Source organism: Artibeus jamaicensis, unplaced genomic scaffold, assembly GCF_021234435.1.
Source record: "Artibeus jamaicensis isolate MK-2021 breed Jamaican fruit bat unplaced genomic scaffold, CSHL_Jam_final contig_414, whole genome shotgun sequence".
In the NCBI taxonomy this organism is placed as follows: domain Eukaryota; kingdom Metazoa; phylum Chordata; class Mammalia; order Chiroptera; family Phyllostomidae; genus Artibeus; species Artibeus jamaicensis.
The window spans coordinates 3,974,035-4,109,979 of NW_026521822.1; the positions used below are offsets into that span (position 1 = coordinate 3,974,035).

General features: G+C 37.7%; 2 protein-coding genes across 7 annotated transcripts; one reads left to right on the forward strand and one right to left on the reverse strand.

Annotated features, from left to right (window-relative positions):
• Positions 1-49,138: 49,138 nt before the first annotated feature.
• Positions 49,139-63,455, reverse strand: LACC1 (laccase domain containing 1). 5 transcript variants are annotated; one of them, XM_037143609.2, is made up of 7 exons: positions 63,368-63,455; positions 61,622-62,240; positions 60,795-60,973; positions 59,855-60,020; positions 56,806-57,031; positions 55,194-55,354; positions 49,139-50,048 (listed from the first exon to the last, which is right to left on the reverse strand). In XM_037143609.2, the coding sequence occupies exons 2-6, from the start codon at positions 62,181-62,183 to the stop codon at positions 55,195-55,197; spliced, it is 1,293 nt and encodes a 430-aa protein (XP_036999504.2). In that variant the 5' UTR covers positions 62,184-62,240; positions 63,368-63,455; the 3' UTR covers positions 49,139-50,048; position 55,194. The 5 variants fall into 5 exon arrangements, with proteins under 5 accessions (XP_036999504.2, XP_053521385.1, XP_036999505.2 ...); XM_053665410.1 differs by lacking the exon at positions 63,368-63,455 and adding an exon at positions 63,161-63,246; XM_037143610.2 differs by lacking the exon at positions 63,368-63,455 and adding an exon at positions 62,965-63,057.
• Positions 63,456-63,563: 108 nt separating this feature from the next.
• Positions 63,564-114,907, forward strand: CCDC122 (coiled-coil domain containing 122). Of its 2 annotated transcripts, XM_053665412.1 has the most exons (6): positions 63,576-63,652; positions 84,354-84,442; positions 84,992-85,107; positions 92,468-92,866; positions 93,634-93,750; positions 114,144-114,907. In XM_053665412.1, the coding sequence occupies exons 2-6, from the start codon at positions 84,397-84,399 to the stop codon at positions 114,291-114,293; spliced, it is 828 nt and encodes a 275-aa protein (XP_053521387.1). In that variant the 5' UTR covers positions 63,576-63,652; positions 84,354-84,396; the 3' UTR covers positions 114,294-114,907. The 2 variants fall into 2 exon arrangements, 1 of the variants encoding a protein (XP_053521387.1); XR_008391644.1 differs by lacking the exons at positions 84,354-84,442; positions 84,992-85,107; positions 92,468-92,866; positions 93,634-93,750; positions 114,144-114,907 and adding an exon at positions 75,234-77,409 and having other exon boundaries at positions 63,564-63,652.
• Positions 114,908-135,945: the final 21,038 nt, after the last annotated feature.

The following is a 135,945-nucleotide window of genomic DNA, read 5'->3' on the forward strand; positions in this document are numbered from 1 at the left end:
CACAATGTAATTGGGTCAATAATTCAAGCACAAAAGAATGTAACACAAAACAGAGTAAGATAGAGGTCTTAGGATGCATAAGAAATTGTTTCTTTACTATGATACTATTAAAAGTTGGCCCTGATGGATGGGATAATAATGAGAAAAGGGGTGAACAACAGAAAGCAAGAAATGGGCTCTATCAAACATTTCTACAATAAATAATCCTAAACTTGGATTCTGAGAGGACCCTGTGCCCCTCTAGATACACTGGAACTCTGGATAATGCTATGTTTGTGTGGACTACCTTTTTGAGGGTATAAGTGTGAAGGGGCCATTATTTCATGTTTTAACACTTTTATTTTTTTAGAGCAGTTTTAGGTTCACAAAACAAAATTGAAAGGAAAGTACAGGGATTTTTCAACATATCCCCTGCCCCCACACATGTATAGCTTCCCCCATTATCAGCATCACTCACCAGAACAATATATTCGTTTACCGGGGATGAACCTATACTGACACATTATAATTACCCAAAGTTCATAGTTTACATTATGGTTCACTCTTGGTGTTGTATATTCTATAGATTTAAACAAATGTTTAATGACATGTATTCATCCAAATAATATCAGTGAGAGTATGTTTATTGCCCTAAAAAAACTGTGCTATGCCTCTTCACTCCCTAGCCCCAGAAACTGCTGGTTTTTTTATGGTCTCCATAGTTTTGCCTTTTCCAGAATGTCATGTAGTTGGAATTATATAGTATGTATCCTTTTCAGATTTTTTTTTACTTACTAATATATAGTTAATATCCTCCTATGTCTTTTCATGGCCTGATACCTCATTTCTCTGTAGTGCTGAATAATAGCCCATTGTTTGGCTATACCACAGTTTATTTATCCATTCACCTACTGTAAAGGAAACACTCAGTTTTTCCCTTTCTATGAAGGAAAAAACTCACCTTCTATGTTTATCCTTCCTGCATGTGTCCTGTATTGCTCACACAAAACACTTCACCTCTGACACCTCTGGTCATCAAATGTGTGGAAGTTTTTCCTCACAACAATGAGAAAATATCTAATACCACCTGGGTGTATTGGATTGAGTGCCAGCCTGAGAACAAAGGGGTCACTGGTTCGACTCCCAGTCTGGGGCACATGCCTGGGTTGTGGGCTGGGTGCCCAGTGGGGAATGTGTGGGAGGGCAACCACACATTGATGTTTCCTTCCTCTCTCTCACTGCCTTCCCCTCTCTCTAAGAATAATTTAAAAAAAACAATGAAACAAAAAATTACTTATTAAAATAATAAAATTAATCTCTAGCTATAATAATTAAGTAAAGAAAGAAAACACCAAACTCCCTGAAAGACACAAATAACTAAGCTCACCTAAGGAGAATTAGCTAGCCTAGATTACCCTATATCTTTTTCTAATTGAATTTACAGTTAAATTTCCAAATGCAGGCAGGCTTTTAAGAGTTATTATGTGATATCGATATTTTTCTCTAGTTACTTTTAAAAATCTTCTTCTCATCTTTTCTGTTCTGTAGTCTCCCTATAATGTTGTCTAGCATATTTTCTTGCATGGGACCCATGATGTTTCCTAAATCAGAGGGTTCACAGCCTTCATTAATTCTGGAAAATTCAGAATTCCATACTGCCAGAGGTTGAACCTCCACCATTCACTCCTTTAAGTAAGCCATGTTTGGCTCATTTTTGGTCAATGACTGCAGACGGTATTTAGGCATACAGCTCTTACTCAGCTAAATTCCAAGTCTAAGAGGTCTTTAATGATTGCAACTCTATTAAATTTAGGTAGGCTCTTTTAATAAGCCACCAATGCCCTGTCTCCAACTAGTGGAATACTGAAAACTACAATCTTGAAGTAGACACATTTTCCAGTATCTGCTGAGTCTATGCACCTTCAAAACTGCTCTTTCACTCTGAACCCATGCTGTTATATTTGTAACATTACCTTTTCTACCTTAATTAAACACATTTACACAAAGATGAGTACCTTGCCCAAACTGAGTTCCTTTTCTTAGAATTTAGAATGAGTACACATGAGACTGAGCCACTCTATAGAAGGAAAGAAAAGAAAGAAACCAAAGCGAATGAAGTCAATGCCTTTGGAAAGTAGAACACTAGTGCGAGGACTAGAAAGTACAGCTGGTAACACCTTCAGAACTGACACTGTCTTCCTAAAAGGATTATGTTCCACTAAATTTGAATTCCCAGAAAACACTCAATTTACTTAAGATAGATGTTGTGGGGATATACTAGCTGGACCAAATAATCAGCACACTGGTAGCTGTCCATTTCCTAGTCATATATCTTCACTCTTTGATCCTGACAGTGAGTGAGAAATAAAATGATTACTTTCAGAATAGTAGGCTTGTCATAGAACAGAATGTGTTAATTACTCATTAGAATTCTAAATTCAGCACCACAGACCTTGTTGCAGGTTCTATCCCGTCGGAGTGTGCACAGGAGCCAACCCATTGATGTTTCTTTCTCTCTCTCTAAAACCAATAAACATATCCCCAGGTAAACATTTTTTTAAAGAATGCATTGGAAGGATAATAATTATACATGTTTCTTTTACCTCCTTTAGATAGTAAGTGGTCAAGTGTTCTCCAGTGCAACTGAGGACCACTTCTGGCTCCCAGGTTGATTTGTTCTGTGATCACAGGAGTGGTTTCACTTCCGGTTCTTCAAGACAGTAAGAACAGTAAGTGGACATAATAATTCCACTTTCTAAATGGGCAAAAGTTTTAATATAAATGTGTTGATGAGGTAATCTGAGGTCTCAAATGATGGAAAAAACCAAACGGTCAAACTGTGAGTTGCAGAAGAAAAAGGAAGGTGATTATTATCCTGAGAGAATGAAGAATGTCCACTTCTGCCTTCCAGCAGTGTTGCTGGAATTGCAGAAAGGGGTGCTCACACACTGTTGTCAATTCCTGATTATTTCACCAATGACAGGGGCAATTAGGCCAAGTCATACACACTTGATGTTGCTTTGAGAATTGGAGTTAAAGGCACTTAATTACCTTATGTATACAAGCAAAACTCATACTAAATTGATACACTCTCAACTGCAGATGAGAACTACATGCTAGGACCACAATAGGGAGTAAGGAGACATCAAAGAAAAGCCCCTAGTATAGGTACAGGTAACCTCAAAGAATTCTCTTAAAGATGATGACAGTGAGTGCATGCACATACCTGATCCCATCACCCCTCACATTCAGTTCCATCATTCTCATGAAAGATTATGCATAAAAGAAAAGTAATTTAATTGCCTTGTTTTCTTCAAAAGAAAAAATATATAAAAATTTAATTTTTTACATTTTAAGAAAAAGGTAAATAAATTTAATCATACTCAATATACAATAGTACTATAAATTACCCTTTAATCTCAGTATAATTCATTAAGGGAAGGGAAAGGAGAAAAGTGTGGGGAGAGGAGGCAATAAAAGAAAAACTTGTACATAGAGAACAAGAATAAAGAGAAGAAAGGAAGGCAATGAGGGAGGTAAAGAGTAACAAAAAGGAGTCAGATATATCAATAAAGATAAAAGAAACAAACGTTACTGTAACAGTTGAGATCTGGCCAGGTCTCGGGGCAGAGGGGCAGGATCCCCGAGGCAAGGCGAAAGACTACACTCCCCAAAGTGAGGGAGAGATTTCAGGAAACTTCAAGGCAGCAGAGTGAAACAATAGATGAAACTGTGTGACAGACTTCCATACCCCCAGGGAAGAGTAAACAACTAATACAGCTCCTAACTAAGCTCGCACAGAGCATGCATGGGCTGAAAAGGTCACTACACACCTGATTCATGGAGGTGAACATGGTGACACCCTGCCCTGGGAAGAGTTGCTGTGTCTTCGTGCATGGCTAGAAACCCTCCTACCCGCATCTGGAACATGGCGGCAGGAGGAGGGGCAGAGACACAGCATGGGCTGATGTGAGTGGGACATTAACCTGGATTAGCTGGGGAGTTGGATGCTCCCTCAGTGTGCAGGATTTGGGGGTAGAAGATTTAAACGGATCTTGTGGAGTCCTGGCCCTTTTTACCTTCTCCTCACTAGACTGGTCTGGGGTCACTGGCCAAGCTTTCCTGGGTGGGCAGGCCCTGAAAACTGCCTGGCCAAGTGACAAGCCCTGCACCCCTCCTCGCGCTAGAAGAAATGGCAGCATTGGAGACTGGCACTGCTCTGTGCGGCCCTGTTTGGCCAGGTGCATGGATGCACCCGCAAGCTGATGATTAGACAGGATGCAGGCGCTGGGCCAGCAGGCAGCGGCCAGAAGAAAGGATAGGATGCAGTGAATAGAAAGCTACCATGAACAGACTCCAAAAGTGGCCTGGAGCTGGACTGTGACCAGGAACCAGCTAAGCTGCCTGAATAATCATGCTACAGCCACCTGCATATCACAAAAGATGGCATTTTTAATTGAGAGAAGGAATTCCAGGCACAGCCTTAAACTGATCTGGCAAAGGGTACAGGGGTTATTTGTTTGGGGTATTTTAAAGGGAATGAGTTTTGAGGAAGAAGCCCACTATTCTTCCAAAATTGTATAGCCTTTAAATAAAAGACTCATTTCCTTTTTCACCAAACCTTTGCCTCTGGAATTTACAGGTGGCAGGCAGCAAAGCCCCACAAGGCTGTATGGTAACATAACGACTACTGATAACAAACAGTATTTTGGTAAAGACCGAAGTAATAACAAAATACCTCTTCCTTCCTATTCCTTTTGCTTCCTTCTTTATTGAATTTGTAATGACCTTTCAATTTAAATGTTGACAATAGGAACATATAAATGTTTGAATTTTTTAATGTTTGAATTTTTAACTTTTTAAGAATTGTAAAAATGTAGTTATCTGGAAATTTTCAAATTCCAACAAAGTATCATTGGACAAAATATGCCAGTTCTGTTTCTTGCATCATTTTGAAAGGCATCATGATACAGTATTTTTAAAAATTGAAATATAGAAGGAGTGGGGAAAAATCTTATTTCTTTTTTCACTTTCAAAGTTCCTATATCTTTTCCACCAGAAAATGATCTCTGAGCTTGTCTTCAGGGGAATGTCAGTTGTCTCTCTGAAACAAAGGAAGAAAAAAGATTACTGCTTTCCAATGCTTATTAGTTAAATTTCAGTGGAGCTCTTTTCCTTTCTTTCTTTTTCTTCCTTTTTTCTGTCTTTCTTTTTTTTTTCTCTTTCTTATTTATGTATGTACTTATTTATTTATGGCAGAAGATTAAAGGGTCAGCCAATTTATTTCTGTCAAATGAATCTGTCAAATCATTAAATCAGATGAGTGGATAGAGGGAACAAGTTGCTGAAAATGTGACCACTGTTCCCCATAGTGATAATTATAACAGCAACATTACTGAAAGAAAATTTGAAATCATGAAATAAAATTTGTAGCAAAAGTCCTGTCCTACAGTGACATCACACCTAGTAACTACTCCAAATGGCTCAACTATCTGAATTTTCATTTTCAATAGGTCTGATCACCTACAAACTATAAAATCTTATTTCATTTTTGTATAACAACTCTACTAAAATGTATAGATGATGCTAAGATTTTTTTATACAGATTCTCAGCTCTGCAGAATAGGACTCCCAGAGTGTCCCCTAGTACCTACTGGTGTTCCCCAAATCAAATTTGTAATAGACATTGAGTAATATTATATCTCCTAGGCCAGGGTGTCAAACTCATTTTCACCAGGGTCCACATCAGCCTCACAGTTGCCTTCAAAGGGCCAAATTGATTTCATCTCCTTAACAGTTAAGCAATAGTTACATTTATACAGTTCTAAAATCATTCTGGCACTTTGAAGGCAACTGCAAGGCTGATGTGGCCCCTGGTGAAAATGAGTTTGACATCCCTGTCCTAGGCTAATATTTCTCATTTAATTAAATTATGAACTCTTTTTAAAAGGATATTTTTAAATAATCCATTTATTTTATTTTAATGAAAGCATATAATTAAATATAAATTCCTTATACTTTAAACAATATACAACTATGAAATCAAAAGGAATTTATAATTATATAGTATACACAAATTAAAATTAGAAAAATTAAATTTGCAACATTAATTTAATTTCATGTACAATGTTTTGCTGAAACTAGATCTCTGATGTAGAAAAATGGAAACTCAGATCCAGTTTTAAATATACTTTCTCTAGAATGAGTGTTATCCAGCAGGGTCAGGAGGTGGCGGAGATGGGGAAATGTTGGTTAAAGTATTCAAGCCTTCAGTTATTAGATAAAAAAGCTCTGGGGATATAATGTATAGTACAGTGATTATAATTAATCATCCTGTATTGTGTACATGAAACTTGTGGAAAGCATAGACTTTAAGCATTCTAATCACACACAAATAAAAAATAGTAACTATGGGGGGTGGGCAAAAGTAGGTTTACTGTTGTTTGTATGGAAAATACAATAAGTAATAAATAATAATGTCAGTTTTTTATTTTTCTGAGAAAATTCCATACTGTTTTCCATAATGGTTGTACCAGTCTGCAATCCCACCAACAGTGAACTAAGGTCCCCTTTTCCCCACAACCTCTCCAACATTTGTTGTTTGTTGCTTTGTTTATGATAGCCATCCTGACTGGTGTAAAGTGGTATCTCATTGTGGTTTTCATTTGCATCTCTCTGATAGCTAACGATATTGAGCATCTCTTCATGTGTCTCTGGATATTCTGTATGTCCTCTTTGGAGAAGTGTCGGTTCAAGTCCTTTTCCCATTTTTTAATTGGGTTCGATGTCTTCCTAGAGTGGAGTCGTGTAAGTTCTTTGTATATTTTGGAGATTAAACCTTTGTCTGAGGTATCATTGGCAAATATGTTTTCCCATACAGTTGGTTGTCTTTTTAATTTAATACTGGTTTCTTTAGCCATGCAGAAGCTTTTTATTTTGATGAGATCCCATTTGTTTATTCTTTCCTTTATATTCCTTGCTCTAGGGGACATATCCGTAAAAATGTTGCTGCGTGGAATATCTGAGATTTTCTTGCCAATGTTCTCCTCTAGGACTTTAATGGTGTCATGGCTTATATTTAAGTCTTTTATCCACCTTGAATTTATTTTGGTGTATGGTGTAAGTTGGTGCTCAAGTTTCATTTTTTTTGCACGCATTATGTGTAATAGCCATTAGTAGTAGAAACATACAAACAGCCGTTAGGCATCTGCAGTTCCTGAGACTGGGTAATAAATAAATGTCAGGGAACGGCTGGGTTAAAATTCCTAGCCAAATAAGGTAACTGACCAAGGCCCGCCAGATGAGACCCCCAGCTCCCAACCACCAATTAGAGACTTTCGCCGTTTTTTTTAACTTAGCAACCTGGCTAATAGCTAACTGCCACATCTGCTTCTGTAACCCCGCATTCGCTTGCTGTGCCCTATAAGAACCCCGTAGTCTGTGAGCCACGCGCGACTTCCATCTGTAGCTTTAAGAGCTAATGTGACTCCGTTCACATCTAGGGAAGTTCGCCCCTGCGCAGGTAAAGCTTGGCCACCAAATTTATAATTAGACTATTATTTTGTAATCAATAAAATTAGAGATCTTTGAAACCTATCTTCGTCTCCGAGAGCGTGCATTGACTCATCTGTAACATTTGGAGGTTCCACCGAGATACGCACGTGCCCTCGGAGAACCCATCTGTATGCCGGCCCGGTAAGTATCTGGTATCTGTGAGAGATCTCTATCTGGGAAGGTCGCGGCCATCGGAGCCCTGAAGCGGAAAGGTGGGACGCTGCCGGAAATTCCGCACAGGGGACCCCAAAAACTGGGAGGACGCTCCCATGGGGTCGGGGCTTTACGCTCCCGTCTGGTAGGGGAACTGCAGTCCCCGTCTGGTAGAGTTTTGTGCTCTATTCTGGTAATGGGGGGGGAGAACTGGAGTGCCCCCCCCCCCCCCCCCCGTCTGTTTAGGTTACGGCAGCAGATCACTTACGATTTCCGTGCTCTAACCAAAAGCGCTTGCGAAGCGCCCGTGCCCCTGAACGAGTGAGAGAGCTGAAGTTGTGTGTCACGGCTTGTTTATGCGTGAGTGGACGAGGGGAAGCCCGTTGTGTGTTCGTGTGTGAACTCTTAATTGCCTTAGTCCTACTAGGTCTCAAGACTGTTAACGTCTCACGTCGGAAATCAAAGATGGGACAAGGAGGCTCAACACCGAGTAATGCATTAGAATGCCTTCTGAATAATTTTTCTGATTTTCAGAAGCGGGCCCGAGGGTACGGCGGGCCACCTCCAGATCCTGAGACTCTCCGGACCTTCAGTGAGTTAGAATGGCCAGCCTTTGACGTAGGATGGCCCTCTGAAGGGACTTTTAACCTCCCCCTTCTCTATGCCGTTCAAGGGGTGGTTTACAGAGTGCCCCATCCAGATCAGATGATTTATATAGATGTTTGGGTTGATATAGCTACCGAACGACCGAAATATATACGCTGTTGTCAGTCAGGCAGAAATAGGATGCGGCAGAATGTCTGTGTAGCTGCTAGACAAAGGCCAGGAGGGGGGAGAAAAACTCCTCTCCAGGAGCAGGAACAAAGGCAGCCGCGAGTAAATCCTGGAGAGAAAACTCCTCCCCAGGAGCAGGAACAAAGGCAGCCGCCAGTAAATCCTGGAGAGAAAACTCCTCCCCAGGAGCAGGAACAAAGGAAGCCCCGTCTATATCCGGTATTGCCAGAGGAGCCAGAGGATTCTCTACTAGCCCCAACTGCCCCGCCTCCGTACAATCCTACCCCGCAACCCGACTCCACCACGGGGGAGGAGTTGATGAGTCCCCCCCACACCAGGAGGGGAACCCTATACGGGGCGCCCCATCCCCAGGTGGGAGGGGCCGGTCTCCCGCCTCCCGGGCCCGGACTGGTGGGGGCGGCTTCCTCAGTGGGATGGGTTAGCGTCCCACCTCCTGGGCCGGGGGGGGGGCCAACATTTTGCCTCTCCGGGAGGTGCCGCCGGGCCCTGATGCCCCGGCCTTTCATCCCCCTCGTCTAGTTTATGTCCCTTTTTCTACCAGTGATTTATATAATTGGAAACTTCAGAATCCCCCGTTCTCTGAAAAGCCCCAGGGCTTAATCTCCCTTCTAGAGACCGTTTTTAGGACCCACCAGCCTACGTGGGATGACTGCCAACAGATACTCCAAACTCTCTTCACCTCTGAAGAGAGAGAGAGAATCCTTCGAGAGGCCGAGAAGGCCGTAAGGGAAGAGGAAGGAGGGCTGGGAGGAAACCGGAGTGGGGTTGGGGATATACTCCCCAACCAGCCTCCGGACTGGGACCCAAATTCAAGTGCGGGGAGGGAAGCTCTACTCCAGTATCGCCGAGCTCTCCTGAGGGGGGTACGAGCAGCAGCTAGAAAGCCAACCAATTTCAGTAAGGTAAGTGAGGTCACCCAAGGGAGAGAGGAATCCCCAGCAGCATATTTAGAGAGGCTTCTAGAGGCTTACCGGGTGTACACCCCCCTAGACCCCCAAGCGCCAGAAAATCGCAGGCTTGTCAATATTGCCTTTGTCACACAGGCGATGTTAGATATTAGGAAGAAACTACAGAAGATTGAAGGTTTTGAAGAAGAAAACCTAAGCAAGCTGTTAGAAATTGCTCAGAAAGTTTATGTAAACAGAGATGACCGCGAGATAGGTAGAGCAAAGGAAGTAGCCAAGATCCTCATAGCAGCTCAGAAACCTGGCCGGAGGGAGAAAGGTAGGGATGGAGCCCAGCAACGGCGAGCTCCCTTAAACAAAGATCAATGTGCCTACTGCAAGGAAATAGGACATTGGAAACGAGATTGCCCTAAACGTAGAGCCAGGCCACCCGTGTTAGAGGAAAGGACCCCCGTCCTGCTTCAGACTCTAGACTGACGGGGCCGGGGCTCTATACCAGTTGGCCCCCAGGAGCCCATGGTCACTCTGAACGTCGAAGGGAAGCCAATAAATTTCCTAGTAGACACGGGGGCCACTTTTTCAGTCTTAAAGCAACCACAAGGAAAGGCACAAAAGACAACTACCAAGATCATAGGGGGCTACTGGCAGAGAGGAATCTTACCCATGGACTACTGCAAGGGTCACAGACTTGGGGCTGGGCACCATAACCCATTCATTCCTAGTGGTTCCGGATTGTCCCTACCCACTGCTCAGGAGAGATTTATTGCAGAAACTTCAGGCCACCATCACTTTCAAACAGACTGAGGTGCCAGGGACCAATACTCCAGGACCTGCCCGGGTAGAGGTAACTGTGCCACTCTCAGAAGAATATCTGCTGGCAACCCTCCAGGAAGGTAAGGAGGAGAAAGGAGTACCAGAAACCCTCCTCTCTGAGATTCCCGGAGTCTGGGCAGAGACTAATCCACCAGGCCTAGCACTCCACCAACCTCCAGTGCTAGTCCAGCTAAAAAGCACTGCCAGCCCTATTCGGGTGAGACAGTACCCAGTACCCAGCCGAGCACGGCAGGGGATCGCCCAACACCTTAAGCGACTTCTAAAAGCAGGTATTCTACGGGAGTGTCAGTCAGCCTGGAATACTCCCTTGTTACCAGTACAAAAGCCTGGGACGGCGGATTACCGGCCAGTTCAAGATCTGAGGGGAAGTAAATATGTGGGTAGAGACTATACATCCCACGGTGCCCAACCCATATACCCTGCTAAGTTCTTTGCCCCCGACTCATACTCACTACTCGGTACTAGATTTAAAGGACGCCTTCTTTTGCATACCGCTAGCCCGCCAAAGCCAAGAGATCTTTGCCTTTGAGTGGAATGATCCTGAAAATGGATTAGTAGGCCAGTATACCTGGACTCGCCTACCACAAGGGTTTAAGAACTCACCTACCATTTTCAGTGAGGCCCTAGGTAAGGACTTGCAGGCTTTCCGCATCTCCCACCCCACGACAGTACTCCTGCAGTATGTGGATGACATCCTCATTGCGGAGAGGAGTGCGGAGAAGTGCGAGGCTGCTACTAAGGACCTACTCCGAGACCTAGAGAAGATGGGATACCGTGTGTCAGCCAAGAAAGCCCAGATTGTGACTCAAACTGTAAGTTACCTGGGGTATAACCTGCAGAATGGGCAAAGAACCTTATCCAATCAGAGGATTCAAACAGTCCTACAAATCCCAGAACCTACCACCAAGAGACAGGTACGGGAGTTTCTCGGAGCAGTAGGATACTGTCGGCTTTGGATCCTAGGTTTTGCAGAGTTGGCCTGACCACTGCACCAGCTAACTCGGGGAAAGGAAGAAAAGTTTGAATGGACTAGCGAGGCAAGAAGGGCCTTCCAGGCCCTGAAGGAGGCCCTCGTTGCGGCCCCGGCACTAGCGCTGCCGGACCTATCTAAGCCATTTCAACTATTCATAACCGAGAAGGAAGGAACTGCATTAGGGGTGCTGTGCCAAGAGCTCGGTCCATGGAGAAGACCTGTAGCCTACCTATCAAGGAGACTTGACCCTGTAGCTTCTGGCTGGCCAGCATGTCTGAGGGCCTTAGCGGCCACCTCTGTGTTAGTCAAAGAAGCAAGCAAGCTCACCTTAGGCCAAGACATTCAGGTAATCGGAGAGCACTATCTAGAGCAGGTCTTACGGGCACCCCCAGACAGATGGCTTTCGAATGCCCGACTGACTCAGTATCAAGCTCAGCTCCTAAATCCTCCAGCTGTGCAGTTTGTCAAAACAACCACCCTGAACCCTGCGACCTTGTTGCCCTTACCAGACGCAGCTATAACCCATAACTGCACATGGGTATTAGACTCTATCACTGGTTCCCGACCCGATTTACGGGACCAGGCCTATGACAAGCCTGATTTAGTTCTTTTTACTGATGGAAGCAGCTTCATGCGGGAAGGGCGGCGACTAGCAGGGGCGGCAGTCACCACTGAGACGAAGGTGATCTGGCAGAAGGCGTTGCCAGCTGGAACTTCAGCCCAGCGAGCTGAACTGATTGGCCTAATCCAGGCTCTGCGTCTAGCAGAAGGTAAGACCGCTAATATCTACACCGACAGCAGGTATGCTTTCGCCACCGCTCACATCCACGGAGCCATTTACAAAGAGCGTGGCCTCCTCACTGCCGGTGGGAAGGAAGTTAAGAACAAGGAAGAGATCCTGGCCCTCTTGGAAGCTATATGGCTCCCCGCAAAGGTAGCCATAATACATTGCGGAGGGCATCAGAAAGGTGAGTCACCCATCATCAGGGGAAACGAATTGGCTGACGCCGCTGCTCGGAAAGCTGCTGAAGGAGAAGTAGTTGTTCTTCCACTCATTCCACGCCTCGAAATCCCCCCAAAACTTATCTACACCCCCGAGGAGGAGCCCCCATTCTATGTTGGCCTGGGGGTTAACTCCCCCGCAGGGGGAAATAACACTCCCATCACAATGCGCCTTCCCCCAGGGAAAAGACAGGTGGAAGGTCTTGAACAATGTGAATTTGAAGGTACCATCACATTAGCAGAGTTTCATGGACAGGGAACCTGTTACTTGTTAACAATTCAAGTTATGCAGATTACTGTCTCAACTTAGTATACATACCAAAGACCCCAGGAACATTGACTGTAACAAAAGCCCCAGAAGGGCTATGGTTTATATGTACCCAAGGTATTTTTAAATGTATAGTTCCTACTAACCCAGAACTTTGTGTTAGTGCGTATATTATTCCCCAAGTATACCTGTATGGAGGGGATCCCGACTTTGTACTACGACCCCCTTCCAGAGTCAAGCGGACTCCATTGCTCATACCCATAGCTGCCACTATTGGTATAATTGGATCAGCAGCTGTTGGAGCGGGGGCACTAATCCATGGGGAGGATAGCCTTAGACGGTTATCACAGACATTCTCTAAAGACGTCTCCCTGCTCCAGGAACAAGTAATGTACCTAGAATGCCAAGTAGACTCCTTAGCTGAGGTAGCACTTCAGAACCGAAGGGGGCTTGATCTTGTGTTTCTTCGACAAGGAGGATTATGTGCAGCCTTAGGGGAAGAGTGCTGTTTTTATGCCAACCATTCGGGGGTAATCAGAGAAAGCATAAAGATGCTAACCAAGAGACTAAAAGAAAGAGAACAAGAGGAACAGACCTCTTCATGGTATGCCTCTCTGTTTAAAGCTTCCCCTTGGCTGACCACGCTTATTTCCGCATTAGCTGGCCCTATACTTATCCTATTGCTTGCCCTGACTGCAGGACCCTGGATCTTGAATAAGATTTTTGCATTCATCAGGGACAGGATTGATGCCATCAAGCTTATGGTATTGTCCCAACCATATACTATCCTGCCTCAAGATGACCGGCAGTCAATGGTTTAACTGCTACCTAACCGGAGGGGGAATGTAATAGCCATTAGTAGTAGAAACATACAAACAGCCGTTAGGCATCTGCAGTTCCTGAGACTGGGTAATAAATAAATGTCAGGGAACGGCTGGGTTAAAATTCCTAGCCAAATAAGGTAACTGACCAAGGCCCGCCAGATGAGACCCCCAGCTCCCAACCACCAATTAGAGACTTTCGCCGTTTTTTTAACTTAGCAACCTGGCTAATAGCTAACTGCCACATCTGCTTCTGTAACCCCGCATTCGCTTGCTGTGCCCTATAAGAACCCCGTAGTCTGTGAGCCACGCGCGACTTCCATCTGTAGCTTTAAGAGCTAATGTGACTCCGTTCACATCTAGGGAAGTTCGCGCCCCTGCGCAGGTAAAGCTTGGCCACCAAATTTATAATTAGACTATTATTTTGTAATCAATAAAATTAGAGATCTTTGAAACCTATCTTCGTCTCCGAGAGCGTGCATTGACTCATCTGTTGCCTACAACATTATGCTGAGTGAAATAGGCCAGGCATTGAAGGACAAATACCATATGATCTCACCTTTGACAGGAAGCTAAACAATAAAACAAACAAGCAAACAGAATAAAAACAAAGAGACTGAAATAGAGAACAAGTGGGCAGCAACCAGAGGGGAGAGGAAAGGGAATTTAAGGGGAAAATGGGGAGGGATTTTGAGGAACAAGTATGAAGGACACAGGGATGAGGACCTGGGGGGGGAATGGGAGCGGGGGGAGACGGGGCAGGGGGGGCTGGGATGGGAGAAATAGACAAAAAATGTACTTGAAAAATAACTAAATAAAAATTAAAAAAAATAATAATGTCAGAATAAACTCCCAGTTTTGCATACTCACAATGGTAAACCTACTTTTTCCTACCCTTCTAATGTGCAATGATGGATGTATTAATCAACCTAATTGTGACAATCATTTCACAAAGTATGTATGTGGAATCATCACATTATACATCTCAAATACAATTTTATTTTTAATTATACTTCAACAAAACTGAAAAGAACCTGAAAATAGAATATACTTTCTCCGACCATGAAAAATCTTCTCCAGAATGTATAGACTAAAGCCTAACTCCTTAGCACAGCATTTTGTAAGTACATCCCATTCCAACATCATGTCCCTTTATGTGCCCCACTTGCCTTTCACCAATTTCCAAGTGGATGACTTATCATGACTTGTCATTCTCCCAGAAAATCTCCATCGCTGCATGTACCTGTGACTGTGCATGCTGTTTTTCAGCCTCCACTCTCTTTTACCTACCAACATTCTAAGTTGGCTCTAAGTTTCAACTCCAATGCCATCTGTTTCACAAAGGCATTTTCCAGTCCCCTGGAATTAAAAACTGCACCTTCTCCTGAGTTTCCAGAGTGTATTGTTCATATCTGTTTTCATGTTGCTTGGTATCATATTAGCTGTTTATAGATCTAAGGAAAATTATATAATTGAATTTATATAATATAATTTAAACAAGGTTAACTACACTGTTAACCTCATTTAAAAATAAACTTATTGAGCCCTGGCTGGGTAGCTAAGTGGATTGAGCACAGGCCTACAAACCAAAAGACTACAGTTTGATTCCCTGTCAGAGCACATGCCTGAGTTGCAGGCCAGTTCCCAGCAGGGGCTGCACGAGAAGCGAGCACACATTGATATTTCTCTCCCTCTCTCCTTCCCTTCCCTTCTAAAGATAAATAAATAAAAATTAAAAAAATAATTTTATTGAGATTAATTCACAAGTGTACAATTGAATAATTTTTTAAAATTTTGTTTATTTATTTTTAGAGAGAGGGGAAGGGAGAAAGGGAGAGAGAGAAACATCGGTGTGTGGTTGCCTCTCACCTGGCCCCCACTGGACACCTGGCCTGCAATCCGGGCATGTGCCCTGACTGGAAATCGAACCGGCAACCCTTTGGTTGGCAGCCCATGCTCAATCCAGTGAGCTACACCAGCCAGGGCACAATTGAATAATTTTTAATATAGTTACAGAGTTGTGCAGTCATTGTCATGAATTTTGAACATTTTTATCAAGCCATAAAAAATCCTATACTCATTAGCAATCATTTTCCACCCCCTTGCCCATAGCTGTAGCAAAACATTAAGTCCTTTCTGTTTTTATATATTCGCCTATTCTGGACACTTCATATGAATGGATTCATCTAATATGTGATATTCTGTGTACATGTAAATGTTTTATAGGCAGAGATCAAGTCCTATTCATGGATGGAGGAGTTGATGAGCAGCACCATATGTGCCATAATGGAAAGAGATGAGTTTGTAGCCACACAGACCCAAGTTAAAATCTCTATTCACCTATTTACTGATTGTGTAACTTGGAGCAAGTCATTTCATCTGAGTCTCAGTTTACACATCTATAAAATGGAGACAACAATTCTCTTGAAATATGGTTGTGAGGATTAGAAAAAGGATATAGTACATTCTTAGGAGAGGTTTCTCAGTAAATGGAAACTTTTATTTGTATTTATCTCTGTATAACCACCATAACTGGCATAGTAGATACATACTGATTAACTAATTAATAGATGAGTGATGAAGAATTATGTTTCTCTATTAGAGTGCCAATGGACTTTCAAAGTGTACTTAGAAAGCAATAGAGCTCCCAGAGCTGAATCTGGCCTGGAATAAACTAATTCTTGTTTCTCAGCCACTGTTCTCCCTCAGAGGCTGGTCAATGGAGAGAGACAATGGAACCAATAAACAAATCTACGATGTGTAATCAAAGAGGAAGCAATTAAGTTCTGGCTTTGATACTGGCTTTCTAATGGCATTTTGAAAAGTCAGCTCATCCACCTCACTCTAGCTTTCATTTGTATACTTCATCAAATAATCATATCTGTTGAACCTAATATAGGACAAAAGAAGCCTCGATCACACCTGAAAAATATTTTTCTTAAGATAGGAGAGCAATACCGTCTGAACAATGAGTAGGAAAAGGTACAAAAGAAAAAGGCACAAAACTGGTATTGAATCAAAGGAAACAAAAGTCTAACCACCATAAAACAATTAAGTTATACCGAGAGATATCAAAATAAATTAAGAAACTTCAGCATAAGAACAACAAGGTTGTCCTGACCAGTGTGGCTCAGATGGTGGTGGGCAACAGTCCTCAAAGCGAAGTCACTGGTTTGATTCCTGGTCAGGGGACATGCCTGTGTTGTGAGCCTGGTCCCTGGTCAGGGAGTTTTCAAGAGGCAACGGGACTGATGTTTCTCTCACACATTGATGTTTCTCCTCCTCTCTTTCTCCTTTACAGTCTCTCAAAGAATAAATAAATAGAATCTTTAAAAAAAAAAACAGCAAGGCTCCCTCACAGAAAACAAATGCACTAGCATACCAATCCAACCCCAAAATAGAGGAGGAAAAGAGATAAAAGAAACAAGTCATAATAATAAATTTAGTTGAGTCACACCCATAACAGAGGATGTACTGACTGAATTAACAGCTTGAAAGAATTGAATAATTTGACTGGAAACAAAAAGGGTACACAAGTAATTCAATCTTGTGTATGGGAGAGGAAAGTGGCAGGAATTTTAAAGAAAGGATCTAATTTCCCAAAATTGGTAGTGCAAGTTACATAAATTTTTGGTAGGACTTTTAAAAATTTTTACAATAACCTTGCAAACCATGGGAATAATTAAGGATATAATCATTTAATTTGGCAATTGACAATTCAAGCAGTTTAGTTTTACAAAAATAAAAACAAAACAGAAATGTTCTTGGAAACTGTTATTTCAACTTTTTTTTTTTGTAAAGGGCCAGACAAATTATGTTCTAGCTATGAACAACTATGTGGAATTCAGATGTTGAAATATGAAATTGGTGCATGAAAATGCTTTACTTGATCAATTCTAGCCCTTAGAAGCAGGCTGAGGGAAATTTCAAACATAGCTAAGAAGTAAATATTTATTATTGGCATACAAATAAGTTGAGTGTTCCCATCTCAAATTGCTCTAACTCTTTAATTTACCCTTTCCAGATAATTTATCCAAGGATAAGAGAATGCTTACTTTCTGATCCAAAGGAAACGGGCCAATAAATTTTTCCATCGACAAATCTTTTTATAAATAAGACAAAAAAGAAAAGAAGAAAGTAACATTGATTTCTAATACATATTGTACCTTACACAAGTGGTCTGCTCATATATGTTGATAGAAAAGTCATTTTACAACCTCACACCATCATCTCACCTCCCTTTTGTGTAAACAAATATCCTTTCAGGAGTTAGAGGCACTTGAGCCCCTATTTCTATAGCAAATGCAAACAAGTGGGAATAGCTCCTGAAACTCTCTAAGGATATTTATTTGCTCACTGTAAATAAGATGTTCTCTGAGTACCTACCCCTGAAATTAAGAGTGATATATGTATATATTTTCCCTTGTCATTATTTTCCATATTCCATCACAGACCTGTTGAATGTGCTTTCTAATAGCTTTAACAGTGAAGGCTACCTCAGAAACAGGTCCAACTCAGCTCCAATGCTCAGTTATCAAGGAGGAGAAGCAATGTCTTCAGCTTTGACTTGGCCTTTGTATAAGAAACTCTCAAAACTAAGACAGATTTTCAATACTGAGCATCCATGAAAGGAATGCCTCTAGGGCTGAGAATTTGACAAGCTTGGAAACTGGGGGGAGGGGGAGGAAAAATTGAAGTAACAAAATGCTGGCATTCAGTATTATGTTAAGTATAACTGAAGTGAACCAAAATTCAGAACCCAAATAACAGACATAATACTCACTATAAGAAAAGAACAACAGCAACTGTTATAGGAAAATGAAGCAACCAGACACCGAGGGATTCTGGAGTACGAGGTTTATTATTTAATGTGCATGGGCCCAGAGGAATCAGTATCCAAATTCTGAGCCCCGAACAAAGGATTCTTGGGGGGTTGTATAGCTTAGGGGTCTTCCTGTCTACGTGACAAACGTGGGATACAGAAGCAGAATGTGATAATTGTTCTATCAGCGGGGGTGCTAGTTCCAGTCCTACTGACTATCCGGCCACCTGCCCTCCCAGACGGCCCCATCATTCTCCCTAGGGCGCCTGGGGCCTGGGCAAATAAAGGTTAAACAGAGGTTTTTCAAAGTTTCCCATATCACAACAACAAAATCCTCCAGTGTAAAAATGAAGGCCTAGAAAAATTGTTCTGATTCACCAAACTTTCTAATCCTTTGAATATTCATAATTATTCTAGTTCTTGCCTAATCATTAAATGTGTTTATTAAACCTCTCTCTGCCAGGCTGCACAATATTAAGCTTTAGTATTTGAATTTGTTTTTTGTGCCCTTAACATTCCCTAAAAACCTTGTTTCAAAAATCAGTAATCTATTGTCTAGGCTATACTCCTGACATATCCTACACTCTTCTAGTGATCTGTTAATTTACCCAAGTGAAATGCCTATTTTCTACTTCTCTCTCTAGTTTATCTTTTTAAACATTGAAACAATATTGTACCTATAATTTGCCATAACAGGGTTATGGTGAAGGGTCTGCAAACATTAACTCATGGAGATTTTTCTTAACAAATATGAAGAACCATTTTATACTGGAAATATTGATGCAGAATATCATAGTAATAACTTCATAGTGACTAACAGAGATGTGTAGTAGACCGCTCTGCCTAGTTTTAGGAATTATATTGATACAGGGTGCAGGCGGGGGGGGGGGTGTGTGTGTGCAAAAAAAGGATTTGGAATGATGTTCAGAATTCAAAGTGTATAGGAATATTGGAGAGACATATAAGATGTCCTCACCGCCCCCCCCCCCAGGGGGAAGGGACAAATAGAGCCAGGGCCATTGAGAGCTAGTTTGCATAGCAACAGTTTTGCAGCTAACCTCTGGAATGGTTATTTAACATATCTATAACCTTTAACTGGTTTCATAGATATGTTAAATAGCTGTGGCCAAGTTTTGAGCCAGGGAGAAGGGAGTAGCTCAGACCCAGGATATAACTAGGGGCTGCCCTCCTGAGTGAGAGTGCCTGTGTGAGAGCTTGGAAAAGATTGGCTCTTGGGACATGAGGGGATAACTGCTCAGGTGAGGAGAGGGCCACGCGGTTTCGGGCAGAATGGAGACATGGCAGCCATTGAAGGGAGAGCCACGTGGTTTGGGGCAGAGTGAGGACCCCTGCAGTCATGTGGGGGAGAGCCACACGGTTTCAGCAGAGTGAGGACCCCCTCTTTCCCAGGTGAAAGGGAAAACCACGCAGCTTTGCCAGAATGGAGATCCCTGCAGCCAGGTGAAGAAGAAAGCCACATGCTTTTGGTGGAGTGCAAACCCCTGCAGCTTTGGCAGAAGAGGCCCACGTGGCTTTGGGGTGCCCCCTTTGGCCACGTGGCCTGGAAAGCAGGAGAGACTTTGACTGGAACTTGGTAGAAGGAACTCTTGTCAGTGGACTGTGAGAAAGTGCCACATGACTGGATTAACTCGAGATCCTGCACAGTGACACAGCTGACGATACCAGCGGCCTGAAACACAGACATGTACTCTTTTCCTGATTTATGGTACCCAGAGTTTGGACAGTGGGAGAAGGGAGCTGTGTGGGTGTGTTACCGTGTTATAGGAAAACAATGCAACCAGACACCAAGGGATTCTGGAGTATGAGGTTTATTGTTTAACATGCACGGGCCCAGAGGAGTCATTTCCAAATTCTGAGCCCCGAACAAAGGATTCTTGGGGTTTATATAGTCTACGGGGTCTTCCTGTCCACGTGACAAAAGTAGGATACAGAAGCAGAATGTGCTAATTGTTCTATCAGCTGGGGTGCTAGTCCCAGCCCTACTGACTATCAGGCTATTTGCTTTCTCAGACTGTTACCGAACAAGAGGAGGTCCAAGGGAGGGGCAATACAATATTTGGCCCACCTAGGGATGCCCAAAACTGCTGTACAACAGGGGCCCCTCCCAAAAACCAAAATACTAAAATCTACTGGGCCCTTCTGTCCGCCGCCAATTGGAAACACATCTCTTAAAGCCAGAGATTTGTGAAAAGGAAACAAAATGTTTATTTAATGCTATTCAGGCCTAATGCCACCACTAAAATATCAAAGTTCTTTAGGTTGTACACCTACACCCACACAGTGCTCCCTTCCCCCGCTGTCCCAATTCCGGGTACCGTAAATCAGGAAAAGAGCACACGTCTGTGTTGCAGGCTGCTGGCACCGTCAGCTGGGTCACTGTGCAGGATCTCGAGTTAATCCAAAGTACTGTGGTACCCTCTCATGGTCCACTGGCAAGAGTCCTTTGTACCCAGTTCCAGTCAAAGTCTCTGTTGCTTTTCAGGCCCCGCGGCCAAAGGGGGCACCCCAAAGCCGTGTGGGCCTCTTCTACCAAAGCTGCAGGAGTCCGCACTCCACCAAAAGTATGTGGCTTTCTTCTTCACCAGGCTGCAGGGATCTCCATTCTGGCAAAGCTGCGTGGTTTTTCCCTTTCACCTGGGAAAGAGGGGTTCCACACTCTGCCAAAACCACGTGGCTCCCTCTTTCACCTCACCAACAGGGGGTCCTCACTCTGCTGAAACCGCGTGGCTCTCTCCCTCTGGCCAAGTGGGGACCCTTCATGTCCTGGAGCCAGTCTTTTTCAAGCTCCCACCCAGGCCATCTCGCTCAGGAGCGCAGCCCTTAGTTACATCCTCCTGAGTCCCAGTCTTTCTCACTCCAGAGAGCAGCCCCTAGTTCCCATCTTGAGTCCCTGCTACTACCTTCTCCCTTCTCCGGAGCTCCGAACTTGGCCACTCCTATTTAACATATCTATGAAACCAGTTAAAGGTTATAGATATGTTAAATAACCATTCCTCCAGAGGTTAGCTCCAAAACTGTTGCTATGCAAAATAGCTCTCAATGGCCTGGCTCCATTCTTTCTTCCCCCTGTGGGGGGGGGGAGTGAGGACATCTTATATGTCTCTCCAATATTCCTATATACTTTGAATTCTGGACACTTTTCTAAATCTTTTTGGGGGGCCCCCCTGGCTGCACCCTGTATCAAGACGGCCCCTATAGCGCCTGGGGCCTGGGCAAATAAAGGTTAAACAGAGGTTTTTCAAAGTTTCCCATATCAACCGAACAAGAGGTCCGAGGGGGGGGCAATACAATATTTGGCCCACCTAGGGATGCCAAATATTGTTACGTAACAGGGGCCCCTCCCAAGGACAGAATACTAATATCTACTGGGCTCTTCTGTCCGCCGCCAATTGGAAAGACATCTCTCAATGCCAGAGATTTGTGAAAAGGAAACGAAATGTTTATTTAATGCTATTCAGGCCTAACACCTCTACTAAAATATCAAAGTCCTTTAGGTTGTACACCTACACCCACACAGCGCTCACTTCTCCCACTGTCCCAACTCCGGGTACTATAAATCAGGAAAAGAGCACACGTCTGTGTTTCAGGCCGCTGGCACTGTGCAGGATCTCGAGTTAATCCAAAGTACTGTGGTACCCTCTCATGGTCCACTGGCAAGAGTCCTTTGTACCCAGTTCCAGTCAAAGTCTCTCTTGCTTTTCAGGCCCCGCGGCCAAAGGGGGCACCCCAAAGCCGCGTGGGCCTCCTCCACCAAAGCTGCAGGAGTCCGCACTCCACCAAAAGCATGTGGCTGTCTTCTTCACCTGGCTGCAGGGATCTCCACTCTGGCAAAGCTGCGTGGTTTTCCCTCTCACCTGGGCAGTTACCGCCTCATGTCCTGGAGCCCATCTTTTCCAAGCTCTCTTGCAGGCCTCCTCACTCAGGGACGCAGCCCCTAGTCACATCCTGAGTCCTACCTACTCCCTTCTCCCCCCCACCCCCCTCAAAACTTGGCCACAGCCATTTAACATATCTATGAAACCAGTTAGAGGTTATAGATATGTTAAATAATCACTCCAGAGGTTAGCTACAAAACCGTTATGCAAAACAGCTCTCAATGGCCCTGCTCTATTGGTCCCTGGGTGGGGGGTGGTGGTGAGGACATCTTATATGTCTCTCCAATATTCCTATACACTTTGAATTCTGGACACCATTCCAAATCTTTTTTTGCCCCCCCCCCCTTAGCTGCACCCTGTATCAGGTGTAGGTGTATATCCTAAAGGACTTTGATATTTTAGTAGAGGCATTAAGCCTAAATAGCATTAAATAAACACTTTGTTTCCTTTTCACAAATCTCTGGCCTTGAGAGATGTCTTTCCAATTGGCGGCGGACAGAAGAGCCCAGTAGATATTAGTATACCGTCCTTGGGAGGAGCCCTCTGTTCTGTGGCAGTTTTTGGCGTCCCTAGATGGGCCAAATATTGCCCCCTCCCTCAGACCTCTTGTTCTGTAACAGTATCTCTACCCCTTGTGGCTAAGGGTGTGGGAAGACCTTTGGAATGCCAGCCGCAGGAGACAAAGCCTGTCTCTGGTAGCAAACGCTGCCTCAGTTCCTCTCCCTGCCCCCAAAGCTTGGTCGGAAGTCAATGACGGGTAAGACCCCTCACAGCGGGGGGCAACCTAAGCCAGACTTGATCACTTGGGAGGCCTTCATGGAAGGACTGGGGGAAGGCTGCAACAAAGAGGGAGCAATGGAGTCTCATCCCCCCCCCCCCCCAGCTTTGACAAAGCCCAAGGCCGTTCTCTGGGAGAAGTGCTTCCTGGCTCTAATCCCTTTAAGCCTGAATACCTGTTGCGGAGAGCTCCTTGCCTTGCTAGAGCGTGTCCTGAGGAAATGAGTATGTCTCCCAAAGCTTCTGCAACTCTTCCCGACAGACACTGACTCATAGTAAGCCCTCAGATTTCTTTGTAATGTTATCTACTGTTTGATCCTTGCCGCCCTGTATTCCTGTGTATTACAACCCAATAAAAGGCTATGGAAGAGGGCGCTCGGGGCCTTTTTCTCCTTGGAGAACCTGGCCGCTGCTGGCCTTTGTCTCCCCAGAGAAACTGGCCGCAGCCCACTCCTCCCAAACAGGTCTCAGTGTGTCTTGGTCATTATTCACTCTCACGTGTCTGTGGCACTGGGGGGACTCTCAAGAGAAGTTGCCCCCACAGAGATGAGAATTACACACTCCGGACCTCAAAATTCTTTATTATTGCCCACAATCCTTTCTATTTTTCAGGACCAAAGAACCCAATGGTCCACTCAGTTTTTTCCTTTTTATCAAAATAATTTACATTAACAACAATTTAATCAACTAAAAGGCTATGACCTGAGACCCAGATATTTCTAAAATTGACTAAGGTACCCTTTGGCATCTCAGATCTCTATTAGGCCAGGATAGATATGCAAATCTTCCTTATTACTTAATATTATAAAGGTTAGTTTTTGATGGGCAATTTAAGTCAATTAGTAAAAAGGGCAGAATTATAAACAAGGGAAATAATATATAATCCATTCTACATTCATTATCACAGGTCTCAATTAACCAAGGTGTTGGCCTTTTGCTGCCCTAAGGATACAAGGACTCCACCATTCAGTGACATATTGGACTGCATCACCTCTGTGCTCATTTTCTAAGGAAGGTTGTATGGAACAATGGGAAAAGTTCAGAATTCTAATCTCATGGCCCCCAAAATGTTGGATTTCAGTTATGTTGTATAATATTGAACAAATAATTTAATCGCTATGGGTCTCAGTTTTTTATAAGATAGGAATAATTACACCAAACTTAACATGTTACAAATGCTTTGTTGCATTCACCGCATTTTAGAGTTCTGTCTCTAAGCTTCTTGACAGCAAGGACTGTGCCCTCTCCCTCTCTATACTTTGAATATCTAACCTATGCTCAGCAAATAAGACAGTCAATTAATGTTTGTTAAATTGTATGAATTAACTATTTGCACAACTGTAGTATTTTGAAAACCATGAGTAAGATTTTTGTAAAGAAAAAAAATACTGGTTTTAAATTCAGAGGATATAGCAGATCAGATCTTTAACAAACACCCTCATTCTTTTTCTCAAAGAGAAGAATGTGTTTCCTCACCTCTTAATCTTAGGCTTTGGCAGTGTGCCTTGCTTCAGCTAATAGGATGTCAGACATGACCTGAGCAGAGGTTTGAATTGTGTTTGTACAAGTGGGCTTACTTTCTTGAACTTCTTTCTGCCTTTTACCATATGAAGAGGATGTGCTGAATAGGCACTAGTCAAAGAAGAATAAGAGACACTTGGTGTCAGTGTGTCCCAAAGCCAGACAAAACATTAACTGACCTTTAGATGCATAAGCCAGAAATATCTCGTACATACCACTGTATACCACTAAGTTTTGGGTGACTTGCTAGACAGTGTGATGGTGGCATAGCTAATTAATACAGATGGTATTCCCTTAAAGAATATGATTCATTTGCTATACTATTAATTCTCAAAGTGGACTATACTTTTAAAACGATCGAATGAATCAATTATTTAATTGAACTCAGTAGATTACCTACTAATGTAAATGTGTTATTTGTGTGATGTTTCCAGTTGGCATGTGATTAAAATTGAGGACAATTTCCTGAAACAAGTTATTTCTCCCCAGGCAGAGTTTACCATGAAATATACTGTTTGAAATTTTGTTTAGTGACCAGGTTTATTTTTTCCATTGTTGTTTAGGTCCCCTGTGAATGCCTGGCACTGCCTTTTGGGCAGAAGTATCTGTAAACCAGGACTGAATTCCTTTTTCCCCGGGCAACAAGGCATACGGAACTCTCCGTGGGACCATGATGTGAGTTGAAGGAGAGACAGCAATGAGCACTTCTTCTAGCCGTGGGAGTCTAGGTGCAGTCTCATAATTTGCATTTTTAACAAGTTCTCAGGAAGATACAAATACCAATGTAGATTGTACCTGCAGATTGCAGACATGCTAAATGGAAAGAAATATTTGAAAGAAATTTACCAGCCCTAACTGTTCAACATAGTGTGGGCATCAGCCAGTTTTTTACAGAGAAGAAAATAGAGGTAAGTGGTGAAATTTATAGTCCATTAAGTAGCAGTTAGTTAAGAAATCTCTTACTTTCCATCTCATATCATTGGTGTAAGCATTAAATCAGGTTATGAGTATAAAGCAGTTAGCACAGTGCCTGGTATATATGAAAGTACTCAATAATGTTATAATCTCTTACACACCAGAAATCAGTCACATCTGTTTTAATTAAGGATTTATATTCACCAAAGGTGCTCTTCTTTCTGACCACAACTCTGATGTCCTGAAAATCTTGTTTCTTATCCAAATTTTTTATCCTGTGGAAAACATTTTTTTGAAAAAGTAGATTGGACTTTAAGTTAGTTTCTACTCCTATTTATAGAACTTAGAACTGAAGTACTATAAAGAGAAAAACACAAACAGGAAAGGTTGTATTTTCTATTCATAGGGTCATACTTTTCCCATTTTGTTTTTCTCTGAGGCATTCCTCAAGAAAACTAAAGATCCATTAATACAAGTGCTACAGAAAAGAAGCTGCTGTTGTCTTTGTTATTGTTGTTTTCTTTTAAATTATTTTTTATTGATTATGCTATTATAGCTTTCCCACTTTTTTCTCCCTTTATCCCCTCTCCACCCTGCTTCCCCAACTCTCCAGCATTCCCCCACACACACACCCGCACTTACTTCATATCCATGGGATACATAATAACTGTACATATTAAGTTCTTTGAGTCCTGTTTCCTATACCATATTTTATGTCTCCCCATCTATTTTATTCCTACTAATTATGCTTCTTCTTCCCTGTATCTTTTGCCCCCATTTCCCCTTGCCCCCTCCCCACTGAAATTCCTCCACGTGATGTCCATTTTTCTGATTCTGTTCCTGTTCTAGTTGTTTGCTTAGTTTTGGTTTTCATTGTTTTTCTTTTCTTTTAGGTTCATTTGTTGATAGTTGTGAATTTGTTGTCATTTTACTGTTCATAGTTTTTGATCTTTTTCTTAGATAAGTTCGTTTAACATTTCATATAATAAGGGCTGAGTGATGATGAACATGTTTAACTTGACCTTATCTGGGAGGCACTTTATCTGTCCTTCCATTCTAATGAAAGCTTTGCTGGATAGAAGAATCTTGGATGTAGGTCTTTGCCTTTCATGACTTGGAATACTTTTTTCCAGCCCATTCTTGCCTATAGGGTTTCTTTTGAGAAATCAGCTGATAGTCTTATGGGCACTCCTTTGTAGGTAACTCTCTCCTTTTCCCTTGCTTCTTTTAGGATTTTCTCTTTATCTTTAATCTTGGGTAACTTAATGATGATGTGCCTTGGTGTGTTCCTCTTTGGGTCCAACTTCTTTGGGACTCTCTGGGCTTCCCTGGACTTCCTGGAAGTCTATTTCCTTTACCAGATTGGGGAAGTCTTCCTTTATTATTTGTTCAAATAAGTTTTCAATTTCTTATTGTTATTCTTCTCCTTCTGACACCCCTATAATTCAGATATTGGAGCATTTCAGGTTGTCCCAGAGATTTGTAAGACTCTCTTCACTTTTTGAATTCTTGTTTCTTCGTTCTGTTCCTGTTGGATGTTTATTTTTTCCTTTTGTTACAAATCATTGATCAGAGTCCTGGTTTCCTTCCTGTTGCTGTTGGTACCCTGAATATTTTGCTTTATTTCATTTTTGGTATCTTTCATTTGTTTTTTCATTTTCTGACCAAGCTCAATCATATCTGAGAGCATTTTGATTACTAGGGCTTTAAATTCTTCATCAGATAGGTTGGCTATGTCTTCATCACTTAGTTTTCTTTCTGAGGCTCTGTTCCTTCATTTGGGCCATATTTCTTTGTTCTGATGCACCTGAGAAGCTGAAAGGGGGCGGGACCTTAGGAATTCACTGAGGCAGGGCAACCCTCCTTGCTGCGCTGCAGCACTGTCTGTTGGGAGGCACCAGAGAGGGAGCAATACAGCTCGCCTGCTCATCCCTAGAGCATTTTCTGATGGACTCTTGTGTGAGACTGGGGTTTCTCCCAATGTAGCAACCACTGTATCAGCTCTAAGTCTCAGTTTCCCCTTAAGTGAGCCCTGCCCATCTGTTCAGCTGCCTTGCCTCAGTTTCTCCACAGGCTGGCCCACACAGCCCACGTGGTCTGCCATCTTACTGGTCTGGTTGTTCTGATTGATATTTTCTTTAATTCTTTGGTTGTTGGAGTTCCATGCAGTTTGATCTTCTGGTGCTTCTGGTTGTTTATTGATTTTAGATTGGTTGTTATCCTTTTGATTGTGAGAGGAAGTAAAGAGTTTCTACATGTGCCTCTCTCTTGGCTAGAACTCCTTGTTTTTTTAATAATATGGCTCTAAAATACAGTAATGTGAGAGATTATTTATCATATGATGTAGAGAGGAAATTTCAAGTTGCTCTAGGTTTAGAAACTGCAAATAATTAAGACACCAGTGACTTCACTGAAGGACCACTGTCTAAAATCCTGTATAATGGCATTCTTATTATCAGTATCACTTCACTTACATCAAAAACAGTAACTTGGTGATAAGAAAGAAAAACAGCAGAAGTGAACTGTGTGCTTGCCAAATGATGAATTTACTGTTGACTCTCCGTGTCTCTTCTTTTGAAATGCCCCGTCTTTGACTGAAAGTTCCCTTTATGCTGCAGGGGGTGTGGGTCTGTTTGTCTGTTCCCTCTTGCTGTACGGAAAACCCAGTTTTCCCACTCTACTCTATCTTTATTCTCTGCACACAAAAATACTATTACTTCTGTCATCTAAGGAAAAATCAAAGCCTCTCTTGGTCCCACAACCCTCTTTAGGTCCTGTCCATTTTCTGCTTTCGTTCACAGCAGTGGACCTCAGAGGCACTGTGTATGGTCACTCTCTTCATTTCCTGTTCTCCCATTCCATCTTGACCTGACTTCTTCATTTCAACGAAATTGCTATCTTGTTGGTCATCTTTAGTTTCTACATCATTGAATTCAAAGGTCAATTATTAATGTTAATTGATTGTGCCCCCTTTTGAAACACTTTCTTAGTTTGATTTCCAGAACACTACCCTCTCCTGCCTATCCTTCTACCTCAGTGGCTGTTCGTTCTTGACCTTCTTTCCTGAATCCTCCTTATCTTCCTTTACCTTCCTTAGTCTTGGAATTCCCAGAGTCAAATCTTTAGACCTCTCTTGACTAATCACATTTGTTTCCTAGATGATCTGACTCTTCCTATGGCCTTAAATACTGTCTATGTGTAAACAAATCCCAAATGTCTCTACGTTTGGGCCTTCCCTGACAACTCTTTCTAAAATAATACCCTGGTGTCATTTTTTGTTCTTTTTTCTGCTTTATGTTTCATCACAGCACTTACCATTTAGCAGTGACTTCATTTTAGTTTATTTGTTTATCGTAACTAGAATATAAACTCTATGAGGATGAGAATTTGGTCTTGTTCCCTGCTGTGTCTCTAGAACCCCAGACAGAATCTGGTATGGTAAATATTAGGTACTCAATAGATATTTGTTGAGTATATAATTAATGGCAATATTTATTATTTCAAATTGTTCAGCACCCACTTATTTTATCTAATCGTGCCAGGCAAGCAATAGCTGGAGCTCTCAGAGTGGGATTACAGCAGGCTGCCTGGGTGACTTACCACTCAGCCTGCTGGGGTGGAGGAGTCTGAGCTCAGGGGCACAGTGAAGGGGAGGCCAGGGAGTGGCAGCAATTCCAATTTATGTCTAAACCAGTCCAGTCCAATGTAGCTATTGGGACAGGGGTGGGGAACAGGAGGATGGGAGGGCCTTAGCTTTTGGGCACAGCTTCATGACAATCAGGTGTAGAGCACAGACAGCCCGGCTCCAAGACTCAAACAAGGCCATCCAGGGAAACTGACATACGTTCTGGAACAGAAAAAAATTCACAAAGCTTGTGGAAGAGCTTGATGCCTGTTTTCTTCATCTCATTGTGGATCAAGGCTGCCTGCCAAGGGATTCATGGTCAACCCCCTGTCAGATGTGGGGATGAGCTGGGACAGGTACTGTGGGCAATACAAAGATGAACAAAACAAAACCTCTGTCTTCAAAGTTCCCATAGACTTACAGAATATGATACGATTACTAATAGAAGTAAGAGCATTACATAACATTTAACATGCTCAGTGGAGCCAAGGAATTATATCTGTAAAGATGGTTATTTCTAGATTGTGTTTAAATATAGAACTAGTCCCTTGGGTACAAAAAAAAAGAACAATTTATCAGTCACAAATCTGTTCTCTGCAAAATGCAGGCTTTAAATAGAATTTTTAAATGTTTCCAGTTCTAAATTTCTATGCCTCTTAGTTCACATGCATATGAACCCTATATAGATATATAGTAGAGTATGTAAACAAAGATAATGAAATCTTATTAATTTGGACTTTGCTAATTTAGAATTTATGATCAACCACCTGAGTGAGGCTAGTTGAACTTTAATTTTACTTTTGTTTTATCAGTGACATCAGTAGCTCTTTCAACACACAGTGTAAACAAATTTGAAAAGGACTGCTGTCAACATCAAAGAACAAACTGTGGTCAAAGTGTTCAGAGCTCCTATTTCTATGCAAATGGCTGAAGCAGATGTCAGCCACTTGAATTGGTGTTTTTGATACACTTCACCAAGATTCCTGAGCTAGGGCCCCCTGAAAAGAGGTGGGTAAACACACCAGGTCCCTGACCCTCACCCACCTCACCAGGTAACCTCAGGAATTAAAGGCTGACTTGACAGAGTGGAAGTCAGGCAAAAGCGTATCCTAAGAAGCAGCACCTAACACGTATCACCTGAACCGCCTGTGGTAGCTCTTGCTCTGGCAGTAAAAATTGCCTGTAAAAAGTGAGTAACACCAAAGGTGTATTTTCTTTATTAATAGATTATTATGTAAAATTCATTCATTTAGAAAAATATTGAATTTCTACTATGTAGGAGGTACTTTTATATATCTTTATCACATAATAGATTTTTCAGTACCATGTGTTTATTTCATCCATAGCTCTTGAAAATATGCTAAAAGAACATCTCACTATTATACAGTTAGCTCTAATGGGAATTTCAATTTCATTGCCTCAAAAGGCTGTATGTGGGCCTCACAGGCAAATGGAATGTGACCAAAAATAGAAACTAAGTTGATCCAGGAAAAAGACTAAGGTCAGAAAAGCTAAAGTTGAGAATGAGATGCAAACTGAAAAAAGCCAGGAAAGGAATGAAAAACACTCTAGACACCACACAACTAGAACTTATTATACCTTAGAAATATTATCACGAAGTGAATTCTTAGCAGGAGATGAGTAAGGGGAGCAGTAATAGGAGTCATACGACTCACCTGGCCGAGTCAAAAGACTAATTTAGACAGGTCATTGTCCCCTCAATCTTCCTGGAACACACTGAGGTAATTTCCAACTTGCTGTCTTTCCTAATGCAACTCCCTTCATCCACTGCCTGACTTTTTAGGCACCATTCATTCTTCAGAGCTGTGCTGCCCTTTAGCTTCTCCTCAAGGCAGCCCTCTCTACTTCCTCCTACCCAAAACGACAGTCACTTTCTGAATACCTATGAACCCTTATAACAAATGGTTTACCAATAAAATGGCTCTTTAATGGGTGCTGAGTTCTTTTTCTGGATTAGACTACAGATTCTTTCCTTGCAAGTCTCATGCCTTAAGCCTTTTAATAATTTATGAAGTTTCCTTCAGCATTGTTTTGTACCTTGCTTCAGGACTTAGCATCTCCACCCAGGCTCCACGGTCATTTCCTAACTGCCTTGTATCTGGTCTCCCCTCTCTCCAATTCATGGCACATACAGTTTGGAATGATCTTTCTCAAATGCAAATCTGTTCAAGTTGTTCTCTTTTCCAAATATTGTAGTGACTTTTAATGCCTAAAAGATAAAGTCTTAACTTTGTTGCATGTTATGCAAGGACCTTCACAATCTGGTCCTTGCCTTTGCCCATTTGCCTATGTGCATCATGCCTTCTTTGCTAAAACTGTCGGACTTTGAAGTACCATGCCATTTCATCTCACTATGTAAAACTATCTATGACTCTGTGTCTACTTAAACTATCTCAGTTTCTTCAAAGGACCAATTACTTTCGTGATCACTCTCCAAGGATGATACTTTGGTCACCACTATGCCTGATAAATGCTTTCCATATATTCGTTCATATACTCATTTTACCAATGGCATCTTCTCTACTCTCAGAAGGGTAGAAAGGGACAGAGCAGATTCTAGTTTGGGGAGAGAGTGCAGAGTTTGGCATTTCACACATTCCATCATCATAATGACAACTCAAATGTTTGCTGAACACTGGTGAGTCAGAGATGAAAGCATTTAAAAGAGAGAAATCTCAGGGGAAGATAATAGCAGGAGCAGACTCAGAAGCAGCAGCAAACTTGCATTTGGCTGAGAACATCTCAGGGTGTTTTTTTTTCCCCTGACATGGCTAAATTGGAGGGGTTTTGTTGTTTTTAATGAAGGGGGTAAAGGTGAGGGAAGGAGCCAATTTGAACAAAGCAGTGACTCGTGAAATGAAACAGAAAACCAAAGACTTCTGCCTGGGATGCTGGGGTATTGGCAGTGCCTTCACCTAAAATTATAAGTTTAGATTGAGCATTCAGACCAGTTTCTACAATCTGATTTTGAAAAAATGTCTAGTAAGAGGAAAAACTGAATGGTTACCTACACTGTCCTTGCCAAGCTGAGGGCTTACGCCACCTGGTGGCAGTTAATCCAATTTTAGGTTCAATTCTTTGAAGAAAGAAGTGGAAGAAGGGAAAAGAAATAGGTGGGCTGCTCCCCGGGGGGAACAGTGACACTGTTTCCTTGGTCCTGTGGCTTTTATCTCTCTCATGCAGGCAGGAATCTTAGGGGAGGACAAGGAGGAGGATTTTAGCAGAGTATTTATCAGTTCTCCAGGTGTGCCCTTTCAGGGTCATGGTCTGCACTTGGTCAGTGACAAAGCAGGAGGTCTTTAGTCATTGCAGTTGGTTCTGGCATCATCCACCTGGTTTTGTTGCTTTTCTGGGCCTGGAGCTGAATCACAACTGAGGCCTAGATGTTCTCTCTAGAGAGGAAAGGGCAGGAGAAGAGAGGTTATCCTGGGGGCCAGGTCCTTATTTTCCCACTTTTGCCCCCTTCCAGGCACTTAGGGCCTTCCGCCCTGGTGACCACCTGCACCTGGCTATCCATTGCTCAACCATGGTGTTCAAATACTTGTTTTCAGTTGTCCTATTCCACTTGCCAAGGAATTTTCATAGCTTCTCACTATCCTGTCTCAACAGCATAAGAAGGTTTACCAGAGCTGACATACAAAGTTTTGGCGGTCAAATTTGAACTCAGAGCTGGAGGAATCTTTCTGGTTCTGAACTAGGTTTCCTTCTGATTGTCATCATCTCTCCTCCTCAACTACTAATGGCTTTCCAGACACCATTCCTCCTGATCTGACCCAGCCTCAGGATCCCTTAGACCATACTTGACCCCTCCCTCTAATCCAGGCCATACTCCTGGGTGGGAATCTAAGAGAGAACAAATACTACTATGATTTTTAGGCTAATAAAGCCTTAATATATGGAATTATGATATTATGTATTTGTCTAACTTTCTCAGCTAAAATGAAAGATCAAGATGAAAAGAAACTTTTTTAAAAATGTATTTCTAGCGCAAGGTCTTGCCTGCAATAAACATTCAATGCTTTTTACTCACTATTGATGTTTATACTCAAGAGTTAAGTGCCAATTCTAGGACAGAGGCGGGAATTATACAAGATGATTATGGAGGACATTTAGTGCCAGAAGGTAAGAAGGTGCTTTAAAAAAAGAAACTCATAATGATAGATTATGTCAAAGGGACAAAAGTGTCCACAGAAAAGTCTCAGACAGCCAATGTGGATTATAATCAAAATGTAAAAGAAATATCCATGAGTCTATATTGAGATGAAGTAGTACATAAGTTAAAAAATGCAGGAAAATAGATAAATATCTTGTGTAGAAACATTTCAACTGATTTATGTAGATACTGAGCCCTCCCAAAGGTGTGCAGGGAAGGGGGGATGGAAAGAGGCACTTTCCAGCAGAGAAACCTGACAAACCTGACTTCAACACAGTGATCGCCAGTGCTAAGTCACATAGACTTCTTTCTGCGTCTCCTTCCAAAAATCTATAACCCAAGTCTAATATTAGAAAAAATATCAGAGAAATCACCATTGAGGGAAATTCCATAAAATATCTGACTAGTACTCCTCAGAGCTCTAAAGTCATAAAAATAAAGAAAATTTGAGGAACTGTCACAGTCCAAAGGGGCCTAGGGAGACGTGATGACTACATGTAATATGGTATTCTGGGTGGAATCCTGGAACAGAAAAAGGACATTAGGTGAAAACAAAGGAAATCTGAACAAAGTACAGACTTTAGTCCATCATAATATAACAATATTGGTTTATTAGTTGTAACAAATGTACCAAATTAATATAAAATGTTATTAATAGGGAAAATTTGGTGTGGGATATATAGGGTAATTGTAATTCATTTTAAATACTATTCTAAAATACAGAATTGTTATTTTCTTTTAAAAGCATAATCCTACCCTCCCACCACACCCAGCACCATGTGGAGATTCAAGGAAATATCAAGTATTATTAAGTACTTTTTAGAAAATTAGATAGCAGAAGGATACAGTAAAGAAACAGGGATGTTTCAATATAGGAAGAAAAAAGATAAAATAGTTTATGCAGTTATATGTACCTTTCACTTGTAAAAAGCATATATCATTAAAGAAAATATAGAGGAAAATACAAAAAAAGCAGAAAGGGGAAATGTAAGCAAGCTTTCATAATTTCATCATCTAACACAACTACTACTATTACTATTTTGTTTTTAGTTTTTAAAAAGATTATAATTGTTTATTTTTAAAATGAGGGGAAGTGACAGAGAAAGGGAGGCTGAGAAACATCGGTGTAAGAGAGAAACATCAATAGGTTGCCTCTCACATGCCCCTAGGCAGGGACCTGGCCTGCAGCCCAGGCTTGTGCCCAGACTGGAAATCAAACTGGCAAACTTTCAGTTCGTGGAGTGATGCCCAATCCACTGAGCCATACCAGTCAGGGCCAATTTTTAAAATATGTATATATTTTTTATGGTTTTCCTCATGTTATAATCATGTGTGATATTCAATTTCATTCCTTGGATTTTTCCCCTCTTTTAATTAAAGATACATCTTACATAAAGCCAGTTAATTGCTTGTTAATTCATTCTGCATTTTGGACAGAATTAATTTAAGTAAAAAGAAACTATATGACTTCCCAAGATTGTGTGAATATCCCAAATCTACTCTACTTCTGTAGGGTGTAATACAAAACTAGAAGGGTGCATATAGTATTACACAGGAACTTAATGGTATGTCTCTTGATTTCACTGTGAAGGAGGTATGATATTTAAGAACCAAAAATTTTAAAAAGGCAAGAGCCACTGAAATAAGAGGTAGGGTATTAGAGTTGGAAAGTAATTTAGTGGATTTTAAAAGGGTATATGTGTAAGGAGTGAGGTATGAAAAAATCTTAAGATGATAAGGAATGGGAACAAGAGGGATCGTCTATTTTGCAATATGTGTGATGTGTGAACATGCTGGGAGAGAGTGTGGTTGAGTAAATGGTAGAAAGTATTAACATTATTAAAACCTACTTAGTCACTTCTTGGTTAGCAGCTTGAATTCAGACAATACTGTTTCTTAAGAATTGATACAGTGGCTATTTTCTAGATTAAAAAAGTTTTAAAATTAATTTAAAAAAAAAGGAGACTAGAAAAAAAAGTTTTGTATTTTGGATTCAGCTAGACGAGGGTACTAGAAACAGTAAACATTCCTGGGTACATATTGCCACCCAGTGGACAAATATGTATGATGCACAAAGCATTTGCAAAAAAGACAAAAAGGAAGACAGTAAGATGATAGTGTTAAAGCTTTGGTTATGTTCGGTGAAAGCCAGTTATGTAATACAAACCCAAATCACACCACTTATTTAAAATGCCAGAGTAGATTTTAATACACATTTAAAATATATTCTAATAATGGTATAAGAATATTCTGATATTGGTATTAAAAAATTCTGATAATAGTATCAAAATAGTATCAGTGGCTTTCAGGAATCAGAGAAAAATGTTGAGTGTGCCTACACCACATTAAATACTAAAGGCTCATTAATGCTAATGAAACTTATGTCCATGAACTTCTAGTAAGACAGGTCAGAGATACTTAACTTAGAACAGGAAGAGGGTTGTCAAGACAGGGTTTAGAGATTCAAATCTTGTCTTCCAGGGGTGCCATAAGAATCTTCTGATATTTTGTAGCCAAGTCTATTTACTGCATTTCATAAAAAGAATAATAGAATTTATGCAATTTGAATGACATTCAAAAATCCAAGGAAAACTACTAGTCTGGGGCTTGATTTTTTTTGTTATGTTTATGCAGTATCCTCACCAAGAGGCTTATCTTATGCCCCTTTGAACACCTCCAGAGAAGGAATCCACTAACTAATGTGCTTCTCCTTTGTTGGGTCTGGGATTTATTGATCTGACCTTACTTACATACTAATAAGCCAGACTATCACTGTTTCATGGATGTTGGCAGAAGACATGAGATGCCTGAGTTGGAAACAAAAGATTTCACTATTCACAGTTAACAAGCAGCGTGAGCATCATATTTGAGTTAGTTCCTTTTATAACCCAAATCCCATGGAGGCATGAAAGAGGGGCCAAAATGTTTCTTATGAACACAGTAGGTTTGTGTCCTGGGTTAAGAATAATAAGCTTGGGCCCTGGCTGGTGTAGCTCAGTGGATTGAGCACGAACCTGCGAACCAAAGGATCGTGGTTCGATTCCCAGTCAGGGCACATGCCTGGGTTGCAGGCCAGTTCTCAGCAGGGGTCATTTCCCAGCAGGGAACACATGAAAAGCAACCATACATTGATATTTCTCTCCCTCTCTCTTTCCCTTCCCTTCTAAAGATAAATAAAATCTTAAAAAAATAAATAAAATTATTTAAAAAAAGAATAATAAGCTTGGGGTATTCACTGCTTTTATGCTCAAAAAGCATGCCTTTTTCCAAAGTGGAATTTTAACATATCCCTCACGGTGCTCGCTTCAAACACAACTCATAATTGGGCTGGACAAAGAAAAGCCAGAGCCTTGCTGACTACTTAAGGCCCATGGTGGATTACCTTTCCCAGCATTCACACTAATTCAAAATCAGCCATCCTGTAATTTCCACTAATTAGTTCTGTTTCTTCCTACCCCTTTAGCATTTTGTACTTCAAACATCTGCAATGTGCTATCCTATTGCCACTGATCTTTTCTCCGAGCTAATAATTTCTGATCCCTTTGACCATTCCTCCCATGATCTGGCTTTGGGTCCCCTCACCATTAGTATTGTTTTTTCTCTGAACTTGTTTAAGGGTTACTTCCCCAAATAGACTAAACACTCCAATATGGTATAATCACTTCAGGACAGAATAGAAACATTACTTTGCTTATTCTAGAAGTATATCTCTGTATGGCTACCTGCTGGGGACCACTTGTGTAGTTTCGGAGACTGTAGCCCCACTCTAGTAAGGCCTCGTCTCTAAGTCTCCACTGGAAAGCCAGGAAGCAGGCAGCAGGTATAACTGGATACTAACACCTAGGGTTCCCATGGGAAGTCAGGCCTAAAGTATACATTGTATCCTTTGAAGCTTGTTTTGGTATAGCTCTGTTAGTGTAAACCAGACAATTAAGTTCAAAGCATAAGGAGTGAAAAATGCCTTCACAGCATCTGGCATCAGCATATCTCGAAGACCCTCACCTGAGATGATCTTATTGAGGTTTAACCTGTCCCTTACTATTACTGTTTATTACTATTACTATTACTATTACTATTTTTATTATTGAAGCATTTGGTAGCAACTCACAGATAACATTTTAGTTTAGACCTATGTAGTTCAATATAGATCAACATGGATATTTTTTCCAGAACTTTATTATCATTAACATCTAAAAACATTAATTCCTTGGTATTATTTAACATCTAGTCCATATTAAAATTTCCCCAATTGTCTCAAAAACATGTTTTTGTAGTTGGTGTCTTCTCATTGTAATCCAAACTAGGTCCACCCATTGCATAGAATTGTAATGTCTCCTAAGTCTTTTAATTTGAATAGTCCCCTTCCCAAACTTTCAAAAATTCTTACCCAATCCCTATGCACCACAATGCTCATAGCAGCACAATTTACAATAGCCAAGAGTTGGAAGCAACCTAGGTGCCCATCAGTAAATGAATGGATCCAAAAATTCTGGTACATATACACAATGGAATTCTATGCTGCAGAGAGAAAGGAGCTACTACCTTTTGCAACAACATGGATGGAACTGGAAAGCATTATGCTGAGTGAAATAGGCCAGGTGCTGAAAGACAAATACCATATCATCTCACCTTTAACAGGAAGCTAAACAACAAAACAAACAAGCAAGCAGAAAAAAAAAAAAACAAAGACACTGAAATAGAGAACAAGGGGATAGTGACCAGAGGGGAGAAGGAAGGGAAGTTAAGGGGAAAAAGGGGGGAGGGATTTGGAGGAACAAATAGGAAGGACACAGGGACGAGAACTAAGGGGGGTGGAAATGGGAGGGAGGTGGGGAGTAAGGGGCGGGGGAGGCTGGGATGGGAAAAATAGACAAAAAACTGTACTTGAAAAATAACTAAATAAAATTTAAAAAAATTCTTACCCAGTTAGGAAAAGTGAATCATTTTTTCCCACTCTGAATTTATAGGATCCTAAATTTAATCCTCCCTCTCCAATATTTCTTATAAATTGATAGTTAGCTCTGGAGCTGGATTAGATGCAGACTCATTACTTGTGGAAGGAATATTTCAAGGTGGTTTTGTTTAGTTCCTATTGCAGCATATTGAGAAGCAGCAATTATTGGTTGCCTCACTATGATTAAATCATGTTAAGGAAATACATCACTCCTCCCCTTTCTTTTGTCAAGAATGGGTTGAATTTTGTCAAGCCTTTTAGATGTCTATGGAGATAATCACATGACTTTTCTTCTTATAATTATTGGGATGATGAATTTAGAAATTATATAAATGCATTTTCAAATATTGAACCAAATACCTCTGGCATTCCCAAAATGAATCCCATTAGCTTATATCATATTTCCTAAATGTTTTCTATTCAATTTAATATATATTTAATTTTTATTGAATGTATTGGGGGTGACATTGGTTAATAAAATTATATAGGTGTTAGGTGTATAATTGTGTAATACATCAGCTGTATTATACAATTATGCACCTGTGTGTTCACCACTCCAAGTCAAGAGTCCTTCTATCACCATTCATTCTCCCTTTACCCTTTTCTACCACCCCGACCCCATTTTCCTTTGGTGATCACCATACTATTGTCTGTGTCTATGAGCTCTTTTGTTTAGTTTTGATTTGTTTTCATAATTCTTTCACTTTTTTCACCCAGTCCCCCAACTTCCCCCCTTCTGACAGTTGTCAGTGTGTGTATCTATGAACTGTTTGTTTCTTTTTTTAACTATATTTTTACATATAAGTGAATTCACATGTTTTTTGCCTTGATATACACAAGTGAGACTGACTTGTAATTTTATTTCTTAAATAATTTTTATTAGATTTTAGGGTTAATATATGATTATTTCATAAAAAGAATTGGGAAGTTTTTTCTTTTCCTATACTCTGGAGCAATTTAAGTAGTATAGGGTTTATCAAATCTTCAAAAGTTTGGTAAAATTCCTTGGAGAAATGAGTCAGGACTGAAGGAATTATTGAAGAAAAGGAGTAGACAAGAACAAATTTAACAACTTTTCAGGGCTTTTAAGTGTATTTGCATAGAATTATACAAAGTTGTCTCTCTCACTTTCATTTTCTTTTTCTTTGTTTCAAATTACTTCCCTCTGTGTTATTTTATATTTTGTGAAGTTGTACTTGCTCCAATTTGGTAACTAATAGCTTGTTTAAAATTGTTGATTTCTAGCCCTGGCTGGTGTAGCTCAGTGGATTGAGTGCGGGCCTGCGAACCACACAATTGCGGTTCGATTCCCAGTCAGGGAACATGCCTGGGTTGCAGGCCGGTTCCCTACAGGCCAGTTCCCAGCAGGGGACGCACAAAAGGCAACCGTACATTGATGTTTCTCTCCCTCTCTCCTTCCCCCCTTCCCCTCTAAAGATAAATAAATAAAATCTTTAAAAAAATTGTTGATTTCTTTAACCAGTTTTTTAATTAGTTTTTTTGTTTTTCTCTGTTATAGCTCATTAATATCTCCTTTTATTTTTATCAAATTTTCTGCTTACTTTTAGTTACCATTCTTATTTTTTGTATTTCATTTAATAATTATATAAATTTTATTTATATTCATCAATATATTTTATTCTGAATTTTTATTGATAAAGGTAGTTAATACCCTTAATAGAAAATGTATTGAGTTGGCCCAAAATCCCACATTTTTTAATAAAATAAAAGACATATTCATTTTCACTAATAACGTTATTGATTGGATATTTTGAGTATGTCAGCTACCTCCTCTGTGGTATGATATTGATTGTTCCCACTTAATGTCTTTATTTGATCGCTGTCAACTTCACCTGGTCTACCCGACCATGAAACATTGTCCAGACAGAAATCTTCAGCATGAAACTTCACAAACCACTTTTGACACATTCTATTAGTCACAGCCCCTGCTCCATATACTGTACAAATCTTTTATTGCATTTCAGTTGCATTTTTACCTTTTGTGAAATAATAAGGCTAATATGTTGAAAATGTTGCATATTTTCTTCTACAATATTAAAATGGCTACATATTTACCAATTTTGATGTTTTTAAATGCATGCTGTTATGACAGCTGTCACAATACAATCTAAAATTGCAATCTAAAATTGTTTCAAATGAAGTTAAAAAAAACTAAGCACACTACTAGAGCCATCTTATGGAAAAAAGCAAAATAAATTTTTGGCCAACCCACATGAGTAACAATAAAGGTCATTTAATGTAAGTAAGCAGTAAATGTTCCTTGTAATATTTTTTCAGCTGTATCCCATGGATTTTAACCTTTATTGTCATTATTTCCTAGATATTCTGGTTTTATGTTTTAACCCCTTTTACTTTTAGTAACTCCAAAGCGTATCTTTTCATCTTGCATTGGTCATGCTCCTGTTGGTGATGTCACATTCACCTTGGTTCTTGGATTTTGAAGAATTTCATGTCACCAACTTCTGTTACAGATGCTACCTGTGGTTTTTTGTTTGGTTTAAGTTTTGTTTTGCTATCTTGTTAGCCTGCCTGGTTTTCAATAAAAGTTTTAATTTTTAACAATATTTTATTGATTATATTTTATTCAATATATTTTATTGAATGAGACAGTTGTCTCATTCCCAGCCTCTTTATTCCCCTCCTCCCTGCACCCCCGTCCCACCATCATTCCCTGACCTTAGGCCATGTCCATGGGTCATACATATAAGTTCTTTGGCTTCTCCATTTCCCACACTATTCTTAACCTCCCCATGTTTATTTTGTACCTACAATTTATGCTTCTTATTTCCTCTACCTTTTCTCTCATTCTCCACCCTACCCCACCCACTGATAAGCCTTCATGTCATCTTTATTTCTGTGAATCTGTTCTGTTCTAGTGTTTGCTTAGTTCACTTCTTTTTTAGGTTTGGTTGTTCATAGTTGTAAGTTTGTTGTCATTTTACTGTTTATATTTTTTATCTTCTTTTTCTTAGTTAAGTCCCTTTAACATTTCAGGTAATAAAGGCTTGGTGATGATGAACTCCTTTAATTTGACCTTATCTGGGAAGCACTCTCTTTGCCCTTCCACTCTAAATGACAGCTTTGCTGGAGACGTAATTTTGGATGTAGGTCCTTGCCTTTCATGACTTCAAATACTTCTTTCCAGTCCCTTCTTGCCTGTAGGGTTTCTTTTGGAAATCAGCTGACAGTCTTATGGGAGCTCCTCTGTAGGTAACTGTCTCCTTTTCTCTTGCTGCTTTTAAGATTCTCTCTGTATCTTTAATTTTGGCTAAGGTAATTATGATGTACCTTGGTATATGCTTCCCTGGGTCCAACTTCTTTGGAACCCTCTTGTTGGGAACTGCTCTGTCTTGTTTCAGGAATTGTAACTATCCCCCATGACTAAGACTAAATGAGGGATCTCCAGAATGCAAGCCACTTAGGAGACAAAGCTTGTCTATGGTAGCAAACCCTGCCTCAGCCTACTCCCATGCCCCCAAAGTATGGTCGATGTCCATCACGGGTAAGACTCCTCACAGTGAGGGGCAACCTAAGCCAGACATGATCACTTAGGAGGCCATCATGGAAGGACTGGGGGGCTGTGACAAAAAGGGAGCAATAGACCCTTGCCCCCTGAATATTCTGACATAGCCAGAGTCCCCATGTTCTCTGGGAGAAGTGCTTCCTGACTCTAATCCACTTAAGCCTGAAAACCTGTGTGGGGAGGCGGTGCAGGCCCCTTGCCTTGCTAGAGCAGTATCCAGGGAGAAATCTGTCATAAGAAAGAATTCCTTAAAATCCTGTGAAACCTGCTTTGCTAAGAGTGCTTTCATTCATATGTTAAGGGTCCAAGCAGGAAATGAATATGTCTCCCAAAGTTTCTGCAATCCCCTTTCCTAAAAGACACTGAGTCAGACTAAGCCCTCAGAATTTTTTGAAATGTTATTTACTGTTTGATCCTTGCCGCCCTGTATTCCTGTGTATTACAACCCAATAAAAGCCCCTTGAGGAATAAGCTCCTGGCCCTTTTCCATGAGAAACTGGCCATCTCTCCTCCCCACGCAGATCATGTCTTGGTAGTGTTTACTTTCATTCGTGGTGGACAAGGGGACTTGAGGGCAAAGCCGCCCCCACACTCTCTGAGCTTCCTGGACTTTCTGGAAGTCTATTTCCTTTGCCAGATTGGGGAACTTCTCCTTCATTATGTTTTCAAAAACATTTTCAATTTAATGCTCTTCCACTTCTCCTTCTGGCATCCCTATGATTTGGATGTTGGAATATTTAAAGTTGTCCCAGAGGTTCCTAAGCCACTCCTCATTTTTTAAAATTATTGTTTCTTCATTCTGTTCTGGTTGACTGTTTCTTTCTTCCTTCTGCTCCAAGTTATTGATTTCAGTCCTGGTTGTCTTCCCTTCACTGCTGGTTCTCTGTACATCTTCCTTTATTTCACTTTTAATAGCCTTCACTTTTTCTATTTTGTGACCATACTCAACTATTCTGGTGATCAATGTGATTACCAATGTTTTGAAGTCTGCATCTGGTAAGTTGGCTCTCTCTTCATCACTTAGTTGTTTTTTTTTCTGGAGCTTTGATCTGTTCTTTCATTTGAACTATACTTTTTTTCTCAGTGCGCCTGTTAAGTAGTAATGGGTAGAGTCTTAGGTGTTCATCAGGGTGGGGCAACTCACATCCCTACTCTGTGGTACTGTATGTGGAGGGAGGGGTTGGAGAAGGGACAATGCCATTTTCTCAGCTCTTGGCCAGCTTTCAGTCACTTCCTTTGCTACCCACAAGCAAGTCAGTCCCTTCTGGTGCTGATTCCCAGGTGGTGGGTTTGTGTACACTGTAGGATCCTGTGGGTCCCTTCAATGAATTCTCCTGTGAGTCTGGAAGTTTCTCCCACCACTGCAACCCCCACAGGTTTTTATAGTCAGAGGTTTTGAGGCTTTATTTCCCCACACTGGAATCCTGGGTTGGGTGGTCTGTCTTGCTCCCCAGTTGTTCCTCCCAGCTTTATCCACACACAAATGTGCAACCGCCTGCTCCGCCAGCCTCCTCACCTGTCCTGGTCCACCAGCCACTGCCTTGCTGTGAGTCCTCTCTGCCCTGGCTGCCTATCTCCACCCCTTGTATTGGTCTGGATGAATGTTTCTTCCTTAAGTCCTTGGTTGGCAGACTTCCATACAGTTCAATTTTCTGGCAGTTCTGGTTATTTTTTGTTTTTAAATTTGTTGTTCTTTTGGTTGTGTGAGGAGGCAAAATGTATCTACCTACACCTCCATCTTTGCCAGATGTTGGTTTTCAGTAAGAGTTTTAAAGTGATAAGCAATTCACAATCGCTACTCTGATCACAAATCTAGGATATCTCCCAACAAATTATTCAGTAAGATAATCAGTTAGAATTGCAGGTATTTTAAAAAGAGATAAAAGTTATCATCACAGACCATACTAATAATTCTTGAAGTCTGGCTGCCTTTATAAGGGTTCTTTACAAGGATACTTCTTTTTTGTTCTGTTTTGCAATTAGAGAAGAATAAACTCCCCCCACCTTATGTGATTTCTTCTATTTCCTTCACCAGCAGTTTGAACAACCTGGAGTTTCAAGGCCAAGCACAGGAATCCCATTTGCAGTGAGAAAATCAGGACTGAAAAGCTCAAAACTTACAATATGAAAAGTAGAGGATAGAATAGTAATTTTAGCAAATGAAATCTGAGACATATAGTATTCCAACTATATCTTCGATAAAACCTACAACTTTTGGAAGGGAAGTGTAGAGTCACAGTGAAAGAGATTCCTGCTCAGACTTTCAAATGACTAAGATCTGCAATAAAACATTGAGCATTACGAAGGCCAGATTTTTCTTTATGTACTTTAAACAGATGTAATCTTTGGAAGTTTATAAATTAAAATCTACATAAAGTAAAATGATATGAATAAAAATATGGTGAAAGAAGATAAAGCAGATAAACTTTCTTCCTATATGTCTCTTTTATGTCTTCTAAAGTAGTTTGGAAAATTAAAGATGTGATTTCCCATAAAGTTGTAACAGAACAGAACATTAGACTTTTTCCCCTGTTGTGGAGTGTTTGATGAATGGCTAAAGGTGAAAACAGTGGCCCCATATTCTAGATAGGAACCAGGCATGAAAACAGAATTTGCTAAGAGGTAAACTTCAGACAATTCCTGGTACCCTAAAATTATTACCTACCTGTAGTGAATAGGGCTTCATGGGGTTGGTGAGAATTATTTAAAGAGCATTATCAGAGTCTTGTGCATTTCCCTTCCCTCCTCAAAAGAACCCCCACTCCCCAGCAGAACCAGGTGCTGCAGGGAGTTGCTGAAACCAATTTGCAGGCCAAAGATGGAGTCCTTCCTGCCCAGCGTGCCATATCAGCAAACTAAACTTTCTTGTTCCTTTAAATGCTTCCACCTGACCAGTAAAGCAGTCAGACAATCCCCAACCACTAAAGCTAATTCTGGATTTAGGTACTTGTTCCTTCTTACCCCAAACAAGGTTGACTGTGTGACCCAGCCAATGATATTTTATTTTTCTCTTCTTGTTCTTTATTCTTTATCCTATAAAAGCTTCCTGACTTTTGACCCATTTTGTTTTCTCTGAATAAAGACTTTCTGCTTCATGAACTATTAAAGTTTGTCTCCTAAATTGTCTTCTTTAATCATTTTTCAACTGCTCTAAAGCAGACCATTGAAGAAGGCTTACTAACCTTACTTGTGGATCCCAAGTTTGGGGGTTGCATGGACTAGAATCTGTGCCTATCTCTCTTGTCTAAAGAAAAGAGGTTGACTAGTAGTTGGGGCTGACTCTAAAGAGAGAAAGGGCTTTGTTGAGAGTAGACTGTATATCCAGAATTTGAAGGGGCAAACTGCCAAGTTTACAATAGGTTAAAACACCAAAGCTAGAAAGTCTTTTAAAAACTTTACCCAGGAGACTAGAGAATGGCTGTGTAGAGTGTACCATCAAAGCAGGAGCTAACGGGTCAGCTGGAAAGCACTTTGTCTGCAAGTGTATATGGAGAATATAAGTTGAAGAAGTCTCCCACTAACCCAACCTATCTCTCACCCTTCTTTTCTATAAAAACTCTGCAACGTGACAACAGCAAGTGGAAAAGTTGAGTATGATGGGGAAAACAGAGATAAATCAAGCCTTATTCCTCAATGTCTGTCTAGTACAAGCTGAGGAGAGAAGCTTTAAATTTAGATCAGATTGAACTTCTTAATATTCTAAAATTTGTCACAAGTTGGAAATAGGAAAGTCTAATAATGGGTAAAGTAACATGGCTGACCCCCTTAAAATGTATCTCCATTACTAAGGTTCTTTCCTTGGAATTACTTTAATGTGTCATTATTATTTACATAAATTCAACAAAATATTGAAAATATAACAGTACCTGGTAAAAACTGACAACACACACACACACAAACCCAAAAGTGGTTTATTAACTTCATCCTTCCAGACTTTGTATTAGATCATTTCTTTCCCCCACTCCCAAATCCATTTTTTCTTCTATAGATACTATATGATTACATTGTGTTAGTATCCTTGCTATAAACTAAAAATATGAAGATGGTTAAGACATGGTCCTTCCTCTGATGGAGCTCATGTTTAGTAGTAGACAGTAAATTGACCAATATTTAAAAATCAGTACACTAAGGACTACACAAAATAATGCACAGGATGCTAGTGCGACAACCAACCAAGGAAATGTTCTAAAGAGGTGACCCCAGACCCAAGTTGTAAAGGTTAAGTCTTATTTAAGAGAAGTGGGGCTAAGAATTGCTGTGCATAAAGAACCAGCATTAGGTACAAAACCCAGAGGCAAGGGTAAATATGGTGGTTGAGGACACTGGCAGGAAGGACCTTACCATGGAGCTAATGAGACAGAAAAAATGATTGTTCGTGTTTTCAGATGTAGAAAAACTTGCCTTATGTGGTAGAAGATAGACCTCCCAACATTAACATGACCCTTCACCTTGCCTAATGGAACAAAAGCTACTGAGCTTCATATATGGTGTTACATATTACTCACTGTGTATATTCCACATTGACAATGGGACTGGTTTTATCTCCATGAGGAACCAGGACACTACAGTGTTGTATCCATTCACTTAGATGTATATATTGCATGCGTCCTTGGTACTGCTTGTTTGCTAATTTAGTGGAAAGCCTAAATGAAAGTAGCCTTGAACTCAGAGTTCTAGTCAGTCTTTGAACACAAACCAACCTCTCTGTGGTCTGACCTAACTTAATGGCATATTCTAGAAAATTTAAAACAAGTACAGAATGTCTGGAATATATGGTAGAGAGTAAAAAGTGGTAGAAATTGAAGAGGTAACCAGAGGTTAAATCATGATAGCAGTTATACATTAAGTGAGTAGGTCTTTATCTTGGAGATGGTGAAAAAGCCATAAAATAATTTTGAGGTATGTAGTATGACAAGATTTGTATTTTGGAGCAATCACTAATGGCAGTATAAAAAGGGATTTGATGAGCAAGGGCTAGTTAGAAGGCTGCTCTAATGAGATAGGTGAGAGATGATGATCTGAAGGTCTGTGGAAATTGAGATAAAGACACAGGAATAGATTGTAGATTTAGAGTCAGTATAGTGTGGGAAGGGAGGGGTGAAGGAAATGAAGGCAATCAGAAACACTCTAGAGTTTCTGGAGGGGCAGCTGCATGAATAATTTCATTCTCTGAGATAGCATACCAGAGGGGAACAGGTTTTAGAGAAAAAAATGAAGAGTTGTGTTTGGAGGATATTATTTTGAGAGGCCCATAGGACTTGTTTAAGAGGCAACTCTCTTGCTAAGTCTGAATACATATTTAAAAGTAGAACACTCAAAAGAATTAAATTACCCTGTGAATATAAAATGTCAATTATAAAAACAAAGATGGGAGGCAGATAAAAAATACAACTCTAAATCATATGCTTAAGGAAATCAAAATAGTGAAATAATGGCAAGACGTAAGCTAAAGCAATGTGTGATGCAAAACTAAGAATTAAGAAAACCAAGGATATTAAAAACTCACAACTCAATTGTCATCATGAACAAACTTATTTTCTACAAATGTTTCTCATGAAATTAGAGTGTTCTTCTTTTGTTGTTGTTAGAAAAGAATGTGCTATTTTGAGCTATAGAGTCTGCTGGAAATTTTAATTGTTTAATAAAATACAGTAACTGGACATCCCAGCCTTCTAAGAATTGAATAAAAGAGCTTGAAGATAAAAAAGATGAACAGTGAAAGGACAGCAAACTCACAGTTATTAAGAACCACATCTAAAACAAAAGCAAACTAAGAGGACAGCTAGATCAGGAGCAGAACCATAGAAATGAAGATCACATGGAGGGTTAGCAACAGGGGAGTGGGAGGAGGAGAAGGGGGAGAAGGTACAGAAAATAAGTAGCATAGATGGTAGGTAGAAAATAGATAGGGGGAGGGCAAGAATAGTATGGGAAATATAGAATCTAAAGAACTTGAGACATGTGGTCATAAACTAAAGGGGGGAATGGTGGGGGAGGAGGTGTGCAGGGTAGAGGGGAATGAAGGGGGGAAATAGAACAACTGTAATGGCATAATTAATAAAATATATTTTTAAAAAAGAGCTTGCTTGCTCCAGATACAGAAAGGAGATAGTTTCAGACACGTGGCACAAAGACATAGGAAATGTGATATAAGCCCTTCTTTTTCTACAAAGAAAATACTCCTAAGGAGAGTGTAACGAGTGTGTCTCAATGCAATTAACATGTAATCATCGAGTCCAAACTAAATGTGTCAGAAAAAAATACTGGCAGATTTTCTTTTCCTTAATTAAGCAACAACCTATCACAGAACCATGTCTTTACTTAAAGCAGCTGCATAGTCTTTGAAATCACAAGTTTAGAAATGCTGCCTACAGTGGAAATACACATGCTCTGGACCAGAGTTCCCATAAACACATATGGTAAGCATATGGACCACATTTCCCATTCTTTAATGTACAGTTTACAAAAATTTTATAGAGAGAAATCTATAATTCTACAGCATCTAATGTATTTATCTGAATTTACATTAGCTAGAGCAAGAGGCTATATATCGCACATAGAAGATACATATTTCTTGTACACTATTTAGCACACACATAGAGATACACACACATGCACACAGACACACAGATAACTGAACAGTGCTTTCTTTAAAGTGCTGGATTTGACTCACAGACATGGATAACACTGTAGTAATTGCAGGGGGGTGGAGGGGGAGTATAAGGGGACTAAATGGTAATGGAAAAAATACAATAAAAAATTTAAAAAGTGCTGAACTTCCATAGACTAGTGGCATTCTCAAAGAGTTCACATAGAAAAATGAAGTGGATACACTGTAAATTTAACTTTAGGACAACCTAATGAAAACAAATACCACTTTGAGATATAAAATGATGTAATTCAGATGGCATGTCATCAGATCTTCTCTGAATTCATGGGTATTATTTATGATTTTGTCATGTAATACAGAGTAAGTTTCTCTAAATTCCCACCCCCCCAAAAAAAATCAACTTACAGAAAAACAGTTACTGGGGATTCTGTAGAAGTGAGATCCAGGTGGGAAAGGGTTCCTGAATGCTTTCATGTACTTGAACTGCAATATGTTACATCTAAAGAGCAACACATTCATTAACATTAAATGTTCTCCTTTTTTCCTGTATAAGTAGAAATATAGATTGGTTCAACTTTATATTAAAAAAAAGAGCAGAGCTATTTAAAGAAATGCTACCTCCTAGTAGAAAGATCTTTTTTCTATGTGTTTTATAAAGCAGTGGAGTATAGTACACTTAGTCACTATGATGACTAAATGTTTTATAATTAGTACCTCCAAAAAATCATGTCATGAATCTTTGTTTGATTTCCAAACTTAATTTCTCTTCTTAATAAAACTACAACTGGTATTTCCTATATGCAGCTAAGTAATAGTGCTTAGATTGAAAACAAAACTTATTAAAAATTATCATTGTGGTTACAGCTTAAAAGTCCCAGGAACCTATATACAAATGCTTAAGAATGGCAGATACTGCAGAGACCATACAATATGATTACTTAATAACCTAGTTGTTTTGTTTCTGAGTTAATGAATCAATACTTTCCACACAGTAAGTAGACGAAGATAATTTTTCATCACAAATAATCAAAACAATTTTATTTGGGTTTTGAATATTTTCATACATAAAGTAAAATATGACTAATAGTCTATAAATTTGTAAACTACAGACAAAATAATGCACAGTAAAAAATTGGAAAGTTATCAACCTTTCTCAATGTGATGTCAAGGACATGAAAACACTCCCCTACATTTTATGCCTACTCTTTGCCTGGAAAATAAACTCCAAACTGTTTGACGTGGCATTTGATACCCTAAATAATCTGTTTCCAACTTGTTTTTCCAGAAACTCCTGTCCACACACTGCTCTCTCTAGAATATGCTATAAACGTTGGGTTTCATGTTCTAGTTCATAGTGTTCCCTCAATGTGTTATGACTGTTTTACATTTCTCAAAAACTTGTAAATCTTTCAGGCTTCCGTGATCTGTCATTTACTCTGTAATGTCTTCTCCATACATCCTGCCTCTAGATAGTATTAATCATTTATTCTTCCTTACTTTTCTATTGCAATTAAATTTAAATTTAAGTGTTACAATTATTTATCTCCTCCCCTGAATTACACTCAAAGGGAAAAAGTCTTACTCATTTTGATTTCACCCAAGCTTCACAAAATGACTATAAACAGAGGGTACACAATAAATACTGAGCTGAACAGATCTAGTCTTGATTTATATAACAAATACAACAAACTTTAATAATAATCCTCAACTATATAAAATGTAAAAGCCACATCACACTGATTTTTTTGTCAGTTATTGTTAGGATCAAATGAAAATTACTTGGCTTTGAATACTAGTGAAAATTTACCCTAAACATGAATTCTCCACATTATCCTTTCAGTAGTAAGTAAATCAAACAACTAAATTTCTCTTGTAGTCAGTTTGGAAGGAGGCAGGAAATAGTTATGCAAAAATTCATTCAAGTACCTGTAAAAATAAATAGAAATCAAATATAAGATCCTTACTAATGCTATTAAGAGTATCAAGAAGAATCATTTAGTCTGTTACAGTCTTTGTATGTTAAAGGTTTAAAGACATTTTGAAGACTAAAAGAACATTAATTCAGTTCAAAGTAACCTTAAGGAAAATTAGATATATGCTAAAGGGTCAGTATTAAATCACTGTCACAAAATATTTTTATATAACTCTAAAAACTCTAATAAATAATAATTCAATAAAATTGCATTCAATAATGCTCTGTAGACTGTAGATCAGCTGTCAGCACACAACAGACTATAGGCCGAACTTGGCCCCTCATTTGTTTTTTGAAAAAGTTTTACTGAAACCTAGCCATACCCATTTGTTTCTGTATCATTCCTGTCTGATTTTGTTCTGCAAAGCTGAGTAGTTGAGACAGAGACTGTATGTCTCACAAAGCCTAAAACATTTACTATCTGATCATTTAAAGAAAATCGGCCAACTCCTGCCGTAGATAATAAATTGGAATTCTAGTTTGAAAACTTAGCCAGTCTGTGTGTGTGAAGATTTATTATTCTAGAACTTAGAATATTTATCCAAAGACTTTATCTCAAAAACAAACTTTTAAGAAAGGTATAAAAAATTATGACCTGACAAGCTCACTTCTGGGCATACACAACAAACACTATGGGTGGTTACCAAAGGGGAAGGCTATGGGGGGTAGGGTACAGTAGGGTAAAGGGTGTCAAATTTTTTCATGGAGACAGAAGGAGACCAGACTTTGGGTGATGAACACACAATGGAATATACATTTCATATACTATAAAGTTGTATACCTGAAACTTATATAATGTTATTAACCAATATTGCCCCAACAAAATTAATCTTTTAAAAAGGGATATTATGATATAAAAAGGATACAGGGTAGTTGAATAGATAAGAAAACATGACCTACACATATGCTGCCTCTAAGACACCCACCTCTGAACAAAAGACCTACACAGATGGAAGGTGAAGGATTGGAAAAAAATATTCCAAACAAATAGGGAAAAAAAGCCAGGTAGCAATACTTATATCAGACATAAGATACTTAAAAAATGGCCACAAAAAGAGACACAGAACATTTCATAATACTCTAGGGAAGAATCCATCAAGAAGATAAGCATTGTGAATATATATGCATCCAGCATAGGAGCACCCAAATATATAAGGAAAATCTTGGAGAGATTCAAGAAAAATATTGACAGCAATACACTTATAGTAAGGGATTTTTAACACCCCACTGTCAAAAATGGATAGATCTTCCAAACAAAATACCAACATGGATATTGTTGAATTGAATGGTGCAATAGATCAAATTAACTTAACTGATATATACAGAAACTTTCACCTCGATGAAGCAAAATATACATTCTTTTTAAATGTACATGGAACATTTTAAAGAAAGACCATATGATACATCACAAAACAAGGCTTAACAAATTCAAGAAAACTAAAATCATATCAAGCATTTTCTTGGAACAAAATGGCTTGAAATTAGAAACCAACCTCAAGGAAAAAACTCAAAAACAGTCTAATTCATGGAGACTGTATAACATATTATTAAACAATGAATGGAGTCACAATGAGATCAAGGAATAAATCAAAAAGTTTCTGGAAACAAATGAAAATGAACTAACAACAGTCCAAAACCTATGGAACTGTCCTGAGGCAGTCCTCGTAGGGAAGTTCATAGTGATATTGTCCTACCTAAAAAAGATAGAAACATTTCAAATAAACAACCTAACCCTACATCTAGAAGAACTGGTGGAACAACAACAAACAAAGCCCAGAGCAAGTAGAAGGAATGAAATAACCAAAATCAGAGCAGAACTAAATGACCTGGAGACTAAAAGAACAATTCAAAGGATCAATAAATCCAGGAGCTGGTTCTTCAAAAAGAAAAAAAAAAAAAAACTGACAAGCCTTTAAGGAGACTTATCAAGAAAAAAAGAGAGAGGACCCAAATAAATAAAATCAGAAATGAAAGAGGAGAAATTACAACAGATACCACAGAAATAAAAGGATTGTAAGAAATTACTATGAACAATTATACAGAAATTTTAAAACTTGGGTGAAATGGACAAATTTCTAGAAACATATAATCTTCCAACACTGAATCAAGAAGCAACAGAAAGTCTGAACAGATGAATAACAGCTAGTGAAGCAGTAATCAAAAAACTCTCAACACACAAAAGCCCTAGGCTAGAGGGTTTCACAGGAGAATTCCACAAAGCATTTAAGGAAGACCTAACCCCTACCCTTCTCAGACTATTCTAAAAAATCCAAAAAGAGGAAAGACTACCAAACTCTTTTTATGAAGCCAGCATCATCCTAATCCCAAAACTAGATAAAGACACAACAAAGAAAGAAAACTAGAGGCCAATATTGCTGATGAACATAGACACTAAAATCCTCAACAAAATATTGATAAATCTCATTCAGCAATACATTAAAAAAATCATACACCATGATCAAGTGGGATTCATCCAAGACACAAGGATGGTTAAATATTCTCAACTCCATGAACATAATATATCACATAAACAAAAGGAAAGACAAAAATCACATGATCATATCAATAGATGTGGAAAAGGCATTTCATAAGGTACAGCACCCATTTATGATAAAAACACTCAGCAAAGTGGGAATAGAGGGACATTCCTCAACATAATAAAGGCCATATATGAGAGACCTACAGCCAACATCATACTCAATGGGCAAAAACTAAAAGCTTTCCCACTAAGATCAGGAACAAGACAAGGATGTCCACTCTCACCACTCCTATCAACAAAGTACTGGCATTCCTAGCCACAGCAATCAGACAAGAAAAAGAAATAAAAGGTATCCAAATTGGAAAGGAGGAAGCAAAACTGTCATTGTTTGCAGATGACATAAGAGTGTACATGGAAAATCCTACAGACTCCACCAAAAAACTACTTGACCTAATAAATGAATTTGTTGAGGTAAAAGTATGCAGAAAACTACACCACATTGAAGAAAGAAATTAAGGCAGACATAAATAAATGGAAGCATATACCATGTTCATGGACTGAAAGAATGACATCATCAAAATATCCATACTACCCAAAGCAATTTATAGATTTAATGCAATCCCTATTAAAATACCAACAACATATTTTACAAATACAGAAAAAATATTTCAAAAACTTCTAAGAAATCATAAATGACCCTGTATAACCTCAGTAATTTTGAGAAAAAAGAACAAAGTAGTAGAGACCACAAGACCTGATATCAAACTGTATTACAAGGCCACTGTAAGTGAAACAGCCTGGTACTGGCATGAGAACAGACACTTCGATCAACGGAATGGAATACAGAGCCGAGAAATAAACCCAAGTCTCTACGGTCAATTAATATTTGACAAAGGGAGCAGGAGCATAAAATGGAATAAAAATAGCCTCTTTAACAAATGGTGTTGGGAGATATGGAGAAAGATACACAAATATGAAACTCGACCATCAACTTATACCATACACAAAAATAAATTCATGATGGATAAAAGACTGAAATATAAGTTATGATACCATAAAAGTCATAGAGAAGAATATAGGCAGGAAAATTTCAGATATTCCATGCAGCAATATTTTCACCAATATTTCCCCTAGAGCAAGGGACATAAAGAAAAGAATAAATGAATGGCACTACATCAAACTAAAAGGCTTCTGCACTGCTAAAGAAAGCATTAGCAAAGTGAAAAGGGAACTAACAGGAGAACATATTTGCCAATGATACCTTGTACAAGGATTTTATCTCCAAAATATATAAGGAACTCACATGACTCCACACCAGGAAGGCAAACAATCCAATTAAAAAATGGTCAAAGGATCTGAACAAACACTTCTCCAAAGAAGACATACAGAGGGCCCAGAGATGTATCAAAGGATTCTCAACATCACTAGCCATTAGAAAGAAGCAAATTAAAGCCACCATGAGATACTGGTTCACACTGGTCAGTATGGCTATCATTAACAAATCAACAAACAAGTGCTGGAGAGGTTGTGGAGAAAAGGCAATCCTAGTACGCTGTTGGTAGGAATGCAGACTGGTGCAGCCACTGTGGAAAACAGCATGGAATTTTCTGAAAAAAACTAAAGATGAACTGCTTTTTGACCCCGCAATTCCACTGCTGGGATTATACCCTAAGAATACTGAAAAATTAAGTCAATAGAACCTATGTACCCCAATGTTCATAGCAGCCAAAAGGCCAAGTGCTGGAAACATCCTAAGTGCCCCTTAGGAAATGAGTGAATCAAAAATCTCTGGTACATTTCACAATAGTATGTTACACAGCTGAAAGAAAGAAGGAACTCCTACCATTTTCTGACAGCATGGATGGAACTGGAGAATATTATGCTAAGTGAAGTAAGTCAGGCAGTGAAAGGCAAATACCACATGATCTCACCTATAAGTAGAACTTAATCAACAAAACAAACAAGTGAGCAAAATAGAACCAGAGACATGGAAATAAAGAACAAACTGATAGTTACCAGAGGTGAGGGAAGAGAGGGGTAATGGGGGTAAGAAGAGGAAGGGTCAAGTCAAGGAACAAGTATAAAGAACCCATGGACAAGGACAGTGGTGGAGGGAAGATGGTATGTGGGGGAGCATGTGGGCAGGGCAGGAAAGAGTAATGGGGGAAATTGTAGATAACTGTTATTAAGCAACAATAACGAAATTTAAAAAAAATAAAAGAGTAAACACACACACACACACACACCGCAAAAGGGATACTACAATAAGAAATGTACAAATGTCGACTACATGAAAGATATACAGCATATAATACAGAATATTTTTAAAGAATAAATTATTTTATTTTAATACCTTTAACATATGCCTGCCTTATTATTCTTCATTAACTAAGAAAAGCAATGGTCTTGTGACATAATAGAGTGTGTCACTGAAAATGAACTTTTCTACCACTGTTGCTTCACTAAAAAGTAGAAATTTAATTCTTCCTATATGGATAAAGGAGTAAAGTTAAATATCATTATTTTTAAAAATAAGGGAAGGAAATGATGGAAAGAGAGAAAAGGAAAGAGGGGAGAGGAAGGAAAATATTGTGGAGAGGGAAAAGCAAACTTACTGTACCTCATTCTTTAATTGATATGAAGCCAATCTGTGTACCGAAATTAAGACCATCTCGGACGTGGGAGAAGTACTTGTCAGGATGGCAGGATGTACAGAGGTTGAGATCTTGCTTCTGGTCCTGAATATTCTGTGGTAGAATTCCTCCCTTTTCTAGAAGAATCCTTAGGATAAATATTTTTCAAAAGATAACAAGTTTATATTACCAACAGCTAAAGCAATATAAAATAAGTATGAACATTGGTGTGAAAGAATTTGTACAGAGATATGCTTGGAACAATGCAAGTTGTTATTTAGTTACAGAACTTGGACATGTCAGGAAATTATAGATTTTATCACCATTTATCTCCTATATGAACTATCCAACCTTTCATATTATCCTGCTGACATGATCTGGATACAGAATTTTGTAACTGAAATCAAGAACTTATTTTAGAAGAAACTGTAAAGTTACCAGGGTATTTTTAGACAAGATTCATTTGATTCGGACAGAGCATGCTTTTTAGTCATTTGACCCTCCCATCTCCGTTCTCCAATTCTGCCCAAAAAGTTGCTTCTCCATAAAGACTTCATGATATAAAATATGACTATAAATTAGTGAGATACTTATTCCAAAAATAAGATGTATGTTTTTCTTTCTTTTTTTATTGTTGTTCAAGTGATATCTTGGATGGATCTGGAGAGCATTATGCTAAGTGAAATAAGCCAGACAGTGAAAGACAAATACCATATGATCTCACCTATAAGTAGAACCTAATCAACAAAACAAACAAGCAAGCAAAATATAACCAAAAGTAACATTTAAGAATCCATTTCAATCCTTTCTGCTAATGTGCTAAATGAGGCAGAATCTAAGCAAGTTTTTGATGAGTGAAATACATACATGATTCAAATCAGCCATTAATTTTTCTTTGTTGAAAGGACATATAATTTTTAACAGCTAATAAAAGCAAAAATTCATGAACCCAAAACTGTAAGGGACCATAAAAAACTTGAAAGTGACTATGTGTTTATATTATCTAATATTTTTGCTAAGAAATATATTCCTCTATTTAAAAAATACCAATGATTTTAAAATATCAGTTTCCTAGTTTATCATATTTATTTGTTTAAAAAGATTTTATTTATTTATCTTTAGAGGGAAAGGGAAGGAGAGAGGGAGAGAAATATCAATGTATGGTTGCTTCTCGTGCATCCCCTGTTGGGAACTGGCCTGAAACCCAGGCATGTGCCCTGACTGGAAATCCAATCGCGATCCTTTGGTTCGCTGGCCTGCGCTCAATCCACTGAGCTACACCAGCCAGGGCTAGTTTATCATATTTAGAAGAATTTAGTTGAGGAATACCTATGAAGTAGAGCATATATGAATTTTTCTATATCAAGTTTAACCTTCACTTTTAAATCATTAGAGATACCAGCTGGGAAAATGTCTATTATTAAAACTTAGATAAGAACATATTTCATATTTAAAATGAGTTTTTGAGTACATATGTATATCTACTATTTAAATATCTGCCACCTAAATTTTTCTTGGAGTTACTAGTTATTCTCTAAATTAATTCGAATTTTAGAAGTAATAAGCAAACTTGTAGTTCTGGAATGAAACCACACATACCTGGTGGCTTTACGAATGTCAACATAGGGATCTGATGAATCAAACAGCCGCACACATTCAGGATCAAGATTATAAAATGCCTTTGCTGATTCTTTTGGAAGAGTAAAACAGCAAGGTCCTACTGAAGGTCCCAGTACGACAATAATATCTTCCAAACTACAGCCATATTCTGTTATCATAGCATTCACAGTAGCCATAGCAACACCTAACAAAGTACCTCTCCAACCTGATAAACAGGAAGAAAGAAAAGGACAGTTAAAACATAACAAAATTTCATCCTACTTTTTATCTAAGTTAAAAATAAGCACAGTCAGTTTATATTTTTTCAAATACAGAAGTAGTAATTTCTGTATTTGTAAATCTGTAAATAGTAAATTACAGAAATAGTAATTTCAAATACAAGTACAGAAATAGTAAATGAATTATAAAATTATTAAGCTAAACGATCAATTAACTAATTAAAATACTGATTTTTAAATGAGGTATACATAGAAGAGACATTTAATGGGGGAGGGTGTCTCTTCCATTTCCTTTTAAAAATGTCCTATACTTTTAGTTTCCACTGGCATTATGCCTTCTTAGTCTTCCTGTCCCCCTCAGTTTTCTCCCACATCTTTAAAAACTGTGAAAAAAATAAAATTTACCATTTTAAAGTGTACAATTAATAGGTCAAGTATATTTACATTGCTGTACAACAAAGCTCTACAATCTTTTCACCTTGCAAAACTGAAACTCTATACAAGTTTTAAACAATAAGTCTCCCTTCCGACCTCCTCCTGGTACCTAGTGACCACCATTCTATTTCCTGTTTCTATAAATTTGATTACCCCAGTTACCTCATGTAAGTGGAATCGTAGTATTTTTCTTTTTGTGACTGGCTTATTTCACTTAGCATAATGTCCTCAAGGTTCATTCATGCTGTAGCATGTGTCAGGATTTCTTTCTTTTTAAAAGCTGAATAATATTCCATATTATGCATATACCACACATTGCTTACTCATTAATCCATCAATGGATACTCGACTTGCTTCAACATCTTGGCTATTGTGAATAATGCTACTATTAGCATGAATGAGCAAGTATTTTATCAAGATCCTGTTTTCAATTAATTTGGATACATACTCAAAAATGGAACTGATAGACAATATGGTAATTCTATTTTGAAATTTTTGAAGAAACATCATACTATTTTCCATAGCTGCACCATTTTATATTCCCACCAGTAGTGCATCAAGGTTCCAATTTCTCCACATCTTCACCAAAACTGTTTAAAATATATATATTTTTTATTGTCTATATTATTACAGTTGTCTCAATTTTCCCCCTTTTCCCCTTCCACCCAGGCCCTATTCCACTCCTTCAGGCAACACTCTATTGTCTATGTCCATGGGTCATACGTACATGTCCCTTGGTTAATCTCTTCCCTAATAGTTGTGTGGTGATATCTCATGTGGTTCTGATTTGTATTTTCCTAATTATTAGTGACATTGAACAACTTTTCACATGCTTGTTAGTAATTTGTATATTATCTTTGGAGAAATGTCTATTCAAGTACTTTGTTTATTTTTTAAATAGGTATTTGGTTTTTAATGCTGTTGTTGAGTTATAGTTCTTCATATATTATATACATTAACCCAGTGTCAGATATGAATTGCAAATATGTTTCCCATTCTGTGAGCTGTGATGCAGTTTTTAATTTTGATAAAATACAGTTTATTTGTAATTTTGTTGCATGCACTTTTATTGCCATATCAAACAACCACTGCCTGGTCCAAGATCATAAGAATTCACACTTGTTTTCTTCTATGAGTTTACAGCTTTAACTCTTTCATTTACTTCTTTGATCCATTGTAAGTTAACTTTTATATGTGTTATAAGATAATGGTCCACCATCTATTATTATTATTTTTTTGCACAGAAATGTCCACTTTTCCCAGCATCATTTGTTAAAGAGATTGTTCTTTCCCCATAGGTACCTGGTCAAAAATCAAATGACCATATATGCATGGGTTTATTTTTGGGCTCTCTATTCTATGTTGTTGGGAACTGTAGCTTTATAGTAAGTTTTGAAATCAGCAAGTGTGAGATGTCTAGCTTTGTTGTTTTTCAATAGATTCATTTTGATAGCTTTATCTTTGGTATTTAAATTTTTAATATTTCAAAATCTAAGAAGTAACAAATAACATTCCCTTTTTGTATCCAGGAACTAAGATTCAAATTTTAAGTAACTTTTGGCAATGTCAAACAGCAATCCTGACTTCTAGCTGTCTAATTCTATTACTTTAGCCACTTTCTTATTTATCTATGGCCTAAAAAGAAAAGTAGTCATAAATTTACAAGTAGAAGGAAATCCAAAAACTCATCCCTCATTTCACATAAACATATAACCACTGGATAATCTAAAATAATATTTTAAAACAATTCTAGAAAAACAAAATTCCATAGCCATAATATGTAATATAAAAACCTTTATCTGTTCTTAGCATATTAAACTAAATTCAATTTTCCAAACATTTCTCATTTTTTCTTGCCTCCTTACCTTTACACATGCTGCTATAACTTCATGAACACCTTTCTGCAATATGCCTAACCTCTTCCTCATTGCCTAGACTTTTAGGTTTCTTAGTAGCAGCACCACACCCTGGGGAGTGTTTGAAAAGCAGGAAGGCTTTTTTAAATTTTAAAAATCACAATAAATGGGAATTTCAAAAGCTAAGCAAACTGTTTGCCATGTAAGATTATCTTGCCCAAAATGTTACTACTAGCACTCCTGCTGAGAAACACTGACACCTAGACTACCCCTATAAATTCCTCAGGAATCAGCTTAGGTACCACTTTTTCTGGGGGGAGTTCTCTGCTTCATATAATTTGACTTAGGTTCTCCTTTTATCTGCTTCTATAATAGTAGTATGCTGAACTTAACCCTATCTTTTTATTTATCACCATGTACAATAATTAGCTGTTTGTTTGCCATGCCTACCAGAAAGAAATTGTAATTTTTTGTGCTACAAAATGGTAAAATCCTAAATGCTTAATTAAGTTTACTTACCAGAATGAGCAACCCCACATGCTTTTTTGACAGGATCTGCAAAAACTATTGGTATACAATCAGCACCAAGAGCTGCTATTGTGACGCCTCTCTGATTTGTGGTGATTCCATCATAAGATTCAGGCTCCTTCCTTCCCATAACCCAGACGTCATTGGCATGATCAGTCTAATATCAAAGATGTGTAATAAAAATGTTTTGAAAGTAGGATTTCTCATACTATAAGCTTTTCTGAAAGTATTCATTTTGTACAAAATTATATAACCAGTTTAAGATTACTAGGGTTCATTAAATATATCACTTCTATATAAGATAAAATACCAAATTTATTTATCATTTCACTTTTGGTATTATAATTTCTGCATGTTTTATTTAAAGAAAGAAGAATTTAATATTTAAAAATTCAACACTGACCATCATGAACACCTCCTACTAGAGATAGGTAAGTATATGAAGTACTTTCCACAATGAACTAATTCATTGAAAGAAATTAATTCTAAGTCAATGATATTTTTATTTTTCCTGGGCTCAAGGGAAGTTAAAATTCTGTAACAAAGCACTATCTCATCAATTGTGCCCTAAGTTCCTCCTGGTGTTAACTTAGAAATAATGGCCTTTCTTTTCCACAATTCAGGAATCTTCCTTACAGGTCAGAAAGGGCAGTGGTACTATACTCTCTGAGAGTTAACTGTACTTTTATATGTGAGGAACTCCAGGTGAATGAACATATGTGTGTGTGTGTGTGTGTGTGTGTGTATACATATATTCTTGATTTTTTAGGCTATGGTATATAGGTCAAATAAAAACAACTATAATCATTATACTAAAGTTTTAGATAAAACACCAGATGAAAAAAGTTAAATAGCTTACTTAAGGTCCGTTAGTCATTAGCAGAGTTAAGAATATACTTTAGATCTTCTAAAATATGAAACACAATTTTACCTTTATTCGGTAAAAGTTCTTCACATTAAATCCTGCAGCACACCCCAACCTACGCAGATTTTCTTGAACGACTACCTTAGGATCTCTCCGTTTGGAACTACTGAAGAGATTTAAAGAGCTGAGAGTTGGTAGGTAAGATATTCCACCTGTTCTCGTAGTAAACCCATGTATGAAAATATCTGTTGAAGATAAATAGTGAAGAGTAAAAATATGCTATACAAAACACTATAAAAAGCATTACAAACCCTACCTCTTGGTTAAGACTTTACCTGATCACATCAACCTGCACTTATCTGGCACCTAATTCTATAGAACTTTGCATCTCCATGTGTTCTTATTACCTACTGCTTTGTTCTACCTTTCCTATGGAGTTTTGCTCTTTGAAGGGTATTTTCTGTCCTATTTGTCTTTGTTAATCCCAATAGCATATAGCACATAGTAAATATTATTTATTCAAGAAGACTGTTTTAAATTTCACTGTTCTGTAATGACACCAGTCATTACAGAGGCTTCAGAATTGCTAAATAGGAAATGCTTAGGGTTATAAATCTCATTTTAAAGGAAGCCTGGGGATTTGTCTTAAAGCTGAATTTGAATAAAGCAAATTTATTTATGCAGGGGGCTTTGAAGGGGCTATCCCCTGATATCCTTGACATCCCTAACACTATAAGATCATCCATGACATTCCCATGTTGCAACTGATGCTAATAAGCACATAAGCCCCCAAAGTCTACAAAAGAAAGATGGAAAAAAAGAAGTGAACAACTTCTAAAGAACAACTGTTTTTTCACATGCACAATGAAAACAACAGATGGCATGTAATATACCTGAAATCAAAGGAGATGTGATTATGGTTAATTCTCCTTTCAGTGTTGGCAGACTTCTCAAATATGTTTCTATTTCATTCTGTATTGCTTCTAGTTCTTGAGCTGTGATGATGTTTACCTCAGAAGCCTGTTTCAAAAGGCCTCCCTTCAAAGTTACCTCTAAATCTTCAAACTCAAAATTGTAAACATCAGTGAAAAGTTGATCAATGAAAGCCTTCATTAATGTCTTCCGGTGCATCGATACAATGACCTTAATGCTGCTCAGATTTTTTTCATCAATTTTTTGTTTAATGGTATACAAAGACACAGCCATACTGGGATTGCTAACAGTCTCAAATTCCCTCAAGAGAACTGATAATCCATTGCTCGTTTCTAATTCATAATTATCCGGGTCACTGTTCCTTTCACAGTCGATATTGCTGCAACACATTATGCAAAGGAACTTGGACTTGGCAGCATGGCGGTACCCAAGAGCATTCAATGTCTTCAGTAATGTCCGATGATCGTTTTTCTGAGAGTTCAATTTCAAGCCAAAAAGATCAATCAATACTGCTTCTGCCATCCTTCGGTAAGGGTACACGGCTCTTCAGAGAAGGCTTTTGTGCCCCTCCCCAATCACCTGTAAAGAAATATTAGCATAAATAAAAATGTAAAATCATTTTGATCTTCTTACAGTTACAACAGAAGTTTGAGGCTGGGGTAAAAAAAAATTGCATTGATCTAAATATGTAAGCAAAATAGTTACTCTAGACCCCTCCCAGAAAAGCTAGTTCACTCTCAGAAGAATCATGACAAAGAAAAACCATCTGTTCATTTATTTTCTGAAAGTACCTGTACATCTTCCCAGCACAATTTCAAAAACAATTTCTTCCCCAAAACAATTTCTCTTGTTTTTTTTTTTGTTTGTTTTCATATAGGGAATTACTTGTTGACTTAAAGTTCTGTTTAGTAATTACATGGTATTAATTTAAGGTACATATTATTAATTCTGATAGGTCTGGCATGTTAGGTCACATCCCTTCACAAGTACGGGGCTTTAAATTCGGTACGTTAAACGGAGCTGCGCTTTTAAAACGTGTTTTTAAGAGACAAAAGCAGACATGACCTACACATTTCTCTCCAGTATTTACACAATGATACAGGTATGGCAATTACCCCAAGGCGACTGCGATATGCTGGAGACGCCTCCTCCCCGCTTTCCTCCTACTCCTTCTGGTCGCGAGGATCTCTCACCTCACCCGGTCCTCCCACCAGGCAGGCGGTAGGCTTCAGGTGACTCGCTTCCGGGACCCCCTTTTGCCAAAGACTTTCTGGGGCCGCCACTCCCAACCTCCACTCCCTACCATCCAGGACTTCCGCCCGAATTCAGCTCGTCAGTTTCCAAAAACATTAAGAAAAACAAGGGTGGCCGTGAGGTTCCTCAAAACGCGACTGTGACCGCCGGGCCGGCGCGGGACTCCGGGCGCGGATCCCCGCTCGCCCAGGCACCTCCCCCGACCCTGCCCCACCCCTCCGGGACTTTCCGACGGCCCCACGCACCCCTCGGGCAGCACTGGAGTCCTCGCCTCCAAGTGCCCGACCTTCGCCCGCGGACTGTGTCGGGGGCCAGGTGTGGGGATTTGCCCCACTCCCACCCCATCTCTGAGTCCCCGCGAAACCGGGAAGCCGCCAGCCTGTCACGTGGAGTCCAAAGCCTGGCCCCCCTTGCCTAGGTGGGCTGCAGGGATGCAGGTCCACCTCGCCCACCTCAGCGCAGACGCCGACTCCCGCCTGCCATCGCCCAGCTAGGGCCCTGCAGTCCCGGTGTGGCCCCGAGCGCCCTGGGAGGAGCCGAGAGGCACGGACGCCCATCCGGCGGACGCCGGGCAGACCCCAGCCAGCGCCCCGGACTCCCGCGTGGAGCAGATCTGCTCCAGCGGCCGCCTCTGCATTTCCGGGTCAGGGCGGCCCTCCGAGCCTGCTCTTTTCGGCCCTGAGGAGGGAAGAGGAACTAGAACAGGAGCCCAGAAAGGCTTCGAGCCAGAGCCGGCGGTCAGCGGGCCGGGGGCCGGGGGCCGGGGAGGCGGGCGGGCAGGCGGGGCCAGGAGGGGCGGAGACACCTCGGACCCGAGGCGCTGGCTCCCTTCTGCGACGGGAAGCCTCACCCCACGTCCGCCGACCTTCCAGTGGGGACGGTTCGCTGTCCCAGCAGCGTGGTCGTGACGCTTGGCGCAGTCACCAGAGCACAAGCCTAAGAACCGCATTTTCTTAGTACTTGGCAATTTGTTACATCCAAGGTTTTCTTTTTTCTCCGTTTTTATTTCCAAAAACGAGTTGGTCTAACCTTTCTTCCCTTTTTCCTCCTGATTCTGCATGTCTTGCTGACTGTACCAACACAGTACAGTTCCTTCACTTGTGTTGACAGATGTCCTGTATGCCCTTTAAAAAATCTATGTCACTAGTAAAAAATTAGAAGTCACATTAAAATGGCGGTAAAGGTGCAAATTAGCGTCATTTATCAGCCTTCAAAGAATGTAACATTCACTTAAAAAAAAAAAGTTAAACACACATTATGCAAAATAATGTTAAGGTAAAGGAAGATTATATTCCACCTCCCAAGAGTAGAAGAAAGGATATTTTCAGTGGAATTGGTCATGATGGCAGGAAGAGTTCCCTTTTATTTTATAGTTGTTCAGATGGTAAAGGCTGAAGAACCTTTACCTGAAAGAGAAATGATTTCCTTGGTTATCTGGGAGTTTAGAACAGTACTTGGAGGGGGCAAGTGCTTCTATTCTATTTGATTAGAGAATGAGATCACCAACTCAGAATAGGAGCCTACTGTTTAGTATTCCTGACAGATGTTTTTTGTCAAAATTTGTATTTTCATTATTTTTGCTGAACATTTGTTAAGATCCCCGCGTGGTAGCTTGTATACCTGATCAGAAGGTGCACACTCTGTCCTCAAATTGTTTTATGTTAAATATCACTTTAAGGAAAATAGAAGTCTTTTAGTTAGAAAGCCAGTTAACACATTTATCCCTGTCTTAGTAGACAATGGTGGGAATTCATTTTCTTTCATGTTACAGTAGTGGCATGTTACAATAGTGACATTTTCTTTCATGTTACAGTAAAAATTAAAGTAATAGTTCAACATAGGAAAGTTGTCAGGGAAGGGAAAGTTTGTCATTCTATATTATTGACATACCATTTTCTTTCAACATCTGGTCCTAACACCCACCCGGTAACACTCTCTTACCTTATCTCCAGTCACTCCACTCCAGTGGTTCACTGCACTTCACAAAGACAAGTAGAACTTTAGAAAAATAAATAAATAAATAAATGCAGAGGCTCCACTCCAGATATACATTTGAAACAGAATCTCTGGGAGTCAAGCCTGGGCATGTTTTGCTTTGTTTTGTTTTAATTTCTACAGATGAGTCAAATGCATGTTTAGGTTTGCAAAAGCAAGTTCCCTATTCCCAAGCCACTCAAACTCAAGGCTGTTCCTTAGGAGGGCCATATAATTTCATTCTTTACATATGCTATTTCTTCAAGTTAGAACAACCTTATCTTCATATAGTTATTTGACTGTTTCTTCTTTAAGACTCTTCAAGCTCAAACATAACCTTCCTTGAATTCCCATCTCCTCATCAAGTACAATTAATGGCTTCCTTTTTTAGCATTTTGTTCATAGAGAAAGAGCCCTTTCATAGAGCTACCTGGACTCATAGCCAAACAATAAACTTTTAAAAATGGATTAAACATGGAAATGTTATAAGGGTAAAGTTGCTGGCATATAATTTATTTAAATACATCTGTTAAAATGAAAAGTCAGTTAAACCAGAGAGTCATGAAAAACTATAACATAAGTACCTTAAATATTTTGTTTTAACCTAAAACAACCATATTCACATTTGTCACTGGATTGAGAAAGTCCCAGGCCATTTTTCTGCACATGGCCTGCTGGTAAGAGTTCTACATTGTATCTCTTACATAAACTATACCTCCAAACCATCAGTTAAGCTATTCCAAGATTTTGTTGTATTTCCACACTACTTTGTTGGTTGACATAACATTTAATTAAGTTTTGAAAGCATCGTAATAAATACAACTGGTACAAACAGGCTCAGGAATTTACATAAATAACTCATTGGTGGATTATACAAATCAACTGGTAGGATCAGAAGTGGGCAGACTCACCAGAAAGTAGCTTCTTAACCATTCAGTATTCAGCATGATATGGGAATCAGCAGCTTATGATTTACAAAAGAAATAGAGTGAGTTAATTGGTTAGAGGTTAAGTGTAATTAGACTTACTCTGTGTTTATTGTACCTCCTACATTTTAAGTATTTGACTATGTGTCTATCTCCTTGTAGTGACTTAGAGCATTTTGAGGGCAGAGATAGTGCCGATTAAGGGAAACCATTGGGAAAATCCCAGAAATTCTCATATCACTATGTAAATCTTCTCATGAACACAAGCGGAATTTAAAAAATCTGAGCAGTTATTTTTAAGCCATTTACATTAACGCTTATGGGTACTTCCAGAAAAGGATATGTAACATGCAAATATGTTTAAAAGCTCTGTTGTTTTTCTAAAGTTGCTATAACAAATTAGCACAAATTGGATGGCTTAAAATGGCAAAGATGTATTCTGTCATGGTCATGGAGGTAGAAGTCTCATCAAGGTTTTGTCAGAGCCATGCTCCCTTGAGACGTTCCCATGCCTCTTTTAGCTGCTGGTGGTTCCATGACTTGGGGCTCTGTGGCTTCATCCTTACATGTTTTACTCCTGTGTGTCTGAGTCTCGAATCACTATCTTTCTCAAATAAGAGCACCTGTGTGGAAATAAAGACAGGCCAACCATATGAGAACAATGGCTATTTAATCAGAGCTTTCTAGAGCAAAAGAGTCAGCCACCAAGGCAGGCATAGGAGTGGGAAAACTTTATCATGCAAAAAAGAGATATCTTCAGCTGTGCCCTGATTGTAGGCTGTTGGCATGAGGAAGTTGTAGGTGGTCTAACTCAAAGCAGGATGACATATGTGGTACATATTTGCTTTTTTCTGGTTGGTCCCAAGTTGGAAGTAGGGACAAAACTTGGGGAAGTTGTCAGTTATTAATCAAACACGGGCCATTTTGGACCAGTTGTTACAGGGTTTGTTTGTTTTTTCCTCAATTATTAGAGATAGTGGTCTAACACCCTAAAAGTATGATTTACAGATGAACTTTACAGATGGCTTCCTGGTTTGGTTACTGTAGATAATATGTGGGTGGATGGTGGTTTTTTGGGTTTGGTTCAGGTCGTGGGTCAGAGTTCTATTTTTATATGTGATCTGGTCACTATATATTCAGTCTCTCACTTGTCATTGAAAAGAGGGTCTACTCTAAATCCAGAAAAATCTCATATTCAGACCCTTACTTTAATCTACAAAGACCCTTTCCAAATAAGGTCACATTCACAGGTCCTGGGAGTTAGGACATGGACCTATTTTTTGGGGGGTCACCCTAGAACCCATTGCAAGCTCCTCTTATTTTAGAATCATGCTTATTTATTTATAGAGTTTTTAAAAAGACCTCTCCCCTTACTGTCCGGAATTAGAAAAGCAGATAGGTTATAACTACATTTCATCAAAGGCCTATATATTTTTTCAAACAGTTGCCTGAATGGTCTCTTAAAGCTTGGATTCAGGTTACACAGTAATCCTTGTATGTATACATCCCAAAATGAGATGTTTTGGTAGTCCAGTATTATCTGTACATTCAGAGACATCCCACCTTTAGGAGAAAGCTATAGGTAGCATGGATAATATATGAATATTGTATATGATAGGAAGTTAAGGGATATTACAAATTCTCTGGTTTCTTTATATTTTTAGCATTCTGACACTTTAATCTCATTTCCTAGCCAGAAAAGAGAACAATCCATAGTTTCAGCAGGTTTAAGACATTGATATATAATAGGTATGCAATTTTTAAATGATTTAATTACTTGATTCCTTTTGGGTGATTTCTGATGATGTTATAGCTTAATGAAAACATTGGTTGAAAAGACTTTCAGTCTTTTTTACCTCGAAGTATGTATTTTTGATTATTACTCATTTGTGCAGTGTGCCACATTTTCCTCATTATGCCTCTTTAATTTATTTGTTGAAATTGAACCACCCAGATCTGATTTTATCATGCTTATTATACATATAGACCATAATAATAAATTCCCTTGATACCAGAAAAAAACTTTGATCTCATATTTCCCCAGGTTAATATTTTAGCTTATCTAATTGAATGTCAGCTTTAATATTAAACTTCCTTGCCAAGACCTTGTGCAAAGAGATAAGAGTGTGAAAAACAGATGAGAGCATATTTAAAAGATACTACTAAATGTAACAACCAATGAGGCAGCTATTTTTATTGACGTTTCTCATCACTCTCTTCCCATTGAAAACAAATGTCAGAAGAATTTGTTTAAGGACCAAGATCACAGACTACTACATCTTCCTTTAAATTCCCACTCCTTGCTCAGAGTGTTTCTTTAGGATTATATGTAAATAGGTTTTTAAAAAAATCAGGCTTCATAAATGTTATCAGGCAGTTTGCAGCATAAAAATCTAACTGGCTCAAACCTGCATAAAAGAGAAGATGCCCTGTTAGCAACACTATAGTCTTCTGAGGACTATCTGTGGTCCACAAGGCTTGGTCATGTAGCATATTCAGGATGATTTGTGCCTGTCTGGTGCTAATCAAAGATTCAAGGAGAGAGAAAAATCATATATGCGTTTCAATTGTCAGACCTACTGAGCAAAGAGAAGACACTTTTCTGACATGTAGAAGTTGTTAAGATTGAAAACCAATAGCTGTTTTGGATACTGTTTAATAAAATATCCAAGTAAAAAAAAATATTAAACTTCCCTTTGCCTTAGAAAACAAAACAAAACAATTTCAGACTTATGTGAAAATTATTTATATTTTTCTTTCCTCGCTGTTTTAACTGAAATATCTACTCTAAGGGGTGTAGGATGAAATTATGAACTTAATTACTTAAACTATCTGGTAAGTTCACATACCAGCTTTTTCCATTCAGAATGGAAAATGGTGCTTATGTGACATGGTTCACACATACAGTTGCCTCCTCTTAATTCTTCTAAGCCAAAAGCTCTCAAAAGCCCCAGTGGAGTTTGACAGGCTTGCTTTATTTTGCTCATTAACTTGGAGGGAGGTATCAGATAATGAGTTACCAAAAGCTGGAACCCTGGCATTTTTAAAATCTCCTCCCAAGGGCCAAGTACAGGGGCTTGTCTCTGAAATTCAAATGAGATCATGCACAAATCATGCTTATCATAGTGTTTTATTATATATTAAGTACCTAGTAAATAGTAATTTGGATCCTACTTGCTTCAAATTCCATCCTTCCTACTTGTTTGATATATGACCTTTGGCATATTTCCTAATTTCTCCAAGTCATAGTTTTGTCATCTACAAAATATAGGTAAGAATAGTTGTTCTGAGAGGAAAACAAGATAAGTCATGTAAAAGCACTTAAAAGAGTACTGGTTAGTTAATACCCAACAAATATAATATAATAAACCATCTATTATATTTGGTTTATTATATTATATTAACTATAGAAGTTAATATAGAAGAATGATGGTTTATTATAGTATTTCCATTGCATTGTTTTCTGTAAAGCTTTTTTAGTTAAAAGTGTTTTTTTTTAACAATTTTGTTTTATATTTAATGCTTGGATATTTATTGTCAAATACTTTAGGTATTATAGGTTTATTTATTTTAGAATCAGTCACTTAATTCATTTTTATATTTCCCATTGTGGGTTGCACTTAATATTTATCCACATATGTGGTTTGAATGAAAGAATAATTGATAACATCTAGCTGGTCTCTAAACTCTTGTTTTATACTATTATAATGAATGATCAGTAGATGGCAGTAGTTTGTTTTCATTTTTATAGTTTGTCTATTATACAATAGAAAGCCAGAAAAAACCCCTAAAACTTTCCCAATTTTAAAGCAGATATTTTTACATGAATACGTGGTTTAAATAAAGATCATCCCAGTCCTTCAATTTATGTTGCTTTAGGAATATAGATCAAGAAGGACCAGTTACTTTATTTTTTATAGTATAAATCTAATTTTCTTTTCTTTTTAAGTTTGTTTATCAAATACTTTAGAGAACACAAAAACAAGTAAATCTTTGTATTTTCCTTCCTGGAGCCTACAGTCTAATGGATAAATATAGTATAAAGTAATGGAAACAATATTAAACATGTGTTATATAGCAGAACTTATTTTCTAAATGCTTTATAATGTGTATTATTTCAGTTAGTACTCACAATAATCCTAAAAAAGCCAAGTGCTTCTGTTGTTCCTATTTACAGATAAGGAATCTGAGGTCTGGGTTGTAAAGAATTTAACCTAATAAACTACTAACTGGCACAACCTAGATTGAAGAATAAGCTCTGTATTATTCTGGGAGCTCTACTGTTATAAATCATGATATAATAAAGATATAGAAACAATTGTATGAGAGAGAGAAATCACATCTACTCAGTGAGATCAAGAAAGACATCTTACAGAAGATCCCATCTAAGAGAGAGTTGAAAGATGGTTGCAGTGTTGACATGATCAGAACAGGGTTTTAGGAGCATTATCAGTAGAACTGAATTGGAGTAGTGACAGTAGAATTAGAAACTTATTGTGTGCCAGGCACTGTTCTAGGTCTCTGTCCTCATGGAGCTTATATTAGTAAAAGAAGGTAGAATAGAAATAAATGTATAAGAGGCAAGTGATAATAAATGCTATTTAGAAAAAGTGAGGTAGGTTAAGGAAATGGAGTGACTCCTCCTATGGAGGAGGGAAAGTCATGTTTTTTGAGAGATTTACCAGAGAATGCTTGTCTACTAAGATAGTATTTAGAAGTGGTAAGGAGTGATTGGATTGCCATGTAATTTATTTATTTATATTTTAAAAACATTTTTATATTTTATTTTTCAAAATACAGTTTATTGATTATGCTATTACAGTTGTCCAGTTTTCTCTCCTTCACTCCCCTCCACTCTGCACACCCTCTCCCACCCACATTCCCCCACTTTAGTTCATGTCCATGTGTCATACTTATAAGTTTTTTAGCTTCTACATTTCCCATACTGTTCTTGCTCTCCCCCTGTTTATTTTCTACCTACCATCTATGCTACTATTCTCTATACCTTTTCCCCCTCTCTCCTCCTCCCACTCCCCTGTTGCTAATCCTCCATGTGATCTCCATTTCTGTGTTTCTGTTCCTGTTTTAGTTTGCTTAGTTTGTTTTTGTTTTAGGTGTGGTTGTTAATAATTGTGAGTTTGCTGTCATTTTACTGTACATGTTTTTTATCTTCTTTTTCTTAGATAAGTCCCTTTAACATTTCATATAATAAGGGCTTGGTGATGATGAACTCCTTTAACTTGACCTTTTCTGAGAAGCACTTTATCTGCCCTTTCATTCTAAATGAAAGCTTTGCTGGATAGAGCAATCTTGGATGTAGATCTTTGGATTTCATGACTTGGAATACTTCTTTCCAGCCCCTTCTTGCCTGTAAGGTCTCTTTTGAGAAATCAGCTGACAGTCTGGTGGGAACACCTCCTTGTCTCTTGCTGCTTTGTAGGTAACTGCCTCCTTGTCTCTTGCTGCTTAAAGGATTCTCTCCTTCATTTTGATCCTGGCTGATGTAATTATGATGTGCCTTGGTGTGTTTCTGCTTGGACCCAACTTCTCTGGGACTCTCTGAGCTTCCTGGACTTCCTGGAAGTCTATTTCCTTTGACAGATTAAGGAAGTTCTCCTTTATCATTTGTTCAAATGACATTTCCACTTGTTGCTCTTCCTCTTCTCCTTCTGGTACCCCTATAATTAGGGTGTTGGAGTGTTTAAATATGTCCTGGAGGTTCCTAAGCCTCTCCTCATTGTTTTTTGAATTCTTGTTTCTTCATTCTCTTCTGTTTGGTTGTTTCTTTGTTCTTTCTGGTCCACTCCATTGAGTTGAGTCCCAGTTTCTTTCCCATCACTATCGGTTCCCTGTACATTTTTCTTTATTTCACCTAGTGTAGCCTTCATTTGTTCATCTAATTTGTGACCAAATTTAACCAGTTCTGTGAGCATCCTGATTACTGTGCATCTGATAGGTTGGCTATCTCTTTGTCATTTAGTTGTACTATTTCTGGAGCTTTGATCTGTTCTTTCCTTTGGGCCATTTTTTTGTCCTGACACACCTGTTACGTATGAGGGGCAGAGGCTCAGGTGTTCACCTGGGTGGGGCAACCCAGTTACTACGTTTTGATGCAGTATGTGGGGAAAGGATTCGAGAGGGAACAATGGTGCTTGCTCCTCTCTGTGTCGGATTTCAGTCACTTCTCATGCTTCCCCAAGCAAATTGGGCTCTTCTGGTACTGCTTTCCAGGTGGGTGGGTTTGTGTATGTTCTAGGACCCTGTGAGTCTCTCCAACAAACTCTCCTGTGAGGCTGGGAGTCTCTCCCAGAACCTCAACCCCCACAGGTATTTTCAGTCGGTGTTTTGAGGGTTTATTTCCCCAGGCCGGAGCCCTCAGTTGTATGGTCTATCTTACTCACCAGTTTTGCCTGGTTTATCTGCCTGAGAATGTGGGACCACCTGGTCTGCCAACCGCCTTGTGTGCCAAGCTCCTCCACAATCCCCTGCATCGCTGGGTCCATCATCTGCCACCTTTCACACCTGGGGTCTGCCAGCCTCTGCTTTGCTGCGAGTCCTCCCCACCAGGCCACCCGACTCCACCCCTCCTACAGGTCTGGATGAATGTTTCTTCTTTAACTCCTTGGTTGTCGGACTTCCATACAGTTCAGTTTTCTGTCAGTACTGATTATTTTAAAGTTGCTGTTGTCCTTCTTTTGTTTGTGTGAGGGGAAACAGTGTATCTACTTATACCTCTATCTTGGCCGGAAGAATTGATTGCGATGTAATTTAAAGGTGGAACCAATGAGCTTTGCTAAAAGAATTGCATGCACCTTGTAAGAGAAAGAGTCAAGCTTTTGGCTGGTCCTTTGGGTAAAACAATTGGGGCAGCAGTGGTGTGCCACATAGTTTGGGAGGATTTCCCAGAGGATCTGTGAACCACCAACAATGAGGTCTCATTTATGATTATCTTAAGCAAGTCTGGTTCAGTTGCCCCTGGCTCTATACCTCATTAGAGACCTCCTTGCTAATGTCTTCAGGGTTTTAGGCCTGAACAAGAAAAATGAACTAATAATTTATTGAGATGGAGAAGACTATGAAGAAGCAGGTTCTGTGAACATGATGGATACCAGTGGACAGAGAAATCAAGAGTTCAGTTTGGGATGTGCTCAGTTAAATGCCTATAAGAAATCCAAATGCAGACATCAGGCAATATGTTACCAGTTTAGAGCTCAAGAGGGATGTTCAGGTTAGACATGTAAACTTAGGAGTTGTCAGCCTATGAATGGATTTGAAGGACATGGGATTGGATAGCATCCCCTGCAGAGTGAGTATATGGAAAATAAGAGGCCTGAGGATAGAGCACCAGAACACTCTAACATAGATGAGAAAGATGAGGAGGAACCAGCAGAGGAAACCAAAAAGTATGGTGTCTCAAAAAGGAGGGCATGATCAGATATGTCAAATGATGCAGATAGGTCAAGAAAGATGAGGACTGAACTTTTCACTGAATGTAGCAACATGGAGGTCATATATACTTTGATAAGAACTTTTTTTTTAAAAACTAAGAGCGAGGAGAGCTCCAAAAATCTCTCTTGAGGAAGTCTGGCTATCTATTTTGGTATTCAGCAAATTTAGCATTTTGATCACATTTTCATCCTGCAGCTTTGCAAACAGAATCTACAAAGCATAAAGTCACCATTAAAAACGAAGGCATGAGACTGAATGACCTTAGCAGTGTCTTTCCATTGGTATGGAACTCAATTCTGGGCAAGAAGTAATTTCTGAGATATTTATGTTTGGTTCTAGCTGATGATGAGGAGGGATAAGTGAAACCTGTTAGGAATGTCAGTCAACCAATGTGTGACTATTATGAAACCTTGTACCCATTGGCATTTTGTATAATATATACCCAGTGTACTTGAAAGCAGGTAATCTTTAGGGTAGGAGCAAATTATAGTTATGAAGGAAAGTCAGGGGTTAGCCAAATGTCCAGCTTGAGAAGTTTGTAGTGATGGCCAAGAAATGAAACAAGGAATGAAGAGTGAAAAAAATCAGGAAACCAAATTTAGTAAAAGGAGATACAAAGAGGAGCAACTCATACTCTTTAATGGCAATTGGGTGAGTTTTTAAAGGATGTGGGGATGGGAAGCCAGTTTGAGAGCTTGACTGATATAGACTAACAGTAACTTAATTTACTTAACAATTCTAATTTCTCCTCACATCTGTGAGGCTTTATGTAATACCTCATGAGTGAGTGAGAATAATAAAACACTCTATTATTTAAATAATTAATAAATTGGGAGATAAATTGAAAATGTGAAGCAGGTACTTTCCAGGTGAGATTGACATATATTCATGGCTTTCTAAATTACCACACCTTCATGATTCCTTGAACATATTCGTTTACTTGGAATATTATGTGACATGATTCTAGAGAGGTGGGTTGTAGACAGTGAGCCATGTAGTGGTTGACCATCTAAAATAAAAGTAAGCTTAGATATATGTGATATTTTTCCCCATAAACTTGCATTTTATTGCTACTAAAGAGTTTATAGTATTGTAGTTAGGATCTTTCAAGCAGGCCTTCAAATAATTCTTATTAAAACAATGAAAACTCACTTTTTATTATATTAGTGAAATTATAGGCTTAGAAGAAAAAATAATATTTTTAAAAAAGATTTTATTTATTTTTTAGAGAGGGGGAGAGGGAGAGAGAGAAACAGCAATGTGTGGTCCCGTCTCACATGCCCCCTACCAGGGACCTGGGATGCACCCCAGGCCTGTGCCCTAGACAAGGAATCAAACTGGCAAACACTTTGGTTCACACACTGGCACTCGTCCAATGAGCCACACTAGCCAGGGCAGTCTGTTTTTTAATGGTAACGCATAGTGGTTAAGAGTATGATTTTTTGGACATAGTTATATTTGCTCAGTCTGAGCAAGGTCTCCAGGGGAAAACCCACATATTAGCTTACATCCAACTGTTATTTTCCTGCAAACAAGGATTATTATAGGTCTGTGTTCTACTCCTGAAGAACCTGAAAAAGATTACTATGAAGGCCTTGTTTGATAACAGGACACATAGGATAAGGAAGTTCTCTCACATCTATCTGTAATCTATTCCAAGTGAACTTGTTTTAGGCTATAATGCCTAAAATGTGAATATGCTAACATCTTGAATATAACTGGCAGAGATAGGCACATGGCTCTCTACAGAAAAAGATCAGCAACATGGTTGTGGTTGTTATTAAGCTGTTCACTGGTACTCTGATTCCACTCCTCTTGGTATATATTGGAAATCACTCCCTTATTATCTAAACTTGGTTGTGACCACAAACTGGCTTTGGCCAGTGGAATGTAAGTAGGGATTATGTGTGTCATTACTAAACTGAAGACTTTGAAAGCATAATTTGCCATGTTTCCTTTCCTCTACCAGGTTGATTGTGGAAGCTCATATTAAGATGGAGCCTGCATCAAGAAAAAGAAATAAAAGGCATCCAAATTGGAAAGGAAGAAGCAAAACTGTCATTGTTTGCAGATGACATGATAGTGTATGTAGAAATCCTATAGAATCCATCAAAAAACACTCAACCTAATAAGTGAATTTGGCAAAACAGTGGGATACAAATTCAGTATTCAAAAATCAAAGGCATTTTTGTATACCAACAATGAAATATCAGAAAAAGAAATCAGGAAAAATATCTCATTTGATATAGCAACAAGAAAAATAAAGTACCTAGGAGTAAACCTAATCAAGGAGGTAAAAGACCTATACTCAGAAAACTATACAACACTGAAGAAAGAAGTTATAGAAGACACAAACAAATGGAAGCATGTACCATGTTCATGGATTGGAAGAATTAACATCATCAAAATGTCCATACTACTTAAAGCAATTTACAGTTCAATGCAATCCCTATTAAAATACCCGTAACATATTTCACAGATATAGAAAAAACATTTAAAAAATTTATATGGAACCATAAAGGACCCTGAATAGCCAAAGCAATTTTGAGAAAGAAGAACAAAGTAGGAGGGACCACAAGACCTGATATCAAACTGTATTATAAGTCCACTGTAATCAAAACAACCTGGTACTGACATAAGAACAGACATATAGGTTAATGAAACAGAATACAGAGCCCAGAAATAAACCCAAGTCTCTATGGTCAAATTAATATTCAACAAAGGGGGCAGCAATATAAAATGGACTAAAGATAGCCTCTTCAACAAATGGTGTTGGGTGATCTGGACAGCTACATGCAAAAAAAGAAGAAACTGGATCACCAGCTTACACCATACACAAAAATAAATTCAAAGTGGATAAGCCATGGCTGGTGTGGCTCAGTGGATTGAACATGGGACTGCCAACCAAAAGGTCACTGCTTCCATTTCCAGTCAGGGCACATGCTTGGGTTGAGGGCCAGGTCCCCAGTGGGGGTGCTCAAGAGGCAACTACATATTGATGTTACTCTCCCTCTCTTTCTCCCTCCCTTCCCCTTTATAAAAAATAAATAAAACCTTTAAATTCAAGGTAGATAAAAGACTTAAATATAAGTTGTGACACCATAAAAGTCCTAGAGGAGAACATAGGAGGAAAATCTCAGATATTCCACACAACAATATTTTCACTGATACATCCTCTAGAACATAAAGAAAAGAATAAACAAATGGGATCTTCTCAAAATAAAAAACTTCTACATGGCTAAAGAAAACAGCATTAAAATGAAGAGAACCAACTGTATGGGAAAACATATTTGCCAAGGATACCTTGAACAAGGGTTTGATCTCCAAAATATATAGAGAACTCACACGACTCCACTCCAGGAAGACAAACAACCCAATTAAAAAATAGGCAAAGGACTTCAACAGACACTTTTCTAAAGAGGACATGCAGAAGGCCCAGAGACATATGAAAAGGTGCTCACTGTCACTTACCATCAGAGAGATGCAAATTAAAACCACAATGAGATACCACTTTACACCACTGAGAATGGCCATCATAAAAGAATCAACGAACAACAAGTGTTGGAGAAGATGTGGAAAAAAGGAAACCCTAGTGCTCTGTTGGTGACAATGCAGACTGGTATAGGCACTGTGGAAACAGTATGGAATTTCCTCAGAAAACTAAAAACGGAACTGCCTTTTGACCCAACAAATCTACTGCTGGGATTATACCCTAAGAACCCTGAGACCCCAATCCAAAAGAACCTGTGCTCCCCAATATTCATAGCAGCATGATTTACAATAGCCAAGTGCTGGAAGCATCCTAAGTGTCCATCAGTAAATGAGTGGATCCAAAAACTGTGGTACATTTATATAATGGAATACTATGCAAAAGATACAAAGAAAGAGCTCCTACCCTTTACAACAGCATGGGTAGAACTGGAGAGCATTATGCTAAGTGAAATAAGCCAGGCAGTGAAAGACAAATACCATATGACCTCACCTCTAAGTGGAACCTAATCAACAAAACAAGCAAGCAAGCAAAATATAACCAGAGAGAGTGAAATGAAGAACAAACTGGTAGTAACCAGAGAGGAGCGGGGAAGGGATAATGGGTGAAAAAGGGGGGAGGGTTTTCAAGAACATCTATAAAGGACACATGGACAAATACAAAGGGGGGTGAGATCAGGGGTGGGAAGTGGGGATTGCTGGGGTGGATGGGAATGGTTGGAGGAAAATAGAAACAACTGTACTTAAACAGCAATTAAAAGAAGACAGTCTCCATCAGTCTTAGCTCTCTTAGATGGGAAGTAATTCCCTGCCAACCATGTACTGACATAGAACATCATAAGAAATAAACCTTCGTTATTTTAAGCCAGTGAGATTTTGAGGTTATTATTGCAATATAACTTTGCCTATCTCTTTTACATTTATTTTAAATTATAGTTGACATACAATATTATATTAGTTTCAGGTGTACAATATAGCGCTTTAAAGGTTGAGTGGTGAATGATTAATTATAGTGGGTTTAATAAGAATAATAGGAAAGGAAGTAGACAGTAAGCATCTTGGCTATGAAGACCAAAATATAGCTTAAGGAGGTTATAGGGTAAAGCAAGGGTGATTATTATTGTTAAATTTATGATGAGTTCAGAATAATATTTTTTACTAAGTTAAAGAAATTCTGTTGCTGTAACATTTGAAGTAGTAATGTCCTTGAGTAGAACACAAAGGAGTACAAAAGTGGAGGATTTGCCTTAGATAGGAACAAGGACACTTTATTCATTGCAAGAAAAGAATAGATTAGTTGTAGGTACAGGTGCAGGAACACTGGTAGATGGGGTGTGGTTTACCATACTCTCTGATTTTTCTACTATCTTAGTTACATAAGTAGCTGAGATTAGCTTAGCATAACTAAAAGAGGAATGGGGAAGATGTGGGAAGTTTGAGGACAAAGGAGAAGGAATGAAATTGATACCTGTGAAACTTGGTGAATTCTAATGGCCAGTCGTCCACTTGACACAAATAGTTTTGAATTTAAAATGAGACCACAGAATAGGTATTTATTGAGGCATTTCAGCTACTAGAGTATGGTAAAGCAGCTGGTTAGGATTTTTTCGGGGAACTAGGACAGCGAGAGTGCTATAATAGAAGTGAGGATGAATGTGAAGGAATCTAAGCCAGGTAAGGAGTGAATTGAATATATGATAAGACAAGAGAGTGTGAAAATGTAGAAGAGTCAATGTGACTGAACAGCTCTTGTAGTCATAATACTAGGAGGAATGAGCTGAAACTGAAAAGAGTTTGAATCTCAGATTATGAATGAGGTATAGTTATAATCTGTGGATGGGTGGGGAAGATGGATGAGAGAATACTTTAAAGAACTAAGAGGTCAAGATATGAGAAGTACCATTGTGTGGATGTTGAAATCCCAAAGAAATAGAAGAGGGGTAGCAATAGAGACACAATAAATTAGATGCTATAATATAGGAGTAAGGAGATCTAGAAGTCAACTGATAACAGCAAGGAAGGGTAAAGCTTATATAGTAGCTTGGTGGCATGAACTTCAAAGAAACTAAGTAGTTTAGGGAAAGAAGAGGATAATAGTTTGACAGTAGTAATGGAGAACAGGAAAAGTGCCTCACCTCCAGACTTAATGGTTTGAGGGTAAGAAAGCATAATATTTGAGGATTTCAGTTATAACTGGGAAAAAGGGTGAAAGAAGAGTTCACTGAAGAACTTGAAGATGTAGCTGATTTTTCTGCAAATGGACTAAGAATTCCAGGGGTCACAATGGAAGGATATAAAAGAATTGGGGAGTGGGTAGTATATCAGATCAAGGGGCTTTCTGAGGCCAATTAGGATGGTTATGATTAGGAATGACCTGGGTGCCTTAGGCTTCTAGCGAGTAAGGTTAACAGAGATGTGGGGTATAATAGGAATAATGCCCACGGTGTCTTAGGCAGATTGTGGTGATGACTCTATGATTTGGAGGAGAGAGAAATGGGGCCTACCAGAAAGGTAACTTTCCTAGAAGGAACTGTTGACAATGAGGAATTCACTGAGTCTCCTCTTCAGTCATACAAATTGTGATGTTGAGGCCACTGGAGATCTGTAGGAACTGAAACAGCTTCATTGGTAGACTTTACTGAAATAGTTCCCCTAAAAAGAAATGTGGGAATGTAAAGGAGAGAGTTAATTAAAGTGATATTCTAATAATATAAGAATACAAAAGTAGTTGGATTCTAGAATGGTATATAAGGTATTACTCTTCTTTTAAAAAATTATAATCTTGGCAGTCTAACACACTGGTCAAGATCATGAAACTTGGAGACAAATTACCTGAATTCAAATAAAATTTCTAAAAGCTGTGTGACTTTGGGTGAATTTCTTGATTTCTTTGTGCTTACTGTATTTCTCTGTAAAATATAAATTATAATAATAGCATCTAACTCATAGGATTAAGTGAGTTATTATTTGAAAGTTAATATTTGTGAAGTTCTTATACATGCACAAAAATAACCACTATTTAAGATTTGGTTTTATTGTTGTTTTTATCTAAAGCACTTAGAACAGTGTCTAACCAAAGTAAGAGCTATATAATTGTTTACCTTTTTTTTAAAATTTAAGTCATTTTTTATTTTTCAATTATAGTTGACATACATTATATTAGTTTCAGGTGTACAGCCTAGTGATTAGACATATAACTCACTGTCTTCCTGATAAATCTTGTACCCATCTGACACAATACATAGCTATTAGAATATTATTGACTGTATTCCCTCTCCTGTGCTTTATAACCCCATGACTGTTCTGTTACTGCCAACTTGTGCTTCCTAATCCCTTCACCTTTTTCACTCATCTCCATAAGCCCCTTTCCATCTGGCAACTGTCAAAATGTTTTCTGTATCTATGAGACTGTTTCTGTACTGCTTGTTTGCTTATTCTGTTTTTTCATATTTAATTGTTGATAGATATGCATTTAATGCCATTTTATTGTTCGTATTTTTTAATCTTTTTTTCCCTTTCTTCTAAAGGAGACCCTTTAACATTTCATGTAATACTATGGTGGTAACGAACTCCTTTACCTTTTTCTTATCTGGGAAGCTCTTCACGTGTCCTTCAATTCTAAATGATAGTTTTGCCAGGTAGAATAATCTTGGTTGTAGGTCACTCCTTTTTATTGCTTTGAAAATTTCATGTCAATCTCTTTTGCCTGCAAAGGTCTGTTGAAAAATCAGCTGACAGTCTTATGGGAACTTCTTTGTAGATAACTGCTTTTCTCTTGCTCCTGTTAAGATTTTCTCATTAACTTTTTGTATTTTAATTATGATGTGTCTTGGTGTGGGCCTCTTTGGGTTTATCTCTCTTGGGACTCTGTGCTTTCTGGACTTAGATGACTATTTCCTTCACCAGGTTAGGGAAGTTTTCTGTAATTTTATCAAATAGGTTTTTAATTTCTTTTTTAAAAGATTTTATTTATTTATTTTTAGAGAGGGCAAGGGGGGATGAAAGAAAGGGAGAGAAACTCAATTGCTTGCTTCTCATATACACCCCAACTTGGAACCAAACCTGAAATCCCGGCATGTGCCCTGAATGGGAATGGAACTGGTGACCATTTATGTTGTGGGATGATGCCCAACCATCTGAGCCACACTGGTCAGGGCAGGTTTTCAATTTCTTGCTCTCTGCTCTCTCATTCTGACCCTTTAATGATGCAAATATTGGTATGCTTAAAGTTTTCCCCAAGGCTCCTTTACATTATCTTCATTTTTCAGGGATTCTTCTTTTTTTTTGCTCTGATTAGATATTTTTTGCTTCCTTATTTTTCAGATTGCTGCTTTGACTCTCAATTTCATCTACTGTATTATTGATTCCCTGTAAATTATTCTTCATTACAGCTAGTATATTCTACATTTCTAACTGGTTCTTTTTTATGGTTTCCACATCCTTTTTTATCTTGTTGAAGTTTTCACTAAATTCATTGGGCATCCTTATAACCAGTGTTTTGAAATTTGCATCTAGTACATTGCTTATCTGTTTTGTTTTGTTCTTTTCTGGAGTTTTGTTCTGTTATTTTTATTTGGGACATGTTTCTTTGTCTCCTCATTTTGGCTGCCTCTCTGTGTTTATTTGGTAGAGCTGCTACATCTCCTGGGCTTGGTAGAGTGGCATAATATTGTAAATGTTCTGAAGGGCCAATGACACAGCCTTCGTGATCACTCAAGCTAGGCGTTCCAGGAGTACTCCACCACCCCCGCCATGTGGGTTGTGTACACCTTCCTGTCATAGCTGAGCCTTGATTGCTGTTGGCACATCAATGGGAGGGATTTACTCTAAGGCTGATTAGCTGCAAGGACTGGCTGTGACCACTGACTACTGACCTCTGACCACTGTGGAGGATTAGCAGTGCAAGGGCCCACCCTGTAGAGCAGGACAGAGGTCTGGTGCTCACTGAGTCCACCCCTTGAGTGTTGCTTCTAGAGGTAATTGGGTGGTGCTTCAGTGTGATCTGAAGCTGTCCACTGGGTGCACTGGCTCTGGGGCATCCATTTTGCAGGCCAAGGTCAGCTGTCACTTATGTTCTCCCTGGAGCCACTTCTCATGAGCTACAAAGCAACCAGCAGATGGAAGCTTGCAGGTACCCAGGCAAGGCCACACTGTGTGAATCAAGGCTCACTGGTACTAATGCTGGCCCTAGGGCCATCTATTGTGAGGCCAGAGGCTGCTTGTTTGAGAGATTTTAGGGAATTTTGAAGCATGAGCCAAGACAGACCATTCATGTGGAAAAGCTACTGGAAACAGTTTAGAAGAGCCTTTAGGACTGGATTAGGTTGGGTTAGGCAGGGTCTCAGGAAACAACCATGGTGAGGAGAGTAGCATGAGCCTGGTTGATGGAAATTCAGATATGGTGCCTACTTGTGTGGCTCTGTGGACAACAGAAGGACTCTCAGTAAAGGAACAAGGGCTTCTGCCAGTACTTCTATCTAACAGAAGCTGCCCTTCAGTTCTCACCCCGATGCTAGCCAGTTCAGTTTCTTTCCATATGTCCCTAGTGCCTTTCAAGCTGCTGCCCCAGCACTGGATCTTGGAAGGAGTGAATCCAAGTAAGTCTATGTATGAGCCCTTTTAAGAGGAACTGTCTGGGACTCTAGAAGCCCTCTGTCTGCCTCAGCCTCAATCCCCTCTGGTATTTACAGCCAGAAATTATGGAGACTTATCTTTTTGCCACTGGGACCTTGGGTGGGATGGCCTGGTGTGGGGCTGGGGGGCTTGGTGTATGGCTGTGGTCCCTCACTCCTCAGGGGGGACCTCCGCAGCCAAAATATCCCTCCCAGTTTTTATCCACCACACATGGGAACAACTCATTCTGCATCTCTACCCCTCTATCCAGTTTTGCTGTGCTTCTTTAAATCCCTAGTTGTAGGACTTCGATTCACCTAGATTTCAGGTGGTTCTGAATGATAGTTGTACTATCATTCAGTTTAGTTCATTTACAACTGTAGTTTAGTTGTAAATTTAATATGGTTGTTGGAGGAGGCAAGCACTGAATTCACTTACACTGCCACCTTGACTGGAAGTCTAATTGTTTGCCATTGTAATCAACTGAGAGAACTAACTGAAAGTATAAATATGCATTTTCAAGATTATTAGGTAGAATTAAGGATGAAGTCTATAATCATAAAATCCACACAAAAGAGCTAGAGAGAAAAATTAGTCTTGGATTTATTAGCATTAATCTGAGCTAGTTTGTATGTTAAGCAGACAGGTTATAGGTTAATGGCATGAAGAGCGTGAATGGGCTCAGTATCAGGGGAGACATCATAAAGGAAGCAAATTTGAAGTGAGATTTGGAGGAAGGTAGGGACATAAAGAAATGAGAAAGAATCATAAATTCTCAGGGGTGGTTATGACCCTGTGCTGAGTAAAGTTCTCAAGATTTCTTTATTTTGGTGATATATTTCTGGATAGATTTGAGTCTCCTGACTTAGGAAACAATTTAACTTTGTTGTTGTTTTTTTTTGCTTATGTATCAGGTTTCAGCCTTTTATGTTTTTGTTTTTAGAAAACACATGTAACTAGTATATACGTATTTTACATTTAATGAATCTTTAGGAAAGATATTTAGTGATTTTGCAGATTTCATTGTAGAATCTTCCTTATACATGCCTTACCTTATGACAATATTTTACTTGTTTTGGCATGCAAAGTTTATCGGACTTTTTTTATGATTGGAAATATTCACAAGTTCTATAAAATTTGACTAAGATTTTTTAAAGAATGTCATTTAAATAAAAAATGTATATGTTCAAATGTTAAATAGGAGATGACAATTAGAGAAGTATTTAAAAACATTAAGTTTCTTTTATTAATTATGCAGATTTGTATGATCTCTTTTGCATAGGAATGGACAAGCAAATTCAGATACTCTTGTTTCTTTAACTATGCCAATTTAGCTTTCAATTGCTGTGTTGGTAGTAGAAGGAACTCTTTTTCTCCATCTTTCAAAGGAGAAAAATATCTACCCCTTCATCTTATCAATTACTCTTAGGTACGCTAGAGGTTAAAATATGATTTTAAAGTTGCATAGGGCTTACTCAGGCAAGAATAGCACTGACAGGAGGGCTGTATTCTCTACAATCTATTCCGAAGGCAGAAATTGCTAATTCAATTTGGCACTGTTTCTACCTCATTCTGGCTATAGTTTTAGGATCCATTTCATTACAGTAGTGGAAGTACTAGCTACCAATCCATAGTAATTAATTACTCATTAAGTATGTCAGTTACTGTGCCAACCATGTTATATATATTACTTTAATTATTACAATAGTCCTGTGAGGTTTTACAAATGAGTACAGTGGTGACCAAAGAAGTTAAGAAACTTGCTCAAGATTATAACAGCTAAAAAGCAGGAAAACCAAGATTCAAATATGGTTTTAGTTTTCTCCAAAAATCTCTTACTTTACTGTAATTTAAGTCTTGAAACTAATGATGAAATGTCATTGCCATTCCTATGAGGTATTTGGCAATTAATTTTCTTTTGGGATCACTAGGATGTATGCAAAGAAAAATTAAAACTGAAATATTATCAACATTGATTATTTTGTAGGAGTAAAGAAGGTGAACTAAGAAGGGGAAAAAGGCACAGAAGAATGTTAAGCAACAAAGAAAGAAAGAATCAACAAGCTCCTGAAGAAGGTGACAAAGCAATCTTTAGAAATAAATAATGAAAAGATAAGCAGCAACAAAAAAGTACATGATAGGATAATTGTGTTAAAATCATAAATTAGAAAGTAAGTAAAATAATAGAAATAATAGAAAATAAATAAGAAAATCAGGATATTGGGAAGTTGCTAAATTTCTCCAGGAAGAAATTTATTCAATGTTTAGAAAAGGCATAATAACCTGAAAATGCACATCTTTAATAGAAATTCATCAACTATAATTGCTCGATTGTTGTTATGGTGGTAGTATAATTATAGATATGTGATGGCGGTCTGGGTAAAAACAATTGGCATAGTCAAAATATTTATATTGTTCCATAAAGAAACAGGTATTAACATAACAGTAGGCTATTTTGAATTCTCTATTATTATGGCATTTGATTTGGTTTTGTTTATAGCCAGAAAGGGAAAACTACCAACCCTAAATTTATTTATGAAAAAAATCACATTTTTTATGACTGAGTAAAGAAATATGACTTGTTTGCTTTTAAAATTTTATTATGTATGTTATTCCTTTCACTAGATCTGGCTAAACAAGACACAGCTTCATTAACTGATGCTTTAGAGCAAGTTGCAAAGCAACAACAATCACAAACATCAGAAATAGAAAAAAACAAAAAAATTCTGTATCATTTACAGGTAACTTGTTTTTATACTGTCTTCTAAATGAGTCTTTCTTTTCTTCAAAATTAGATTAAATTGGTAATAGGAAAGTTATTGAGAGTATTTAAGTTTGGGACTCAATACCCATATTTTTATATTTACGTTTTTCTTAATTATTCTGCTATCCCTAAGTGAAATCCAAATGAGTATTCCAGTTTTGTGAAGCATTCTACACACCCAATATAAAAATAATCAACAATGTCATTGCAGCTGTGGTATGAGCATATAATACCCAATGTGTGACATAAAATTAATTTAAATTCACTTCTATTTGATAGGTTTTCCTAAAATGCTGATATTTAGGGAAGGTTAAGTTTTTAAGCCAGTGTTTTAAAAGCTATAGCTTGTGAATTACTAGTTGTCAGTGTACATTTCAAATAGATAAGGAACATTTCTGTATTTCTTACATTTCATAGTATCTTTATAATTCCACTACAGGGGATCTGGAAGCCATATTTGGTTTTTGCATACAGCCTAATATATATATGAATAATATTTTAATATAGCTTAGTATGTTAATATATATTTAGCATAATGTGTTAGCATAGCTTTAAAAAGCAAAATGGAAACAGTACCTTTACTATGTGGTTTGCAAAGGATTTTTATTAAATATATCATAGAAATAAAAAGAAGAGGTTTCAGAGCTGACTTACCTAGTTTGAAAGACGAGATTTACTACTTCCAGCTCTGTCATTTAATTTCTCCATGCTTCTGTTTTCTCATTTTTTAAATGGAGGTAATAATAGGAACTGTGTATAAGGTCTTCATGATCATTAATAAATTAATACTTGAAAATATTATGTAAGGTATCTTTACTGGAGTGCCAGTGGACAGTATAGGACTGTTTTTTTTAAAGATTTCATTTATTTTTAGGCAGAGGGGAGGGGTAGGAGAAAGAGAGGGAGAGAAACATCAGTGTGTGGTTGCCTCTCATGTACCTCCTACTGGGGACCTGGCCTGCAACCCAGGCATGTATCCTGACTGGGAATTGAACCAGCAACCCTTTTGCTTGCAGGCTGGCACTCAGTCAGCTGAACCACACCAGCCAGGGCAGGACTGGATTTTCATATTGGCTTTAAGAATTTGTTAATGCATCAACAGAGATCTGATAATAATTATACTATAGCAGTAATGTGTATTTCTTATGCATATTTGCATTACATTAGTCACTGTTAGAAAGGAATTTATATTTACAATAGAATAGAATAAAAAATAATGTCTTCAGTTTCTATAATGGAATTTCCTGCAATACTTCTCAGCCTTCAAAGAATTTCACAGATGTTATTTCACTTATGTTGAGGGTCTTCTTTCTATTATGCATGTTACTGAACATGGTCCACTTTTTAAGCTACTCATTATCATTTGAAGAGGGAGACAAAGAAGTAAAACAAATAATTACATGCAAGGTGTCAGTATCAACAATAGAGGCATGAATACAGATTTAACACTGAAGTTGTGATCACAAAGAAAGTTATTTTTAGTTGAGTTTTAAAGGACAGAGTTCACTTTAATGATTAGGTATGTGGAACAGGTTTAAAGGTTAAGGGATGAGGAGCACAGTATTCCAGGCAAAAATAACCTGAGGAAATTCACAGAGACCTGAAATAGCATTGGTACATTCACAAAACTATAGGTAGTTCAGTGGTGCTATAGCATAGAGTGTGTTTTGAGAAGTGGTGAGAGATGTATGCCATGGTATGAAACTTGGGCTTTACTTTAAAGGTTATGGGAAGGTTTTGATAGTCTTTAAGCAAGGGAGCAAGTGATTAAATTTATGTTTAAGAAGGAAATTCTAGATGTGTAAAAAATACTTATAATACAACAGCCATTTATGATAATAAAAAAAAACCTCTCAGCAAATTAGGGATAGAAGAGAAATTCCTCCATCTAAAAAAGGGCATCTACATAAATCCTACAGCCAACTATACATGTAATGATGAAAGACAATGGTTTTTTTCATAAGATCAGGAACAAAGCAAGATTGTGTGCTCTTACCACTTCTATTTATTTTTTGGTACTGGTGGTTCAAGCCAGTGCAATCATGAAGGGAAAGGAAATAAAAGATATCCAGATTGGAAAGGAGGAAGTAAAACTGTTTTTACTTACAAGCATGATTTATCTTTAGAAAATCCCAAGGAATCTATTTTTAAAAAGCTGTTAGGAATAATAAGTTACTTTAGAAAGCTTATAAGATATAAGGCTACTTATCAAAATCATTTGTATTTCTATATACAACAAAGGAAACCATCAACAAAATGAAAAGAAAACCTACTGAATGGGAGAACATATTTTCCTAAACATACGATAAGGGGTTGATATCCAAAATTTATAAAGAACTTATAAATCTCAACACCAAAAAACCCCCGCAAACAATCCAATTAAAAAATGGGCAAAGGACCTGAATAGACATTTCTCTAAAGAGGACATACAGATGGCCAATAGACATATGAAAAAACACTCAATATCACTAATCACCAGAGAAATACAAATTGAAGCCACAATCAGATAACACCTCACACCTGTTAGAATGGCTATTATCAATAAATGAACAAACAAGAACTGTTGGAAAGGATGTGGAGAAAAGAGAAACCTTGTGTCCTGTTGGCGGGAATGCAGGTTCATGCAGCTACTGTGGAAAGCCATATGGAGTTACCTCAAAAAAGTAAAAATGGAACTGCCTTATGACCCAGCAATTCCACTTCTGGGAATTTATTGAAAGAAACTCAAAACACTAATTCAAAAGAATATATGCACCCCTATATTCATTGCAGTGTTTTTTACGATCACCAAGATATGGAAGTAGCCAAAGTGTCCATCAGTAGATGAGTGGATAAAACAGCTATGGTATATTAACACAATGGAATACTACTTGGTCATAAAGAAGAAGAAAATTTTACCCTTTCTGACAGTGTGGATGGACCTGAGAACATCATGCTAAGTGAAATAAGCCAGAGAAAGACAAGTACCATATGATTTCACTCATATGTGGGATCTAATGAACAGACTAAACTAACAAGAAAATAGAGACAGACTCATAGACAGAGAGCAGACTGACAGCCCTGAGGGAAATGTAGGGGTGGAGAGATTAAGCAAAAAAGAAGAAAGTGAGAAAGAACTCATGAACATGAACAACAATGTGGTGCTTGCAGGGGAGAGAAGGTGGATGGAAGTGGAAGAGAGTATATGGGGGATAAATGGTGATGAAAAAAGTAAGATAAAAATGAATTATAAAAAAGACTGAACATACCAAGTGTTGGTATACATATTAAAGGACAGAACTCTCAGACACTGTTATTTGGGATGTACAATGGTATAACCACCTGGGATAACAGTTTACAGTTTTTTAAGAGGTTAAAATATATCTACCATATTACCCAGTTATTCAATTTCTAGGTATTTGTTTACACAAGAAAAATAAAAGTGTATATGCCTATTGGAAATCTGGAAACAACCTAAGTGCCCATCAGATGAATGGTTAGGCAAAATGTGATATAGTCACATAAGGAAAACTACTGAGCAATAAAAAGGAAGAGCTACTGATATATCCAACAACATGGATGAAATCTCACTTATGCGGAGTAAAAGGAGTGAGATTTTAAGAAGTATAGTTTGTATAATTCTATTTATATTAAATTCTCAAAAATGTAAGCTAATTTTTAGTGACAGAAAGCAAGTGAACTGTTATCTGGAAACAGATGAGGAGGGAAGGATGAATTGTAAAGCAGCAGGAAGAAACATTTTGTGGATAATAGATATGTTTATTATGTTCATTATGATGGTTTCATATCATAAATGTATGTCAAAATTCATCAAACTGTGAAGTTTAAGTATTTCCAGTTTATTTACATCAAGTATACTTGATTGAATCTGTAAATAAAAAAGGAGAGGAAGAGGGGGAGAGAAAGGAGGAAGAGAGGGAGAGAAGGAAGGAAAGAGGGAGAGGGAGGAAAAATGTGAGGGGGAAGAACAGCAAAAACAACAAGAAATGTAATTCTAGTGGAAGAGATTGAAGGAGGAAGGGATTTTAGGAGGAACTGTCTAAAACTGGGGAGAAAAGTAAACAATTACATTAGTCCAGGAAAGAGAAGAAATGATGACCAAATTAGTGGAAATGCCATGGCTTTCCATATTAATAAATAGGATCAACAGATTGATCTGCTTGGGACGTCATATGTTCCTTTCCTGACAATTCCATGTTCATCAATAGTCATTCATGTAATAATATTTAATTGAGCACTGCTTTGTGCCAGGTACTATTTTAGACACTGGGAAGGTTGTGATAAAGAAGATATAGACAAGGTTACTTTACCCATGGAGCTTACTTTCTAGTAAGGGGAGGCAAGCAGTAAAGAAATAAACAAAAATTAACTCTATTGAAATGTTAAAAAACAAATACAATAGAATAATGTGTAGAGAGTAACTTGGAGAAGAGGGTGGGTGGTTAATTTATATTTTGATTCAGGGTAGAGTATTCTGAGGATTAATAATAAACCTGAATTGTTAAAGGCAAAGACACTAACAGGTAATAGCTAGGGGTAGGAAATTCTAAAGTAGAGACAAGTACAAATGCCCTTAGGTGGGAGGGAGCTAGATATATTTAATAAACAGAAGGGGCTGGAAGATGGGGATAAAAATATAAGAAAGGTAGAAATGTAGATGGAGGCTAGAGTGTATATGACCTTGTAAACCACATTAACAATTTGAATTTTATTATTAATGAAATGGAAAACCATAAGAGGATCTGAAGCAGGGAAGTAATATAATGTGATTTGATTTTAATGGAGCTTAGTTGAGGTACAGGGGGAAGAATGAAAACAGGAAGATCAGTTAGAAGCTAAGGTCTGCTAAAAAATGGTCAGCAGTGAATTTGGGATTTTATTTTGGTACCAAATTTTATTTTGGAGGCCAAACCATCAAGATTTGCTGGTAAATAGGTGTTGGGGTTAAGGTAAAAGGAAGAATCAAGAATGACTTCTAGATTTTTTAGTATTCAGGTGGAAAATGGTACAGTTTATTGAAATTAAGATGACTGGGGGAAGAACATGTTGAGTGTGTAAATTAAATGTTCTTTTTTGAACATGTATAGTTAGTGTGTCTGTTAGTTATAGAAATAGAAATGTCAAATGGGCATTTGAAATCGGAACTGGAGATAAATACTGAGATTCATCAGCATGTTGTATTTTTCAGTGTACTTCCCTCTCTTGTGTGCCAGGAAAAGGATAGACTGGGTCTGCTTTTTAGTGCAATAACTCCCTCCCAAAATTATATAAAAGTGTTCAGAGTAGAACCATATTAGATAGAGAAAAAAAGATGGGGGGTGGCCTGCAGAGGTGTTTTGATGTCATTTAGATTTACATAATAAGAAGAAGCAGGCACACAAGGATGGCCCCCAAAATAGTACCATTAGTTAACTTGGTACTTGTGAAAATAAGGATATGGTAATTTGCGTTTTGGTCCCAGTCTTTATCATTTTGTATATTCAGACCCTTTACCATGTATCATTATGCTCTCCCATAATGGATGGGCATACATCTAATCTTTGACTGTGAATTTCATCATGTGACCAGTCAGTATGTTAGTAGATATTATTCAAACAGAAGCTTGAGAAACTTCTTCCATAATTAAGTTTCAGATCTTCTGCTTCTGATATCATAAGAACATGCCTTTCCTGGCTCAGTAAAGGATAAGATATGTGTGTTGCAAAGGCAAGACACCCCAGCTGGCCCAGTTAGCTAAACTAAATTATCCAAAAGCCATCCAACCCATCTGAGCAAATCCAACCAAGGTCAGTGTCTCACCACCTTCAGCTGTTTCCAGTCATATGAGCAATAAAGACTTATTTTTTAAGTCACTGAGGTTTTACCATTCTGACAACACATAATTGATACAAGGAAGAATAGGATGAAAATGAGAGGAGAATTAGTCTGATTTTTGGATATGATGAATTCGAAATGGCTAGTAGCAGCTCAGTATAGGACCCAGCAGTTACTTAAGTTCTGTGAATCATCATTAGCATATATATAGCTCAAGTATGGCTAATGAAAGGAGGAAATTACGATGACTGCACTCTAAGGAAGACCTGCATTTGAAGGAACCGTTGTGACTGTAAAGGAATGCTCAGAGATACCAGGGGAGAATCAGAGAAGAGTGGTAGTGTGGAAATAAGAAACCGACTCATAGACACAGAGAACAGACCGATGGTTGCCAGTGTTGGGGGGTAGTTTGGAGGACTAGGTGAAAAAAAGATGAAGAAATTGAGAAGTACGGATTGCTAGTTACAAAATAGTCATGGGAAGTAAAGTACAGCATAAGAAATACAGTCAATAATATTGGAATAACTATATATGGCACCAGTTGGGTACTGAAAATATCAAGGAAACACTTTGTAAAGTGTATGATTGTGTCATCAGAAACTAATATAAAATAATATTGAATGTAAACTGTATTTTTTTTAAATCTTTTAAGATTTTAAAAAGAAAGTGTTAGAACTGCCAAATGCCCAGAAAGGTAAGGTAAGCATTTTTCTACTCATTTTACAAATGAAGAAAAATTAGGTTTGTATAGGTTGATTAAGTTTGTTGTGTGTGATGGTAACAACTAGTGAATAACAGTAAAGGCTCTAGAACATAGGTCTTCTAAATTTTTTAACCTGGTGCTTTATCATTTTATCATGTTGTCTCTCTTTAGTATGTATTTTGATGTAAATATATTATTTAAATGATTATAAGGTATCTTTTACATATAATATGTTAAAACAAATGATAAAATTTTAATATTTAAAATTATATGAACAGTAAAAAATAAATATTGTAAAAAAGAAAATTTTACCCTTTGCAACAACACAGATGGATCCAGAGAAGGATCCATTATGTTAAGTGAAATAATCTGGTCAAAGAAAGACAAATACCATATGATCCCACCTACATGTGGAATCTAATGAACAAACTGAAATAACATGCAAAATAGAGACTCACAGATAGAGAGTAGGCTGACAGCTGTGGGAGACAGTATTAGGGGGTGGAAGGATCTGGCAAAAAAAAAAAAGGACTCATGTACACAGATAACTGTGGTGATTGCAGCAGGGGGGATAAATGGTAGTGAAAAAAATACAATAAAAATAAACTATTAAAAACAAGAAATATATAACTGGGCTCCCACTGGAATTATAACATAGTCTTGTTATGTTATTGAATGTTAACTTCCATTTTACATCCATTTTTCTATAGCTGATATTTTATCATGTTGTGATTTCCTTCATGAACGATAGATTGAAAAATGACTTTCTCTCATGTTGAATATCATGAATTGATAATAATAATGTTGAAATATTTTACAGAATGAACTTCATGAGCTGGAAAAACAAATAGCATCTGTTTCTGCAGAAACTAAAGAAACAGAAAGGCTACTTTATCAGCAAGATGCTGCCATAGAGAATAGCAAACTTCACTGTGAAAACCTGGAAATGCAAATGAAATCCTTACATATAGAAAATGTAAAACTTAAATTTGACATAGAAGTAGCCCAAGAAAATTTTGAGGAACACATGATAAGATATAATGAATACTATGCAAAAATAAAAGTGCATAAGGACAGTTTGAGGAAGGAAGAAAGCAAATGGTCATTTATGACTGAACTCCATGAAAAACAAGATCTTGTTAAAAAACTAAAGGCAATGAAAGAGGAACTAAGGCAAGATCTCCAGAATCCAGAAGGAAACTGGATGAAACAAGTACAGGTTTGAAATATCACTTATTAAATATTTTTCTGTTCTTTTAAAATTTACACTTATTAAGTGTTAAATTTATCATTAACTTAATAAAATATCATGGCTACCTTAACTAGATTCAGAAACTAATATTTTCATAACTTTAAAAAACTTGAATAAGTACATGACTTATGTAACAACTATGCCAAATGTGCAAGTATGTAAAGAAGACATCCCCAGCTCCCATATGGATTAATAAAAGTACATAGTCAAACAAAATCATGGTGAACAGTTAATCCATTTGTTGCAGAAAGTGTGACTCACAAAAATGTTGAAACCCTAGCTTCTAAGTGATTGGATTCAGGCCAAAACTAGGTAGTTTAGAATGCTTAATACTGTTATGCAAACAATATGATTTAATAATTGCAGTCTACACATCTATTTTTTCATATTCTTTGAAGAGTGTGAAAGAGACAAACTTAAAATATCTATTATGCCTTGCTAGAGACTTACAAGTATCCTTTGCTGTTGCTGGACAATTAACCATGATGCCACTATCCTTTATGTCTTACTTCCATTTGGATTTTAGTTCTAAATTTTAAATCTATGGTTTGTTTCTTGGGATAATAGATAATAGCTTTTTAAATTATATGCACCTGTAGAAGTAATATTCTAATTCTATTTATCAAAGTTAAATATCATGACTAGTTTTCTTGAATTATTCAAACACTGAAAATCTTGGATTTATATTTATTGTTCATTATTTGACTTTATATTTTAAATTTATAAATATGCAGGAAGATATTACAAAACTAAAGGATGAAATTACAACCATACAAGAATCTATCATCGAAAATACTTCTTTTCTTCAGGTAGAAAATAAGACACATGAAAAATTGAGAAAAGAAATAGAGGTAAGCCTTAGTTACCTGGATTTTAGTGTTTGATGGGATCATTTCTTAAACTTGTACTATATTCAGACCTTCCACAGTTAACTCTCAATCCTCCAAACAGCTAGAGAACAATAAAGAACTACATAAAGGATTTGATAAGTCCAAAAATCATTAATGGATAGTTAGAGATAACTGTCTCATTCTAAGATATTCAATTATGAATGTATTTAGACAAAGCAAGCAATCACTCATATTTAAATTGGCCAAAAATCCTGCAAGGTCTCATTCCACCAACAACCTGGTGACTGATTATGGCTAGAAAGTAGAAGTTATTGAATAAAAAATTATGACCAATTCAAGACAGACATCAGAAGCTCCTCAAAATAGAATAAGACAGTAGAGGTCATTAATATTACAAACCCCTTCACATTTGTAATTGAGTCCAATTAAAAATTATATGAAAAATTACAAATGAGAATATATTTGGGTACCTTTAGTAGGTTCCTATAGTCATTATTGTTTAGATGAGTGGAAATGAAAATGGAAAAGAATATGTTGTTAAGAGCAAAGAAATAATTTTAACCCTTAAGACATTAAATTGGAAATTAAGAAGTTACGTATCTTTAACTTGCATGTGATTAATTTGATACAATTAAAAATCATCTGAAGATTTTAAAATAAAAATGCTTATGTTTTTAAAACATTCTATTTAAGAAATACCATCATTTTATCTTAAATTTTACTAGTAATCTAATAAATATTTTTACCCCTTGACATAAAAATTTATTATAAAACTATACATAGTAAGAAAGTATATAAGTGGCATAGATATAGAAAAAATGATTAGTGAAATATAAAAAGTTATCAAGAGATAACCAATTATATAGGGTGCAAACAAAATAGGTTAGCCATATAAATAAAGAAAACTCAAGAAAATGTTAAAATAAAATTGGATTTATACCTCATAGCATACTTCTAGGAGGACTGAAGACAATGTAGGAGACAAACTTAACTATTTGTGTCAGAGAGTGATTTCTTTTAAAAGACACACACACAAACTGCTTAATTATCACTTTGTATCATTAATTTCTCAATTATTGAAATGCACTATAACAATAAAGAAAACAAGACTCATTTTAAGAGAAGGTATGTGTACCATATATATGTATTATTTCGAGATAATAAAATGCCAAACAAGCCAGTAGAATATTGAGTAAATGGTATTAAATTTTTTTAAATAAGGATATCCAAAAAACAATAGAAAATATGAGTAATCTCATTATCAATAAGGGATTGATAATTTAAACCACAAGTAGTTCCATATTTATCCTCTCAGATTATCAATATTACAATTGGTAAAATGTGAAGCACCTAAATTCTAATAGACTATTGATATGAGTGTACATTGGTAAAAGCACTTTGGAAAGAAATTTGAGATCACTTAATAATTTTTATGCTAATATACTTTATTGAGTTAAAACTGTCATAAGAACAAGGGCACAAATTATAAGGGTTTGGCTTGATTAATTTTGACTAATGTATATGTATGCTCATGTTACCATAAGCTAGACTAAAGTATTAAACTTTTGCATCATGACCACAAAGTTGTTCTCTTGTGGCTCTTTACTCAGGCTACCACTAATCTGATTTTTCAAAGCAGCTTTATTGAGATATAATTCATTTACAATACATTATACCCATTTAAAGTGTGTAATTTAATGGTTTTTAGTATATTCACAGGTAATGTAACCATCACCAGTCAATTTTAGAAATGTTTACTGCCTTAAAAAGAAATTTCATATACTTTAGCTATGACTGCTCTATTTATCTATTGTGTTTTCCCATATATTTGGTCTACCACATTCTTTTGTTTCTGATGTTCTAAGATTCTTTCTTTTATGAATTCCTTCTCTTTAGAAAACTTCTAAATTTATTCTTTTAGGGTAGATCTGATGCTGGCAAAATCTTTTAGTTTTCTTAATCTGAATGCCCATTTTCTCTTCATTCCTGAAGGATGTTTTTGCTGGATATAGAATTCTGGATTGACAGTTCTTTCTACAGTTCAAAAATGTGTTGCCACTTCTTTCTGGCCTCCATGATTTTTAATGAGAAATCACCAGCCATTCAAATTGTTTTTCTCCCTAGAGATATGGTGTTTGTTTCTTGCTGCTTTCAAGATTTCCTGTCTTTCATTTTCAGAAGTTTTACTGTAATGTGTTTTAGCATGAAATTCTTTAGATTTGTCCTGTTTGGAATACTCTTAGCTGTTTGATTCTGTAGGGGTTTTTTTTTGTATTTTTATTTATTTATTTATTTATTTATTTATTTATTTATTTATTTATTTATTTATTTATTTAATTATTGTTCAAATACAGTTTTCTGTCTTTTACTCCCTTCCCAACCCACCCCCATGCTCCCCATATCCCTCCCATTTCCACCCCCTTTAGCTGTTGTCCGTGTGTCCTTTATACTAGTTCCTCTAAATGCTTTCCCTTTTTACCCTGAAATTCCCTCCCTCTCCCCTCTGGTCACTGTCCGCCTATTCTCTATTTCAGTGTCTTTGGTTATATTTTGCTTGCTTGTTTGTTTTGTTGTTTAGCTTCCTGTTAAAGGTGAGATCATATGATATTTGTCTTTCACTGTCTGACTTATTTCACTCAGTATAATGTTTTCCAATTCCATCCATGCTGTTGCAAAGGGTAGGAGCTCCTTCTTTCTTTCTGATGCATAAAATTCCATTGTGTAAATGTACCATAGTTTTTGGATCCACTGATGGGCTCCTAGGTTGCTTCCAGCTCTTGGCAATTGTAAATTGTGCTACTGTGAACATTGGGGTGCATAGATTCTTTTGGTTTGGTGTTATAGGCTTCTTAGGATATAATCCTAGCAGTGAAATTGCTGAGTCAAAAGGCAGGTCCATTTTTAGTTTTCTGAGAAAATTCCATACTGTTTTCCATAATGGTTATACCAGTTTGCAATCCCACCAACAATGGATTAGGGTCCCCTTTTCTCCACAACCTCTCCAACATTTGTTGTTTGTTCCTTTGTTTATGATGGCCATTCTGACTGGTATAAAGTGGTATCTCATTGTGGTTTTAATTTGCATCTCTCTGATAGCTAGTGATATTGAGCATCTCTTCATGTGTCTCTGGATCTTCTGTATGTCCTCCTTGGGGAAGTGTTTCCTCAAGTCCTTTTCCCATTTTTTAATTGGGTCGCTTGCCTTCTTAGAGGGGAGTCATGTAAGTTCTTTGTATATTTTGGAGATTAAACCTTTGTCTGATGTATCATTGGCAAATATGTTTTTCCATACAGTTGGATTTTTTTTATTTTAATACTGTTTTCTTTAGTCATGCAAAAACTTTTAATTTTGATGAGATCCCATTTGTTTATTCTTTCTTTTATGTCCCTTCCTCTAGGGGACATATCAGTAAAAATGTTGCTATGTGAAATATCTGAGATTTTCTTCCCAGTGTTCTCTTCTAGGACTTTAATTGTGTCACGGCTTATATTTAAGTCTTTTATCCACCTTGAATTTATTTTGGTGTATGCTGTAAGTTGGTGCTCGAGTTTCATTTTTTTGCACATAGCTGTCCAGTTCTCCCAACACCATTTGTTGAAGAGGCTATCTTTACTCCATTTTATGTTACTGCCCCCTTTGTCGAATATTAATTGACTGTAGAGGGTTGGGTTTATTTCTGGGCTCTCTGTTCTGTTCCATTGGTCTATATGCCTGTTTTTATGCCAGTGCCAGGCTGTTTGGATTATAGTGGCCTTGTAGTACAGTTTGATATCAGGTATTGTGATCCATCCTACTTTGTTCTTCTTTCTCAAAATTGCAGCTGCTATTCAGGGTAATTTATGGTTCCATATAAATGTTTGAAGTGTTTGTTCTATGTCTGTAAAGTATGTCATTGGAATTTTAACAGGTACTGCATTGAATCTGTAAATTGCTTTGGTGAGTATGGACATTTTGTTGATGTTAATTCTTCCAATCCATGAACATGGTATATGTTTCCATTTGTTTGTGTCTTCCTTGAGTTTTTTTCTTCAGTGTTGTGTAGTTTTCTGCATACAGGTGTTTCACCTACTTGGTTAGCTTTATTCCTAGGTATTTTTATTTTTGTTTTTGCTATATCGAATGGGGGTTTTTCTTGACTTCTCCTTCTGCTGTTTCATTGATGGTATACAAAAATGCCTTTGATTTCTGGATATTGACTTTGTATCCTTCTGTTTTGCCAAAATCACTTATTAGATTGAGCAGTTTTGGGGTTGAGTCTATAGGATTTTCCATGTACACTATCATGTCATCTGCAAACAAGGACAGTTTTGTTTCCTCCTTTTTAATTTGGATGCCTTTTATTTCCTTTTCTTGTCTGATAGCTGTGGCTAGAACTTCCAATACTATATTGAATAGAAGTGGTGAAAGTCAACAACCTTGTCTTGTTCCTGATCTTAGTGGAAAAGTTTTAGTTTTTGCCCATTGAGTATGATGTTGGCTGTAGGTTTCACTTATATGGCCTTTATTATGTTGAGGAATGCTCCCTCTATTCCCACTTTGCTGAGTGTTTTTTATCATAAATGGGTGTTGTACCTCATCAAGAGGTTTTTCCGAGTCTATTGATATGATCATGTGGTTTTTGTCTTTGCTTTTGTTTATGTGGTGTATTACATATACTGATTTGCGAATATTGAACCATCCTTGCATCCCTGGGATGAATCCTGCTTCGTCATGGTGTATGATCTTTTTAATGTATTGTTGGATGTGGTTTGCCAATATTTTGTTGAGGATTTTAGCGTGTATGTTTATCAGCGATATTGGCTTGAAGTTTTCTTTCTTTGTTGTGTCTTTATCTGGTTTTGGGATTAGGATGATGCTGGCTTCATAAAAAGAGTTTGGGATTCTTCCATCATTTTGGATTTTTTGGAATAGTCTGTGAAGAATAGGGGTTAGCTCCCCCTTAAATGCTTTGTAGAATTCTCCTGTGAAACCATCTGGTCCAGGGCTTTTGTGCTTCGGGAGATTTTTTATTACTGCTTCAATTTCATCTGCTGTTATTGGTCTGTTCAGGCTTTCTGCTTCTTCTTCACTGAATGTTGGAAGATTATATTTTTTTAGAAATTTGTCCATTTCACCTAGGTTTTCAAATTTTTTGGTATACAGTTCTTCATAGTAATTTCTTACAATCCCTTCTATTTCTGTGGTGTCAGTTGTAATCTCTCCTCTTTCATTTCTGATTGTGTTTATTTGTGTCCCCTCACTTCTTTTCTTGATGAGCTTGCTTAAAGGTTTGTCTATTTTGTCTGTCTTTTCCAAAAACCAGCTCCTGGATTCATTGCTTTTTATGATTGTGTTTTTAGTCTCTGTGTCATTTATTTCTGCTCTTTTCTTGGTTATTTCCTTCCTTCTGCTTTCTCTGGGCTGTCTTTATTGTTGTTCCTATAGTTCTTGTAGGCATAGGGTTAGGTTGTTTATTTGAAATGCTTCTATCTTTTTTAGGTAATCCTGTATTGCTATGAACTTCCCTCTCCAGACTGCCTCCTCTGTGCCCCATAAGTTTCAATTTTCTTGAATTTGTTGAGGCTTGTTTTTTGTCCTATCATGTGGTCTATCTTTGAAAATGTTCCATGTGCATTTGAAGCGAATGTGTATTTAGCTTCTTTGGGATGAAGGGCTCTCTATATATATCAGTTAAATCCATTTCATCTAGGGCATTGTTCAATGCCACAATATCTTTGTTGATATTTTGTTTGGAAGATCTGTCTATTTTTGACAGTGGGGTGTTAAAGGAAGCTAAACAACAAAACAAAAAAGCAAGCATAATAAAAACAAAGACACTTAAATAGAGAACGGTGGGACAGTGACCAGAGGGGAGAGGGAAGGGAAGTTAAGGGGAAAAAGGGGGAGGGATTTGGAGGAACAAATAGGAAGGACACAGGGATGAGAATTAAGGGGGGTGGAAATGGGAGGGAGGTGGGGAGCACGGGACGGGGGGCTGGGATGTGAGAAATAGACAAAAAACTGTACTTGAAAATAACTAAATAAAATTTTTTAAAAGAAAAGAAAAAAATCCCCTACTATAATTTTGTTGCTGTCAATATCTTTCCTGAAGTCTTCTAAGACTTTCTTTATATATTTGGGTGCTCCTATGTTGGATGCATATATATTTATGATGTTAATATCTTCTTGGTGGATTCTTCCCTAGAATATTATGAAGTGACCTTCTGGGTATCTCTTTATGGCCCTTTTTTGACCTCTCTTTTGTCTGATATGAGTATTGCTACCCCAGCTTTTTTTTCCTGGCCGTTTGCTTGGAAAATTTTGTTTCTTGACTTTTAGTCTGTGTTGGTCTTTTGACCTAAGGTGGGTCTCTTGTAGGCAGTATATGTGTGGATAATGCTTTCTTATCCATCCAGCCATTGTATATCTTTTTATTGGATCATTTAATCCATTTACGTTTAATGTTATTATTGATAGGTACTTATTAGTTTTCATTTTTGTACCTGTGTTCCTTCTCTCTTTTCCTTCCTTTCCTTAAAGCAGTCCTTTTAGTATTTGTTGCAGAGCTTGTTTGATGGAGGCAAATTCTTTTAGACTTCTTTTGTCTTGGAAGCTCTTTATTTGGCCTTCTATCTTGATCGAGAGCTTTGCTAGGTAAAGTAGCATTGGTTATAGGCCTCTGGTTCTCATTACTTGGGATATTTCTTGCCTTTCTCTTCTTGCTCAGAGCATTTCTATTGAGAAGTCAGCAGCTAACTTTATTGGGGGTCCCTTGTATGTTAGTTCTTTTTTCTCCCTTGCTGCCTTTAAGATTCTCTCTTTATCTTGGAATTTTGCCATTTTAATGATGATGTGTCCTGAAGTGGGCCTCTTTGGGTTCCTCTTGATTGGGACTCTCTGTGATTCCTGGATTTATGTGCCTTTTTCTCTCATCAAATTAGGGAAGTTTTCCATCATTACTTTTTTAAATAGGTTTTCTATCTCTTGTTCTTCTTCTTCTTTTTCTGGTATCCCTATTATTCAGATATTATTACTTTTCATATTGTCTTGCATTTCTCTTAATGTCTCTTCATTCTTTCTGAGCCTTTTCATTTTCTTGCTCTTTCTGGGAGTTTTTTTCTACTCTGTCCTCCAACTCATTGATCCAATCTTCTGCTTCATTGATCCTGCTTTTGATTCCTTCCACTGTGTTCTTCAGTTCAGTAATTTTATTCTTCATTTCCTTTTGGTCCTTGCTGATAGTTTCTATTTCCTTTTTCATGTTGATATAGTTTGCAGTGAGGCCATTGTAATTCCCCTGTAGTTTCTGGTAGCTCATTGTGAGTTCTTTGAAGAGCTCTTTGAATTTCCTGACAACCAGTACTTTGAATTCAATGTCTGATAGTTGACTTGCCTCTATTTCATCTAGCATTCTTTCTAAGGCTTCCTCCTTTCCTTTCATTAGGGGATTGTTTCTTTGTCTTCCCATTGTTTGTGAGACTCTTCTTTGTTAGCTTCAGCTTCATAAATTGATTTGTTCTGGCTTCCTGGGTTTATGGTGTGAACTTCTGTGGTATAATACCTGTGAGATTCAGTGGTGTAGTCTCCTTGATCTCTCCAGCTCACTTGTCTTGGGCTGTCCTTAATGTTGGCTCTGAGTTTGTCTTTGGGTTTTGGTTGTTTTGGGGCCTTTCTTTTGTGGGTCCTTCCCACCAGCTGGTGAACTGATAGTTCCTCTATCCACTGCCCATTTTATTTTGTTGTGCTGGTGAGGGTGGGTTGTGTCATAGCTAGTTCTTTTGTGTGTACAGGGTTTTGCAGACTCTTTTTTGCTCTTCGGTTGTTTGCCCTGGGTAATTTCTTCACTATTTAGTTGTATTTCCAAATATGTCTTGGATTGAGGTTTGTGTGGTTTCCACTCTCTCCTTCACCTTCTTCTGTTGTTATCTGTTGGTGGTTCCTTTGTTGTTTGGTTTCCTCTTCCAGTGGGTATCTTGGTGTTCACCACTTCCACCTACTCTTGTTTTTGTGTGTGTGTGATCAGTTGGAGGGGGAGCCAAAATGGTTTATGACAGGAGGAGAGTATTCTATGATATTTACAGTAGCAGCTGTTTGTGAAGAGATAGGATATCCTTTGGCTATGTAGAGTGATAACCATAATCTTCAACCCAATTAGCAACTTTTTAGAAAGTATGGAAAGAAAATAAGGCTCTTGTTCGGGAGAGTAGCTTTGTGAGTTGGGTCTAGAAAGCAGTGAGGTTGAGGGAGGTCAGATTCTGAGGTAAGGTCAGAATAGACCATGGTAAATAAGTGTAGTGTGAGAGATAATAGAGTTAACCACTACAGTATTATAGTTCAGGAAAGAATGAAGTGGGCTAAGATCAGGGGGTGGGGGGTTGTATAGTATTTACAATAGTATGTAACAGCTATTATTTACAATAATATTAGAGCAATAATCATATGACAGAATCTATGATATACCAAGATTAGGGCGTATAGGACCTTCAATAGTGTGCTGATGGAGCTAAGTGAAATAAAGGACAGTAAATTAGCAGTACACTATGAATGAGGGGGCAGGGGAAACCTGTCAAGTGATACAGTATATCCATCCAAGGCAAAGAAGACTATACAGAAAGAGGAGAAATAGAAAGATACTATTACAATAAAAGATGTAAGAATAATGAAAAATACAAATATGCCATAGCTTGTAGTTTTTCTGCTGTAGCAAAGTGGAATTTGTCTCTCTGTCTCTACTGTTGGGATGCCCCCTCTTTGTGTCCAACTCTGGTCTTTTCACAGCTCCAAGTTTTTTGTCTCATTTCTTTTGGGGGGGGAAGGAAAAGAAAGGCAGCAGAAGGGAGGAAAATGCAGTAAGTTTGGAAAGAAAGGAAGAAGGAAGGAAAGAGAGGGTAAAAGTATTTAAAGATAAAACAATAATAAAGTTAAAGAAATAAAAGATTATTTTAAAAAAAAACCTCTTGTTGGTTTCTAGCTAGTGAAACTGGTTTTTCTGGTCTCACTGGCTGCAGCAGTCTGAGGGGCGATTGGTATGGCCTTCCTCCCTTCTTGGTGTACTCAGCTGGTCTCACAAGCGCTCTCCCAAGGTCTGGACTGAGACCTCTCCCCAGCACCCCACTGAGAGCAGTCTTTCCCCGGGGAGTTCTCTTTAGAGAAGTCTTTCCCCGGAGTCACTGTCTTAGGCTGGGGTGTGGGCACGCACTCCCAGCCAGGCTTCCCTGGTCCTGCAGGCTTGGGCACGATCCTTTCCCAGTGCTACAGAGAATGCAAGGGCGACTCTCAATTCTCCCAAGCCGGCAACCACAGACTCCACAGGTGATCAAGGTCCCCTCGTTTGCTTCCTAGTGGCCATTCCTCTCTCTGACACTTTAAGCAAACAGATCTCTCCTGGCGTTTTTCAAACTGCACGGGCCGGGTAGGGAGGGAGCTGATTACCTGGCTCTCTCCCAAGGACCTTGCTGCCAGCCCTTGGCTCCCAAAGAGTTCGAGGCAGCCTCAGCTTGCGACCTCTGCCCTGTTCCCTCTGACCTTATTGACCTGCAGCCATCGCCTCACTGTCTGGCCTTTCAGTGTCCGCTACAATTTCTGGACTCCTATTTTCCTATATGCTGGGTCACTGTTGGCTATCTGCTGTGTTCCTCCGCAGATTGGCCAGGTTTTTCTCCCATGCGTGGGGAAGTGGAATCCTTTGTCTTATTCCGCCACCATCTTCCAAAAACTCCTAATTCTGTAGGTTTATGTCTTTTGACAAATTTGGGAAATTTTCAGCTCTTGTATTCATCTCAATACTTTTTTAGCTCTGCCCTCTTTCTTTGCCCCTTCCAAGACTGTAATGACACAAACAGTAGCTCTTTTTTGTTTTATCCTCACAGGTACCTGAGGCTCTGTCCATTTTCTTTTCAGTCCATTTTTTTGTTTAAATTAAATTATTTCTAGTGTTCTTTCATTCACTGATTTTTTTCCTGGTCCTCTACATTCTGCTATTGAACCTGGTTCTTGGTTTCATGGGTGATTTTCTATTGAAATCTGGACATGTGGGTTATTTTTGTTACTGGGAAGAGACCCAAGTCAGGAACCCCTTGTACCCCACAGAGCTTATTCCTTGGTGCTTGCTTCACTCACAAGACAGGGATTCAAGCAAGAGACAACACATATAGTGGAAATGAGATACCAAGTTTATTTATGAAACACAGTCGAGCACAAAGCTGGAATCAAGCACCTGGCTAGTCCGAATGCCCCACATACAGAGGAAATAAAGTTGTTAGTAAGTTTGTTGGTAGTTTGTTCTATATACTTGAGCTGAGGCTACAAGTGGGATCAGCTAATCTGAGTGTCCTATTGGGGTTCAAGGATTATATACCTTAATCAACTTTTAGGTTCTCCTTTCCTCCTTCCCCTTCTAAACTTTGGGGATAATGTACAGCTACAAAGGCTTTCTTTATCAACTAGTACAGGCTGTTTGTCTTAGGGAAATTGGTACAAAGTCTCCCTTTCCCAGCACAGAGTCTCAAGACTCCTCTCTTCCTTCACTATCCCTGCTTGTGATGTTTGGAAAGCCTGGGAATCTTTTCAGACCAGGCTCAGGACTGCCGAGTCAATAGTTGAGGCATATTTCCCTCCTCCTCCCTGCCTTAGTTTACTACCTACCTTATCTAACATTATTTTTAAGTCTCTGGATTATTATTACTCCTGGGTAGTAGTGGAAATTCAGGTTTTCTACTAAGTCTCTATTGACACTCATGGAGGAAGTCCTCTTCTTGTTACTGCTGGCCAGGTGTGAGAGTTCTGAGTGCCCACTAGACCAGTGCTAATAATAACCTGGGTGGGAAGGGCAGAGGCACCTCATTACTGCCCTCAATGTGGCATCCATTAATACCATGTAGATGTATATGGCCTTTTAGTACTAAATGGTGGTGAAAATCCTGACTCTCCAGTAGGTCTCCTCTGACATTCTTTCAGTGGGAGGTGAATTATTAGATGGGTCAGGCTTTCCAAATGGGCTCCACTGATCCAACAGTGTATGGTTCGTTATTGCTCAGTAGCAGTGAAAAGTCCTGGCTTCCCAGTTAGCCTTCTTTGACACCACCCTCACAGGAATTGAGGCACATAGTTATAGCCTAGCAATGATGAACATTTAAACATTTCTCTCATCCTTTGCTGGTTTGTGTGGTGATGCTGCCATAGTTTTCTTTTCCTTTTTTTCTGTAGTGTTTGACTTTAGAAGTTACCATCTAAAAGTTTTCTATCTTTCTAGGCTACTCTTTTCCTAGTTCTTTGGCCAGAGAGAGTAGGCTTTACTTGGGGCTTATTTGTCTGCAGCAATGGGCATTTTCAGGTAGCTGTCTTTTCCAGTATCCACTCTGGGATATCTGAGGCAAAATCACCCAATACCACATCATGCCTTGGGTCCTGAGGTCCCAGGACAGCTTTCCTTTTTTGCTCCACTTCTCAGAAGCTTCTTATGTTTGTTTTATAAGGGGAGACTCTAAAAACCTGGAATTTATTTATAAAAATGTATATATTTATTCTTACATATTGAAACTTCAGTCACCTTCAAAGTATGTTCCATTGGATACAATACACCTATCAAGACTATTTTCCATTGCTTAAAACAGTTTTTGTAATCATCAATTTTGATGCCTTTTAGTGCTTCTGCCATTTCTTTGTTTCACCTCTCCCACATCTGCAAAACATTTCCCTTTGAGGACTTTTATCATCCAGGGAAACAAAATAAAGTTGCTTGGAGGGAGGGGGGAGTATAGGGGGTCATGGCATTTTGGGTTGAAAGCTGCTAAACACTTAGCGCAGTGTGGGCAAGTGGGCTTATAAATCACCCATCATGAAATGGACAAACATACTGAAAGAGTCTTCAAAAAAATTCCCTGAAGCTGAACAGACTCTCACAACAATGCCAACTGGTACACATGGGTTCCTAGAACACTCACCTAGTGGAGGAAACCTGTACTACAGGGACCTACCCTCCAGAAGATAATTCCTTTTTTCAGGGGGTTCCTCCTCATATATATAATGTCTAGAAAAATATTTAAAGAAATATTGTACAAAATTTCTCCAAACATGACAAAAATAACTTATAGACACAACTTTGCAAACCCTAAGCAACATAAATATGGGGGGAGGAGGGTACATATAAGGAAATTGTCAAGCCATTGAAAACCAAATATAAAGAAAAAATAATCTTAAAAACAACCAGAAAAAAAAGTCAAGAACAATGGTTTGAATAATAAATTGACTATTATTTAAGTTCACTGCAAAATTAAATGGAAAGTGCAGAGAGTTCCATATGCTGCCTGCTCCTGAACAGCGTCCCTGAAGTCTCCTCCACTGTCAACATCTCCCACCAGAGTGGTACATTTGTTTCAACTGATGGACCTACATTGACACATGATTATCTCCCAGAGGCCATACTTTAAATTAGTGTTCACTCTGAAACTAAATAATATTGTGTGCCTACTGTAACTGAAGATTAATTTTAAAAGGAAAAATAAATATAGCCAGGCAATACATAAAAATTTAAAGATTGGGCATTACAATTCTAAGTAACCCATAAGTAAAAGGAGAAATTATAAGACTGATTTTAAAATATTTGAAAATGAATGATAATGAAAGCACACACATGAAAAATTGTGGGATATGGCAAAAGTAGTATAATTTACACATTTAAGCACCTATAATAGAAAAGAAAATAGGTTTAAAAGCAATGATCTGAGCTTCCACCATAAGAGACTAGAAAAAGAAGAATAAATTCAGCCAAAAGCAAGTGGAAGATATGAAATAATAAGTAGCAGGAATCAATGAAATAGAAAACAAAAAACAGCAGAGAAAATCAACAAATTAAAAGTTGAAAAGGCTAGTAAAATAGATGAACCATAGCAACAATGATCAAGAAAGAAAGGATAACGAGGTCTATAGACTTAAGGGGGTGATTAAGGACTATTATGAATAACTTTATGTCAATAAATTTGATGACTTAGGTGAAATGGACATGTTCCCCCAAAAACATGTATAACTAACACAAGAAGAAATTACTTTTGTGTTTAGGCCAATGATCCACTTCAAATTAAGCTTTATAAATGATGTGGCATAGGAATCATTGAAATTAAATTCATAATTAAAACCATCTTCATAAGGAAAACTTCAGACTGGCATGGCTTCACTGGTGAATTCTATCACAAATTTAAAGAAGAAATAATACCCAGCCTGTACAAACTCTTTCAGAAAGTGGAAGATACTACTCATTCCAACTCATGTTATGAGGCCATCATAACCCTGGTATTAAAAAGTGAACAGGAACATTAGCAGAAAAGAAATTATAGTCTAATGTCCCTTATGAACATAAATGCAAAATTGCCTAACAAAAAATTTTCAAATTGAATTCAGTTATATATAAAAAGTCTAATTTCTTGTGACCAAGCAGAGTTTATACCAGGGATGCGAGGTTGGTTCAACTTTCAAAAAGCATACAATGTTATTTGCCACACTAATAAAATGAAGGACATAAAAAGGTGTAATTAATGCAATAGTCGCAAAAACAGCATTAGAAAAATTCAACACCAGTTTATATCAACAGCTCTGAGCAAATTAAGAAGGGAACATACTCAGCCTGATGAAGGGCATCTATAAAAAACATAGCTAAAAATATCACATTTATTTGTGAAATGCTGAATGCCTTTTCCCAGGACTGGGAACAAAGCAAGGATTTCTTATCCCATCTCCTCTCTGAAACATTACATTGAAGATTGTACTCACTGCTGTAAGACAAGAGGAAAATATTTTTCTATATTCTTAAGGAACATAAAAAACCCTAGTAAACTAGTAAGTGAATTTGGTGAGAAAAGTCTAATGGTAAAAGGTCAAAATACAAAAATCAACTACATTTCTATATAGTTTCTATGTAGTAGCAATTGACAACTGGAAAGTGAAATAAAGCAAAGTGCTTTTTATTAACACTAAAAACAAAGAATCTTTACCAAAAAATTTTATGAAAAAATATGTAAACTTTTACTTCTATAATAAAATATTACTAAAAATTAAATAATACTAAATAAACACTGATATACTATATTCATGTTCTATAAAACTCAATATTTTTAAAATATTAATTTTCCCATAGAATGATATAATTTCAACACCATTTCATAAAAATCCCAGTAGGTTCCATGGTTCCATGCCTGTGGTTCTATTTTGTTTGTTAGTTTATTCATTAATCCTCTTATAGGTGAGATCAAGTGAACAGAGAGTGGGGGGGGAGAATAATGGTGGAAAGAAGGGGAAGATACTAGACAAAGAACATGAATGAATGACTCACGGACATGGACAACAATGTGGAAATTGACTTTAGGAGCAGGGGGTGGGATTGGGTGGAGGAGGGCAAAGGGTAAAATTGGGACAACTGGAGTAGAATAACAATAAAAATGATTATAAAAAACATAGGAGTAGGTATTTTTGGAAATACTGACAAACATTTAAAATTTATATGCAAATGCAAAGGGTCTAGTTAGCCAAAACAATCTTGAAGATGAAGAATAAAGTTGTAATATTTACCCTGCCTTATAGTAAGATTTATTATGAAGCTACTATTATCAGGAAAGTGTGTATTGGTGAAAGATAAATGGACCAATGGAACAGAATAGAGTTTAAAAATCAATCACACTTTATCAATTTTACAAAGATTTCAAGATAATCCAATGAAGAGTCTTATCATAAGTGATGCTGGAACAACCAAATATCTGTATGGAAACAATGGACTCCTCTGCCTACTTCACAACACACACGAAACTTTTGAAATGGACCAGAGATATAAACAGAAAAGCTAAAACTATTAAACTCTTAGAAGAAACCATGGGAGAATATCTTCATTATGTTAGGGCAAACAAAGATTTCTTTCTTTCTTTTTTAAAAAATTTATTTATTTAATTGTTCAAGTACAGTTTTCTGACTTTTACTCCCACCCCAGCCCACCCCCCCAGTGCTCCCCACCTCGCTCCCATTTCCACCCCCCTTAGTTGTTGTCCATGTGTCCTTTATACTAGTTCCTGTAAACCCTTCCCCTTTTCCCCTGAAATTCACTCCCCTCTCCCCTCTGGTCACTGTCAGCCTGTTCTCTATTTCAGTGTCATTGGTTATATTTTGCTTGCTCGCTTGTTTTGTTGTTTAGCTTCCTGTTAAAGGTGAGATCATATGGTATTTGTCTTTCACTGCTTGGCTTATTTCACTCAGTATAATGTTTTCCAATTCCATCCATGCTGTTGCAAAGGGTAGGAGCTCCTTTTTTCTTTCTGCTGCATAGAATCCCATTGTGTAAATGTACCATAGTTTTTGGATCCATTCATTTACTGATGGGCACCTAGGTTGCTTCCAATTCTTTCTTAGGACACAAAATATACTAACAATAAAGGGAAAAATGACACATTGGATTTCAAACTTTGAGACTTCTTTAAAAGACATCATCTAGCAAATGAAAATACAACAAAATGCCCATCAATAGATGAATGGATAAGGAAGAGGTAGTGTATACTGTACATACAATAGAATATTACCACTAGAAAAAGAATGAAACTTTACCATTTACGATAACATGGGTGGACCTAGAGGATATTATGCTAAGTGAAATAAGTCAAAGAAAGAAAAATACCATTCAATTTCACTTATTTGTGGATCCTAAAGACAAAATAAACAAGCAAAACAGAAACAGACTCACAGATAGAACAAACTGAAGGTTTCCAGGTGGAGGAGGATGGGACAACTAGGTGAAAAATGTGTAGGGATTAAGAACCACAAATTGGTAGATACAAAATAGTCACAGGGATGTGAAGTACAGGATAGGGAATATAGTCAATAATATTGTAATGACTATTACAATAGGTTAGGTGCAGACTAGGATCATCAGGAGTATCACTTCATTAAAATAATTGTTTAACCATTATGGTATACAGAAACTAATATAAATAATATTCAATGTAAACTATAATTTTAAAAAATTAAAGAAAATGAAAAGACAAAATTATAGAAGGAGTAAAAGTATTTGCAACATATATATCTTAGAAAGGGCTTATGTCCAGAACTTGTATATAATGAACTTCTACAATCATTTCTAAAAATAAGTAAAATATGTAAATAGAAATTTCACAAAAGAAGGCATAAGATGGCCAATAAGTACATGAAAAGATGCTAGGCATATCTAACAATCAAAGAAATGAAGAAGAAAGCCATAATAAATGAAAAGGTCACATTTCATACTCAATAGAATTGTTAAAATCACAACAAATGATATTACCAAGAGTTGCCAACGGTATGGAGCAGCCAAAATTTTTTGTGCATTTTCGTTGAGATTATAAATTAGTATGACTCTTTTGGAAAGTGGCTTGGCAGTTTTTTTTAATATTAGCATACACCTAACCTATGTCTCAGCAATTCCTTCACTGGCTTTTTACTTAAGAAAAATGACATGTTTTTGAAAAATGTGCATATGAATGCACATAGAAGCCTTATTAATAATAATATGAAGATAGAAACCTCACAAATGGCCCTCAAAAGCAGAATGGATAAGCAAATGTTGGTATGCTCATATGGAATATTAGTCAGCAATGAAGAGAATGAACTAGTGACACACACAAAATGTGGCTGTATAAATTTGTCAAAAGTCATTGACCTACCTGCACTAAAAAAATCTGTATATTTATACTTTCATTAAAATATTTAACCATGCTGTTTAAATTAAAGAGCTGAAGAAAAAGAGGTTACATGACATATTCAAATGGCAGCAAGTGAGCACTAAGTCTTTTAAGTGAGGTATGTCCTTCATGGTAAAACAATGACCTTGCGTGAGTATTTGTTACATATATGGAGAATTGTGAACAATAAAGATTTAGCAATATATTTTACATAGTGTTCTTTTCAAAACAGGGTTGCAGCCCTTTGATTTACAAAAATTGTCTAATTTATTCAACACATTTACTGAGTTCAAAGAACATGTCAATTATTTTTTTATTTTTAATATTTTCTTTATTTCTTTATTTCTTTTTAGAGAGAGGGGAGAAGGGTGGGAGAGAAATATTAATGTGTGGTTGCCTCTCATGTGTCCCCTACTGGGGACCTGGCCTGCAACCCAGGCATGTGCCCTGACTGGGACTCAAACCGGCGACCCTTTGCTTCACAGGTGCATGCTCAATCCACTGAGCTACACCAGCCAGGCTCAATTATCCTTTTTAGTTCTAACTATAGAGTGGTGAACAAAATAAATTGATAAAAATCCCTGCCCTCGTGAAACTTGCATTCTAGTTGGAGAGATAGATATAAACAAGATATATAAGTAAGATACTTGGCACTATCTCTGGGGAACTTGCACATCTCTATTCTGATCTGTTGTGTATTCATTTCATACTTTAACTTTTAAAGAATAATTTCAGGAGCAGGTTAATATACCACCAACCAAGTTTATTGATTAACCAAAAATTTGTTCCAATAATAACTGCTATATATATATGCATATATAATATATACATATATAAATTGATATTCTCTTGAATATAGTCCATGTATAAAAAATCTTGAATATAGCTTTATAATTTAATATATTTCAGTTTATTCCATGTTTATTTCTAATCTTTTTAAAGTCATTTTCTGTTTTGCCCAGATATCATCAGTAAGCCAAGATCACCAATTTGAATGAATTTTCTTGCAGAATTACCAAAAATTGAAACTTATAAAGATTACAAAGTTTATAGAAATTTACATGGTATTGACAGGTTGTTACTTTGTTTTTATAGCAGTATGTTGTAGTGCTGAGTATCTTCGTCCCAGTTACCCTGCTCTGCTGCAGAAGTTTGCTTCAATATAATTTGTCTTCTTTGTAATTATGTTTTATTTTATGGATTTATGTTTTAAATTTTATTGTATTCCATTACCATTTATTCTCCTTATACCTCCCTTCTCCCCACATTCTGTGCATTTAAAAACATCATTCTAAGGAGTCTATAGTTTTTACCATACTGTCAAAATGATCTATGCCATAATAAAGGTAAGGAAGCCTTTCACTGAGGGAGGAGCTCTGAAAGAAAAATGGGACATTTTGCTGGGGGAGAAAGATGAGATTCAACATGTAGTATAATCTGGGTTCCAATGACAGCTAGGGGGTAGAGAAAAAGGGAGACAGGTTGGGGACAGAATTTTAAGGCCCAAGAAATGCAGAGTCTTGTCTCCCTATGTTTCTCTTAGGCTATGAACTAATTTTTGACATGTTTTGATAAATTTGGTGACATGGTGTTTTGACAAATTGATCTTTATTTGAATTAGGACTACCTTCCTGATTTGCTAGAGCATTTCCTTAAATAGATATAAGAAGGAAGAGATAATTTCTCAGCATTCTACCAGTTCATTTAAAAGTGAGTGTTTTACTACAATGAAATGCTACTTCACACCCACTATGATGGCTATGATAAAAATACAGGTGGTAATAATAGGTATTTTCAAGGATGTGAAGAAATTCAAGCCCTCATACAGTGATCATGGGGATATAGAAATGGAAAATAGTCAGTCAGTTCCTCAAATGATTAAATATAGGATTACCACATGAGCCAGTAATTTCACTCCTAGGTATACAGGTCTGTTCAGGAAAAGTCCATCCATTGTTAATTTAACAAGACTGGTTTGTGTGACATTGATGTAACCTGTCAGCCAAGGAGAGTAGGCTGGAATGCACATGCATGAACAATAATGACTTCACTGTATTAGTCACTGGGGACAGTAGACACTGTTGAGTAAGCAAGTGTACTGTGTTGCATTTGAAATGACTGAGCAAGTAGAACAACAAATCTGCAACAAATTTTGCATTAAACTTGAATATTCCTCCATGGAAAACATTTGGATGATTCAGAAGGCTGCAGCTATGGGTGATTGGAAGCTTCATTGTGACAATGTGCCCACTCATACATCATGTCTCATGCAGACTTTTTTGGTGAAATGTCACATCACTCAGTTGACTCAGCTTCCATATAGCCTCGATTTGGCACCCTGTGACTTCTGACTTTTCTCAAAACTAAAATCACTTTTGAAAGGGGAGAGATGAGACCATTGATGAGATTCAGGAAAATTGATGGGCCAGCTGATCAAAACTGGGAGAACTGTGTGAGGTCCCAAGGTGCCTACTTTGAAGGGGACTGAGGCATTACTGCCCTGTGTATAATGTTTCTTGTGTCTTGTATCTTCTTCAATAAATGTCTCCATTTTTCACATTGTGTGGGTGGATAGTTTCTGGACAGACCTCTTATACCCCCAAGAAGTGAAAACATGTCCACAAAAAAATTTGTATATGAATGTTCATGGCAGCATTATCCACAATAACCAAAAAGTGGAAGCAACTCAGATGTTCATCAAATGATAAAATGGATAAATAAAATGTAGTATATTGTACAATGAAATATTACTTGGCAATAAAAGGGAATGGAGTATTGATACATGCTAAAGCATGGATGGCCCTTAAAAACATTAAGTGAAAGAAGCCAGTCACAAATGACCACATAAGATACACTTTGTAAAATTCCCAGAATAGGCGAATCTAAACATATAAAGAGAAAGTAGATTAGTAGTTGCCTAGTGCTAAGGGTGGGGCTGAGGAATGGGGAGTCACTACTAATGGGCACTAGGTTTCATTTTAGGATAATGAAAATGTTTTGAAACTGATTGTGGTAATGGGTGCACAACTTTGTGCTATAATAAAAAACATTAAATGGTACACTTTAAAGGATAGATTGTATGGTGTGTAAATTATACTTCAATAAAGCTTTTTTAAAAGTTCTTTGTATAGTCTCAGTACTATACTATACAAAGAACTGGAATAATCTCAGGAATGTTGACTTTTTTACTTTCATGTGCCCTGACACCAAAACCCTTGCACTTTTCACTGTGCTTCAGTGTCTGGCTCAAACACCGATCTATTTAATGACCGGGAAATGTTCTAGATCTTTTAGGTCAATGGGCCTATGTTTCACTGAATCACCAAATACAGAAATAAAATCATTACTCTTAACTGGTAACTGCTTGATAAGTAAAAGCCACCCTGTCACAGATGCTTCACTTGGGTTCAAATTCCAAACATCATCAATTGCTAGATGTGAAACTTTGGTCAAATTACTTAATCCCTTTGCTCTTTTGTTTCCACACAAAAATGGGTGTCATAATATCCATATAATAAGGTGTTATGACAATTTAATTATATGTAAAAAGCACAGTAACAAGTAATATATCAAATAGCTATAATACTGTTTATTTTATTATTATCCCTTACTGTGAATAATTCCTAATCAAGTGCTCACCTCTTTAGGATAATCAAAACAGTATTTTTGGCTATTTACTATTTATCTTTCTCAAGTGCTATTGATGTGTGTTCTTCTTTTTATAGGTACTACATAAGAGATATGGTGCAATTCTTAAGCGTTTGCATTGTCAGGTGAACAAGCTTCAGTCAAATAGAAGGCAATGGCAATGGGACATTCAACAACTAGAAAAAACTGCAGCTGATCTAAGAAAATGCATTGCAATGAAAGATTAACATGGCCATAGGACAAAGTAGAACACAGAGTAGTCCCACAAAAATTATGGGACAGAATGTTGAGAAATCAATCATTTTTATTTTGGAATTTTATTTATTTACTTTTATTAATGTATGATTGACATACAAATTATATTTACTTCAGGTATACAACCCAGTAATTCTGTGTTTATAGACAGTACCAATACCAATAAGCTTCCACTCTCAGAGGTCTGTCTTAATGACAGATATATTTTCTCTCTTTTTTAAATCAGTTGTTGTTGATAAAGTGCCTTCCAACCTTACAATTGATAGCAGTAGTTAGGCAATAGGAATGTTTACAGAATAATGGATGACTCTGTGAATATTTTTCACGTATATGATGTATTCGTGAATGTCTGTTTATAAACTGCTGCCTTCACTATCACATGAAGTAAAAATTTAGAAGAAACCCTTGACTTTACAATAATTTAAATTGTTAAGATATTTAAATGGTTGTCTGTTTTAAACTTTATGAGAACTTGTTTTATTACTACTGCCTTCACAGTAGCCCATAAATATTGACATTTACAATAATGTTGTTATATGTTCAATGCCTTGGATATATTTCTTAGTTTTTTCTTTTACCCAGAAGGTAGCAGTCATTTTTCTTTGTTATTAGATAACACATTTTTAGAGTGTTACAAAACATAACTTTTTGTTCCTGTTTCTGTCTTTAAATTCTTTATTGTCTATGACTAAAATAACATTGTGTAAGTCTAATTTAGTAAACCAGTACCAACATGTATTTTTTTTCACTGAAAGGCACATATTATGTCCATGACAACAAATAAGAATTTCACTTGTGCCTTTTAACATGAAAGTGCTCCTTCTCATGGCTCTACTGAGTCACATTTTTAGGAGCAAAAATAAAATATTAATCATTAAATACATGGTTTTTATTTTTTAAGAAAATGCATTTCATTTTTTTAATTATAGTTTACATTCAATATTATTTTATATTAGTTTTAGTTGTACAACATAGTGGTTAGACAGTCTTATACTTTATGTAGTTATCTCAGTATTATTGACCATATTATTTATGCTGTACTTTACTAAATAGTTTTTAAATATATGCTTTAAAATTTAATGATTTCAAATCAATATCAAAATGATATCACAAGTTTATTTTCTCCTCATATTTCTATGTGCCTGAGATTCAGTAAGATTATAGTTGATATAAAACCTGATGTTAATAATCTTATCATGCTTAACGTTAATAGTCTTATTATGCATTAACATGGCTTATTATGACTACCACTTTAAATGACATGCTACAACATAATCAGTTTTGTTCCATGACTCGGAAATACAGCTATGAATAAAAACAGTTATAACTAAGTTGTGGAATAAACTTTCTATACTCATCTGAATACAAGGCCAAGCCAAATGTGTATTATATAAAAATATTTGAATATAATTTGTACATTTAAAAGACTTTATATGGTTATATTTATAATTTTATTTATAGCTCATAGCAAAAACTTCAGTTTTTAAAATCTCTTTAGGTTTATAATAGATTTAAAAATATTTTACACAAAAGTTAACACTTGAGTTATACTTTTGAAAGTTAATTTTTGAAGCAAGAAATAGGGATCCAAGATGGTGGTGGTATAGGTGGAACTTAACATCACTTCCTGGGACCAAACTGTAATTATACAACTAAAATATAGAAAAGTCAACCTGAATAACCAACTTAAGACCTGCTGAACAAAAGTCATATAACAAAGGACTTACAGAAGAAGCCACACTAGTAGGAAGGGTGGAGACGTGAAAAGGGCTGGCCCTGTTTCCCTGGGCAGTAGCTCAGAATCCAGGGAGCTATCACAGATGTGGGGGTTTCCCTCTGAAAAATGTGGCATTTAAACCACAAGCTAGGCTCCCCAACCCAGAGCACCGAGCCAGGAAGATGTGCTCACATATCTGGCTATGAAAAATCTTCAGGGATTCTGTCTACCAGGGCCAGACAGGTATCTTCTGGGGATTCGGGTGACTTTTTAAAGGGACAATGCACAAAATCTCATTTAAAGCCATTTATCTGGACTCTGGGAGAGAAAGGACAAACTGGAATAGAGTCATGTGATGAGAGGCTGGTTTTTGTGGTGACAGGGAGAAAGCTAAAGAGAAAACTGCAGAGTCCTTGTGCTGAGTCCCTCTCCCACAGTGCAGATGCCATCTTTCTTGGGTGGAGTACTACCCTGCATAAGGCATCACTCTGGAAGAGTAAAACAGACCTACCCTCCAAAATCACTGTGTCCCTACCCTATGAAGCTCACACTCTGCAGAGGAGTCAGATGTCTGGGTCCAAGATATAGAAGTACAGGCAGATTCAGGAAGTGTCATCTACTGAGTTCTGTGGCTGTGGAGCAGGGGCCATTCTCCCCAACTTACCATAAGCCTGACCAGTACCTTCTCATCACAGGAGTTTCAGCAGTCCCACCCTCCCAACTCGTGGTAGCCCCACCCTGCGAAGCTCAGGCTCTCCAGGAGGTCCTGGCAGAATTCAGGACAAACTGAGTTGTATGGCTCTAGGACAGGGGCCATTTTTTCTTGCACACCTGACTAATGCAGAGCCCTTCCTTCACACATTCAAATCTTGGTCTTTTGGGGCCTGATCAACTCTGCTGGCCTCACTCTGATGATTCCCTGAGACCTCTCTGCACCTCAAAGATCTGAGGCCACCTGGCAGGCAGCAGCAAACTTTAGGATCCACTAGGACTTTTTTAAAGATCATATTTATTTTTAGAGAGGAGGGAATTGAGAGGAAGGGAAACATTGATGTGTAAGAGAGACGTCAATCAATTGCCTCTCACACATGCCCAAGTGGGGACCTGGCCCTCAACCCAGGCATGTGCCCTGACTGGGAATTTGGCCAATGACCTTTTACTTTGCAGGATGATACCCAACCCACTGAGACAGACTGGTCAGGGCTACCCTGAGACTTTTGCTGAGTGGCACCAGATGTAGCACTGGCACTGAATTTGAACCTGTATCAGCCTGGTGAATACCACTTACCTACTTGCTGACTCACTAAGAACCCACCTCATGCAACTCCAGTACCATCAAAGGCTCTTTCAGTGATTGATACTAACAGGCAGCTAGTAGGTAGAGGAAGGCAGAGGTGGGTATCAGGGTACCTTGAGCCTTTTGCTGACCTGTCACTAGGGTTGGACATGGTGGAAGAAAGCCTTAGTGAGCAACTTTGTCCTCTACACATATATCCAGGCCCATAAAAGGCAGCTACAAACTGCAGATTGCTTTCTAGTTCCAAACAGGTTGCCCATGTCCAGCCACAGCATCTGACATTGACCTTCACCATAGTCCTACTCATGATACCCCACAACAAACATACCAAGAGGCAAGCTTCAGACAATGTCAGAACCAGTTCTAATTAGCTCCACAAGTGACACATAGAAAGGAAAATATTAGCAGGCACTAGACACTGCTGAAGCAAATTCTGTTTGCTAACCATAGAGGTTAGCCCCTGCACAGCAGTTCATACATTGTGGTCAGGGTCGATCCTCATAATCAACTGGCCTGGGCATTAACCCCACTCACAAATAGGCCAATAGTCAAGACCCAATTACAAAAGGAGGCTCACATAACCCACACAAGGGAAATTCCTGGAACTCACAGCTTCGGTAATTAAAGATATTGTGCCACTGGGTCTCAAAGAATCTACAACATAAGGTCACCCTAATAAGACTGGGAGACATACCAGACTATCCAGTACACAGAAACAAACACAGAGGCAGCCAAAATGGGAAGAGAAAGAAACATACCCCAAATGAAAGAACAGGACAACTCTCCAGTTTTCCCCTCTTTTCGAGCTAAATGAAGTGGAGGCAACCAATCTGCCAGCTTATAGAGTTCAAAACAATGGCTAATAGGATGCACAAAGAATTTAGTGATAACTTCAACAGCATGAAAAATGACATACAAACCATAGAAAAATAATCAGGAAGACAGTTTGTGAAGTGAAGAATACACTAGGAGGAACAAACACTAGGTTGCATAAAGCAGAAGACTGAATCAATGATTTGGAAATAAGGTAGCAGAATAGATCAGACTGTATCAGGGCAGAAAAAAGAAAAAGGAATTTTAAAAATGAGGAGAGTTTAAGAGTCCTTTGGGACAGCATGAAGCATAACAACATTTGCATTATAGAACTACCAAAAGAAGAATAGAGTGAGCAAAGGATCAAGAAACTATTTGAAGAAATAATTACTGAATAATTCCCCAACCTGGTGAAGGAAAAAGACACACAAGACCAGGAAGTGAAGATAATCCCAACAAGATGAACGCAAAGAGGCTCACACCAAGACACATTATATTAATAGGCAAAAGTTAAAGACCAAGTAAAAACTTAAAAGCAGTGAGAGAAAGACAGTTAGTTGCCTACAAGAGAGCTCCTATAAGACTGTCAGCTGATTTTTCAATAGAAACATTATAGGCCAGAAGGGATTGGCACAAAATGTTCAAAGTGATGAAAAGGAAGGACCTACAACCAAGACTATTTTATCCAGCAAGACTGGCATTTAAAACTAAAGATGAAATAAAGAGCTTCCCAGAGAAGAAATGGATATAGGAGTTTATTGCCAAAAAAATATTGCAAGAAATATTAAAGTGTCTTTTTTAAGATAAAGAAAGAAAAGAAGAACTACAGTTATAGAAAATAAAATGGAAATAAATGCATACCTACAAATAATCATTTTAAATGTAAATGATTTAAATGCTCCAATCAAAAGACATAGGATAGATCAATAGATAAGAAAATATGACCCACATAATAAGCTGTGTACAAGAGACACAATTCAGAACAAAAGACACACAGACTAAATATAGAGGGTTGGGAAAAGATATTTCATGCAAGTGGAAATAAAAAATCTGATGTATTACTTGAACAGTATAGGAATGATGAATTTTACCTTGTCTAGAAAAAAATCTGATGTATAATGCTTATGTTGAACAAAGTGGACTTTAAAACAGAAGTAATAATAAGAGACAAAAAAGGACACTACATAATGATAAATAGATCAATCCAAGAGAATATAAACATTGTAAACATTTATGCACACAATATAGAGGAACCTAAATATATAAAGCAATTCTTTATAAGAATAAAGGGAGAAATTGACAGACATAAAATCATAGTAGGGGATTTTAACACTCCATTGACATAAATGGATATATAATATAAACAGAAAATCAACAAGGAATAGCATTCTTAAATGACATGCTAAACAAGATGGATTTAACTAATATCTTCAGAGCATTTTCCAAGGCAGCAGCATTTACATTGCTTCCAAGTAAGTGCACTCAGAACATTTTCTACAATAGAACACATATTAGGACACAAAACAGTTCTAAAATTTAAGAATAATCAAATCATTTCAAGCATCTTCTCTGACCCTAATGGTACAGAATTAAGGGTCAATCATAAGAAGAAAACTGAAAAATACACAAAGACATAAAGGCTGAATAACATGTTATTAAACAACAAATCAGTTGACAAGAAGACCAAGGAAGAAATAAAAATATACTTTGAAACAAATGAAAGTGAGAACAAAGCAATTCCAAATGTAGAAGGAATAGCAAAAGCAATTCTAAGACTGAAGTTCATGCCATTAAAAGTCTACTTCAAGGAACAAAAAATTCAAATAAATAATTTAACCTTATAGTTAAAAGAACTAGAAAACCCAAAGTGAGTATTAGAAAGGAAATAAGAAAAATCAGAGGTGAGATAAATATAATAGAGTCTAAAAATACAAAAAGTAAATGAAACTAAGAGCTGGTTCTTTGGATAGATAAACAAGATTGACAAACATTTAACCAAATTCCTAAAGCAAAAAAAAAAAAAAAGAGAGGGGGGGGACCCAAATAAATAAAATCAAAAATTAAAAAGAAATAACAACCGACAACATAGAAATACAAAGAATTTTTAAAAAATATTACACATAACTTGTGCCAACAAATTAAAAAATCTGAAAAAAAATGAATAACTACTAGAATCATATACTCTACCAAAAGTGAATGAAGAAGAAACAGAAAGTCTGAATACAATAAATACAACTAATGAAATGAAGTAGTAATCAAAAAACTTCCAACAAACAAAAGTCATGGGGTGGATGACTTTGCAGGTAAACTTTATTATACATTCAAAGAAGAACTAAAACCTATTCTCAAACTATGCTATGAAATTCAAGAGGAGGAAAGATTCCCAAGCTCTTTTTTTTGCATTTCACTCTTATCTTTTTATTGTTGTTCAAGTACAGTTCTCTCCATTTTCCTTCCATCACTACTCCCAAATTATCCCCATTTAATCTTGTCCACGTGTCTTTTATACATGTTCCTGAAAAATCTTCCCCCTTTTCCACCCATTATCCCCGCCCACCTCTCCTCTGGATACTGTCAGTTTGTTCTTAATTTCACTCTCTGGTTACATTTTGCTTGCTTGTTCATTTTGTTGATTAGGTTCCACTTATAAGTGAGATCATATGGTATTTGTCTTTCACTGCCTGGCTTATTTTACTTAGCATAATGCTCTCCAATTCCATCCATGCTGTCATTTATGGTAAGATCTCCTTCTTTCTTTCTGCTGTGTAATATTCCATTGTATAAGCGTACCACATTTTTGATTCATTCATTTATTGATGAGCACTTAGGTTGCTTCCAGCACTTAGCTATTGTAAATTGTGCTGCTATGAACACTGGGGCACATAGTTTCTTTTGAACTGATGTTCTAGAATACTTAGGATGTAATCCCAGGAGTGGAATTGTTGGGTCAAAAGAGACTTCCATTTTTATTTTTCTAAGGAAATTTCATATTTTTCCATAGCAGCTGCACCAGTTTGCATTCCCACTAAGAGAGTATTAGGGTTCCCTTTTCTCCACATCCTCTCCAACACTTGCTTCTTGATTTGTTTATGATGATTATTCTGACCAGTGTGAAGTGATATCTCGCTGTGGTTTTAATTTGCATCTCTCTGATGGTTAGTGATGCTGAGCATCTTTTCATAGATCTATTGGCCCTCTGTATGTCCTCCTTGGAGAAGTGTCTATTGAAGTCCTTTGCCCATTTTTAATTGGGTTGTTTGTCTTCTTGGAGAGGAGTCAAAAACTAGACTTCTTTCTTACACCATAAATAAGAATAAATTCAAAATGGATTAGAGACTTAAATGTAAGACTCAATACCATAAACATTCTAGAATAAAATACAGGCAGTGAAATCTCAGACATTTCTCTTAGGAATTTTTTCCCGACATATCTTCTCTGGTAAGAAAAACAAGAGAAATATAAACAAATGGCATTTACACCAAGTTAACAAGTTTTTGCACAGCAAAGGAAACTGAAAACATAATGAAAAGGCAACCCACTGGATGGGTGAGCATATTTGCTAAGGATACATCTAATAAGGTGTTAATATCTAACATTAATAAAGAACTTAGATAACTTAACACCAAAAGATAAACAATACAATTTTAAAATGGCTAAAGACCTAAATAGACAGTTCTCTAAGGAGAACATACAGATGGCCAATAGACATATGAAAAGATACTCAACATCACTAATCATCAAAGAGATGTAAATTAAAACCACAATGAGATATCACTTCACACCTGTCAGAATGGCTATCATCAATAAATAAATAAACAATGAGTATTGGTGAGGATGTGAAGGGAAGGGATGGTCACAGACATCCTTGAAGTCTGTAACCATTTTCCATCAGGTCTCAAAAGGTAACATCAGGTGACCTATGTCAGGTCAACTTGGGCTGCTTTGCCTTTGAAGCTGATGTACAAAAGTAGGTTTACAGTTGCTTGTATGGAAAATAATACAATAATTAATACATAATAATACAAGAATAAACTCTGCATTTTGTGTACTCACAACTATAAACCAACTTTTGCCCCACCCTGAATAAACAATTATAACTGCTGCAAAATGTCATACACTTATGGATGTGGAGCCCAGCAATGGAAGGACAACTTGAATATTGACTTTCATTTTGTGAGATAGTCTAAAATAGGACCTGACTGGGTGAGTGAAACCCAAAAACTATGAGTTGAGAACAAAGAAACAATTTTCATGTTCTAGCTTCTCTGGTTAAGTAGCTGCAAAAATAAATATGGCATAATTCTTTCCATCCATGTGATCACTTTTGTTGTCAGTAGAGTCAACTACAACTACAACTGCAATAGGAGCATAAACTAAGTCCTGTGGAAGCACAAAATAAGGAGCAATTAATTCCAAACAGTGGTGGGAAGTTCAAAGAAGTGGTGAGATTTGAGGTGGGCTGAGAAGCAATTGGATTCTCTTGCACTCATCAGACTCTGAAAGTTTCTTTTTTTAATATACACTATTACATTTTCCATTATCATTTAGTTTCCTTATAACTCCCTCCCCCAGCAATCACCTCACTGTTGTCCATATCCATGAGTCCTTTTTTTCCTTTTTGCTCAATCCCTCCACCACCTATCCCCCCACTAGCTGTCATTTGCTTTATTCCCGTTTGCATCTCCATTTGCTTGTAGATATCTGGCATGCCTAAGAGGTTCTCTAATGTATGTTGAATGAATTAGTGACTAAGATAATGAACCATTATTTTCAGTATCCCTTAACATTCCCATCTTTAGTCTCTCCTCACTCTAATCTTACTATTATTAGTACTATTGCTTGAGTTACAGTCTTTGACTAAAAACTCAGCATGGGATTCCTTACAAAAAGGAAAAAAGAAAACTGAATGCTTGTTCACCCCCATTTTTTCCTGTTCTGTTTAACAATAAACTGTGTACTCCAGCCAAAACAAAATTCCGACTCTTCTGTAAGCATGCATTTTCACATATTATTTTCTCTGCTAAAATTTCTCTCTCCTAGAGTCTCTGACTCACCCTTCAGTACCAAGTTCAATGGTTACAGCTATTGTAAAGCTAAACATTTAAAATGTCTCAATTTCTCTGCAATGCCACAGCTTAGAAGTACTAAAAAATCTATATCATGATATCCAAATTAAAATAAATGTTTGTTTACAATGTAGAGAACTTAGAAATTCTTGTTTAAAAAAAGTTAAAATCATTTTAAGCTTTTAAGATTGGGCTTTATAATGGACAGTCTGGCATGGATGTATTTGATTGACATGAGAACATATCAAATAACAGACAATTCATTTCTCACTTATAAAATAATATGAAATTTAGATGTTCCATGACTACTTCCAAAATTTATATTTATGATTTTAAATAAAAAATGTGAATATTTAAAAAACCAAAAATTAAAAAAATGCTCTTCTAGAAAATAACATGATACTTTTAGGTAGCTCTAATGCAAGTAAATGTGTTTAAAAGCCTTAGAAATATTCTTTTGTTCTTAAATTATAAATACTTTAATTGAATGATACAGTTAAAAAGTTTTATGTATTAAAAAAACTATGTAGAGGACTTCCGCCAAGATGGAGGTTTAGCTGGATGTGCCTGCCTCCTCACACAACCAAGTTTAGGGACAACTAAATATTAGCATCAGAAAACACAACCAGAACACGGAAGTCCGCTAACAACAAATTCTTCAGCCCCACCGGTAAGGGGCGAAACCGGCGTCGGGTGAGGACTTACAAAGGAGTCGACCCGGGCGCGGAATCCAGACCCGCGAATCCAGTCGCGCGGGTTCCAAACCCAGGATTGGACCTAGTGAGCCACCGAGCAGCCCACCGGGGGAGCGACTACAGAGGACACAGTGGGGAGGCGGTGGCAGCGAGTTGACCGTGGTTGCCTGGTTGCGCGCAAGTGAGGGAGTGAGCGGTTGGACCCGCCCGGAGGCGGCGGCGGGGCGCCATTTCCCGCTCTGACCACGCCCCCACATACAGCGTCACAACCCAGCGACCTGGGACTCCAAAGCGCCGCTTGTCCCACTTAAAGGGCCAGAACAGACCAAAAATGTCGCAGGCAGAACTCAAAGCCCCAGAGATAAATCTAAATGACGAAGAAATAGCAAAACTCTCAGACGCACAGTTTAAAACACTGGTCATCACCTTCCTCACAGATCTGGTGGATTACAGCCACAAATTAGAGAAACATATGGAGGCTAAATTAAGGGAAATGAATGGAATTCCACAGGAATCCCATAGAGATGAAAAGGAAACTGGGACTCAAATCAATGCAGTGGACCAGAAGAAAGCAAATAATGGACAAACAGAAAAGAGTCAAGGAGCAAGAATTCAAAGAAATGAGGAGAGTCTTAGGAACCTCCAGGACATCTTTAAACGCTCCAATATCCGAATTATAGGGGTACCAGAAGGGGGAAAGACACAACCATCAGTGGAAAAACTATTTGAACAAATAATAAAAGAAAATTTCCCCAATCTGGCAAAGGAAATAGACTTCCAAGAAATCCAAGAAGCCCAGAGAGTACCAAAAAAGTTGGACTCAAGAAGAAACACACCAAGGCATATCATAATTACATTAGCCAAAATTAAAATGAAGGAAAGAATCCTGGAAGCAGCAAGAGGTAAGGGGACAATCACCTACAAAGGAGTCCCCATCAGGCTGTCAGCAGATTTCTCAAAAGAGACCTTACAGGCAAGAAGGGGCTGGAAAGAAATATTCCAAGTCATGAAATCTAAAGACCTACAACCAAGATTGCTCTACCCAGCAAAACTTTCATTTAGAACGGAAGGACAGATAAGGTGCTTCTCAGATAAGACCAAATTCAAGGAGTTCATCATCACCAAGCCCTTATTATATGAAATGTTAAAGGGACTTATCTAAGAAAAAGAAGTTAAAGAAACATGAACAGTGAAAGGACAACAAACTCACAGTTATTAACAACCACACCTAAAACTAAAGCAAACTAAAAGGACAGCTAGAGCAGGAGTGGAAACATAGAAATGAAGATCTCAAGGAGGGTTAGCAACAGGGGAGTGGGAGGAGGAGATGGGGGGAGAAGGTACAGAAAACAAGTAGCATAGACAGTAGATAGAAAATAGATGGGGGGGCGAGAATAGTTTGGGAAATATAGAACCTAAAGGACTTGAGACACATGGACATAAACTAAAGGGGGGTAATGGTGGGGTTGGGGGGGCAGGGTGGAGGGGAATGGAGGGGGGAATAGAACAACTGTAACAGCATAATCAATTCAAAAAAATAAATTTAATAATAAAAAAATTATGTAAAATGTTTCATACTTTAAGAAAGAAAACTGTAATAAATTACATGAAAATAAAACTAAACAAACGGGACTGTATGGGAATAGAAAAGAAAATTCTTATTAAAAATTGAAACCATAACATTTCTCTGAATATAATATTATACATTAATCATAAATTTACTGCATATTTAGGATAATTATAAGCAATTTCACTGTTTTTATTATTACTATATGTGTTATGCATAATTGGAGTTTAACTACAATTCTAATATAATTTTTCTCAATGACACTTTATATCTTTCCTAACTACATCTGTAGCAAAATTATTTTCAGAAAACCTGTTCTTATTATTCTTTATATCACTGAAAATAGCCTCTATTTTAATCACTTTAAATATTCCTTACTTTTTTTTCTTACAATTATAATATTCGATTAGCTGGTGGCACAGGAGTTTTGAGTACTTTTCAGAGTTTGACATCAGAGGTATTGTTAACCCTGCATATTAGGCCTTACAGAGTACTAATTTTCCTGTACAAAGGGAGTTTTGAGCTTTCATTAGTGTGTTTCCCAGATACTTTCATTTCAGATATGGTTTAGTGCATTAGGGCTGCTTTAACCAGGGATATCTTAGAAATAAGCTACATAGAAAAATGAAAAAGCAGTGAGTTGCCAATAAATAAATAATCCAGTAACACTGTTTAACATCCCATTTACCAGAGACAATGTGTATTCTGTGATATTAACTATTGTAAATGCTAATATATTACCATTTAGGCAAAGGAGTTCAAAGAGTACCACAGTCCTTGAAATTGTAACCATTCTTTTAGTCTGAATTTAAGATGCAGCACTATTTAATATGATGGACCCCAGAGTGGAGTGAATAAAAAATGAAAGGAAAAATATACCTTATTAAACAATGGGGTAAAAAAGCTTACAAATATGCATATTACCAACAGTATGAATTCTATGAATAAGTTTAAGAAAGTAGACTATAAAATGTTATGAATAATATATTCTAATTATGTTTTTAAAAAGTGACTATGAGCTGTATATTCAAGGGCTGGAAACATTTAAAACACACTCACCCCAAGTACTCTTTTCTCTGGGCTACAAATCCCCAGTTTTTCTATGAAAAATCATGTGACATTAGTTTTTTTTTAATTTAATTATTTTTTAAGTACAGTTTTCTGTCTTTTACTCCCATCCCAGCCCAACCCTGTGCTCCCCACCTCCCTCCCATTTCCACTCCCTTTAGCTGTTGTCCCTGTGTCCTTTATACTAGTTCCTCTAAATCCCTCCCCTTTTCCCCCTGAAATTCCCTCGCCTCTCCCTTCTGGTACCTGTCTGCCTGTTCTCTATTTCAGTGTCTTTATTTTTATTTTGCTTGCTTGTTTGTTTTGTTCTTTAGCTTCCTGTTAAAGGTGAGATCATATGGTATTTGTCTTTCAATGCATGGCTTATTTCACTCAGCATAATGCTTTCCAGTTCCATCCATGCTGTTGCAAAGGGTAGGAGCTCCTTCTTTCTTTCTGCTGCATAGAACTCCATTGTGTATATGTACCATAATTTTTTGATCCATTCATTTACTGACAGGAACCTAGGTTGCTTCCAGCTCTTAGCTATTGTAAATTGTACTGCTATGAACATTGGGGTGCATACGTTCTTTTGGATTGGTATCTTAGGGTTCTTAGGGTATAGTCCCAGAAGTGGAATTGCTGGGTCAAAAGGCAGGTGCATATTTAGTTTCCTGAGAAAGTTCCATACTGTTTTCCACAATGGCTGTACCAGACTGCAATACCACCAACAGTGAACTAGGGCCCCCTTTTCCCCACAACCTCTCCAATATTTGTTGCTTGTTGCCTTGTTTATGATAGTCATTCTGACAGGTGTAAAGTAGTATCTCATTGTGGTTTTAATTTGCATCTCTCTGATAGCTAGCGATATTGAGCATCTTTTCATGTGTCTCTGGATTTTTTGTATGTCCTCCTTGGAGAAGTGACTGTTCAAGTCATTTTCCCATGTTTAATTGGGTTAGTTGTCTTCTTAGAGTGAAGTCGTGAGAGTTCTTTGTATATTTTAGAGATTAAACCGTTGTCTTGGGTATCATTGGCAAATATGTTTTCGCATACAGTCGGTTGTCTTTTCATTTTAATACTGTTTTCTTTAGCCACACAGAAGCTTTTTATTTTGATGAGATCCCATTTGTTTATTCTTTCCTTTATATTCCTTGCTCTAGGGAACATATCAGTAAAAATGTTGCTGCGTGAAATATCTGAGGTTTTCCTGCCAGTGTTCTTCTCTAGGACTTTAATGGTGTCATGATTTATATTTAAGTCTTTCATTCACCTTGAGTTTATTTTGGTGTATGGTGTAAGTTTGTGCTCAAGTTTCATTTTTTTTGCATTTAGCTATCCAGTTCTCCCAACACCATTTGTTGAAGAGGCTATCTTTACTCCATTTTATGTTGCCGCCCCCTTTGTCAAATATTAATTGACTCCAGAGATTTGGGTTTATTTTTGGGCTCTCTGTTCTGTTCCATTGGTCTATGTGTCTGTTTTCATGCCAGTACCACTGTATTACAGTGGTCTTGTAATACAGTTTGATATCAGGTATTGTGATCCCTCCTACTTTGTTCTTCTTTCTCAAAAGAGCAGCTGCTATTCGGGGTCATTTATGGTTCCATATAAATTTTTGAAGTGTATATTCTATGTCTGTGAAATATGGCACTGGTACTCTAATAGGTATTGCATTGAATCTGTAAATTGCTTTGGGTAGTATGGACATTTTGATGATGTTAATTCTTCCAATCCATGAACACAGTATATGTTTCCATTTGTTTGTGTGTCTTCCTTGATTTCTTTCTTCAGTGTTGTGTAGTTTTCTGGATACAGGTCTTTTACCTCCTTGGTTAGATTTATTCCCAGATATTTTATTTATGTTTTTGCTATATCAAATGGAATTTTTTCTTGATTTCTGCTTCTGATGATTCATTGTTAGTACACAAAAATGCCTTTGATTTCTAGATATTGACTTTGTAAAACACTGTTTTGACAAATTCACTTATTAGTTCGAGCAGTTTTTTGGTAGAGTCTATAGAATTTTCCATGTACACTATCATGTCATCTGCAAACAATGACAGTTTTGTTTCCTCCTTTCTGATTTGGATGCCTTTTATTTTTTCTTGCCTGATCACTGTGGCAAAAACTTTCAATATTCTATTGAATAGAAGTGGTGAAAGTAGACATCCTTGTCTTGTTCCTGATTTTAGTGGAAAAGCTTTTAGTTTTTGCCCATTGAGTATGATGTTGACTATAGGTCTCTCATATATGGCCTTTATTATATTGATGAATGCTCCCTCTATTCCCACTTTGCTGAGTGTTTTTATTATAACTGGGTGTTATATCTTATCAAAAGCCTTTTCTGCATCTATTTATATGATCATGTAATTTTTGTCTTTGCTTTTGTTTATGTGATGTATTACATTTACTGATTTGCGAATATTGAACCATCCTTGCATCCCTGGGATGAATCCCACTTGGTCATGGTGTATGATCTTTTTGATGTATTGTTGGATGTGGTTTGCCAATATTTTGTTGAGGATTTTAGCGTGTATGTTCATCAGCAATATTGGCCTGAAGTTTTCTTTCTTTGTTGTGTCTCTATCTGGTTTTGGAATTAGGATGATGCTGGATTCATAAAAAGAGTTTGGAAGTTTTCCATTATTTTGGATTTTTTTGAAAAGTCTGCGAAGAATCAGGGTTAGCTCTTCCTTAAATGCTTTGTAGAATTCTCCTGTGAACCCATCTGGTCCAGGGCTTTTGTGTGATGGGAGTTTTTTGATTACTGCTTCAATTTCTTCTGCTGTTATTGGTCTGTTTAGGTTTTCTGCTTCTTTTTCATTGAGTTTTGGAAGATTATATTTTTCTAGAAATTTGTCCATTTCCCCTAGGTTTTCAAATTTCTTGGCATACAGTTCTTCATAGTAATTTCTTACAATCCCTTCTATTTCTGTGGTGTCAGTTGTAATCTCTCCTCTTTCATTTCTGATTGTGTTTATTTGTGTCCTCTCTTCTTTTCTTGATGAGCCTATTTAAAGGCTTGTCTACTTTGTTTATCTTTTCAAAATACCAACTCCTGGATTCATTGATCCTTACAATTGTGCTTTTAGTCTCTGTCATTTAATTCTGCTCTGATCTTGGTTATTTTCTTCTTTCTACTTGCTCTGAGCTGTCTTTGTTGTTGTTCCTCGAGCTCTGGAAGTTATAGGGTTAAGTTGTTTGTTTGAAATGTTTCTATCTTCTTTAGGTAGGCCTGTATTGCTATGAACTTCCTTCTCAGTACTGCCTTTGCTGTGTCACATAAGTTTGGGGTTGTTGTGAGTTCATTTTCAGTTGTTTTCAGAAACTTTTCTATTTCTTCCCTAATTTTATTCTTGACACATTCATTGTTTAATAGCATGCCATTCAGTCTCCATGATTTTGGTTGTTTTGGGTTTTTTCCTTTGGGGTTGGTTTCCAATTTCAGTCCCTTGTGGTCAGAGAAAATGCTTGGTATAATTTCAATTTTCTTGAATTTGTGTTGAGGCTTATTTTATGTCCTATCATGTGGCCTAGCTTTGAAAGTGTTCCATGTGCATTTGAAAAGAATGTGTATTTAGCTTCTTTGGGATGAAGAGCTCTATTTATATCAGTTAAGTCCACTTCATTTAGGGTGTTGTTTAATGCTGCAATATCTTTGTTGATATTTTGTTTGGAAGATCTGTCCATTTTTGATAGCGGGGTGTTAAAATCCCCTACTATAATTTTGTTGCTGTCAATATCTTTCCTGAAGTCCTCTAAGACTTTCTTTATATATTTGGGTGCTCCTATGTTGGATACATATATATTTATGATGTTAATGTCTTCTTGGTAGATTCTTCCCTTGAGTATTATGAAGTGACCTTCTGGGTCTCTCTTTATGGCCCTTTTTTTAAAATTAATTTTATTTAGTTATTTTTCAAGTACAGTTTTTTGTCTATTTTTCCCATCCCAGCCTCCCCCGCCCCTTGCTCCCCACCTCCCTCCCATTTCCACCCCCTTAGTTCTCGTCCCTGTGTCCTTCCTATTTGTTCCTCCAAATCCCTCCTCCTTTTTCCCCTTAACTTCCCTTCCTTCTCCCCTCTGGTCACTATCCCCTTGTTCTCTATTTCAGTGTCTTTGTTTTTTTTTCTGTTTGTTTTGTTGTTTAGCTTCCTGTTAAAGGTGAGATGATATGGTATTTGTCTTTCAGCACCTGGCCTATTTCACTCAGCATAATGCTTTCCAGTTCCATCCATGTTGTTGCAAAAGGTAGTAGCTCCTTCTTTCTCTCTGCAGCTGGGATTATATCCTAAGAATCCTAAAACATCAATATCAAAGAACCTATGCACCAAAATGTTCATAGCAGCACAATTTACAATAGCCAAGAGTTGGAAGCAACCTAGGTGCCCATCAGTAAATGTATGGCCCTTTTTTTGAAGTCTATTTTGTCTCATATGACAATTGCTACCCCAGCTTTTTTTCTTGTCCGTTTGCTTGGAAAATTTGTTTCCAGCCTTTCACTTTTAGTCTGTGACGGTCTTTTGTCCTGTGGTGGGTCTCTCGTAGGGAGCATATGTGTGGGTCATGCCTTCTTGTCCATTCAGATATTCTATGTCTTTTGATTGGAGAATTTAATCCATTTACAGTTAAAGTTATTATTGATAGGTACTTATTCATTGCCGTTTTTGTACCTGTATTCTCTGTCTCTCTCTTTTCTTTTCTTTCCTTAAAGAAGTCCTTTTAATATTTCTTGTAGAGCTTGTTTGGTAGAGGCATATTCTTTTAGACTTCTTTTGTCTTGGAAGCTCTTTATTTGGGCTTCTATCTTGATCGAGAGCCTTGCTGGGTAAAGTAGCCTTGGTTGTAGGCCTCCAGCTCTCATTACCTGGAATATTTCTTGCCATTCTCTCCTTGCTTGGAGTGTTTCCATTGAAAAGTCAGCAGCTAACTTTATTGGGGCTCCCTTGTATGTTACTTTCTTTTTCTCCCTTGCTGCCTTTTAGATTCTCTCTTTGTCTTGGAATTTTGCCATTTTAATGATGATGTGTGTTGAAGTGGGCCTCTTTGGGTTCCTCTTGATTGGGACTCTGTGATTTCTGGATTTGTGTGACTTTTCTCTCATCAAATTAGGGAAATTTTTCATCATTACTCTTTCAAATAGGTTTTCTATCCATGGTTCTTCTTCTTCTCCTTCTGGTATTCCTATTATTGGGATATTATTACATTTTATATTGTCTTGCACTTCTCTTAATCCCTCTTCAATCTTTCTGAGCCTCTCTTAATTTTCTTGCTCTTTCTGAGTGTTTTTTTCTACTTTTTCCTCCAACTCACTGATTCAATTTTCTGGTTCATTGATCCTGGTTTTGATACCCTCTACTGTTTTCTTCAGTTCAGAAATTGTATTCTTTATTTCCTCTTGGCCTTTGCTGATTGTTTCTATTTCCTTTTTCATGTTGATATAGTTTGTGGTGAGTTTATTGTAGTTCCCCCGTAGTTTCTGGTAGCTCATTGTGAGCTCTTTGAATTTCCTGATAACCAGTGCTTTGAATTCAATATCTGGTAGTTGAATTGCCTCTATTTCATCTAACATTCTTTCTGAGGCTTCCTTCTTTCCTTTCTTTGGGGGGGTTGTTTCTTTGTCTTCCCATTGTGAGACTCTTCTCGTTAGCCTCAGCTTCTTAAATTGATCTGTTCTGACTCCCTGGGTTTATGGTGTGAACTTCTGTGGTAGAATACCTGTGAAATTCAGTGGTGCAGTCTCGTTCAGCTATCTTGATATTCCCCGCTTCCACCTACTCTTTTTGTGTGTGTGTGATCAGTTGGAGGGGGAGGCAAAATGGTTTATGATAGCAGAAGAGTATTTTATAATATTTACAGTCACAGCTGGTAGAGAAGAGATAGAAGATCTTTAGGTTATATATAGAGTTAACCGTAATCTTCAACCCAACTTGCCACTTTTAAGAAAGGATGGACAAAAGATATGTCTCTTGTTGGGGAGAGAAGGCTTGTGAGTTGGATCTAGAAAGCAGTGGGGTTGCGGGTGGTCAGATTTTGAGGTAAGGTGAGAGTAAAGAATAGTAAATAGGTGTAGTGTGTGAGCAAATAGAGTTAACCACTACATTAATAGAATTCAAGAACCTGTAAAGTGGGCTAAGATCTGGGAGATGGGTTGTGAAGTATTTACAGTTGTATAGAACAGCTATTATTTACAATAATACTAGAGCAACAGTCATATTACAGACTCTATGAATTCTGTCTGAATAGGAGGTATAGAGCTTTGGGTAGTGTGCCAAAGGAAAACAAATGGCGTGGGGTATAGAGGAATAGAAAAACACTGTGGAGGAAAGAACAGGGGAATCCTGTTTAATAATACAATATAACCACTCAAGACTAAGAAGCCTGTACAGAAAGAGGGGGAATACAGAGATACTATTAAAATATAAAAGATGTGAGAATAATGAAAAAAATATGCAGCAACTCGTGGCTTCTCTGCTATAGAAAAGTGAAATTTGTCTCTCTGTGTCTACTGTTGAGATGCCCCCTCTTTGGGTCCCACTCAGGTCTTTTCACAGTTCTCAGTTGTTTGTGTCTCTTGTGGATAAAAGAAAAACAGCAACAAACAAACAACATAGAAAATGCAGGAAAAGGGAGGAAAAAGTGGTAATTTTGGGAAGAAAGGAAGAAGGACTAAAACAGGAAAAAAGAAAGGAGAGGAACAAAGTATTGAAAGGTAAATCAATAATAAAATTAAAAAATATATGAGTACTAAAAAAAAGTTACTAAAGAAAAAAAACCACCACCAACAAAAAAACTTCCCTTGTTGGTTTCAAACTATCCAGACCAGTTTTTCTAGTTGCAGCTGGACCTCTCTTTTGGCTGTGGTGCCGTAGCCAGTCTACCAGACTGGGGTGCAGGTGCCTGCCCACCCACCAGGCTGCCTGAGTTCCTCGGAGGGGTCTGGCATGGTCCTTCCCAGTCCTGTGGCAAGACTCAAATGCTTCCGCCCCTCCTCTGGATTGCTGCCAGGCTGGGTGGGAAGCAATCCAAGCTGCCGTGGCGGGAAAATACCTCAGTCTACTTAAAAAAAAAAAAAATTCTCTAGAAAGCCTGCGTCTCAGCCCAGCCCAATCCCCAACCAGACCACTGATGACAACGTGCTTCTCAATTCTCCCGGGCTGGCACGTTGGCAACCACAGAGTCCACAGTTGAACACGGCCCTTTGTCTTTATAACCCTCTCTGTAAACTCAAGCAGACAGGTTCTGCCCGGTGTTGCCCAGCCTTTCTTAGATGGGGAGGGAGGGAGCTGATGACCGGTGCTTGTAGCCTACCAAGGGTGCTGGGTGCCTGGGCTCCTGTGGCAGATGCCTCTGACGCTGGTCTCAGACCAATGTCTCTAGACCTTGACTGCAGTGGCAGCACCAGGGATGCCTGGCCACAGGCGCTGGCCCCTGCCACTTCTCTTGTCTTTACCTAGGTCCCCCAGACCCCAGTGATCTGCCCATGTCTGGTTGTTCAGCATCCGTCACAATCCCTGGTCTTTTAATTTCATAAATGCTGGGAACCATTGGTTGATTGCGCTGTTTCTCAGTAGATCTGCCAGGATTTTCACCCATGTATACGGGAGCTGGAATCCGTTCCATCTTATTCTGTTGCCATCTTCCCTCCTCCCTCATGTGACATTAGTTTGAGTCCCTTCACCATCCTAGTCACGACTCTCTTTATGTACTCTGCCTTGATATTGTCCAATGAAAGATGTGGAACAGAAAGACATACTTTAAGATATGGTCTGATACCTGTAGAAAAGGCCTACTTACTTCACCCTATATGTGGGACTTGTTTTTTTTTATTTAATGAGACCTAAGTTTACAAGGACCTTTACAGTAGTCATATCATATTGCTCACTGGTACTGAATTTATTCTCAAACTGAGAGATTATGTTGGCATACAAATGGTTAAAATTTTTGCCTGACCATGGAACCATTATTTAATGTAATTTAATAAATTTTTGTTATTGACTTCTCTTGAACCATATAAAGTGGAATATGGAGTATAATATTTGTTAACAAAATTTGCTTTTGGATAGTGAATATTATAATTTGAAATCAAACATTGTGTACTTATTAAAATAAATTTTAATAATATTCTCAATAGCATATGTGTTCTTTCTATAACACCTTCAAAAAGAGAAATTATAGCCCTAGCCAGATGGTTCATTTGGTTGAAGCATCATTGTGTCCAACAAAAAGTTACAGGTTAAATTCTTGGTCAGCCACATATCTATGTTAAGGGTTTGATCCCAGGTCAGGGTGCTAACTGGAGGCAACCGATCAATATTTCTCTCTCTCTCAAATCAATAAACATATTCTGGGTTGAAGAAAAAAATTATACTCTTCAAAAGAGTAATTATAAAAGGTAACATTTACTGAGCCTTTACTCTGAGACACTATGTAATAGATTATAAATGTTTCCATTTTAGAAATGAGAAACTTGTTTATTTGCTAGATTCTTATATAAACAAAAATTTTGCTTCACTGACTTGGTTAACAAGATATATATGTGGTTGATACAAGAAAACCAAGATATTTACTAGATTATTTCATTTTAATTTTCAGAATGATGAGGTGATGTCTTATGTAGATGAATCCAAAAAGCACTGGAGTGAAAAGAAGAAACTTTATTCAAATAAGAGTTTGTAAACCTCAGAGATGCAGCCACCAGTAGAAATGGAAGTGTGTTCTGAACAGACAAAGAACAGGCCATTTTTTACAGAAAACTTCCTACCCATAGTTTACATAACAGTTCACTTCATGTAAACAAGATTTATTTTTTTAGGAGTTTCTCCCTGATTTTTTAAAAAACTTTTAAAAATTATTTATTTATCTTTAGAAGGGAAGGGAAGGAGAGAAGGAGAGAAATATCAATGTATTGTTGCTTCTGGTGTATCCTGTGCTGGGAACTGGCCCCTGCTGGGAACTGGCCTGCAACCCAGGAATGTGCCCTGATGGGGAATTGAACTGCAATCTTTTAGTTTGCAGACCCGTGCTCAATCCACTGAGCTACACCAACCAGGCCATAAATGAGGTTTCTAAATTGTGTAGTTTGGATTGGTCCATGCAGGTCACAATCTGGTTGTAAAATGGTAGTAGGCAATGGCAGAACAAGAACTTCCCTACAGGGCTGACTCAGATTGCCTAAATATAGGCAGGGCATAGTGTGGGAATTTGAGGGTTCAGCCTGTGGTTCTTCCTGGTATAGACAGTACATTGGAGACCCCATCTACACGTGGCTGCTAAGTCTCTAATTTTTGAATTTAGGCTCAATTAACCATAGGGAGTCTGAGTCCATCTTAGTAATTCATTCTCAAAGCTCATATGTAAATTTCTTCCCAGGGTTCACATTAATTTTGTTCTCTGGGTCTACATCTAACAATCTCTAA

Coding starts and splice junctions, on each gene's coding strand:
- LACC1 (XM_037143609.2), bottom strand. CDS start 62,183: ATGGCAGAAGCAGTATTGATTGATCTTTTTGGCTTGAAATTGAACTCT. Junction 60,974..61,621: donor CACATCTCCTTTGATTTCAG/GTATATTACATG, acceptor TATCTTCAACAG/ATATTTTCATACATGGGTTT. Junction 57,032..59,854: donor ATGTGGGGTTGCTCATTCTG/GTAAGTAAACTT, acceptor CCTGTTTATCAG/GTTGGAGAGGTACTTTGTTA.
- CCDC122 (XM_053665412.1), top strand. CDS start 84,397: ATGTTAAGCAACAAAGAAAGAAAGAATCAACAAGCTCCTGAAGAAG. Junction 84,443..84,991: donor TCAACAAGCTCCTGAAGAAG/GTGACAAAGCAA, acceptor TCCTTTCACTAG/ATCTGGCTAAACAAGACACA. Junction 93,751..114,143: donor AATTGAGAAAAGAAATAGAG/GTAAGCCTTAGT, acceptor TTCTTTTTATAG/GTACTACATAAGAGATATGG.